This window comes from Erythrolamprus reginae, chromosome 2, assembly GCF_031021105.1.
Source record: "Erythrolamprus reginae isolate rEryReg1 chromosome 2, rEryReg1.hap1, whole genome shotgun sequence".
In the NCBI taxonomy this organism is placed as follows: domain Eukaryota; kingdom Metazoa; phylum Chordata; class Lepidosauria; order Squamata; family Dipsadidae; genus Erythrolamprus; species Erythrolamprus reginae.
The window spans coordinates 264,979,045-265,123,223 of record NC_091951.1 but is presented as its reverse complement, the minus strand read 5'-3'; the positions used below and the strand labels follow the sequence as shown (position 1 = coordinate 265,123,223).

The 144,179-nt window shown below is 39.3% G+C and overlaps 1 protein-coding gene across 4 annotated transcripts; it reads right to left on the bottom strand.

Moving 5' to 3' along the window:
* Nucleotides 1-23,876: 23,876 nt before the first annotated feature.
* Nucleotides 23,877-140,221, bottom strand: MPDZ (multiple PDZ domain crumbs cell polarity complex component). 4 transcript variants are annotated; one of them, XM_070742566.1, is made up of 49 exons: nucleotides 140,136-140,221; nucleotides 129,589-129,655; nucleotides 128,022-128,188; nucleotides 121,064-121,285; nucleotides 120,385-120,524; nucleotides 117,665-117,878; nucleotides 116,346-116,474; nucleotides 115,087-115,293; nucleotides 110,004-110,124; nucleotides 109,134-109,222; nucleotides 105,950-106,148; nucleotides 104,976-105,065; nucleotides 102,549-102,628; nucleotides 100,777-100,923; nucleotides 97,137-97,286; nucleotides 94,715-94,903; nucleotides 93,293-93,502; nucleotides 88,307-88,423; nucleotides 84,870-85,031; nucleotides 82,080-82,322; nucleotides 80,336-80,444; nucleotides 79,178-79,376; nucleotides 77,434-77,475; nucleotides 71,850-71,954; nucleotides 68,523-68,615; nucleotides 67,012-67,189; nucleotides 63,724-63,834; nucleotides 61,359-61,442; nucleotides 57,938-58,039; nucleotides 54,594-54,756; nucleotides 53,603-53,799; nucleotides 52,211-52,302; nucleotides 51,813-51,903; nucleotides 51,539-51,619; nucleotides 51,057-51,149; nucleotides 50,904-50,978; nucleotides 49,919-50,105; nucleotides 48,002-48,147; nucleotides 46,635-46,718; nucleotides 46,299-46,492; nucleotides 44,834-44,981; nucleotides 42,999-43,085; nucleotides 41,507-41,603; nucleotides 37,413-37,456; nucleotides 32,338-32,460; nucleotides 30,832-30,936; nucleotides 26,301-26,413; nucleotides 25,718-25,841; nucleotides 23,877-24,538 (listed from the first exon to the last, which is right to left on the bottom strand). In XM_070742566.1, exons 2-49 carry the CDS (start codon nucleotides 129,602-129,604, stop codon nucleotides 24,392-24,394), a joined length of 6,306 nt encoding a protein of 2,101 aa, XP_070598667.1. In that variant the 5' UTR covers nucleotides 129,605-129,655; nucleotides 140,136-140,221; the 3' UTR covers nucleotides 23,877-24,391. The 4 variants fall into 4 exon arrangements, with proteins under 4 accessions (XP_070598667.1, XP_070598665.1, XP_070598668.1 ...); XM_070742564.1 differs by lacking the exons at nucleotides 57,938-58,039; nucleotides 61,359-61,442; XM_070742567.1 differs by lacking the exons at nucleotides 57,938-58,039; nucleotides 61,359-61,442; nucleotides 77,434-77,475.
* Nucleotides 140,222-144,179: the final 3,958 nt, after the last annotated feature.

Genomic DNA, 144,179 nt, shown 5'->3' with positions numbered 1-144,179 from the left:
GTAAACCTATGTGAGAACTTTTTTCTGTATAAATTTTTTTTTATTGTAAGGTTTAAACAAAATTTCTTCTTTTTACTCAAATTAATATGTTGACTTAAGACATTAATAATGTATTTTTTCTGTAAAAAGCTTGACTTCTACGATAAGGGGGAATTGTAACCCCTACTTTATGTTAAATGTTTGTTTGTATGTTTGTCAAATTTTTATGAAAATTAATAAAGCTTTATATAAAAAAGATATTGGAACACTGCTACCATGTCACCCATAATCTTTGTATCTAGTTTCTGCAACCATTCTTCATGTTTTAGCTTGCAGTCCCCTAATCATCTTTGTTGCTTACCGTATTTTTCGCTCCATAAGACGCAGTTTTTTTCCTCCCAAAGTAGGAAGAAAAATCAGCCCCGTCTTATGGAGCGAAGATGCAGGCAGGGGGGGGGGGGGAGGCTGCGAACTCGGAAGCGCCATCCCGCCGGCTGGCTGGCTAGCTGCTGCCTGGCCCCCTCCCTCCCGGAGGAGGGTCTCCCTCCGCACCACCAGCGGCGCTCCCCCCGCCAGCCAGCCAGCCAAGCCCCGCGCCCGCCAGAACCGGCTCCTCGCTCTCCCCCCGCCGCCCGCCACATTTGCAGGAGGTGGGGAGGGTTGGGCGGCCCGCCAAGGCCAGGAGGGATGCCGCTGCCCCCCCTTCCCTCTCTCCGCCCACCGCTGCGCCTCCTTGACACCGAGAGGAAATGCCGGCAAAGGTTTTTCTCAGCGGAGGTCTTCAATGTCGGGGGCACACGGGCGGTTGCGCGCGCTCCCTATCTCCCTGCTAGCCCACTCGGAATATTCAAAATAAGAAAAGCCTTTGCCGGCGAAGGTTTTTCTTATTTTGAATATTCTGAGTGGGCTAGCAGGGAGATAGGGAGCGCGCGCAACCGCCCGAGCGCCCCCGACATTGAATATCACCTTCGCCGGCCCCGCCTCTCCTGCAACCCCCTTGCTGAGAGCCCGGGGCGAAAGTGCTCTCGGCAAAGGTGACGCGGGCAGGGCGTGTGCGCGTCACCGCTGAGAAGAACGGAGAGAGAACGAGAGTGAGTGAGAGCAACAGACAGCAAGATAGAAAGTGAGAAAGAGAGAGTGAGAGAAAGGGGGGAGAGAAAGAGATAGCAAGAGAGAGAGAACAAGAGAAAGAAAGAGCGTGAGAAAGAAAAAAAGAGAGAAAGAGTGAGAGAGAGAGAAAGCAAAAGAGACAGAAAGAAAACGAGAGAAAGTGAGAAGAAGAGAGAGAAAGAGGGGGAGAGAGAAAGAGAGAGGGGGAGAGAGAGAAAGAGAGGGAGAGGGAGAAAGAGAGTGGGAGAGGGGGGAGAGATAGCAAGAGAAGGAGAGAGAGAAAGAGAGAGGGAAAGGGGGGAGAGGGGGGAGAGAAAGAGAGAGGGAGAGGGGGGAGAGATAGCAAGAGAGGGAGAGAGAGAAAGAGAGAGGGAAAGGGGGAGAGAGGGGGGAGAGAAAGAGAGAGGGAGGGAGAGAGAGGAAATAAAGGAAGAGGAGAGAAAGGAAGAGAAAGAAAGAAAGAGGGATAGAAAGAGAGTGAGAGATGCTCAGTGAGCCTTTCTTTGAAGTTGCCTTTCTTTCTTTCTTTCTTTCTTTCTTTCTCTCTTTCTTTCTTTTTCTCTCTTGCTCTCTTGCTCTTTCATTCTTTTTTCTTTCTCTTGCTTTCTTTCTTTCTCTTGCTTTCTCTCCTTCCTTCCCTCCTTCCATTTCTTTCATTCCCCCTCTCTATTTTTATTTCTCTTTCATTTTCTTTCTTTCTCTCTTTCTTGCTTTCTTTCTTGCTCTTTTTCTTTCTTTTACCTCCCCTTCCTCTATTTCTTCTTTTCTTTCTCCTTCCTACCTTCTTCCCTCCCTCCCTCCCTTCAGTCCTTCCTCTCTTACTCTCCCCTTTCATAAGTTTCCTTGCTTCCTTCCCCTGTTCCTGTCCCTTCCCCCTTTCTTTCTTTCTTTCCTTCCTTCCTTCCCTCCCTCCATTTCTTGCTTTCCTTTTCCTTCCTCCCTTCTTTCCTCCCTCACTCCCTTCTTTCACTCCTTCCTCTCTTCCTCTCCCCTTTTTGGCTCAAAATATTTTTTTTCTATTTTCCTCCTCTAAAATCTAGGTGCGTCTTATCAGCAGGTGCGTCTTATAGAGCGAAAAATACGGTACTTTTCTGCTTACGTTTACTACAGTTGTGAATGAATGTCTTATGGACACTTTTTGAAGTTAGACTTCATGTAAACCAAAGATAACATGGGGCTTTGGGGTTATGGGCTGCTTTGCTGGTATGATAGTTTTTACTTCTCAATGACCAAGAAAGGATATCAATTTGTGGATACCAATGGATCCTGCATTTAATCCTTCCTCTTTCTCTTCCTTCGTGTGGGTGTGTGGGTGGGTGTGGTGTGGTGTGTGGGTGTCTTCCTTTGTGTGTCTTTCTCTTTCTGAAACAAGCAAACATTGTTTGGTTTCCCATTTGGATGTGAGCTTCAATACAATATCTTGAGACCATAAAATGTGATTTAACCCACAAAAAAACCAACAGTATTTTATTTTACAAAGGACAGGTTAACTCTTGAGAGTCCATCAAAATGCTGCTTTGCAGAGCTATGGATGAAATCTCAGAATGTTCTCTATCTCAGAATTGTATCAATTCGTTGTTCATTGCAGTTATTCTTCTCCCTTGCTGGAACTGCAAAATTCTTCTTGTAGTAAACAGTATTTTCTATAACACATTATTTTTAACCGAGCCATTTCCCAGTTTAATGAATAACCATAGGTCTTTGAGCCGATTTTAATCATGATTTCCCCCCCCTGGTGCCTTTGCTTTCATGCCATTAAAGTTTGCCTCTGAAAGAGAATAAACTGCCCTGAGTTCTGCTCCAGTGAAAAATACATTGTTGGGGTTTAGCGCTGGCAAATCTGCTTTTTTTTTCTGTGATTTTTATTGTCTCTTCCGTTGGCATTTTGCACAAATTGCTTTGCCAGCCATACTTCATTTACTCCCAAATGACATTAGTTACAATGTAGTTACCTGCATCCAAGTATTTTGACCCTGGAGTTCTCTCTTACCTTAAAAGTGCACGGATGAAACCAAACCGATTCGTTTTGGCAGTTTCAATTTCAGGGTATGATTGGGGAGATGCAAAACAAGATCAAGCATGGGAGAAAGGTTTAACTCTGTTCACCACAATATTGTCAACATTTGGGCTGAATATTGTACATCCGATTTGGATATTTTAAATGTTTTATTTATTAATATTTTCATTTTTAAAACATCACAATAATTTAACACAGACATATATCCATTGTCTGTTTGGTAATATACATTATATTTTATATTTTCATAATTCTTATTTTCATGCATCCTTTCTGGGTAGGATTCTTTTCTCTCTCTCTCCACATACATTCATCATTGCAATACATCTTCTATTTTAGTACAATAAAATACAAATATTTTGTATATATTCATTCATCCTTTCACATTGTATCACAGTCCTTTGGTTTTGTTTCCAATCCAATTGTACCATTTAATCCAAATTTCAGGATATTCTGAATTATTTAATCCCTTAATCGCCATTGTCATCCTGCCCATTTTTGCGCATCTATAAATTTTATCTATAATTATGTTTTCTGGTGGAATTGCTTTATTTTTTCAATATTGTGCATAAGATATCCTTACAGCGATCTGGAATTTTCAAAGGGAAAAGGGAAACAGAGATGTATCTTTACAGTGGTCTTTTTCAAACTTGGCGGCTTTATTTATTTATTTATTTATTTATTTATTTATTTAATTTGTATGCCGCCCCTCTCCGTAGACTCGGGGCAGCTCACAGCAGTGACAGAAACAATGTACAATACAAATCTAATAATACGAAATTAAAAACCCATAATTTAAAAAAACATGCACACAGCACACCATACATAAATTATATAGGCCTGGGGAAGATATTTCAGTTCCCCCATGCCTGACGGCAGAGGTGGGTTTTGAGAAGTTTACGAAAGGCAAGGAGGGTGGGGGCAATTCTGATCTCTGGGGGGAGTTGGTTCCAGAGGGCCAGGGCTGCCACAGAGAAGGCTCTTCCCCTGGGTCCCGCCAAATGACAGTTTAGTCGATGGGACCCGGAGAAGACCAACTCTGTGGGACCTAACCGGTCACTGGGATTCGTGCGGCAGAAGGCGGTCCCAGAGATATTCCGGTCCGATGCCATGAAAGTGCCATAACCAACACTTTGAATTGTGACCGGAAACTGATCAGCAACCAATGCGGACTGCGGAGTGTTGGTGAAACATGGGCATACTTGGGAAAGTCCATGATTGCTCTCGCAGCTGCATTCTGCACGATCTGAAGTTTCCGAACACTTTTCAGAGGTAGCCCCATGTAGAGAGCGTTACAGTATGGTGTGCAGACGTCAACTCCCAGCATTCAGTGCAAACGGAATGGGGGTTTTGGACACTTGCTTTTGGATACCTGAAGGTGTGTAAGAATGCACAAGTTGATGGAGAGTGACTGGAAAGACAAAGTGTGCAACAAGGCTTGGAAAGGGATTGCACTGGGAGAGGATATAGGTGGCTGGGGCAGCACAAAATCAGATCTAAGGCAGGGAATATGGATAAGGAAAACTTAACTGAGTGATATTTCTGGTAAAAAATTAAGAGGGTGCCCTTGCCCCCAAATGTTGTGAATTGCTAATTTTCTGAAGCTGGAAATGTATTCATTGCTATCATCTATTGAGGATGTTAAATAAGGTCCAGGAGGGAAATGTTTTTAATAGGAAAGTGAATACAAGAACAAGGGGACACAATCTGAAGTTAGTTGGGGGAAAGATCAAAAGCAACATGAGAAAATATTATTTTACTGAAAGAGTAGTAGATCCTTGGAACAAACTTCCAGCAGACGTGGTAGATAAATCCACAGTAACTGAATTTAAACATGCCTGGGATAAACATATATCCATCCTAAGATAAAATACAGAAAATAGTATAAGGGCAGACTAGATGGCCCATGAGGTCTTTTTCTCCCGTCAATCTTCTATGTTTCTATGTTTCTATGTGACTCTTCCTTAGAAGACTGATTAGATTGATTCAGTAAGCCTGATGGCTGAAAATACGATATTATGGAATTTGTTTCGTGAAGGATATGAATACAACTCTATTTGTCTCAGAATTTACTCAATGTAGACAGAATTGCCTGGTTTCTTCCCCCCACCTCCCAACCTTTTGCCTTGATCTTGTTTGAACTTCAACTCTGGTTCCAGCGAACATAACAAGTTTGCTGTGAATAGCTTACTATTGATTATTCATGCGTGACCACTATATGTTGACTTAGCACACGTTTTTCAGTCACAGCTACAGGGGAAGCAACAGCGCAGGGAATAAAAGATAGATCATTAACTTCCTTCGGTCTAGGGAAAAGTAGGTTATCAGTTCTTCCCTTTGCACGCTGCCCTTTTATCATTTAAATAATATTCCTCCCACGTTATAGAAAATACACAGGGGAAGTAGAACTGGAGAAAGGGATCCAGTTTGGATTTTGAAGCTAAAATGGCAAGCTATCAGATGTAATTTTTATACACACACACACACACACCAAAACATTAAAATTCTGTTGTGGATTACTTTGTAGGACTTATTTTCTTGTCAACTGAAAAGCTTCTACCCAGTCTGCTTAAGAAAGTTTATTTAAACAGATCTGCATGCTGTTGCATCTGTGTCATGGAATGGCATAATTACAGGTCGGTATCTTGGAATCAGGTCATACTACATTCAATGGAAATAGGCCATCTTTCCAGGCCTATGTACAAATGCCAACCGATGACTCTAATCTCCCTTAATGTAACTGGGACATTTAGTTAGTTATTTCCGGGGTCTGTAAACCTTTCGGCTGTGGCCCACTAGTGGGCTAAGAGAGGATTGCAACAGGGCCATGGAAATGGCCAGCAAGACTAAGCACACATACACCCTCACTTACACAAGCAGCAAAGCACATGCACACATGTTCCATGTGGTATGTGTGGCAGGAGCACATGCAAACCACTTCATGCAAATGCAGCTGTGTTCATGCACACGTGCTTGCCAGCCACTCACATAGAACCATCCCTATCTCCCTGGAGGTCTGCAAAGCCAGAAATATTGGGGAATTCTTAGTTAGTTAAGTAAGTAAGTAAGTAAGTAAGTAAGTAAGTAAGTAAGTAAGTAAGTAAGTAAGTAAGTAAGTAAGTAAGTTAGTTAGTTAGTTAGTTAGTTAGTTAGTTAGTTAGTTAGTTAGTTATAACACTTATACAGATCCTATCTTATATCAAATTCTGAGCATCTCCCAGTTAGGAAATCTCATAATACAATCTCATGTTAATGCTTTGCTTTGAAGCTGTAAATAAGATGAAGGGAGGGAGAGAGAGAGAGAAAGAGAGAAAGAAAGAAGGAAAGAAGGAAGGGAGGGAGGGAAGAAAGAAAGAAAGAAAGAATCAATGCAATTTTCTGGTTAGCAGTATGGGGAAACATTTTCTACTGCATTTTTAGGGATTCAAATTGCCTGGCTGAGGAATTATGTGAGTCGAACTCCACAAGTCTTAAGATTGCCAAGCTTGGAGACCCCTGATCTAGAACAAAGTGATTTTCTGGTTTCCAGTTAATTCAATTCTAACCCTTATGAGCTTCCAAGTGTAAACATGGTCATATAAGGGCTTCTGTCTGCTGAAGATCATGGAAAGATTGGTGGTGGTGATGGCATTCATGATGATTACTTGTAGGAAATACATCTCTGGTGTTGGATGAACCATCTATAAGCTCTTATGCAACAACCTGTCCTGGCTCTTAATTCTACATATTTTGGATCAGAAGGATGTTCAGGGGAGTGTTTTATACAGACATTTTCAAATTTAACAGTTGGAATTTTTAAATTGAAGCCAAAACCCCTGAAGAATTTGGGACTGATAAACCTTCTCTCGTCTTTTAGCTCCAAAAGTTGGCAAATTTTCCCAGCATTTAGGCAAGAGATAGGACTGACCGTCTAGAACCTGGATAGAGCAGAATATCCTTATGCCGCTTTGTGCTTTCTATTGCTTTGTTGCATAAACAATGTCATAAGCCAAAGTAAGCACAATACACAATTTATTTTCCTTTTAAAAATCAATAAAAGCCATAGAAAATCAGTCTGATTCTCTACTGCTCTCTAGTGCCGGCATTTAAAAAATACAGGCTCAATTAATTGATTTCAAGTTTTCCTTCCCAGTTGTCGAATAGATTCTTAAAATAGCTGTTTATGCCCCAGGTATACTACCTATCTGTCTCCTGTCACCTACTGGAAGATCAAAACTTCTGCCTGCCTCGAAATGCATGTAAGGAAAAGGAAGGAGGAAAAGCTAATAGCCATATCATAAAGAGTAGGGGGAAAAAATCAATCACAAGGCGCTATCTGCTGCAAGACTGCAAGATTCTCCTATCATTCTACACATCCTGAGCTCATTGAAGAGATAATAATGATCGTGGAGCTACAAGCTCTGCTTATTGCTGGAAGCAAGAGAGAAGACTTTAAACCTACACACTCTTATCCTCACAGCTTTTGTTTTAAAATAAGCTCTCAAGGTTTTGTCTATGCACTTCTTATAAACCGAGATAAAATCTCCATGTTCTCTCTACCCAAGGGGGTTCAATGCAGGGGTGGGTTCCTCTTAATTTTTACTACTGGTGCGCGGCGTGTCCATTGTGACCAGTGAAGGGCTGCTGCCCGGACAAGGGAGGGGATACGCCATTTGGGTAGTGGAAATAGAGGTGCACGTGCAGCTCCAGCTGACCGGAGGCCGGGCACACGCGCCTGTTGTGAGATTTGCTTCCTGCGCATGCGCAGAAACAAAACAACAGTGAAAAATGACAAAATACTGCGATAGCGTGCATCCTCATGTGAGATTTCGCTTCCTGCAGGTGTGCAGGAAGCAAATCTCATGCTGGGTGCATGCGCCAAACTCCTGCCCACATACCCGTGACCTCCACCCGCCCGCCCACACCCGCCGCCCACCCAGAGGCATCCAGGCATACAAAGGTAAATACAACCCTTCACTGATCGTGACGTTGAGATCACATCCCCAGCATAATTTTGCTTCTGTGCATGCGAAGAGGGACTATTTTACTTCTGTGCATGCTCAGGGTGCCGAAAAAATCACCAAAAATTAGAAAAAAAGATGATGGTATGCACAGACCACCAAAGGCAGCACCGGAGACATTGCGCCAAAATTGCATCATCTACCAGGCAACTTCAAATCTCAACCAACAAATGCTCTGTCTTATACATTGGCAAAAGAAATCAAAACATAAAGTACAAGTTGGATGGACACGACCATGTAGACGGCCCTAACTCTGTTAAGGAACTTGGAGAACTTATCTCTACTGATCTAAGTGCCACATCTCACTTTAGCAACATTGTCAAAAAGACATTAAGAGTGGTTAACCTAATCTTGCGTAGCTTCTTCTCTGGTAACATTGTACTTCTAACAAGAGCATACAAAACATTTGCTAGACCAATTCTCGAATACAGCTCATCTGTCTGGAACCCACACTGTATATCAGACATTAATAATATTGAGAATGTTCAGAGATATTTCACGAGAAGAGTCCACCACTCCTCTGTTCGCAACAGAATACCTTATGCAACCAGACTTGAAATCTTGGGCTTAGCCCAGGAGTGAAATCCAGCAGGTTCTGACAGGTTCTGGAGAACTGGTAGCAGAAACTTTGAGCAGTTCGGTGAAATGGTAGTGGAAATTTTGAGTAGTTCAGAAAACCAACAAATACCACCTTTGACTGGCCCTAGAGTGGGGTGGGAATGGAGATTTTGCAATATCATTTCCCCAAGAGTGAGGTGGGAATGGAGATTTTGCAATATCCTTTCCCCAGGAGTGGGGTGGGATTGGGAATTTTCAATATCCTTTCCCCAGGAGTGGGGTGGGATTGGGAATTTTCAATATCCTTTCCCCAGGAGTGGAGTGGGAATGGAGATTTTGCAATATCCTTTCCCGTGGAGTGGGAATGGAGATTTTGCAATATCCTTTCCCCAGGAGTGGAGTGGGAATGGAGATTTTGCAATATCCTTTCTCCAGGAGTGGGGGTGGGAATGGAGATTTTGCAATATCCTTTCCCCAGGAGTGGAGTGGGAATGGAGATTTTGCAATATCCTTTCCCCAGGAGTGGAGTGGGAATGGAGATTTTGCAATATCCTTTCCCCAGGAGTGGGGGTGGGAATGGAGATTTTGCAATATCCTTTCCACAGGAGTGGAGTGGGAATGGAGATTTTGCAATATCCTTTCCCCAGGAGTGGAGTGGGAATGGAGATTTTGCAATATCCTTTCCCCAGGAGTGGAGTGGGAATGGAGATTTTGCAATATCCTTTCCCCAGGAGTGGGGGTGGGAATGGAGATTTTGCAATATCCTTTCCCTGCCACTCCCACCAAGTCACACCAACAGAAGTGGTAGTTTGAAAAAAAATTCACCACTAGCTTAGACAATTTAGAACTACGTACCTTCAGTCTAAATTATCACATAAAATTATCTGCTACCTGCCCTACCTGTTAATGACTAATTCAGCTTCAACTGCAACAATACACAAGCACACATTAGATACAAACTTAACATAAACCACGTGATTGCAGAAAATACAACTTCAGCAACAGAGCAGTCAATGTCTGGAATGCACCACCTGACTCTGGTTTCTTCCCCAAACCCCCAAAACTTTAACCTTAGACTCCCTACAGTCAATCTCACCACATTCCTAAGAGGCCTGTAAGAGGCGGTTCATAAGTGCACCAACGTGCCTACCGTCCCTGTCCTCATATCATCATATATCCATAACTGTCTCATGTATACATAACCATGTTTATGTGTTACGTATTCACAATCATGTTTATACTTTTTCTGTAATTTTACATATGCTTGACAAAATAAAATACCGTAAGTAAAAAAAAAATATATTCCAGACATTCAGGAAGGAAATCAACTAGCTCACATCAAGGGCTGGGTAAGTTCTGCTGCTTGAGGCTTCTAGTCTTTCACGTCATGAGTAAGCAGCCTAGTTGCTGTGGCCTAGAGGTGGAGTTCTTGCCTCACAACCAGGAGGTTGTAAGTTCAATCCTAGGGGTAGATGTAGAGACAAATGTAAGTTTCCTGCTTGGGAAGGAGATTGGACTAGATGACCTGTAAGGTCCCTTCCAACTCTTCATCTGTTAAGTCTGTAATCAAATTTTGCAAGTTAAAGGCCAGAGTCTCACCAGTGGAAGGGAAGAGTCAATTGATAGACAATCCTTGGATCCTTCTTCTCATCGAAGAAGGGGAAAGATCAGAAGCAACATGAGAAAATATTATTTTACTGAAAGAGTAGTAGATGCTTGGAACAAACTTCCAGCAGACGTGGTTGGTAAATCCACAGTAACCGAATTTAAACATGCCTGGGATAAATATACTATATATCCATCCTAAAATAAAATACAGGAAATAGTGTAAGGTCATTTTCTGCCATCAATCTTCTATGTTTCTATGTTTCTATGAAGCTTTATCAATTTGAACGGATGAACCTCCTTGTATGAGAAGTGAAATGCCTTCTTCCTCAAGGAAAAAAATATAGTCCAGTTGCTTTTTGGAAAAAGCTCCTTTGAGACAACAATGGTCTGGATGACTGAAAATCTTCATAGATACTCAAGGATGCATAGTACAGTGATCATCACTTTAGAAGTGCAACTGAAGATACACTTTGAAAGAATCTGAGAATCCCCAGAAGTTTGTAATATGGTTTGGAGGACAGAACGTGAGAACTTTCCCTTAAAATGCAAAGAATACAAATTACAAATGATTGAATTACAGAAATTTTGGGTGAGATTATTTTTAGGTAAAATTTAAAAGTAGAAATCACTTGGGATTGTTGTATCAAGTAGTATCATTTAGGTAGCAGAATTTGTAAATGTGCTTTATTTTTAGTTTCCATACAAGTTTGGTAATTTAATTGTCCAAACCAGCTAATTCTGAGATTCGTGTTTGCCAAAACAGTGCCAGTTTATATGCCAGATGCTCCAGTGTTCTAACTGCTGGCTAATTGTTTTCTAATTGCTCATATTTCCTAAAAGCTCAGCTTCTGCATTTACATCATCTGTTTTCTGTTCCAGGAACTGCAGCAAGGACTGGGAGGCAAAGCTGCAGGTTTTATCCTTTGATGACCAAGTCAGAGAAATGGAAGAAATTTTCCATTGGCAGATGAACACAGTAAATAAGTTTGAGTTGTGTACTAGCAATTAGTGGACTATGTTTGTAATCAAATCCGCTTGTAGCTTTGCTTGGTGATTCAGAGAGATATTGAACCATTTCAAATGTTTAAAGATCACTAAAAGTATTGTTTGTGGCTTGGAAATTCTACAAGAGTTGTGGAAGAGTCATATCTGTTTTACAGTCATAACAGGGAACTATAATATCTGAAAGTCACTCATGATGCAGAATAATTCCAATTCTTTGGAAATCCCCTCCTGACAGGGATTTGGCTAGCTTTGTCAATCATGGACTTCAGGAACATATTGAAAACCTACCTGTTTGTTCCAGCTGGCACGGGGAAAAGTATATGTTGAAATTAAAGGCAGGATCTGCAGGAGGGTTTTAGGTGTTATTTTCCAATTTTTATTATTTGGGGTGCTCCTATCCCCTAAGATAATGCAGTTGTTCTGTCATTTTTATTTCATTTTAAAATTCTCATTTTAATCCAATTTATCTCAAGTATCATAGTGAGCTGCCTGATTTTTATACATTTGTCTTTCCCATGCAACATAAATTAGGTACCAAATATTCTAAATGTGTCTATCAATAGCTCCAGCAGGGATGAAAAAAACAGAAGCGTGTTCTCTCAAATTCAGGGCATCCAGAATACAGGAAATCTATGAAACAACTACAACTGAGAAGCTAATTCCATCACCAGAAGAGGAGATGGGAGACTAGGATAGATCTATTTCGGCCTTATTTTGGCCTCATCAGCTAGCCATACCCACTGGGACTTGAACCTGCAACCTTTGCCTTGTAAGGCAGAGAATTATTCTCTAGGCCAGTGATTTTCAACTTTTTTTGAGCCACGGCATATTTTTTACATTTACTAAACCCTGGGGCACATTGAGGGGGGGGGGAGGCAGCTAAAAAAAGTTTGGACAAAATTTTTTTCTCTCTTCCTCCGTTTCGCTCTATTTCTCTCTCCCTCCTTCTTTCTTTCCCTTCTTTTTTTCTCTCTCTCCATCCCTTTCTTTCTCTCTCTTTCTTTCTTCCTCTTTTTTGCTCTTTCTCCCTCCCTCCCTATCTCCCTGTCTTTCTCTCCCAACTTCCCTCCCTCTCTTTCTCTCTTTCTCTTTATCTCTTGCTCTCTCCCTTGCTTTCTCTCTTGTTCTCTTTCTCTCTCTCTTTCTCTCTCTCTCTTTTTCTTTGTCTCTCTCTCTCTCTTTCTTTCTTTCTCTCTCTTTTTCTTTTTCTCTTTCTTTTTCTCTCTTTCTTTCTCTCTCTTTCTTCCTCTCTCGTTTTCTTTTTCTCTCTCTTGCTTTCTTTCTTTCTTTCTCTCTCTTGCTTTCTCTCTTTCTCTCTCTTGCTTTCTCTCTCTCTTGCTTTCTTTCTCTCTCTCTCTCTTGTTTTCTTTCTCTCTCTGAGCTTCGCGGCACACCTGACCATGTCTCACGGCACACTAGTTGAAAAACACTGCTCTAGGCTGCAGTATCCAATCCCTTCAGCTTTGCACCAGGGAAGGGTTACATATTTTTGTGTCGAATCAATTATATATATATATATATAATACATAACCACAATGGACCTCCTGATGTCATTGAAATTAAAAGTAATCCCACACTAATTAATTCCAAAATATGTGCTTGGCTGCCATATGAGAGCTGGTCTTGCTCTCTTCAGAAGAGAGTACCATATTCGTAGCTCATAATAGAACTGCAAAATTCTCAGTGCTCTCTGAACTTGAGTACCTTTCTTGGGCATTTAGATTAACACTAACTACCCCAACAATCAAGAAGTAAACAATATCCCAATCAAGGAACCACCAATACTCTCACCAACAGAGAGGGCAAGCCAATAATATATAAAAATAAGAGCAAACCCCACTCTATCATAACACTGATGGCATTATCTAGTTTAGTAATGAAACCTCTGCAAAAAAAAAAAGTTTAGAGAGCACCAAGATGCCCACAATCTTCAAGTATTCAGGGCATGAAAGACCCGTTGTACCTACCTGAACGGTCTTCTCGATGCACTGGAAGGAGAGTCCAACATGGGTAATAAACCAATCCTATTGGTAGAGACTGAGTTATAATTAGCATAAAATTAGCTACCGCCCCCTTACTGCTCCCATGAGCCCCAGTTTTAAAAACGAGGAAAAGGTGTAAGAGGATAACCAAATTTTATTAATACAATTAACTGTAACTTCCCATCTCCGACGTCTCTGAACTTCAACTAGTCGGGTGGGTTTGGACTCTCCTTCCAGTGCATCGAGAAGACCGTTCAGGTAGGTACAACGGGTCTTCTCCACTGCATCTTGAAGGAGAGTCCAACATGGGATATACCAAAGATTTACTGCCCATGGGAGGGAGAAGGTCTGGACTGGGACGTTGGAGATGCACACACTTTCTGTAGCACCCGTCTACCAAACGCTGCCTCAGCAGACGCAAATGAGTCCAACTTGTAGTGCTTAATAAATGTCGTAGGTGCCGCCCAGGTAGCAGCTCTGCAAATGTCCTCTATAGAGGCCTGTGTCGTCCAGGCCGCCGATGTGGCTGCACTTCTGGTTGAATGAGCTGTTAAGCCCTGCGGAGGGTCGTGGCCTCCCGCTCTGTAGGCTTCCATGATGCATTCCTTTAGCCAACGGCTTATCGATTTGGAAGATAGTCCAAGTCCCATCCTGTGTTGTGCAAAGGAAACAAACAAGGTTTCTGACTTCCTGAATTCTGCAGTTCTCCTGATATAAATCTTTATAGCTCGCCGTACATCGACCTTATGCCATCTTAATTCGGATGGATGGTCTCCATATGCGCAGAAGTCCGGTAATATAAGTTCCTGTTTCCTGTGAAATAGAGTATTCACCTTGGGAACAAACGACGGATCCAAACGGAGCACCACTCTGTCCGGGTAAAATATACATAAGTCCGGTCTCACTGAGAGTGCTGAAATCTCTGACACCCTGCGTGCCGATGTGACCGCTACTAAGAAGGCTGTCTTCAAGGAAAGGAGCCTAAGTGGGATTGATCTCAAAGGCTCAAAAGGTGGTTTTGTCAAGGCCTTGAGTACGAGTGATAGGTCCCAAGAGGGAAATCTGCGTACCGGTGGTGTATGTGAGTTTGAGGCTCCCCGTATAAAGTCTCTTACCCACGCATGGTGAGCTAGCGAACGAGCCTCTGGTATTTGAATCATGGTAGAAAGTGCTGCCACTTGTCTCCTCAACGTGTTAGGGGCTAGACCCCGGTCTATTCCTGCTTGCAGGAATTCCAGCACCGTAATTACCGATGCTCCCGTGGGATTCTTGCCCTCCTTGTCACAAAAGGTGCAGAAGGCCGCCCATGTGGCCTGGTATATCCTGGAGGTCGAGGGACGTCGAGCAGCCTGAATGGTATCGATGACCTTCTCCGGCAGGTCTTGATGTCTCAACCTGTGCCTTTCAAGTGCCAGACGGTTAGTTGTAGCCACTGAGGATCCGGGTGTAACAGGTTCCCCTGGCTGAGAGTGACGATGTTGTCTGGCATCCTCCACGGTGGTTCTAATGACAGAGCCATCAGGTCGGCAAACCACGGCCGACGTGGCCAGTGTGGCGCCACCATCAGGACCTCTGCCCTTTCCTGGAGAATCTTTTCTATGACCCTTGGTATCAGGTTCACTGGGGGAAATGCGTATAGTAGTCCTGTCGGCCAAGCTGACCGTAGGGCATTGACCCCTTCTGATCTCGGTTCCGGGAAACGTGAATAGAACCTTGGGGTCTGCGCATTTCGGTGAGTGGCGAACAGGTCCACAGATGGAGTCCCAAACCTGTGCGATATCTGTTAAAAAAGGGCCGGATCCAGCCTCCACTCCGATGGGTCTAGTGTAGCCCTGCTGAGCCAGTCCGCCTGGGTGTTGGTGGTCCCGGCTATGTGCTCTGCGGACAAGGACGCTAGGTGAAGTTCGGCCCAATTGAAAAGTTTCGCCGTCTCGTCCATGAGGCAGCGCGACCTGGTACCCCCTTGATGGTTCAAGTGGGCTCTGGTCGCCACATTGTCCGTAAGCACTAGTATGTGTTTGTCCTGGACAATAGCTTGGAAGGCTTGGAGCGCCAGGAAGACCGCTCTGAGTTCGAGGAAGTTGATGTTTATAGGTGTCAATTCCTCTACCGACCACTTGCCCTGCGCCATGTGGGGGCCGATGTGAGCTCCCCAACCGTAAAGGCTGGCATCTGTAGTGAGGATCATCTTGTCTTGTGTTTGAAAGGAGGAACCTCTGAGTATTGCGGTTGATGTCCACCATCTCAGGGAAACCCTGACTTGCTGTGGGATACGTGTCTGCCGATGTGAGTGACTCACCTTGGCCCTTTGCGCCGGTAGTAGAAACCACTGTAGGTCTCGGATATGGTGTCTGGCCCAAGGCACAATCCCTATAGTCGAGACTAGGGTTCCCAACACCTTTGACAACAGTGACATGGGAACCCGTCTGCTTTGGTTGAGTTCGGCCATCAACCGTCGTATATTTGCGATTCTTTCTGGGGAGAGTGAGACTGAGCTCGCCAAGGTGTCTATGACCGCTCCCAGATGTAAAAGATTGGTATTGGGGACCAATTGGCTCTTTTCCAGATTGATGGTAAAGCGATGATCCTCCAAAGTTCGTATGGTCCGGTTTAGGTCCTTGGTTGCCTGCGCTGGCGACCTGGACAGTATGATGATATCGTCCAGGTACGCCATCAGTCTGATGGATTGAGATCGCAGGTGTGCCGTCAGGGCGTCCAGGAGCTTGGTAAAAGTCCGTGGGGCTGACGAAAGGCCAAAAGGCATGGCTTTGTATTGGAAGTGCATCCCTTCTGAACAAAACCGTAGGTACTTCCGGTGTGCTGTGTGTATGGGGACGTGAAGGTACGCTTCCTTTAAGTCGATAGACGTTAGCAGGTCGTGTGATCTGATGGAGGTCAAAATAGTTTGCAGCGAATGCATGCGAAAACGCCGGTACTTTATGAAGAGGTTGAGTTGTTTTAGGTTGAGAATCAACCTGCAGCCTCCCGAGGCTTTGGGGACAATGAAGATTCTTGAGTAAAATCCTTTCCCCTGCTCTTGTTGTGGAACCGGTTCTATTGCTTGAATCTCCAGCAAATGAGCGATCTCGTTTTGTAGTCGCTGCTTGTCTTGCGGTTTCCTGATTTGTGGGCAGTGTATAAACCGGCTGGGGGGTAAGCCCACAAATTCCAGGCATAGTCCCCCTGCCACCGTGGCCCTGACCCATTGGTCTGTGGTGGTGGCGTACCAAGAGGCGTGGAAGTGCTGGAGCTTCCCGCCGAGAGGAAACTGGGTGGCAGAGTCACTTTGAGCGGCGGAAGCCCCTCTGGTTATTCCCTCGAAAGGGCCGTCTCGAACCTTGGTAGCCTCTGGATCGATCTTGGAATGACCCCCGGTCGCTTCTGAAGGTTTGGTTGGAGTACTGACCCTGTGTGTACGGTCTCTGACTCTGGCCTGCTCCTGCAGTGTTGTCCCAGCGGGGTGTTTGGCGCCTTGAATATGGCGCCGACCTCCGGTCTTGCCGCCTGCCTGCTCTGGGTAGGACCTTCCTCTTGTCCTTGTCCTCAATGAGGACCTTGTCCAGAATATCTCCAAAGAGCATAGATCCCTGAAATGGGGCTGATGCCAGTCTCCATTTGGACTTCAAATCGGCAGGCCAATGACGGAGCCACAGGAGACGGCGGGCCGCAAGTGTGGTGGCCATGCCCCTGCTGGAAAACTTTGCAGCGTGCAACGTGGCATCTGCGGAGAATTCCGCCGCGGCTCGCAGTTTAGCTAGATCCTGGCGTAGTCTGCCGTCCTCTGGTCCCATGCGAGATTGCATCTCTTGTATCCACCGGAGGGAAGCTCTGTTGATAAACGAAGCGGCCGCTGCTGCCCTGAATCCCCATCCCGCCATCTGGTGTCCCTTTTTCAGGAGTATCTCTGCCTTCCGGTCCTCCGGTTTTAGGCTCTCTCCTGTTTCGGAGGGTACCAGGGCGCTGGAGACCAAAGTCACTACCGGTTGGTCGATGGGCGGGAACTCCAGGAGTTTCTCCACTTCCTCGTCGAACGTGTAAAATCGACGTTCCAGATTGGATGGGCCTTGAGCCGCCGCTGGATATTGCCAAGGGCGCTTGGCTCCTTGCAGAAAAATATTTGATGCCGGGAAATGCTCAGACTCAGGCTGGGATTCCTGTAGCAAGGCATCCGGGGTTTTTTCTGAATCCTCCGGTGTCTTGGTTGTACCTGGTAGGTTCATTACCTGTTTAGCCTTAAACAACAGAGTCCTGAACAAGGCTGGCTTAAACAGGCCTACCGGTTGGGGTTGCTCGGGAGTTGTTTCATCCTCAGAGAGCTCATACTCCCTATCACTGTCCTCTCCCATAAGTGGTTCCTCAGATAAGGACCCCAAGCCTGAGGGGGGCGGTGCTGACCAGACCTGTCCTGGTTGAGATGGTTGCTGAGCATATCTGTTGGCCCCGGCTGTTATGCCCTGTGAATAGACGTTTGCAATAAGGTCCTGCAAGTCTGGTGGCATGTCCTGCCAGGTGCTTGCCTGTGCCCTCAGTCCCGCCGCTGTGGGGGTGAATGTGGCTGTTGGGCCCATGGAACTCCTTCCAGTCTGGCTAGCTGACCCTGGTCTGTTCCATGAGGGGCCTGGGGAAGACATGGTGTGAGGCAATATAGCTGAGTGCCTATCTGGTGACCAGTCCCCTTCAGGTAGGCCAAAGCTGAGCGTGGTGGCTTGTTCTGGTGTTGCCTGCCTCTGGCCCAGTGGTACTGTAGATGGGGAGGCCTGTAAGGCTGCCTCCAGCTTCTTCTCAAGGGCCTTAATGCGTTTTTCGGCCTCCCTTATGGATGAGGCCGAAGCTGAGGCCTGTGAAGTTTTAGACTTCTCTTTAGCCTTCCCCTTGGGCTTTTCTTTGGCCATAGTAGGGGAGGTAGCCCTCTCGGTTCCCACTTGTTCTTCCATGTACTCACAGTAGTAGTAACTGAAGAATCCTTTGGGCCTGCAAGCTCGTGGCACAATAATTTTGCTGGCTCAGAGTCAAGAAGAAAAATGGCCACCGTCTTTCTGGCCAATTGCTCATGCGCACTGGGCATATAGCCTCTTCGCGCCCACCAGCTGTCGGAGGACTTCCGGTTACCGCTCTTTGGGTTGCGCAAGTAGCAACCAAGATGGCGGCCCCCATGCCTTTCGCGGCTTTTTCTCCCTTCCGGGGGGGGCGTGGGGGGGAGCGCTGCGGCTTCCAGCCCCCATTGTGGCCATAGCAGCCGTCCGCTGCTTCTCCGGTGATCTCGGCACCGATCCCGGCCATCCGAGCGCGCTCTGCTCGCCCTGCGGCTTCCTAGCCGCCGGCGGCGGCTTGTTCGGCGGCCGCCGAACAGCTGAGAGGCGCAGCTCCGCTCTCTGCTGGGAGCCTCGCTACAGCGCCTTCAGGCTACCCAGTGGAGGGGGCGGACCCCTCCACCTTCAGCCGACAGCCCTGGTCTGACCACGGAGGTCAGGGACCCCAGGCTGGGTGCTCCTCTACGGGGTGTTCCCACGGAGGGAATACAAGACCCCTAAGGAGGATCGTTGGGGGTGCTGCCCGCGGAGGGCAGAGACCCCTTCTCCTGTTCATCTGTCTTCTGTGTTCCTTCTTCCTGAAAGACAAAGCACAAGATTAAACAGGTCAACTTCTATCAATTTATTACAATTTCAATGTTACATATATGTAAAAAAATTAATAAAAACAATAAAACTCCTCAGGAGTAAAACTCAGTATGTCTCTACTCTTAGACTAAGTTTTTAAAACTGGGGCTCATGGGAGCAGTAAGGGGGCGGTAGCTAATTTTATGCTAATTATAACTCAGTCTCTACCAATAGGATTGGTTTATTACCCATGTTGGACTCTCCTTCCAGATGCAGTGGAGAATTACATTTATTCTAGCTTTCCTTTGTATTGTGCACAGATATTGAAGATTAAAAAGCCTGAGGTGCCAGGAAGTAATTCATTGCACTGGCTTTGTCAAGTTAAGTTAGCTATGATATCCACATTATCTCAGTGGACCTCTGGGTAAATGAGATCAAACAATTTGAACTTAGTTCTTAGGTTCTTAGTTCTTGACAAATGTACCTTTTCTTTTATGTACACTGAGAGCATAAGCACCAAGACAAATTCCTTGTGTGTCCAATCACTCTTGGCCAATAAAGAATTCTATTCTATTCTATTCTATTCTATTCTATTCTATGAAACAGAATTTGTTCAGAAAGCCAGTGTGATATTATAGTTAACTTGGAGCAGGAGATCTGTATACTCTACTCCACTTCAGCTATGAATGCTTGTTTGCGGCGGTTGTGGTGAAAAGTCGAGAATATAGATCTCACAATGAAATGAAAATCATATCTGATTGACAGATGGAGACTTAGGAAAAAACCAAACATGGATACCTTTAACCTTTTATTTGTTTACCACAAATAACTTCACATTTATCAAGCTAATACTGCAGAGAGAATATTTTTTTACAAAATAATAAAATATCTGTACACTACATCTGTTACAAATATAGCGGTGGTTTTAAGTGGTTGCACATAGGTATCACATGGTCTACAGCCAGGGGTGTCCAATCCTGGCAACTTTAGGACTTCTTCACAAAATTCCCTAGCCAATATGGTTGGCTGAGAAATTCTAAGAGTTGAAATCCGTAAGTCTTAGTTTTGCCAAGGTTAGACACCCTGCTCTACAACACTGTTAATTCATACAGGACTAGAATCCAACACAGATTGCCAGTAATTGGAACTAATGGAAGCTTTTTCTCTATATGTCTGAATGTCAAGTAATGATAGCAAGAATTCCTGTTGAGTCAAACTGCCCTACTACCACTCTAAGACACTGTATGAGAATAAACTGTGTTAGCCTTTCATAGCCCAAAAACAAAAGGGGTCTTGATAGCACCTTTTCAGACCAACGCACTTCAAGAAAAGTGAATTGTGAATTATTGGTCCCCTTCATCAGCGGCTGCATCATCAGATGCTTATGCCTTTTTATAAATGTGTTGAGTGTGAAAATGTGCCCCTAAACCCCCATCTGAATTTCTGCTTCCTAAAATCACCTGCAAGACACTTATCCTGAAGAAGTTACAGTCCTCCATTTACATTCAGTGATTGTCCAAAGTTACGAGGGCACTGAAAAAAGTGAGAAATTAGGTCCTCTGCAAAATGCTATCCTGTTTTACTTGTAGCCTCTGTCAACCCTGAAAGCTGAACTGACTGAAGCTATCTTGGAGCTTCAATGTTGCCACACTGGAGCTGAGGTATAGGGATGGAGGGGGGAATTAGATAGAACTGGGGTTTTGTAGCCGCAATAAAATATTTTTTGTTGGGAACCAAGAACCTACTTACACCTGGCCTGAGGAAGGAGTGAGTTTACCAGGCAACTAGATAGCATCTTAATTGGACCATGTGACTGTTTGGGGTTGAAGGAATACAGTGGTACCTCGGTTTTCGAACGCTTCTCAGTTCAAACAAATCGGTATTCGACCAGGAAATTCAAGAAACTTTTGCCCTGAAATCCGAACAAATATTTGGAACTCGAACACTCGAGAGAGCTGGAGACAGAAGCCGGCAAGCTACACAGAGAGAGAGAGAGCCGGGGACAGAAGAGGGCGAGCAAGAGAACTGAAGCCGGAAGCCGGCAAGCTACAGAGAGAGAGAGAGAAAGTGAGAGAGAGAGAGAGACGGGGACAGAAGCAGGCAAGCTACAGGGAGAGACAACTGAGGAGGGGAATTTATTTTAAATTGTTTCGGTTCTCAACCAAATCGGTTCTCGGCCACATTTCCAGAACGAATTGTGGTCGAGAACCGAGGTGCCACTGTACTTTGATTTTTAATTAGGTGAAAACCACTGGAACCTTCAGAGTCGGTTTTCACCAGATCTGTACCAATATGATAAATCCAATAAAGCTATTATTTTAGGAATTCATCTGCCTCAGAGTTCTGCTTGCTATGGGTCTATTACTTTGAATCGTGCCTTATTTGATTGCTTTTATTTTTTATTTTTGGCTGGTGGGGGTGGGATCCCTGTTCCATCATCTGTTGGATGATTTCCCTCCACATCTAAATACCTTTTCAAGAACCAGAGAACAACAGTACAAAAATACTCCACATATATATAAGCCATAATGCAATTTTGTTCAGGTAATTGAACACAGGACTGTAACTAAAGTTTGTTTTATTTAAGAGTTTTAAAAAGTGAGCTATGCTCAGAACTGGGCTGCTCTCTCAGTTCTGGATGTTTGAATCAGCTATTACACTAAATAAAATAATAGGAGCGCCTATACGGAATAGGGGTTGGACTAAATGATCTCTAAGGCTCATCCAATCCTTACGTTCTATAATCCTACTTATCCTGTTGCAAATTAGTAATTTTCTTCATTTTCCTTTAACATCCCAGTGGTATTCTTTGGGTATTTTAATATGCAAATCCCAGGGATATAGACTTAAAATGTTAACACAAACAAAATAAAAAAAATTAATATAAATACGTTTACACCCCAACATGCTAATTTGGGATAATAACTGGAAAAAGGGACATTCTAATACATTGTCCCAATTAATGTTAGTAGGTCTTTTAATGAGGTATTCATTCTCATATAAATAATAAAAAAATAGAGTAGTTATAAGGAACAGTATTTTCCAGAATTTCAGTAATTAGCACATAAAAGCAGCAGGCACAGACACAACATAGCCAAACAAATTCCTTAAAAACCCCATCCTAAACTAAATTAAAATTAATTTCCTCGCATTGGCTTTTTCGTTTTTTTCCTATTCCTAACTAGTGACAGTAATTATATTTTGAGCTACATTTTTAAAATCCTGCTGAACTATTGCACAATTTACAAACTGTCATAACACAAGAACACAGGTTGCCCTGTTTAGTGATCGCAACTGGAACCTATAACATGATTGTTAAGTGAAGCGGTTGCTAAGTGAAACAGAAACTGTGTTTATGATCGTACTTCAATCTTCATCTGCTTTACGGATCTGCAAAGATTATAAATGCAAGGACTGGTCATATAATTACTTTCCCATCACTGTCATAAACTACAACTCATTGCTGTACTGGGCAGTCAGTCACTAAGCAAGGACAATCTGTAAGATTATACGGCAAGGGATAGACCAGAAGATGACTTAATATGCTTCTCTACCACTGTTAATTTAAAATCAATGGTTGTCACTAAGAAAGAGAGAGGTTAACATGGTAAATGTTGAAGGGTGTATGTCTGTGTGGTGTGTGGGCATTCTCTTTGCTGTCTGTGTGCTTGTTTGTGTGCACGTGTGCATTGGTTTCCTAAGCTTCCAAAGACTTGCAAACATTGACCAAAGGTATCATTGAAAAAAATAATAGAAGGCTTGGTCTCACTTTGGCATCTTAAGACCTCTGTGTGTCTCTGCGTGTGCGTTAAATGGAGGTTAAGCCAACCATAGGGCATTAACACCTGTTTCGTTGCTTTAAAAGACACAAAAATTATGCTTATTGTAATTCATTACCGACATTTAGCATTGTGATTCTATGGGCTCAAGTTGATCACAAGAAATTCACTGGGTAGTCTGGGACCCAAAGAACTCCAGCTTATGTTTTATAAGTGTAAAACTCAAAGACTTTGGGGCAAGACAGAAAACAAGCTCCTTGTAAGTCAAACTCTAGAGAGCTTAACGGCAGGAAAATACTTACTACTTCCTCAACTTACAATTCGCTTAGTGACCATTCAAAGTTACAACGGCACTGAAAAAAGTGACTTAGGACCATTTTTTTCCAGTTACATTTCCATCATCCCTATGATCATGTGATCAAAACTCAAATGCCTGGCAACTATTTCATACTTATGACCATTGCTGTATGCCAAGGTTACGTGATCATCTTTTGCAACCTTTTGACAAGCAAAGTCAATGGAGAAGCCAGGTTCACTTAACAACTGGGTTACTAACTTATGAACTGCAGCGATTCCCTCAGCAACCGAGGCAAGAAAGGTCGCAAAATGGGGCAAAACTTACTTAACAAATGTCTCACTTAGCAACATAAATGTTGGGCTCAATTGTTGAGGACCACCTGTAGTGAAAGCAGTTTTTGTCTTCTGCAGTTACACAGCCTTCAAAGTTTGGGAAGAAGAATCTGTGTCTTTGGATCTGTGTCTGTATTTATTGTATGAGAACTGCTTGAGGCCACTTTTTACTAGCCTGTTACACAAGAATCCAGGTGAAAAGCTACCAAATATCCTAAGTTAAAAATCATGATGTTTTAAACTATGTGGTCTAAAATCAGTGGGTCAAGCTTTCACTTTCTTTTTGTTGCAACCAAACACTGGAAATGGTAAAATATGTTTTTAGAAGCCTAGAATTTGTTATCAATCTTTCCATCAATAATTCATAGGTCATTTGTGAAAGTGAGATATATTGCAGTGATGAAAGGCAATTTGTAATCCTGATTGTGAAGGGCTTGTTTATCATTGCTGATGACCCCACAAAGAAAGAAGAGAAAGAATATTATATTCTGAAGGACTCTGAAACAGTTAGGTTTCTACCAGATATGTCCTGTCTCCAAATGAAATGTTCCTATTTAAGAAAGAACATGAAGATCAATTCAGTTTAATAGTTCTATGAAGGATCAGGAAACTTTTCTTTCTTTCTTTCTTTCTTCCTTTCTTCCCTCCTTTCTCTCTCTCTCCTTTCCTTTCTCTCTCTGTCTCTTTCTTTCTTGTTTTTCTTAAGCTCCATTATTCCAGAAAATAGTTTGTCTCAGTTCTCATGTTGGGTGCAGGGATACTATTAAAATTAAATCAAATGAATATATACATTTGAGACCTTTAAGTTAACCCTGGCTATTAACCAATAGCCAAAATTTTGTATCCTCCAGAGAATTCCCCATTGCAAATCCCTCAACAATCACACAACATGCACCGTCAGATTATCACACCATACATTTGCCCCTTTCTGTTTAACCTTTTCCTACTCTGATTTTATTACTACTGCTTTCAAATTTTGTCACTTTCTTATCCTACAGAAGCCATTCTCTGTAATTCAACGATATATTTAACTGTGGATTAAAAAATGACCATTCGTTATTTTTCACTCCTGATTAAAAACAGCCTGGCAGTAAACAAACCCCCATCTCATCTTTGGAGATGGGACTTAAGAGAGAACAGTCAAAGTCACAGTTCCTTTTGTTCTTTTTAGAAGAGCGACAGCTTCCTCGTGGGTGACCCCTTCCAAGCTCTGCCCATTGACTGCAATGATCTGATCCCCTCTTTTAAGGCGCCCGTCTTCTGCTGCTGCGCCCTGCAATGTTTAAAGAAATTTTTGTTATTTTATAGAATTACATATAGGGTGTCCAACTGTAAGCCACAGGCTGTACCATAATTTCTTTCATTTTGGCTTTACAATTGGACTGACTCCAACCAATATAGTTCATATACCATGGGGATTTTTGTTACAATGGGGTTCTTTTGTAACAATGGGCTGCTTTTCCAGGAGGACAAAATCAGGAATTAAGGTTTTAAATACCTAGTAATCAATTCTTACAACTTGTGATCTTGTTCACCTCAAATATTTCTTCATTACAGTCTTCTTGCCTTAAACAATGAGTTGCAGCAGAAAAAACTGTAGGACATTTCCTAGGATTATGTTAATGCATTTTTTAAATTTGTGGACAAATTCTGAATAATACAAAAATCCTGTGTGTGTGTGTGTGTGTGTGTGTGTGTGTGTGTGTGTGTGTAGAAAGATTCCAGGATGCACAAAAATGAAAGGAGGCCCTGGAGCATACAAATATTAGATGCATGAGAACTGCAGAGATAATAGTACTCTGTGTTAAATTTCAGATAATGAAATAGGAGGCATTATCAAAATTTCTATCTTTTTTGTTTATTTATTTCTGTTGGGCATTTAAGTCAGTGTATCACACATGTAGTGCAAGATATGCAGGAAAAAGGTAACAACACACTAAAGCAAGGTAAGAGCTAGAGTTGAGACATCTCATACTTTATAAATCAGCAGTTTTCAAACAATGTGGCACGCACCGGTACCAGGCAAAGAGAATACAGGAGAGCCTTTCAACCAGAACCCAATCTCCCATGACATCACCACAGGTGAACTATCTCTATTTCTTCTTCCCAGTCCCAGTAATACCATGGGATTTGGGGTTTTGCTACCTGGAAGTTCTGCTTGTGAAATGCATGTTATGACATGAAAAGGGTTGAAAACCTCTATTCTAGATTGTTTGGAGTGCATAATACTTTGCCTTTGGTCACACCAATCCCAGTTGAAGGCAATGATTTGCCTTCTGCTGTCTAGGTCAATCTACCAATCATTTTAGATTATCTATATCTATGCTAAGAATCGACACAGATGATGGAAGCACATAATAAATATTTTAGAGAAGACAGAAAGGACCAATTATATGTCTGGATTTAAAACACAACAACTATCTAGCAAATGAATTTGGTATCAAGTTCTTACCTTTGCAAATACGGTCTTAACATAAATGGGCAGATCTCCATGAGGACTTCCGTATCCACCTACAATGCTAAAGCCCAAGCCGTCAGGTCCTCGATCCAGAGTGATGGTTTTGTATTGAGGGGGCCTATAACACACACACAAAAGTTGTCTCATTGTTCTGCTCACTTTAGCAATAGATCCACATGCTTTATGGTCTTATCATACATATATACAAAACAAACTAAACATTGTATTATATATCTCTAGAACTATATATGTGCATCAGTCAATAATCTTTAATGAGGACACTTTCATCTTGCAATGAAGTGATTTGGGCTGACAATTCTCATCCTCCTCCACTATTATGTATTACTAGTATTCTGTATTAAACCCTTTCAGTGTCACATTTTTGTTATGTTCACCAAAATAATGGACTGTCAAACAACTTTCCTAACCATAAAAATACTGACATTCAAGCTTGTCAATTGACTGTTGCCAATTTAAAATAGAACCAATACTGAATTCAAGTACTTTTTTTTTACTGTGGATTTGATAGTCAAGCTAGAAAAGGGCATATTAACCACTATTAAGTTGATAAACTCACCCCAAATCATCCTGAAAGATGCTGCTTGATGTTAGACCAGAAAATGTTAGACTAGATATTGGTGGATCCTGCTGTTGGCTAGTTATGACACTGACATCTCCACCAGCTACAACCTGTAAGTTAGTGTTAAACATAAGCAAATGAGTATACAGATTATATGGAAGGTTGATACAGCTCTACAAAACAAAAATTGCTCTGAATTGTTTATATTCTGTGTTTTAAAGGCATAGAAGCTATATTCAATATATATCCTCAAACTTCATGAAGAACTCCAAAATGCTCTATATTAAGAGGCATAATTGTACCTACAAAAGCATCTGAATGTTTGTTTGGTTATTTATCTATTTATTTATTAATCAGATTTGTATGCCGCCTCACTCCGTAGACTCGGGGCGGCTAACAGCAATTATAATACAATGTAAACAAATCTAATATTTAAGTTAATTTAAAAAAACCCAATTTAAGAAACAATCATACATACTGACATACCATGCATAAATTTTATAAGCCTAGGGGGAAGGGAAAGTCTCAATTCCCCCATGCCTGACAACAGAGGTGGGTTTTAAGGAAAGGCAAGGAGGGTGGGGGCAACTCTGATATCTGGGGGGAGTTGGTTCCAAAGGGTCGGGGCTACCACAAAGAAGGCTCTTTCCCTGGGTCCCGCCAAACGACATTGTTTAGTTGATGGGACCCGGGGAAGGCCAACTCTGTGAGACCTAACTGGTCGCTGGGATTCATGCGGCAGAAGGCGGTCCCGGAGATATTCTGGTCCGGTGCCATGAAGGGCTTTATAGGTCATAACCAACACTTTGAATTGTGACCAGAAACTGATCGGCAACCAATGCAGATTGCGGAGTGTTGGTGTAACATGGGCATATTTGGGAAAGCCCATGATTGCTCTCGCAGCTGCATTCTGCACGACCTGAAGTTTCCGAACACTTTTCAAAGGTAGCCCCATGTAGAGAGCATTACAGTAGTCGAGCCTCGAGATGATGAGGGCATTACTGACTGTGAGCAGTGACTCCCGGTCCAAATAGGGCCGCAATTGGTGCACCAGGCGAACCTGGGCAAACGCCCCCCTCGCCACAGCCGAAAGATGTTTCTCTAATGTGAGCTGTGGATCGAGGAGGACGCCCAAGTTGTGGACCCTCTCTGAGGGGGTTAGTGATTCCTCCCCCAGGGTAATGGACGGACAGATGGAATTGTCCTTGGGAGGCAAAACCCACAGCCACTCCGTCTTATCAGGGTTGAGTTTGAGTCTGTTGACACCCATCCAGACCCCAACAGCCTCCAGGCACCGGCACATAACTTCCACTGCTACGCTGACTGGACAGCTCCTTCCCTATTTTCCCTGATGAAGTCATTAAATGAATGTATGGCTTGTTAAATGGGTGCCTCAAATATGGGGGATGCCTTAGGACACTTGGCACAGGCCTTCCCAATCTTCTCATACACCCCCTAATCCACTCCCTGCCCTTCAGGATTTCTGCAGGCTCCTGAAGGATAGGAAGAATGCCTGGCCCACAAACCTGGGTGGCTGAGTGACTGGGTTGGGAGAAAGTCAAAGGCCTGCAAGAAGCTGATGGAATGGGTCAGGGAAATGTGTGTATGTGTGTGTGAGAGAGAACCATTGTAGCATCCCTGTGTCAGTCATAAGGGTGAACAACCCTGGAGGGGCACTGTAGCAGCGATAAATTGAAACCTGGTCATAAGTAGCTTTTCATGGATTTTTCGTAAGTGAAGTGTTACATGTATTTCCCTAAGCCTCCATAAATACACATGGCATATAGACAAATATTATTATTATGTCTAGTTTCAAATAGAACCAACTCCCTAAAGCAACATATTCCTACTTATAACCATTTTAAAACATCTAAATATAGCAATGATATCCAGAATGTTAAGATTTATGATATAAATGCCCAAGACTTGCTGCTGGTATGATAACATTAGCCATATGCCTGGTTTCCAAATAAAGATGTTTAGAACATTTTTAATTGCAGCTGATCACACAGAGGAATGAGCAGTCATTTGCACAGCAGTGGCTTGGACAGATGCTTGCCTATTTAAAGCAAATTTACCTGGGTGATGATGTGATCAGCTGCAAAATACCTTGTGCTTCAACTTATGCTCCAAATGTATCTTAAAAGACCTACTGATTGCAGATTATTGTGCAGCTTTCAAAAGGTACTATAAATATACAGAGTAAAAATAACCTTGATGAAAATATATTTGAACTATTGCCTGGATTCATCTCAAGAAGCTTTTCATAGAAGAGAAATGATAAGTCTCACAAACTTGGTTGCCTTAGAAACATAGAAACATAGAAGATTGACGGCAGAAAAAGACCTCATGGTTCATCTAGTCTGCCCTTATACTATTTCCTGTATTTTATCTTAGGATGGATATATGCTTATCCCAGGCATGTTTAAATTCAGTTACTGTGGATTTGCCAACCACGTCTGCTGGAAGTTTGTTCCAAGCATCTACTACTCTTTCAGTAAAATAATATTTTCTCACGTTGCTTTTGATCTTTCCCCCAACTAACTTCAGATTGTGTCCCCTTGTTCTTGTGTTCACTTTCCTATTAAAAACACTTCCCTCCTGAGCCTTATTTAACCCTTTAACATATTTAAATGTTTCGATCATGTCCCCACTTTCCCTTCTGTTCTCTTCCATTTAGTGGCTTTTTCTGAGGAAAGCTTAAATGAAAAACGAAGGAAAAATTGGAAAGAGACAGTTTTACATGTCAATGATTTGCCTGAGTAAAAAGTTTGGCAAAAGTTTGGGTTTGGCGTTCTCCCGAAGAAGCGCTGCCACCCGGCTGTCCCCTTTGCAGAAGAGCCGTGGAGCTGTCGGCTGGTCGGGAGGCTCAAACAGAGGTGGGGAATCCCAATAGGGAATTCCAGGGGCGGAGCTTTGAGGTCACAGAGATGTCCTTCCTGGACGGCCGAACCGTGGACTCCAGGAAGGACGTCTCCTTTGCGGCGGCGCTTCTTGGCGTTCTCCAGAACCCGAACGCCGAACCCGAACTTTTGCCAAACTTCCGGGTGACAGCCGGGCAGTGGCGCTTCTTGGCATTCTCCCGAACCCAAACTTTTGCCAAACTTTTCGGGTTCAGCATTCGGGAGAACGCCAAGAAGTGCCCAGCTGTTTCAAAACGTGACAGCCGGGTGGCGGCGCCCAGTGGAGCGCCGTTTTTGCGATTTTTTTTTGTTTGCACACATTAATCGGTTTTACATTGTTTCCTATGGGAAACATTGTTTCGTCTTACGAACTTTTCACCTTACGAACCTCCTCCCGGAACCAATTAAGTTTGTAAGACAAGGTATCACTGTACTATATTTTTCGGAGTATAAGACGCATGAGAGTATAAGACACACTTTAGTTTTGGGGGAGGAAAATGTGGGGGGGATCTGCCTGCCAGGTATTCATCTGGCCAGTGTCCTTAGTCTGGTCAGCTTCAGCACATTATTTTATCCCCTGGTTATGGCTAAACCCCCCCCCCCCCTTATTTAGAGAGAGTAACAATGAAAGAGCCAGCAAGCTGGGAAGACCATTAGCAACTTGTTAGGGCTGGAAAGAAACTTATTCAGTAGGGCAATGAAAAAAAGCTGACAAAGATTTATGGCTGGAAAGACATTATTCGGAGAGAGTAACAAAGAGCCAGCAAGCTGGGAAGACAATTAGCACCTCATTAGGGCTAGAAAGAAATGTATTTGGAGCAAGTAGAACAATGAAAAAAAAGACTACAAAGACTTAGGGATGGAAATACATTATTTGGAGAGAGTAACAATAAAAAAGCCTACAAGGTAAGAGCCAGGAAGATCATTAGCATGATCATTAGGGCTGGGGGGAAAAAGCTTAGAAAAAGCTACATTCAGAGTAGAATGTAGAAGAATACACACCCACATTACACCCATTCTGTACCCAGAGTAGAATGTAGTAGAATACACACTCACATTTTTAGCCTCTTTTAGGGAGGAAAAAGGTCCATCTTATATACTCCAAAAAATACAGTATTGTTTTTTTTCTAAAAACCAATACAGAATACGGTATATAGAATATAAAAGTTATATATTAAATCCTTTTTGCATTGTGGCGACCAAAACTGAATTTAGTATTCTAAATGTGGCCCTACCAAGGCCTTATAAAGTGGTATTAACACTTCACGTGATCTTGATCTCTTCTCCTATACTTTTTCTTAATTTTGTGTGGGTTTTTTTATATCTCATGTTTTGCACCAATTTAATAAAGTATTCATTTTTAAAAAGAAACTAGTCCAGAAAGGTTGCTCCCTTTTAGTATAAGAAGGGGAGGAGAAGTAGCCTATTTACAAGATTCTGTTATTACAATGAATTTCAATAAAAATAGTTTCAGGCCTCCTGTGCAGTTCATTTCCTTATCTGAATCTATCTTATGGGGCTGCCATATGGTTCCTGTAGCCATCACAATATATAAATCATAATATGAATAACTGGAAGAAGAATTCTACCACCTGTACATATTAAGTTGCAGGTAACATTCCTACCTGTAATTCAATAGTGCCCAAAGCATTCTTCAGCAAACTGACAGCCTGTGAATGAGTCATGCCTTCAGTGGACGTTCCACAAATGCTCACAATCCTATCTCCAACCTAGATGATGAAAGTGAGGTATATTAGAGGTGGGAGTGGAGTGGAAGAGGAATAATCTATCATACCAAATTATTTCAAAGCCATTAATTCACACCTTCCCTCCCAATAAATCCCAAGCATAAGGGTGTTTCTTAAACAAGCAAAAATTATTATAGTATCCCAATATATATATACTGCTAAGCCATTGCTCATATTAATAACTAGAAATACCTTCCATGTTTCCAAAATTAAAAAGTGGATCTTGAATATAATAAATTGTAGTTGCTTTAGTTGTAATATATAACTGATATTTGATTGGATTTGGACCTTGTGATATAAAACTGTAAAACCTAGTGGCTTAGTTTGATTGGTACAGATAATTCTAAAGTTAAGACCATAAATGACCCTGCAATTACAATTGTAAATCACAATGTTAAGTAGGGCATTCATGTGAGAGCATCGGATTTAATGACTTTTTTTGCCATGGTGGACATAAATCCACTGGTCGTTATGGGTCATTTTTTTTGCCGGAAAGTAGAAATAAAGATCAGCTTTTTGGGAAAATTTTGTAAATAGTAGTCGCATTACTGCAGGACATTGCAAACAGTCATAAATGCAGGCCAGTGGCTGAGTACCTGAAATGTGGTCATATGACTTTGGGTGATTGAGTTGTAATTAGTTCTGGGAGGATCAATTGTAATGTCAAACTGTGGATAAACAACCAGTTTTAAGTCAAGGACTCCCTGTAAATAAGATAGTCATTGGGAATCCAGAAACAAAAACGTTCTTTTAATTGGATAAATTGAAGAGTTGCTCCCATTTCTGCAATTTTTCAGTAGAACTTTCCAAACTCCCATACTTATTGGCGAAGCATCTTATCCCTAATTTGGTGTTTTCTTTTTCAAAGATGACCTTTACTTACATTAAATATGGTCAACCCTCATGGAACGGAATGTCTTTTGGCTAAAGCTTTCTGGCCCCTGAAGTCAACAGGTGGTATGGTAGGGATACCACAATTTAGGAATTTTTTCAGCTGATTTGGTCTTTTGAGGAAAGATGGGGCATTAAAGTACAGATACTCATTCTAGGATTCATAAAGCTTTTATTAATTTATTCAAATAATTTATATGGCTGCCCATCCCACAACAGTGACCCTTTTACAATCTCCATTTTGTATCTTTAATCATTAAACCAAAGAAACAATCATACCACTATGTCACTGTCACTTACAATTGATAGTTCTTCTGCTGAACTTTAATCATATGATTTGAGGTGATTTGGAAGCCATTATATAGTGGCTAGAGGCCACAAGCAGCCAACTACAGGTTATTTACCATTGTCTTACCTGATTAACACGCCAATAAAAACAACATTGGATCAAGTTACTTGAAACAAGAATAGTATTATAATTTTTTTTCTTACCCTCAATTTCTGGGTTTGTGCTGCAACTCCATTTGGATGCATCATGGCTATAAAAATGGGAACATCACCAAGAGGGCTTCCCACTCCTCCAGCAATACTAACTCCCAAAGAATCTGAAGGACCCTGTTATAACAAACACAAACAACACAGAGAGATAGGTGGTTTAGGAATCAATAAATAAACGTTTACTTTGTTCTGTTGCTAAAGGCAGGTTCTAATCATGACAGATTAGCTGGCTTTGGCTTAATGTAGAAGACAAAATTAAATTTTAGATGTTAATATGATAACCTCAAGAATCACATCATGAGACTTTCTAGTCATTATATCTCTTACAGAGCAGAAACTCTGACCTTATTTTTAAGCACCTTTTCAAAAACCGTGGCCAATTTTCCTCACAAACCAAAATGAAGTCATAATTATTGCTAGAAGGAAACATGGAGGCAGTTGCCAGAAGGGCTGTTATCTAGTTTTCTTCAATGTGTCAGCTGCATTCCTATCTGCAGCAGATAGGAGGCCTAACTGCTTGTTAGATTCTCGAATACAGCTCATCTGTTTGGAACCCGTATCGCATCTCAGACATTAACACCCTTGAAAATGTCCAAAGATACTTCACCAGAAGAGCCCTTCACTTCTCTACTCGAAATAGAATACCCTACGAGACTAGACTTTCAATCCTGGGCCTAGAAAGCCTAGAACTAAGATGCCTTAAACAAGATCTAAGTATTGCCCACAACATCATATGCTGCAACGTCCTGCCTGCGACTGCTTCAGCTTCAACCACAACAACACAAGAGCACACAACAGATTTAAACATAATATTCAGCGCTCCAAATTTGACTGTTAAAAATATGACTTCAGTAACCGAGTTGTCGAAGCGTGGAACTCCATAGTGTCATCCCCAAACCCCCAACACTTTACCCTTAGATTATCTATGGTTGTCCTATCCAGATTCCTAAGAGGTCAGTAAGGGACGTGTACAAGTGCACTAGAGTGCCTTCCGTCCCCTGTCCTATTACTCTCCTATATCTCCTATACCTTTCTTCTATTCCTTTATCTCTTCTTCTATTCTTTCATTGATATGTTCTATTACTGTATCTTCTTCTCTATTATTTCTTAGATATATTTTACTATGAGTATCTCCTCTATAACCTTCATCATGTATTTTTCTCTGTGTGTGTGTGTGTGTGTGTGTGTGTGTGTATATATATATATAATGTCGGATCACCCTGGTATATTGAAGGAACGTCACAGCTCCTTTTTGCCTCTAGGTCCAACCCAGGACCATTTCAAGGCAGTTAATTTTATTTATAGCCGACAACTATATTCTGTATGTGTCAAATGTTTTTTTAGCTGGAATTTTAAAATTAAGGGAGACTAGGATGGTCCCATTTCGGCCTTGTTCTGGCCTCATCAGCTAGCCACACCCTTCTTTACTGGGATTTGATCCGGTGGACTCTGCCTTGTAATTCTCTGCCTTACAAGGCAGAGTCCACCGGATCAAATCCCAGTAAGGAAGGGTGTGGCTAGCTGATGAGGCCAGAACAAGACTGAAATGAGACCATCCTAGTCTCCCTTAATTTTAAAATTCCAGCTAAAAAAACATTTGACATATATATATATATATATATATATATATATATATATATATATATATATACACATATATATATATACATATATACATATATACATATATACATATACATGTATAAAACATTTGACATATACGTTTCGGTGAAATCACATTCACCATCTTCAGGCTGGAGTTCCAATCTTTGTGTTGTTGTAAATGTTGTAAACAACACAAAGATTGGAACTCCAGCCTGAAGATGGTGAATGTGATTTCACCGAAACGTCGCATAGACATGCAAAACATTACACAGGGCAAAACCCGAACTCAGAACAATCTACATACATATACCCGTGAAAATTTACGAAAATATATACATATATATATATATATATATATATATATATATATATATATATAGAATAGAATAGAATAGAATAGAATAGAATAGAATAGAATAGAATTTTTATTGGCCAAGTGTGATTGGACACACAAGGAATTTGTCTTGGTGCATATGCTCTCAACGTACATAAAATACATACATACATACATACATACATACATACATACACATATATATATCTATATATACACCCACTAAAACCCTCACTGTGTATTGGACAAAATAAATAAATAAATAAATGAATGAATGAATAAATAAATAAATAAATAAAAAGATTAACTCATGACTCATCACTATTCACCTAGATGGCAATCACTCAGGAGTTACTTTTGAGGATCACAATACTTTGAATTTATTACATTTTCTTTGGAAATAGCTTCCCCTTAGAAATCAGATTAAGGCCCCTCTTTGACTGCCCTCATAAGTAATCAACAGCTGCTCCAAGGAGCACCCAGAAATACTATATGTACTTATTGTGTTGCTGCTTCATTGCTATTTTAACTAAATTACTTTGTTTTCTGTGTATTGACCAAGAGAGTCTGTATAAAATCTACTTCTGAGATATTCTGTGCAATCAAAAAGAAAACAGAAGTATTTTTTTCTCAAGTCCATACTGGTTGCAGACTATGGAGGTTTTGACTGATCTAAATTGCACTCTAAAATGGTAACGCTATAATAAGTATTTGAATGAATGGCTCAAATGTTTATGTCTGTAAATAGAAGAGAAGTAATACTGTATAATCCTATAAAATCTTGCTCCCTCTAGTGTATGTTTTTACCCACAACTTTAATGTATGTACACTTGTTTCGTCTTGCAAAATCTAATATGGAATGTCTTATTAAATAAACAGCAGTTTCAAAAGCTATGTCTATTTTTTAAAATGTAACTAAAATCATTTCAGAAAGATTTAAAATGTAATGCCAGTGGAAATTATAATTGGTATTCAAGCAATTTATGTATCAAAACTTTCCCAATATTTTAATAATGAAACAATACTACATGCCAGATACAAAAGGAAGTAAAATGATTATCTGCTATTCCCTAGTTAAGTTAGTGGACTACACTGACCTATGGCACATATCCATTCAAAAATAGTTCCAATTCTAGTGAAAGTTACAACACGGACATAACTACTAACTCATCATATTTGATGGAAAAGCAGTAAGTCAATCATGTGTTTGATTAAAGTGAACACAACTATTTGTGAACCTTACCACTGACTGTTCTTTTAACTCAATCCAGACAAGACGGAGTGGCTGTGGGTCTTGCCTCCCAAGGACAATTCTATCTGTCCATCCATTACCCTGGGGGGGGAATTATTGACCCCCTCAGAGAGGGTCCGCAACTTGGGCGTCCTCCTCGATCCACAGCTCACATTAGAGAAACATCTTTCAGCTGTGGCGAGGGGGGCGTTTGCCCAGGTTCGCCTGGTGCGCCAGTTGCGGCCCTATTTGGACCGGGAGTCATTGCTCACAGTCACTCATGCCCTCATCACCTCGAGGCTCGACTACTGTAACGCTCTCTACATAGGGCTACCTTTGAAGAGTGTTTGGAAACTTCAGATCGTGCAGAATGCAGCTGCGAGAGCAATCATGGGCTTTCCCAAATATGCCCATGTTACTCCAACACTCCACAGTCTGCATTGGTTGCCGATCAGTTTCCGGTCACAATTCAAAGTGTTGGTTATGAACTATAAAGCCCTTCATGGCACTGGACCAGAATACCTTCGGGACCCCTTCTGCCGCACGAATCCCAGTGACCGGTTCGGTCCCACAGAGTTGGCCTTCTTCGGGTCCCATCGACTAAACAATGTTGTCTGGCGGGACCCAGGGGGAAAGCCTGCTCTGTGGCAGCTCCGACCCTCTGGAACCAACTCCCCCCTGAGATGAGGATTGCCCCCACCCTCCTTGTCTGTTGCAAACTCCTTAAAACCCACCTCTGCCGTCAGGCATGGGGGAACTGAAACATCTCCCCCTTGCCCATGTTGTTTTGGTGTTGGATTGATTGTGTGCTTGTTTTTTAATATTCTGGGGTTGTTTTTTATGAATTTTTTAGCTTAAAATTGTAATTGGATTGGTGGGTATTGGATTTGTTACTATGTATTGTTTTGCCATTGTTGTGAGCCGCCCCGAGTCTGCGGAGAGGGGCGGCATATAAATCCAATAAAATAAATAAATAAATAAATAAATAAATAAATAAATAAAAATTAGTCACTCTAGCAGACGGTTTTCATTAGCACTAACTTGCTGCTGCAGACAAGATCAAAACTTGCCCCAGGAAACTTGGAGCTCAAGGATTTCAGCATCAACATCTAAAGGCCCAGGTGGCATAACCATCTACCTCTTATGCCCTTTCCAAAGCAAGTGGATAGTAAAAAAACCTTGGTTCTTTGGGAAAATTTCTATAGAGGAAAGGAGGTAGTGCAGTTTACCTCCTTCTGATCCTTTTGCACATTTTAAAAGCTTTCTGTAGAAAATTATCTTTCTTTAAAGCAGATTTTAAAGATTGCTGCTACTCTTACTTTGCTGGTGCACACACACAGGTATGCACGCATAACTACTATGTTATGTTTCAAAATAATATGAAGTTTATGAACAAACATCACCCATATGGACTACCATGCATATCATTTTGCATCCTCAAGGGAGCTGTGGGCTTCCATTTCCTGAATAACAAGCCTGCTCCGCCCTGTGGTGAACAGGCTCTGAAGCTTCTATCAAATGAATTGGGTGCCTTGTAATATGAAGTGAACCAAGAAAGTATCAGATTATTTTTTTAATAGTTTTTTTTTAAAAAAAGAAACCCTCCTCTGCAGATATCTAAATAGTTATATAATGAACATCAGGTCTATTTTTAAGGAAAAAGAGAAAGCAATAATCACAATTCTGAAAGAAAAATAAGAACAAAGCTGATGTCATTCTTAATTAAGGGAACAATCACCCCAAAAAAGTTAGAAAAAAATGTTTTAAATCTTAACCCACAGGATGAAAAACAGTGATGTTTAGTATAAATTCAAACGTTTTCTTTTAAAACCTAGTTTTTCACTGAAAATTTTATTCAGGGGTATTTTCCTGCAATGCTTTCCTATTATACCTACTTACCTTTTTTATTTCAACTGTTCTCAATCCTTGTATTTCAGATGCCACTATTAAAAATAAAGAAATTATAGTTGTAACTTTTTTATTTCAAACGTCTGAATTTTCATGCATTCCTTTTTAGAGCAGATACAACAATATCAATAGACAATAGCTACTGTTTTCAGAGCAGACATAGAAAAATGCTTTTAGGTTGGTGCTCATCTCCTTTCTACAACATTGAAAAAAAATTTGCTTTGGTTATATTATAGAAATGCCTAGAGGAAATATTGTTTATTGTCTTTGCACTTTCATGCTCTTGTAACCCCAAGCTAAATGCTTGGCAACGGTCTGGAACTTATGATAGTTGCCATGTCCCCAGTCATGTGATCGCGATTTGTGACCTTCCTTGCTGCCTTCCCACAAGCAAAATTAATGGGGAAGCCAGCAGGGAAGGTCACAAGTTGTTCAGTGAAGTCTTCCCCACCTAGGTCAGCTCCCAGTCCCTCTGCACCTGTCTCGGTGCTCATCCACACACCCTTGTGAGCCTTTCTGGAGCCTTGTGCTTGGACTCAGCCTCTCCTATTTGCCACCACTTCCCTGAGCCTTCTTCAGCTTGCACTGTGCGCCCCCCAACCATACACCCTTCCCAAATCTTGCTGTGCTGATGCTATATAGAACAGCGTTTCCCAACTGGTGTGCCGCGGCACACTAGTGTGCCGCGAGACATGGCCAGGTGTGCCGCGAAGCTCCTAGGGAAGCTCCAGCTGGGCGGGGCGCTGATGGTGCCGACCTGGAGCTCCCGCTCGCAGCTGTCCCCTGGCTCCTGCTCGATGCCGCGGTTTTCGGCGCTCTCCTGCTGGGCCCCAAAGAAGGAAGGCAGGAAGGAAGAAGGAGAGCTTCATTCTTCGTGCCTTTTTCCCACCTTCCTTCTTTGGGGCCCAGCAGGAGAGCGCCAGAAACCGCGGCATCAGGCAGGAGCCAGGGGACAGCTGCGAGTGGGAGCCCCAGGACGGAGGCACCGGCAGCGCCCCGCCCAGCTGGAGCTTCCATGGCGTCGGCGGCAAGTGTCCTTTGTGGCCCGGCAGGAGGGCACTGGCGGTGGGAGGGGGGTGGCGGCTGCAGCGGCTGCAGGCAGTCGCGGGGAGATGGCGCCGGCAAGAGGGAGCTCCAGGCGGCGGCGAGAGGGAGCTCTCTCTCTCTCTCTCTTTCAGCTGACTGCAAGCGGGAGCCCTGACGGTGGCAGTTGGACGTGCTGCTGGACGTCGTACATGCTGGCGCTGCGGGCCTGGCATATACAGTGTCCAGCAGCACGTCCAGCTGCCGCCGTCAGGGCTCCCGCTTGCAGTCAGCTGAGAGAGAGAAAGAAAGAGAGACATATAAGAGAGGCAGAGAGAGAGAGAAAGAGAGACATAGCAAGAGAGGCAGAGAAAGAGAGACAGAGCGAGAAAGAGAGACAGCAAGAGAGGCAGAGAAAGAGAGATAGAGAAAGAGAGAGAGAAAGAGAAAGAGAGACATAGCAAGAGAGGCAGAGAGAGAGAAAAAGAGAGACATACCAAGAGAAAAAGAGACTTAGCAAGAGAGGCAGAGAGAGAGAGAAAGCGAAAGAAAGAGAGACATAGCAAGAGAGACAGAGAGAGGGAAAGAGAGAAAGAGAAAGAAAGAAAGAGATAGCAAGAGAGGCAAAGAGAAAGAAAGAGACATATAGCAAGAGACAGTGAAAGAGAGCAAGAAAGAGAGAAAAAAGCAAGAAAGAGATAGCAAGAGAGACAGAGAGAGAGAGAGAGCAAGGGAGAGAGAAAGACATAAAGGAAGGGAAGGAAGGAGAGAGAAAGAGAGCAAAAAAGAGAGGAAGAAAGAAAGTGGGATGGAGAGAGAGAAAGAAGGGAAGGAAGGAAAAGAGAGAAAGGGAGAAATAGAGCGAAAGGGAGGAAGAGAGAGGGTTTTTTTGTCCAAACTTTTCTTTAGCCCGCCGCCCCCCCCCTTTCAATGTTCCCCAGGATTTTGAAAATATGAATAATGTGCCGCGGCTCAAAAAAGGTTGGGAAACACTGGTATAGAAACATAGAAGTCTGACGGCAGAAAAAGACCTCATGGTCCATCTAGTCTGCCCTTATACTATTTTCTGTATTTTATCTTAGGATGGATACATGTTTATCCCAGGCATGTTTAAATTCAATTACTGTGGATTTATCTATCACGTCTGCTGGAAGTTTGTTCCAAGGATCTACTACTCTTTCAGTAAAATAATATTTTCTCATGTTGCTTTTGATCTTTCCCCCAACTAACTTCAGATTGTGTCCCCTTGTTCTTGTGTTCACTTTCCTATTAAAAACACTTCCCTCCTGAACCTTATTTAACCCGTTTAACATATTTAAATGTTTCAATCATGTCCCCCCTTTTCCTTCTGTCCTCCAAACTATACAGATTGAGTTCATTAAGTCTTTCCTGATAAGTTTTATGCTTATGACCTTCCACCATTCTTGTAGCCCGTCTTTGGACCCGTTCAATTTTTGTCAATATCTTTTTGTAGGTGAGGTCTCCAGAACTGAACACAGTACTCCAAATGTGGTCTCACCAGCGGTCTATTTAAGGGGATCACAATCTCCCTCTTCCTGCTTGCTATACCTCTAGCTATGCAGCCAAGCATCCTACTTGCTTTTCCTACTGCCCGACCACACTGCTCACCCATTTTGAGACTGTCAGAAATCCCTACCTCTAAATCCTTTTCTTCTGAAGTTTTTGCTAACACAGAACTGCCAACTGTATCTCCCCCGTAGTTCATGCATTCTTCTCCACAAGCAGCAATTAACCCATGCCTTTCTGTGCTTGTATCATGCCTTGCTGAGCCTCACTGCATTCATTCTGCGCTTCACATACTCTCTCTGAGCCTTGCCACGCTCATACTTCGACTCCCCAACGACTTGCAAACCCTTATTTAACCTCCCTCACCCAGATGCAGCTATCCCAAGCTCCAATGCAAATGTCTCTCCGGCCACCTGCACACTCCCTTGCACTCATTCGCATCCAGCAGCAGCCACATACCTGTTTGCTAGCCTGCTTGAAAGGTACCTACGATTTGTGACTCCCTGCCAGCTTCCACACTGACTTTGGTTGGAAGGCGACAGAGAGTTGCAAGCGGATCCTCACTTAATATTCCACGATCTTTGCTTAACCTATGGTAACAGAGACTGCCATCACTAAGCGGTGCACTCACTCAAAATGACACTTTACAACTGCATTGCTTAGTGATGGAAATCCCAGTGCTAATTGCAGTTGCAACTCAAGGTCTATCTGTACTTATAAGAAATAAATCATTTTAAAGCTGTTCACATTTTGTCACAGGACATCAATTAGAACTTCATTTATTTTATAGCACAGCCAATATATAATACTAGTAGCTGGATACCCATGCTTCGCTATGGAGCTATGTGACTGGACTTGATAAACTGATAGTTAAAGCTTGAAAACTAATGAGTAGTTACAATTGGCCACTCCTTTTCCCTTCTTTCCCTCAGGCTTGCACCCACAGAAGCCTCTCCTCTCCTATCTCCCTCAGCCTGGCCCCATTGATCCTCTCGTATCCCCTTCTCTCCCTCTGGCCTGCCCTCAGGTTTGCCCCACAGAAGCTGCAGGTTGGATGAGTCATGCACTATCCATGCCCACACCTGGTTTAGTAAAGGGGTAGCATCAGAGCGTGTTAATATAAGGCAACTGGCAGTTGGAACAGAGGTTATTTGTAGATGTGGAGGGGGAGTAGAACATCTAACTCCTTAGCATGGAGTAGAATGTCTAAACTCTCAGTCTGCAGGGCAGATGAGTCATGTCCTGGCCACACCCACTGGCAGTTGGAACAGAGTTCTTTTCAGGTGGGGAGAGGGAGTAGAACGTCTACTTCCTTAGCAGCAGTATATATTCTTACATACTGTCTAACAGATACTAATAATCTGATGGTCATTTCAAAAAATCCTTTCTTAGCAAGTACCTAGAAGCCAAGAGGAACATACATGCCAAGTTTCAAGTTTATAGGCTTTACGATTCTGGAGATCTCATGATGATGCGTGAGTTGTATTTCAGTTTTATATATACACATAATATAAATAATCACTAGTGAAACTTACAGCAATTCTTCTTCAGAGTGCTTTCATAACTTTCAGGCAGGTTGGATCCACCACCTGGTAAACTGAATGATGTCAGGCTGCCACTTCCTTCACTGACCTTAGAGAATTACATCAAAATTATTCTGGAATTATTGCTTTCTTTCTAAGCCAATACTATCTAATAGTTTAGCATCACACATAATTTTTTTTGCAAATATACCTACCAGTTTGGATCCAAGACATGCTTTCTAGAAGAGCAAAGATAAAAAATCTGGATCTAAAAATAATACAGGCTACAATATATTCAACTAAAACAGTGGATTTGGAAAATTGTCTGGTATGGTTTAAATATTGAACACAGGTAGAGAGAAATGCATAAGAAGAAATATTCGTGATTTCATATTACACATATTATTTTCCTTACTGAATAGAATTCTTAAGCAATTATCCTAACTGTAGGTATTGTAAAGTCATTAGAAAAAATGATGATCAATTTTACACCCTCTATCTCTATACCAATACAGTTCTGAAGATTTATTCTGTTTTAATTGCAACAACAAAAAATATAAAAATGTCAATTTGAGGTTCAGCGTGCTAGTAGATAAATTTTGACATACACAACTTGTGAACCGGTTTTCTAAATATCCTTTTTAAAGGTATTTAACTGGGGCCGTTTCAACCAATTATGGAATTTAGTTGGGGGTTTTACCTTTGATAATACTCTACAGAAAAATCATGTTAGGACAAAATCAAATTTCCCTTGTTTGCTTTTTAAAATGTAATACAGTGGAACCTCGACATACGAGCAGCTCTACCTACGAGCTACTCGAGATAAGAGCTGGGAGGGGAGCGACATTTTTGTTCGCCTCCCGAGCTCACATTCGGGATACGAGCGCCAAGGAGCTGTCTCCTGAATCCGAAAGCTAACTTCCGCGTTCGGCTTCAGGAGACAGCTCCTTGGCGCTCGTATCCCGCGTGTTTTAAAAGGTTGCAGCCGGCCTGGGGGGCTGGGGGGGGGTGCTGGCAAGCCTCCCAGGCCGGCTGCAACCTTTTAAAACACGCACGCCGCTTCGCAGCTGTCTCCTGAAGCCGGAACGCTAACTTCTGCAAAATGTGGCAGCCGGCCTGGGGGGCTCAGGGGCTTCCCCCCGAGCCCCCCAGGCCGGCTGTGACATTTTAAAACACGCGCGCCGCTTTGCAGCTGTCTTCTGAAGCCGAACGCGGAAGTTAGCGTTCCGGCTTCAGAAGACAGCTGCCACGTTTTAAAACACGCGCGCCGCTTCGCAGCTGTCTCTGAACGCTAACTTCCGCGTTCGGCGGCAGCGGTTTTTGTTGTTGTTGCACGGATTAATTGACTTTACATTGTTTCCTATGGGAAACAATGTTTCGTCATACAAGCGTTCTGACTTACGAGCCTCCTTCCGGAACCAATTAGTCTCGTAAGTCGGGGTTCTACTGTAACCGGTTTGACTCCCCCGCTCCCCCAATGAAATCAGTGCAAATAGTTACAAACCTGGCTGCTCTGAGACATTCTCCTCTCTGAATGAAATGAACTTGCCTTTATTCTTCCAACTTCTAGTTTAACGACACCCAATGAGCACTAGGAAGAAGACACAATTGGTTAGACAATGGTCTTGAACAGTGATCAATAAAGTCATTTCTTAGTTGAAAGAAACCAATCTGCCATTGGATGCAATTGAAAAAATCTGCATAATTTGTATAATAGGATCAATCAATATTGGGACTGGATAACTGAAACTTAAAATCCCAAATGGGCATTAAATATTTCTCATGCTTCACACCTATTGTTTGCATTTAAAGGTTCAGTTTAAAGGTCTGTCAAACTGAAGAAGTCATTTAAATAGAAACTTTTTTTCAAATGGTACCGCAGTTAAGGTTAAATCTAAATAAAATATCATGTATAATTGTAATAGCAGTGAGTACAATATTGTTTGCTTTTTAAAATGTAATAACCAGTTTGACTCCCCCGCTCCTCCAATGAAATCAGTCAATCAATCTAAGCTAATGGCTCAGTTCAATTCCTTCATCTGATTTATACTGGGAAACACATATGATAGGACTAGGATTATATCACTCATTTAAAAAATAACAAAAACAAAACCATTTTTTATTTACTGACTGAGTTCTATTCCAGTAACCAGATTGTTAAGTGAAATGGTCACTAAGTGAATATGTTACTGTATACAGAATGGGAGGGAGGGATGCTGTTAAGATCACTGGATTTTGTCATTTCATTCAAATAAAATTATCTCATGTAGTACACCATTGTTACTCACATCAGAATGCATTACAGTGATCCCTCGATTTTCGCGAAACGCTATACCACGGTTTTTCAAAAAATATTAATTAAAAAATACTCCATGGTTTTTTTGCTATACCACGGTTTTTTCCACCCGATGACGTCATACGTCATCACCAAGAGTCACTTCTCTGTCTCTTTCTCTTTCTTTCCTGTCATTCTCTGCTTCAATCATTTTCTCATTTCTCTTTTTTTCTCCCCTTTTTTCTATCATTTCTCTCTCTCTTCCTTCCACTCTTCTCTCTCTCTCTTTCTTCCTCTCTCTCACTCTCTTCCTTCCTTTCTCATCTTTCTTTCTCTCTCTCTTTCTCTATCTTGCTTCTTCCTCTCTCACACTCTCTTCCTTCCTCTCTCATCTCTTTCTTTCCTTCTCTCTCTTTCTCTATCTCTCCCCCTCTTGCTCTCGAACGGCGGGCGAGTGAACGTGCGAGCGGCGAGCGAGTGGCCGGGCGGGTGAACGTGCAAGCAGCGAGCGAGCGGCCGGGCGGGCGGGTGAACGGCGGGCGGGCGGGTGCTGGGGGGGCGGAGGCAGCCGACATTCAAAGCAATCTTTGTCGGCTTCCGCACTTTTGTCGCTCCCTGGCTCCACCATCTGCGCATGCGCGGCCATGGAAAAAGGGCACGCATGCGCAGATGGTGTTTTTACTTCCGCACCACTATACCGCAGAAAATCGATTATCGCGGGAGGTCTTGGAACGTAACCCCCGCGATAATCGAGGGATCACTGTATTGTCAAGAGTGTTGAATTTGGACATAAATTGCACAAGGATTGGGAAATGATTTTTTTAATTCCTGTTTATGATTTTGATTAATGGCTTCTAATTGAGGTGGTCATTAAAAGAAGAGTATACAGCTTTTGTATAAAGTATATTAAAAAGGGGTAGCAATCCCAATACATTTATCTGATTTTTATCAAAATAATTATACCCAAATCAAATCAAGGATGAGCAACAGTTGGAGTTTCAACCAGAGGGCCTGGGTCAGCTTCTGAATTAACGTAATATCATTTTATCTCAAATCTAGCATACCTTTAATAAGGCCGCCACTGTCTCCTGATTAGCATTTCGAACATCTTCATCATTCACCATTAATATCTGGTCTCCTTGCATTAACCTTCCATCCAGATCCGCTAAACCTCCTTTGACAATGTCCGACACAAACACTCCAGTGTCATTTCTACAAATGCAATATTCATGTGTGTTTAAGGATGATTAAAGGATGATTAAAACAGTGAGTTAGAATGTATGTTTACAAATAATAGAGACAGATACATAGAAACATAGAAGACTGATGGCAGAAAAAGACCTCATGATCCATCTAGTCTGCCCTTATACTATTTTCTGTATTTCATCCTAAGATAAAATACAGAAAATAGTCTAAGGGCAGACTAGATGGATCATGAGGTCTTTTTCTGCCATCAGTCTTCTATGTTTCTATCTCTATTATTTGTAGACATACATTCTAACTCACTGTTTTAATCATCCTTAGAACATTTATAAGAGGTTTATAATCATATGAAATACAATAAAATACTAATAATATGCTTTATTTAATATTAATTTTACATTTTAATAAATTTGTGACAGATATTTCTACATATTTCATACATTTATAATATCTCATTTTATTAAAAAAATTATTAAAAATGTTATCATGAATTTATTCGGTAAAAAACATCTCAGAAATTAATTTGAGAGTCAGGATTATGTCAGAGGCACTAAATAAGAAATACCTTTTAAAGCCCATACAGATTTCTACTACCACAAACACACAAGTTTGGCTTAACGAGACACAACTGTATTTAATGTTAGCAGGAGAAAAACATCTGTAATCTTCCAGTTGGGGGAAAGGGCGGATTGACTTGTAGCATATGTCACACCTTAAATTCAAGGGTAGTGATAGGTAGACAATGCCCTGCTGGTGCATAAGATATATAGAAGAGATAGGGGGAGTGGTATAAGGTACAACAGCCTTGACTTACTCACCCAAAAGACTTGATTTTTTTTTTTTGACAAAACCTAGAACAATCCAAATATTTTAGTTTATCTTAGTTTATGACACAACCAAAATAGTTTGATTGAACCTTTAAACTACAGTGTGGTTGTTTCATGCACATAACAATACGTATTTTCTGGTTTGTACCACTGGGTACAATCAAACTATTTTGGTTGTGTCATAAACTAAGATAAACTAAAATATTTGGATTGTTCTAGGTTTTGTCAAAAAAAAAATCAAGTCTTTTGGGTGAGTAATTCAAGGCTGTTGTACCTTATACCACTCCCTTATACCCCATTCCCATAATAAACTGTTTTATTGTGTTGACCTGAAAATATTTTTTAATACAGAAGATAACTGATAATTAAGCAGGAAGCCAAGAGTACACTGAAATTAAAACCTAACTCGTACTATTTGGTTGGGTTTCCCTTTCTTAGAAACCTTGTTTCTGGCACAAATTACATTGTATGAATTTCAGAAGATCCTCTCTGTACCTACCTTTTCCCAACAATACTTAATCCAAGTCCTTTGCCCGGTTTCTTTTGTAATTCGATACTCAGAACATCATACATGTCTTCTTCTTTATATTGGGCTTCGTCCCTGTAAACAGTCAGGCGGACTTTCTGTGGTGTCTGTCTGAGAACATTTATAGCTTCATCATGTGTTGCATTCCTTAGGTCAATACCATTCACCTAAGATGAATAGACGATGAAAGCTGAATACATTCGCTGACCACAAAAATAACATAGATCTCCGCAACTGCCTTTTTCTCCACATCATTTCTATTTCCTACACAGAAGGATTCCGTAAGTTGTGTAATGTTTAATACTGTACCTCTAAGATTTGATCACCAGCCCAGAGTCTCCCATCTTTAGATGCTGCTCCTTCTTCATATACTTCGTGGATAATAATTGCTCCCTGTAGATTTGAAAGATTATATCACTGAGTTGTTAGACTTTTTTTTACCATGCATTGCAACTATCTTAAGGTAAAGAAGAGAGTTTGAATGAAAGGAAAAACACACACACTCATATTAAGATTCAGAAGTTTCTATGCAAATGTATTTTTAAATACGTTTCTGATGATATAGTTTATTATTAGAAACTAAAGATGGAAACATATTAAGAACAGAAGAACAAAAGAGAAATAAGATCTTAATTTTTAAAAATGGGATAGTTTTCCCCAGTCATGTCCAACTCTGCAGGAGAGTATTAATTTCTGTTTTCTAGTCATGTGGGCAGCATGATTATAACTTAAAGCATGCAGAACATTGTTACCTTCTCTCTAAAGTGGTACCTATTTATCTACTTGCATTTGCATGCTTTCGAATTGCAAGGTTGGCAGGAGCTGGGGCAAGTAATAGGAGCTCGCCCTGTCATATGGTGCTTGAATTCAGAACAGCCAACTTTCTAGTCAACAAGCTCAGTGTCTTAGCCGTTATGCCACTGGGCCCTCTTGAGAGCTTAAGTACCTTTTAATGAATACTACAAATCGGAACATTTTACATCACATTGTAGATATATTTATACCTAAAAAATATGAAATGTGTTGAAATAAAAAGAAAGGGGGGAATCTATGTTGAGATTTGTTCCTGGCTGGGAGAGCCAATCAGAACATGGTTAGTCATTGAATCTTGTCTGCCAATCAAAGTGAAGTATTGACTGAGCATGTCCAGAAACTGAGGAAGAAGAAGGGCATGGTTTAGCCAGTTCTCCACTGTACTTTGTTGTAAAAATATCTCCTGCAATGCAGTCTGTGAAAATACATGGTATTGTAGAAATCTTTTTGTTGTGCTTATAAAAAGTTATTTGAATCAGCAAAATGCAGTCATTTGTGAAGCCTCTGATATATTTTGCTACACAGTGTGACAATCTAACACTTTAAAAACTTTTGTAACTTATGAATTCTAAAGTATACAAATATTTAATAGAACTAGGAATGTATAGGAATAAAATGTAACAGAGGCATGCCATTTTTTAAGGTTTTAATGCTTTATGTAGTTAAGGATTTAAATTGACTTCCAATAATATATATTCTATTTAAATTCATTTATTCAAGTTATTTTATATAGATCTCACATTGTAATCTTACATCCACATATCTCAGAATAAGTGCCATTGCATGCAATGGGACATTGTTTTTTTGCATTAGAAATGTTAGCTAGAGATTGTATAAGGATTACATAAATACTTTTTACCCACCAGTAATGTGTCACCTCCTCCCACAATGCTCAACCCTAGACCAGTACGTCCCTTGGAGATACTGATTGTTGTTTCATAACCTGGGATGATTGGACAAGTGGCTGGGTCAGAAGCTAACATAGCTGGAGTTGAAGACCTGCTTTCATCTAAAAACACAAATTAGAAGAATTGGTTATAATCTTTAATTCTAAGAATACTTGTTTGTTGTTTTATATCAAGAGTACCACTCAAGCCATGTTGAGAGTAGCTACTGCATAACTTAATTTATTAACATAACATAATTTATTAAGTCCATGGATATATGTTCTCAGTGAAATTACGAATTAGGATATACCAAAACATCAACAACTGCAAGGTATACACTTCCTCAATAAAGTTTTGATTTTAAATGAAAATCATCTTTGAGATATATTTCTGCAGCATTACAAGAGACAGTAATATAATAATGTATGTCATACCATTACAGAGCCAGTTGACCATGAGACAAATCCATTGGTTTTACAACTGAATACATTTAATAATCATACAAATATTTCAACTTAACAATTGGTTAATTATAAAGCTAATTCTCAATTTACAACAGTTTGTTTAGTGACCGTTCAAAGTTACAGCATTGAAAAAAATGACTTAGGACCATTTTTCACTCTTATGACCATTGTAGCATCTTCATGATCGCATGATCCAAATTCAGACAGTTGGCATCTGACTCATTGATGAAGATTGTAGTGTTGGAGATCACGTGATCACCTTTTGCAACCTTCTGATAAGCAAAGCCAATTGCTAAGTCTGTTTCACTAAACCACAATGATTCACTTAATAGATGTGCCAAGAAAGGTCAAATGGGTTAAAATTCACTTAACAACTCTCTTACTTAGCAACATAAATTTTGGGGTCAATTGTGGTCACAAGTTGAAGATTACCTGAACCAAAAAGACCAAAAAGAAGAAATGGGACATATTGATTTCTATATACAGTGGTACCTCTATTTAAGAACGCCTCTACTTAAGAACTTTTCTAGATACGAACCGGGTGTTCAAGATTTTTTTGCCTCTACTTAAGAACCATTTTCTACTTAAGAACCTGAGCCCGGAAAAATTTCCCAGGAAATTTGAGAGTGTCATGAAGGCTTGGCCAGTTTCCTGCCATTCCACCTTTAATCCTGGCCATGTGGGCTGCTAGAGGAGCCTTTTGGTGGCGCTTAGGGAGGCTTTGGCAGTCCAGAGCAAACAAAGCCGCTTCCTTTCTCTGGGTGCTTGGACAGGGAATAAACCTCTGCCGGCGCCCAGATAAAAGAAATGCTCCCTTTGCTCTGGGCAGCCGAGGAGTCACCACTGCAAAGGAAAGGCACCAGCTACAAAGTGAACGAACGAGAGGAGAGGTTAGCCCTTCAGCATGGGAAGGAAGAGGCAGCAGGTAGCAGCAGTAGCAGCCAGTGTATGGCAGGCAGCCTTGCGCCAGGTGTATTGGAGGCGCATGTTCTTCCTTGTCGCCTCAGAGTCCCTCTTTTTTTTAAGCCTTAAAGTTTTAGATTTTTTTTATTCACCTCACCTCGCCTTCTTCCTTCGGCAGTGACTCTCCTTCTCCTCTTCTTCCTCCTCCTCCTCCCATCCAAATTTCGAGCTTTTATTTCTTTCCTAATGGGTTTGCACACATTATTTGCTTTTACCTTGATTCCTATGTGAATAATTGCTTCTACTTAAGAACGTTTCTATTTAAGAACCTGGTCATGGAACGAAATAGTAGAGGTACCGCTATAATTTGTTTAAATCTTACAAAGGAGGACATTTGAAATACCAAGACAATGAGGTATAGGTTAATGGCTGATTTAATAATTGGTAGGTGGTTATGGGCATACATGCATATTGATATGAACCAGTGCACTTTTTAAAAAAACATGGAGTAAATGAAAATTCTTACTTTTAATTAACTCTGATTCCGGTGACTCAGATGATGGAACAATTGGTAATGGCTGGATATTGGTCCCCTCACTCAAAGTGGTGCTGTAAGTTGACAAAAGTGGCTGGGGAACTGCCAAGCCTTCCTGTTCAACTGAACTAATTGTGAGCTTCACATTGGGCTTTGGGGTTTTCAGCAAACTGATAAACTTGTTGAAATAATAATAAACAGGTAATAAGAAATATTGAACAAGACAAATTGCCATGTAACAAACATACGGCTGTATAATATTCAGCAGAAGAATTATAGCTAAGTTGTTAAGAAGAAAGCAAATCCTATGTATTTGAACAAATATTTGACTGAATGGCCATTTCTAGAATATGTTTTTTTCTGCCAAGAGATGATTGCCAATGTATCAGCTAAAAAAGTGATATGTCCGTCTATGTGCTTGTGTGTATGTATGTATATACTAGTCTCCCTTCCTTTTCATTATCAGCAAATATGTTATACATACATACATGTATGCATACATACATACATACATACCACACACACATACATTCATTCATAAAAGGAGATATTTTAAATGTTTATCTAAACATCAATGATTCTCATCCTGATCAACAATCATCTGATTGTTTGACATGTTCTCATGGACAGGCGTCTTAAATGAGATGTGAGATAGGAATTCAGTTTTAAACATTGAACAATGCTACAATCTTAGTCCCATTGAAAGTATTCACATCCCACGTGCCCTCTTGCTAACCCTACTCCTCTCTTCCCCTTTTATAGTTGATAATTTATATTTTTATAACTTTATTTTATATGCATGTTTTTATATGCCAGTTTTGTATAATTTTTATCTTTTTAAGCTGCCCAGCGTAACCCTGTGATATGATTGGCAGTCAACAAATTTAATAAATAAAAATAAAATAAATAATCAAGTATTTAAGCTTATGACAAAAAAACCTTTAAAAACTACTTAGAGTAGTCATTGCTTAATTACCTTTTCTATAGGATAGCCCACAACAACTTCATCATCCACTGCTAGAATTTGATCTCCAACCTTAATTCGGCCATCCTGAAATCAAATAAATACGTTAACAATGGCCAAGGAGGAGGAAATGTAAATTTTTATCATCTTTAGTGTCAGGTTTACCTTTCCAGCTGCACCATGATCTGTCAAGTTCTGAATAACTACACCATTAAGAGTATCTTCTTCACCAATAGCAATACCTATGCCACCTTGATCCTAAGAATTAAAAAGGGCAACTACCATTATTGAAGAGTTTAACCAATGGTAAAACAATAATTTAGGAATTCTACTTTTGCAAATTTTACACAGAATTTAAGCTAATCTTTTCAAACTAATATACAGCTATAGATTTCAGGTTTTACATTTCTCAAACTTAACAAGCATTTGGGAAATTTAAGCATATTGAACAATGTTCTTGTGCGTGCTTACTCATATCTAGTTAAATAAATACATAAATGTAAATAATACTTAAACAAAATGTGAGGTGGTTTACCTAATTTGTACCTAATTTGTACATTCTGTATCTTTAGAATAAAAGAAATTTACAGCCAGAAATTCGTTTAGGACTACAAAACTACAAACAGGAGATAAATACACGTTTTTACCTTAGGCAGATCCACATTTTGAACATTCTTATATAAAGTCAGATCTATTGGTAAATTAGAGCTTGAAATGTCCACTTCCCCCTGAACAAAATAAATATGTTAAAAATATATTCACAATAGCTATTAAAAAAACATATTTAAATTCATTAAGAATACTCTATGAAGTTACTTCTAAATTAAAACTGTCTGCTTTTTGATTATTTTCAATGTAAAATATTATAAGTAGCAATTTTTCAATCACTAAATTAAGGTGAATATTGAATATGCATTGTACCTCTTCATGCTGAACCATCCCTGAAGATGAAGATGCTGATACCAGTGATTTACCAGGAGAAATAGCCATCTGATGGATAGCATCTTTGTTTCTATCATGCAAAAAGCACATAATTTTAACAGTGTAAAACTGTTGTTGGAGGAGATTATCTTTAAACTTTTAATAGCTAAATATTAAATGTTCATTTGTTTATAATAAAAAATATTTACATTGTTTATTTATTTACTGATTTAAGTGATTTATCTCTACCTCTCAGTCCAGTCTAAATTTAATACCGGCAATTCTGAAAACAGGTATACAATTCAAGAAAACCCTTAGCAATGCTTTTATATCCTTCCCATTATCTGAAAGATGAACCGAGACAAAACTAATAGATTAAAATATTAAATGTTTCTTACCTGATAAAGATTATTTTTACTTTAGAAGGCACACATTTGATGATTGAAGATGCATTCTGATGTGTTTTTCCATACAAAACCTGTTCATTTATCTGATCAGCATGGCACAAACAGACAAAAATACATATTTCATTATTTCTTCCCAAATCAATTATTTTGCACACAAAGCTGATTATTGTTATAATTGATTCACTGTAATAAACTGTTGACTAATTATAATTGTTAATCTATTAATGTTGTTCTTCAGCCATTCCATTGTGGATTCTAATCCTGCAATATTTATTATTATTTTCCCTGTTATCAAAATCCTGACAGCTGTTGGTTTGTACTGGCCTCTCTCTTGGATTGGAAAATGCCCGTTGCTTGATTGCAGTGGTTTGGCTGACATTGAGAACACCATCATTAATTTTCACTAATGATTCATAACTTATTTTTTGCGAAATGAAAACAAAGACATGGAGAAGCAGAGGGATAAATACAAATAATGGCAAAACGATTTGCTATCAGACTAATTTATAGCAGCACAAGAATGTCTGATATTTTGCTTAAATTTCCAAGATTAATCATCTTTAAGTTAATAGGAAATGTATTCCAAAGTTCTGTTGATAGAATTGTGTCTGGCAGCACAAATAGAAAAGAGCAATTCCTCTTCTCTACAAAGTGTGTTATAGTTTGCCTTTGAAATATCCTCCTGCCTGTTGTTTACAGTTGTTGTTGTTTTGTTTTGTTTTTTTAATTTTATTTGTTTTTTTCAACTATAACATACAAGAAAAAAGAAAAAAACATACATAAAGACATACACATACAACATTTTGGAAATGAAAGTTTCCCCACATTTTAGGTGTTTGATCAGAGAATTTTACTTCTTTCACATAGTATTAATTTTTCAATTCTTTTATTTGACGTGTTGCTTTGCGTAGATTTTTATTTATTTCGTTGCCTTTGAAATATCCTCCTGCCTGTTGTTTACAGTTGTTGTTGTTTTGTAAAGATCCCATTCTACACATCATCAATGCCCAAGGTATAATTTGTATATATACATGAAATATTTGCACCCACAAATTTTTTTTTCATGTCCTCCTAACCACTATATTGATCTGGGAGAGAGGGAGGGAGTCCTGGCCCGAGGCTCAAAGCTAGCTGGATGACCTGGATCAATCACTCTCTCTAAGGCAAACCATTTCCATAAAAAGGACAAAGGGAAAAAGGACTAGTGATGTAGTTGCCAAATGTCAAAACTGATTTGAACAATTTATATAAAGAAGGGACCTACTGATTAAAATAATATTGTTTTAATTAAACCTTACATTTAATAGCAGTTAATTGTTTTGAATTAATTGCTCTCCTATCCTTAAGGTCAGTATATTTCAGTTAAGTCTATTAGATACTTACTTCCAGTAACTCGTCTCCAATCTGCAGCCTGCCATCTCTTCCAGCTGCTCCATTTGGATCAATGCCCACTACAAAGACACTCATTTTGGATCTGTCTTTGTTCCCAGCTAGGCTGAGTCCTAATCCAGTCTTCCCTTTCTCCAGTTCTATCATGTGCAGATCACCTGACAGATTCCCGTACTGGTGACTGATTTTCCCTAAGTATAAAGATTCAAATGGGTGGCAAAGTCACAATGGATTCCAAAATTTTGAAATGCAATAGTCCTAACTTCAACTCAACATTACAAAAACGATTCAAGAATTAATTTGTTTCTATTCACTTGCCAAAGCTGCTAGCGGTGCGCTGCGCAAGCACATGGGGATTTTCACGTATGTGCACGCACTACATGTATATGCACATGCTCCAGCGTGATTTTGCTTCCGTGCATGTACAGGAAGCAAAAACATGCCGAAGGGGATGTACGCAAGAGATTTTGGCAAATTTTTTTTGCTTCCGCACATGTGCAGAAGCAAAAATTCACCAAAATCTTGTGCACGCAAACGTCCCCTCGTGAGATTTTGCTTCTGCGCATGCACTGGAAGCAAAAAAAGACTAAAAATTAAAGAAAAAAGATGGTGGCATCCAAAGAACTGGCACTGGAGCGGGTGTGCACAAATCACCTACTGCACCAGTAGCAACCCACCACTGCCCCCCCTCCCAAGCCACTTCCTTTTTTGAAAACAGGAAAGTGAAAATCTATCCATCATCCCCTTCTTCATTACAAAGATACTGTATTTTATTTATTTGCTACTTTTGGGAATGTTTTTAATAACAATCACAATCATTCTTGCATTGCACATGAAACACAATTATATTAAAGCCTTATGGCCCAGATCGAATGTTTACAGCACAAGGAAACAACAAGATGTTAATTTTGACCACAGATTCTACTCAACCATATCAAAGAAAAACTATTGAAAACTTCACACTGAAGATAAAGAGGTAACTTACTCCAGCTGTATCCAAACTCATCCTCCTTATCCAAATTTTCCTGGTGATTGTTAGAGGACTGCTGCACTATTTCACTGCTCATTGCTGGAAATACTGAAGGAGGAGGCAAGGGCAGATTACAGGATGATTTTTTTTCTGGCTCTGAATCTGACTGACTGGATGCCTGTGGGAAGAAAGGAAAATACAGTGTTTAAGGAGACAGAGAGGAATTATGGCCAGTTGAAATGCATGGGATGATGAAAAAAGAAAAACCCAGGACTTTGAAGTTAAAATACACAGCAACAGTAGAATAAAAAAAGCAAACAGGACAGAAACTGCAAATCAAATTCGGTGAGGATGAATGTCTTATTCAGGCAACATATCATTAAAACTTTGCATGTTAGTTCCAAAACCCTACGAAAATAGATTAACTATCCTGGGTCTAGAAAGCTTAGAACTACGTCACCTAAAACACGATTTAAGTATTGCCCACAAGATCTATGCTGCAACGTTCTACCTGTCAACGACTACTTCAGCTTCAACCGCAACAACACAAGAGCACGCAACAGATTCAAACTTAATATTAACTGCTCCAAACTTGACTGTAAAAAACATGACTTTAACAATCGAGTTGTCGAAGCGTGGAACTCATTACTGGACTCAATAGTGTCAAGCCCTAACCCCCAACATTTGTCCCTTAGTCTATCCACAATTGACCTCTCCAAGTTCCTAAGAGGCCAGTAAGGGGCGTACATAAGTGCACTGGTGTGCCTAACGTCCACTGTCCAATTGTCTTTCCTTTATCTCATATATCATATATACTTTCTTCCTCTCATATGTTTTCTCTTCTATTTTACATATTATCATTATATGTACTACTTCATGTCTATTCTCTTCTATATGTATTGTGTATTGGACAAAGAATGAATGAATAAATAAATAAATAAAAAACTGTACAAACAGGAACATGTTAAGGAATATGAATGAATCCTCCAAAAGATAATTATGTTACTGACTGTGCGTCATTTTATATCAAAAAATGTCTCTGAAATAGTAAATGGGGGTGAAATCTGATACAGACATTGCATTAGCTAGATCAAGAGTTTTTGGGAATCTCTTGATAGGAGAGATGCTATTATGAATAGTGCGTACTATAGTGTTACAGAAGTATTACTGTGGAAAAATCAGACCAGCATGGAGCATTTTTAAATTTGTTTTTAACAATGGGGAAAAAAAATTTCATGTTCAAGCTGATGGTTTTTAATTTGGTTTTATGGTTATTTATATTTTATTGTATTTTGCTGTGGTTTTCAATTTTATGAACTGCTCAGAGTCACTGATGTGAGATGAGTGGCTGTATAAATTGACTGAATGACTGCACGAAAGAAGGGCAAAATGGATGTGACACATTAGCTGAATTCACACACACAGCATTCTTCAATTGTATGCACTATTGGAAGTGCTACTCATGAAATATTTAAATAAATAACACACTAAAAAGATTGCCTTTTGCAGAACTTATTTTGGAAATTGATTTCCATGCACTCAGGAAAATATGTGGCAAGGCTTTAAGAAGTGAATGGAAATAAAATGTCTGAAACTGGAAAACTGTGCTGAGAAAGGGGGCGGTGTCTTAAAAAAGACATTGACGTCCTTCTCCAATTAACATTATCACTTATAAATTTAGTCATGGGAATGCCTGAATGGCTTCGCAGTATGATATGAACATTATTTATGCTCACATTAAAATAGCAGATACATTTAGAAGGAAACAATGATGCCTTTGAAATTGTCATAGGGACAAAATAAAGGATAGGAATGCCAAATAATTTGACTTATTAAAATTAAGTGGAAACTTAAAGGGGTAAGATCAAAGGGATAATGTGGGGAGCTTTTCTTATTTTTATAAGAACCGAAGGCTGTGAATATCCTTTCTCTTCCTCCTATTCTACCCAGAACAATCCTGTAAGGCAGTGGTTCTCAACCTGGGGATCGGGGGCCCTCTGGGGGTCGAACAACCGTTTCACAGAGGTCGCCTAAGACCATGGGAAAAGATAAATTTCCCATAGTGTTACGAACTAAAGCTTCTATTCTGGCACTTTGGAACCTATTTTTATAATACAATCAATCAGGTGTTTACAGTGGGGGTGTCCCTCTGACCTTCCTGCCAATCAACTTAAAGCTCTGTTGGGACAATTGTTGCTAGACTTATGGTTGGGGGTCACCACAACATGAGGAACTGTATTAAGGGGTTGCAACATTAGAAAGGCTGAGAACCACTGCTGTAAGGCAACCCGCAATATGTGGACTGGCACTGGGCCACAACATGACAGAAGCCAGGCTTCACAAACCCTATCTTTGGGATGGAAGCAGCACTTGAAACCATGTCCCCTCTGGTCTGTAAAAAAATCCTCTCTCCATATAACCAGTTCCTGGTGCTCAAAAGGTTCAGCAATGCTACCATAATTCCTGAATTACGGCTGGCTCAAAGTCACCCAGTCATTTTAATGGCTAAAATAGAATTAGAACTCAGAGTCTCCTAGTTCCTAGATTGGTGCCTTAAGCACTACACCATATCGGTCTAGTTAGTAAAAATAGAACTTTCCATTTCTAACTGAACAAGCTTACAATGAATTCAACAAACATCTGTTTACAGTTGCTGTAACACCAGCATCCAGATACACGAGAGTAAGATAGTATCATTAACTAGCTGTACTCAATATTTGCTAGATTAACTTTTTACAATTTTGCTCTATCTATCTATCTATCTATCTATCTATCTGTCTGTCTGTCTGTCTGTCTGTCTGTCTGTCTGTCCGTCCGTCCGTCCGTCCGTCCGTCCGTCCGTCTGCCCGCCCACCCACCCACCCACCCACCCACCCATCTTTGTATGCCTCCCACTCCCGGGAGACTCAGGGCGGCTGAGAATTTGTGGAAGGGGCAAAATATTTCTATCCATGTTTTTGTCCAAAATTAAAAGTAGAAACTTTTGTTCAAAAGTCCAGTGTTCAAAAGTAACAGAACTCCTATTTGCCAATTAAGTTTCTCCTTTAAGTAAACACAAATCATGTTAGAAAGTTACTCTTAAAATCCCAGCTTGTTAAAAGACCTACCCCATCATCCTTTGATAGATCAGGCACTATCAAAAATTTCTCCTACCCTCGCATCATAATTTCAATGGAAGGGGATGAGAGGGATATGAGCATGATGGCCATAATTCAATATGGAGAATATTCACTTCCAGCAAACCACAGTGTTATGAAACATTATTAATAGTATTAAATTAGGGTCTAGGAAAAGGAGGGGAAAAGATAAACACATAAATATTCACCAAGTCCATCACAAACACATGGGCATAATCCAACCTTGTTAGTGTTGAACTGCAGAGGATCAACAAAAGGGTTAGTGCTGCTGAAGGCAGGAGGCTTAATGAAAGGATTGGACTGCAGATAAGGCATAGGGAAATTCTATAAAAAATAAACACAGAAAAGGAACTTGCTAATCAAAAGACACATATAACAGGGTACATTCACACATGCGTGATCAGCATTTGCCCAACAGCAAATGGTAGCTTACATATAGTCCTTGACTTACAACAAAAACTGGACCCAACATTTCTCTTGCTAAGAAAGACCACTGTTAAATGAATTTTGCTCCATTTTATGACCTTTCTTGCCACAGATGTTAAGTGAATGACTCCAGTTGTTTAATTAGTAACAACACAGTGATTAAAAAGAATCTGGCTTACTCATTGCCTTTGCTTGTCAGAAGGTCTCAAAAAGTAATGACATGAACCCAGGACATGCCAGTTGCAAAGTGACCAAATTTTGATCATGTGACCACAGGGGCGCTATAACAGGTGTAAGTGTGAAAAATAGTTGTAAGTCACTTTTGCAATGTCATCATAACTTTGAACAATCACTAAATGAATGTTTGTAAGTCAAGGACTATCTGTATATGAAATAGTGATTATACTGCAAGTAACACACAGAAATAGGGATTTCTTCTAAATTATAATATTTTAATACAATTATTCATTAGGACTTTTTTTAAGCTTTATGAATAAATAAAATATTTTATGCTGAATTTTTTTCCTAATAAAGCAAAAATGCTCCCCTGTTGTTTAAGGTGACTAAACCATCCAGGATGTGGGAAAGTCCTTGGATTTACCTATCTGGGTAAATATGTACATTTGTTAGTTCTGCCCTGACTTATTAAAATGAGGACCAAAATAGATTCATTAAAAGAATTTTAGCACATTTCTTCACTAATGATAAAGACTGCATACTATAGGAACAGAGATGAAGAAGGTAAACTCAACAAGGCTAGAATGAGCGATGATTCTACAACTCTGTGTTTTTCAGCAAATGATAATACAATATTTATAGCTTTGAAATATAGGAACACATACATTTAATTTGACTCCTTAAAAAAAAAAGGAATAAAGATGAACTAAATGTCTGCACACTTTTCTCTTTTAAGAGTATTGTTTATTCTTGCATTGCACCAATAGGGCAAATTCTTACTTTGTTTGGAACAATGTTTTTAAGAGAAAATAGCGAACAGTAATTCAACCGGTAAGGTTCCAGCTGTCTCACAGCTGGCATACATTCCATTTATCTTGAGAAACCATATCTGCTCTATATCTGGTGAGAGTGTTGAGCCCTCAGCCTCTTAAACTTCAGATTCAGCAATGCGTACTCTTTATGATGCAGAAGACAACTAAAAAGTTCCAAAAAGAAATTTTTTATAAGAAGTGTAATGATACCAAATGTACAGCAAAGAGACAAGATAGAAAGACCTGCACATGGATTAGACAACAAACAAAAGTGAATTGAATTGAAATGGAAATGGGATGGTCAAAAAGAACTAAGAGCAAAAAGAACTGACGGCAGGTGGACCAAAGCGGTCCCAGAATGGATCCCATTTGATAAAAAGCGAAGGAGACCGAAAACAAGATGGATTGTCGACATCAGCAAGTATTGCAGGCTCAATTGGCAAAAGAAAGCCCAGGATCATATTTAGTGATTGGAAATATGCAGAAGAGGATTTCATCCTGAAGTAGATAGATAATGGCTATGATGATGATACAGCAAAAGTCGCTGAGAACATTAGCCTACTTTACCTCAAAAACTGAGACAAAATATTTCCCTTTATTTCAAGGCACTACTCCCCAGGGGGAGAAGGGCAGCTTTCAGATAACAGGACAGAACTGTTATTATATTTAAATGGGGGAGGGAGGCAGGGACACTGGCCAGCAACCTCTTACTATTCCCTAATCTTTTTATACTCCATAAGAAAGAAGTTGATCATGCTGCATTTAAATAGGCTACTGGCACTATGAAAAAAGTGAAAGTACACTACCTTGAGCTTCTGAACAAAAGATAGATATTCTCTAAGAAATAAATAAATTACATTAAAATATATTAAAATTGAATTTAACCCAGAAATGGGGAGAAATCCAGATTAAAATGAATAGGGGGGGAAAGCTACACTTTTATAGAAAAAGGCAAACAATATAACTTGATGTGGATATTAAGAAGAACCGCAGCAAGTAGCAGTAATAGCTCAGACCACTTTTGGAGGACTATCAAAACTAAGCTCCGCTCTGTTCTGCAAATATATGTATATGAAAATCACATGTATATGTACTGTGATTATAATTAAGAATATATATTCTCTAAATTATTTTCATTAAAACTGAAGTGATGAACACACCACATAGCTACAGTATTTATTTCCTTCTCAAAAATGGTGCTCTTGATTTTCATTGGTTTTTTCCCAAGTATTTTTTTCTTTGTTTTATTGTGCTGCTGCACAATGAGACCACAAAACTTTGAACTCTGCAAATTCGTATTATTAGAATTAACTTCCCTTTCTGTGATGTTCAACTAGGCTTTAAAGAAAGACTTCTGCTTCACTTCAGAAGATTTTAGTCTTGTGTATAAACAAGTTTCAGGAAATAAACCAGATTATCAGTTTCTTCATAGAATTGAACAATACATATTTTTTAAAAAGAGATATCCCTAACTTGAATCATTTCAAGACATCTTAAACATGCCACATTCCAGTAGAAGCATTAGAAGCACATATTGAAGGCGATAAACACTGAACGACAGGATTACAAGAGACATACATGAAGACAGACATTAATCATTTCTTATTTACAAAGCTCTATCAAATGTTGAACTTCTCTCTGACTTGAAATAATAAGAAAGCACCCATAAACATTTTTGTAATTCTTTTCACTAACAATGCTAATCCAAATTTCACAGGCAGATGGGTCCAACACAAACAATAAGATAATTTCTATTACTATGGCTCTGAACCATCATATTAGCTTGAGTATTTTTAGTAAATTATACATTTAATGCATAACCATATATAACAAAATAGACCCTTTTTATTGTGTATAAGCAAAATAAGAATTGTTAATTGCTAAAATTTCTTGATCAACAGAAAACATTCATCTCCATAAAACAATACTTTAACTCTCTCCAATGGACAAATATGCCATCTATGCCTGTGAAGTTACCTTATTTTATTTCATTTCATGAAGCAGCATTAAAAGGTGACTACGAGAAAAAAATACAGCTAGCTTTCTAGTTGATTGCTTATAACTAAATATTGGAAATCCCCTTAGAAGACATTAGGGCACAAATTAAAGACATTGTTTTTACATCACCAACATTCAGCAAGCAAATGTATTTTCTCATGCCACAGCAAATCCATAAGCTCCCATTGGTTCTGCATACAAATCACCAACATTCAGCCCATGCTATTTACCTGTGATGACTGATGGTAAAATGGATTATTAAATTTCTGCCCACCAGGAGCAGAGGATGCTAAAGAGCCATAAAGAGATATTGGCTGGGAAACAAGAGTTATAAAAAGAGCCAGTAAATCAAACATGCGAGTTACAAAAAGAGAAATTACATACAGGAAGTATAGTTTCAAGTGATGCAAGCAACAATATAAAAACGACTGTGCTAAGTGGCTGGAAATCATGTCCTTTTATGGAGGGCTATTTGGTAATTCTGCACAGTGCAGTCTTTCTCTACCTCCTGATTTATACTTAAGAGAAAACTGAAAAGTCCAGGGAAAATGGTAAGGAAAAGGAAGGGAATATTTAGGCAACCAATTAATCTTTCAAATATATAGCCTCAGGTGGATTTCCTAGCCTCTGCACAGATCACAATTCCTTTCTGGCAGGCACAGCTAACAGGTGGGAAATCAAGATGCAATATTTACAGTTATGATATATAACAGGATCTCAGCTGCATTAGTAATATTATGATCTCCAGAGCATGCAGTATGGAAAAATCCTCAAAACTTTACTCTATCACCATCATTATTATTATTATTTATTAAACTTGTATGCTGCCCAACCCCTCGAGGACTCTGGGCAGCTCACAACAAAGTTAAAAACATCCTAAATATCAAAACCATCAAACATCTATTAAAAACAATTAAGAAACATATACACCATTCATTTCTGGCTGGATCTTATAAGGGTATCATGGTGAGATCAATGGGCCCTTGCCTGCTGGAGGAGCCATATCTTCACTGCTTTGCGGAAGGCCAATAAGGCAAGGATAATCCAAATTTCAGGGGGCAATGAAGTTCAGAAGGTCAGGGCAGCAGCAAAGAAGGCCCTCCCCCATGGGCCTGCCAGTCGGCACTGTTTAGTTGATGGAACTTGAAGGAGCCTGATTCTGTGGGATCTTACCAGTCATTGGGAGCTATGTAGTAGGAGGCAGTCCCAAAGATAACGTGGCCCTAAGTGATATATGGCTTTAAATAATAATAATAATAATAATAATAATAATAATAATAATTATTATTATTATTATTATTATTATTATTTATTAGATTTGTATGCCGCCCCTCTCCGAGGACTTGATGTAATAACCAACACCTTGAAATGCATCCGGAGACTAACCGGAAGCCAGTGCAGTTCACGGAGGATTGATGTAATGTGAGTGTACCAAGGTGCTCCCACGACAGTTCGCACAGCTGCATTCTGGACCAACTGAAGTCTCCGAGCACTCCGAGTGCTCTACAAGGGTAGTCCCATATAGAGCACTTTGCAATAGTCTAACCGCAAGGTGACAAGGGCATGAGTGACTGTGAGGAGAACCTCGCGATCCAAATAGGGTCGCAATTGGTGTACCAGGCAAACTTGTACAAAGGTCTCCCTGGCTACAGCTGTTAGATGTTATTCTAATTTAAGCTGTGAGTCCAGGTGGACACCCAAATTGCAAACTTGTCCCATTGATAGCAGGGGTGTCCAACTTTGGCCACTTTAAGACTTGTGGACTTCAACTTCCAGAATTGGACACCCTTGTTTTACAGCATGTAAATATTTCATCAACATTCTGCATGATTAGAGATTGCCTCTGAAGTGCCATTTCCTGTTTTCAATCCACACAGATTTCCTCATAGATTTGTTACCACAAAACCAAAGGACTAATTGCAACCTCAACTAATTCTGATCTTAGCTTTGCAAATGATGTATAATTTAGAAAGTGAATCCTCAGCTCTCCTCCAAATTAACAAAATTTGGAGTAAATTGTTAACTTTGGATACATATTTATGGTTCTATATACAGTGATACCTTGTCTTACAAACTTAATTGGTTCCAGGATGAGGTTCTTAAGGTGAAAAGTTTGTAAGACGAAACAATGTTTCCCATAGGAATCAATGGAAAAGCAATTAATGCGTGCAAGCCCAAAATTCACCCCTTTTGCCAGCTGAAGCGCCCGTTTTTGCACTGCTGGGATTCCCCTGAGGTTCCACTCCATGGGAAATCCCACCTCCAGACTTCTGTGTTTCTGCGATGCTGCAGGGGAATCCCAGCATCGCAAAAACAAGCACTTCGCTGGCAACGGAAGTCCGGAGGTGGGGTTTCCCATGGAGCGGAGCCTCAGGGGAATCCTAGCAGCACAAAAACGGGCACTTCGCTGGCAACGGAAGTCCGGAGGTGGGGCATCCCAGTGGCGACTGTGGGTTTGTAAGGTGAAAATAGTTTGTAAGAAGAGGCAAAAAAAATCTTAAACCCCGGGTTTGTATCTCAAAAAGTTTGTATGACGAGGCGTTTGTAAGATGAGGTATCACTGTATCTTTTTTTCTCTCTCTTCATATTGCTTACCCTTGGTTTGCTTATAATGCTCTGTACCGTGAAGACTACTGGGTTGCCTGCTCTTCGAATGGCTTCCACTGCTTGCTCATGACTTGCATCTCTGAGATTTATTCCATCCACCTGAAAATGTAAGACCTAAGTTTAATATGATGGTACACGAAGGTAAAAATGATGGAGAAACTCCTAAAAATTATACCTATTTCTATGTTTTTTGTAAGCAAACAAACAAAAACCTGTAGCTGGTCCCTCCTAAATTTCAGTCCTTCCTTTGCAGCTTTTCATTATTTAGCAAGATCGTATTACAGTGTTCCCTCGATTTCCACGGGGGATGCATTCCGAGACCGCCCGCGAAAGTTGAGTTTCCCCGAAGTAGAGATGTGGAAGTAAATACACCATTTTTGGCTATGGACAGTATCACAAACCTTCCCTTAACACTTTAAACCCTTAAATTACCACTTCCCATTCCCTTAACAACCATTTACTCACCATTATTACTGGTACTCACCATTGAATATTTATAAACATAATTATTTATTAACAATAATTTTTTTTTTGTTATTTATTTGCAAAAATTATGAGTTTGGCGATGACATATGACATCATTGGGTGGGAAAAACCGTGGTATAGGAAAAAAACCACAAAGTATTTTTTAATTAATAGTTTTTGAAAAACAGTGGTATAGGCTATTCACGAAGTTCGAACCTGCGAAAATCGAGGTAACACTGTATTATGCAAGAACACCACAGGTTGCAATTTTCAGGATATACTATGAAAGTGGAAGTTATTATTGTAAGTTATAATTTAACACTGTTTTATATCTGGGAATTTAATTTGTATCGTTAGTGATTCAGATATGGAGCTTAAATTAGACTCTGATTTCACTAGCTGTAAAATATAATGTAATTTTCTTTTTCTTTTTTGGAATCTAAGATCATCTGACATTCAAGACTATCAAGTCTTTGGCATAAACCTGGCATAAATTTGAAATGTTACATATATAACAAGGATTGTGTAAAAATGTATAAGATAGAATAATATGAAGCTTTTTAAAAAAAAATAAACTCAACGGATTATATACATGATTTTGTATGATAGATCCATATTACTGATATTTGTGCATTTTTCTCTTAATAAATGTTTCAAAGTCAAAATACATGGCATTGGTGATAATCTCTAAAGTACCTTTGGAAGTGAATGATAACTAATTCACCCAGGAGTGAAATACTCCCAGTTTGGGTATGACTGGCAGTGGCTGAAGAACCGGTAGCGACAGCAGCCTGAGAGTTCTCCCACTCACCTGGACACCTCCATTTGGGTTCTTTTACCCTCTGCGTATGTGTAAAACATTCTGCCAAATGGCGGCATCTACCGGCTCTTCAACCACTCGCCTGCACTCCCAAACCGGGAACATTTCACCCCTGAATTCATCCTTTCCAATCAAGATTGTGTTTATGTGTTTCACTATTGTAAGCTCATATCTAATAAAATAACATTGGGTATTTTAAAAAATGAAATAGTGTATACAGTGTATTTATTTTTTTATTAATTTATTTTAAACATTTATATGCCCACCCATCTTTCAGACAACTAAGGGCAGCTCACAATAAAATTATAAAATGATTTACTATAAAAACTATAAAATGATTTAGGAAAATTTATTTATACCTTACAGCTTCAAAATGCTACCTTCTAGCCTACTGTTTTCTGAAAAGAGCCTTTCAGCTGTGAAGTTCTGCCAGACAAATGTTCAAAATCTGTTCTTGCATCTGAAGATAGTGAGATTATATTGTTTGTATTGTAGAAGGAGAACCATGTTAGCATACAGTAGCCAAAAATCAAGAGACTGGTAGTATTTTTTCAGGATTGGTTGTTTTCCTGCAGATGTCTCACTATCCAAACTTAGTAATATCATCAGTGCTAGTAAGGAATGGTACACCTCAGATAGCACCAAGAAGCCCTCACTTCAAATATGAATTACAAATACAGTGATACCTCGTCTTACAAACGCCTCGTCATACAAACTTTTCGAGATACAAACCCAGGGTTTAAGATTTTTTTTGCCTCTTCTTACAAACTATTTTCACCTTACAAACCCACCACCGTCACTGGGATGCCACGTCTCCAGACTTCCGTTGCCAGCGAAGCACCTGTTTTTGCGCTGCTGGGATTCCCCTGAGGCTCCCCTCCATGGGAAACCCCACCTCTGGACTTCCATTGCCAGCGAAGTGCTTGTTTTTGCGATGCTGCGATTCCCCTGCTGGGATTCCCCTGCAGCATCGCAAAAACACAGAAGTCCAGAGGTGGGGTTTCCTATGGAGGGGAACCTCAGGAGAATCCCAGCAGCACGAAAACGGACACTTCAGCTGGCAAAAGGGGTGAATTTTGGGCTTGCACGCATTAATCGCTTTTCCATTGACTCCTATGGGAAACATTGTTTCGTCTTACAAACTTTTCACCTTAGGAACGTCGTCCCCAAACCAATTAAGTTTGTAAGACAAGGTATCACTGTATGCTCCTTTATTGAGCATCTTTTCAGACTAGCAATTTTTAATATAAGATATAAACTTTCATGAGCTGAACCTCAGTTCATCTGACACATAGGTGATTCAATTTTGTGGGATTAAAAAAAGGGGATGAAGGGGAAAAAGGTGGCTATGCAGATGCAGGTTATATATGAGACATATTTCAAGTACCCTCATCAATTAGTAATTGTAATGCCAAACACTACTGTGTTTGTGAAAACCTGAAGCTTTTTGATATATGTTAAGTTCAGCAATCTCCTGCTCTATACAGCTAGCGTAGTTTTGTTGTTGTAAAAGAGGCATTTTCACATTTGTGATCAAATATCCTAAAAAATTAAAATGCTCTCATATTATTTTTTCCTCAATTTGAATCCTGGGTTCTTTTCTTTCTTTCTTTCTTTCTTTCTTTCTTTCTTTCTTTCTTTCTTTTTTCCTTCCTTCCTTTTTTGTGCAAAGTGGAAATAGCGGAATTGACTAAATAAAAACCTTTTAATCAAGTACATTATAAGCCAGTCAGTCATATTCTTTTCATTTACTTTTAGAAGTCAAGATTCTTAGAAAAACAAAGTTTTGTTCAGAAATGTGCAAAAACATTGTTACATTCTAATTCAGAGATGGGGAACTATGGTCCCTTTATTATTTATAGACTTCAACTCCCAGAATTCCTGAAGCAGCTGACTCAGGAATTCTGGTAGTTGAAGTCCACAAGTCATAAAGGGACCATAGTTCCCCACCAGTTCTAAGTTTATTCTAAAAGTGGAAACCAATATAATACCTCCACAATTCTATCTCCTGTTTTTAAGGTTCCATTTTTGCCAGCAGGGCTGTCTTCAAGAATGTGTTTGATGAAGATTCCTCTCATAACTTCACCATTGTTCAGACGACTTCCCATTCCTCTTCCACCAACAATGCTGATTCCCAGAGACTTGCTAGGCTCTCTCCAGAGCTCAACCCTACAATAACAAATGACCAAAAAATACATTGTGTTGACTGAAATACAATTTAGTCTAATTACTCTAAATAGAAAAACCTAGGTGCTTACAATTTAAACAGAAGCATGCTTAGGGCCATGATGGCAAACCCATGGCATGCTTGCCGCAGGTGGCATGCGAAGCTATATCAGAGGGCATGAGAGGTGTTGCCCTATGTCAGCTCCAGCGTGCATACACACAGTAGCCAGCTGATTCTCTGCCTAGGAGAAAGCTGTTTTGCCCTCCGGAGGCTTCGGAGAAACCTCCCTAAAACCCCAGAGTGCAAAAAACTGCCCAACGGGCAAACTGGAAGTTCGGAAAATGAACAATGAAAGCCAGGAAGGCAGAAAGGATGGTGGCAGCAACCATGCTTCGGCCTGGCAGCGGCGCATCTCTTGTCATGTGTAGTCCCAAAGTGTGGTCGTGCATAAGTGCATTAACATGTCTGTCATCCCTGTCACTGAATTTCTTTTCTTTTCTTTTTGTTCTCATTTTTATTTGACAAATTCAAATAAATAAATAAAAACAATTACGCCCAAAATTCCCTTTGCTAAGAAAGAGTTCTTAAGTGAGAATGATCTTTCTTGCTACAATTGCTAAGTGAATCACTGAAATTGTTAAGTTAATAACATGATTGTTAAACTGGCTTCCACATCAACTTTGCTTGTCAGATGGTCGCAAAAGATGAGTACATGACCCTGGGACACTGCAACCATCATGCTGCACAAATCCCAGCAACCAGTTAGGTCCCACAGAGTGGGTCTTCTCCGGGTCCCATCAACTAAACAATGCCGCTTGGCAGGACCCAGGGGAAGAGCCTTCTCTGTGGTGGCCCCGGCCCTCTGGAACCAACTCCCCCCAGAGATTAGAATTGCCCCCACCCTCCTTGCCTTTCGTAAGCTACTTAAAACCCACCTCTGCCGCCAGGCATGGGGGAATTGAGATACTCTTTCCCCCTAGGCCTTTACAATTTTATACATGGTATGTCTGTATGTATGTTTGGTTTTTATATTAATGGGTTTTTAATCGTTTTTATTATTGGATTATTATTGTACGCTGTCTTATTATTGCTGTTAGCTGCCCCGAGTCTCCAGAGAGGGGCGGCATACAAATCCAATAAATAATAATAAAATAATAATAATAAATAGGAACCAGTAGCTAAGCATACAAGGATCATGTGAAAAGTGATCCGTTATAAATTTGAATAGTCATTAATGAATGGTTGCAAGTCAAGAACTGCCTGCATTCCTCCTTACTACTTTCAAACTAAACAACTCAGCTCTAGTTAGAAGGTTAGCTTTGAAAGCAAACATACCGTCTTGGTTGATTCCAGTTACTGTAGCCTGTGTTCTGAAGCTCACTTTCTTCTCCTTCTCCTTCTTCTCGCTCTGGAAGTTCTGGAATTTCTCTGCATATAAACAAACTTTGCTCTAAATCAAAAGAAATCATTATGACCCCCAAAACAGTTCTTTTAATATTTTGGGACATGTGAGAAAATTGGAGGGACTGGCAAATGCACAATAAATCATTAAAAATTTGTAACGAACAGAATAATACACTGGGGATAATAATATAATAATTATAACAACATGGGTACAAACAAGGCAATAATAACATTAAAGGATCATAGGGTAGCAAAGTAAAATAAGATCAGTTAGACCAACCCTGAAATTATACAAAGATAGAATATACAACCAAAAGACTTCCTGAGATTTATCAATGCAAACAATATTGAAATATAAATACAAATTCAGAATGAAACATTGTTTGTATACTGTCTTGTTCACCTTTTAAAAATATAAGCCATATGATATTGGCTGGGATCAAATCTCTATACATATATATATAAATCATATACATGATCCAAACACATTTCCAAGATTATGCGGATATGTGGAGAAGGGAGATGGAGATTTGTTTGTTCTTTTGTTCCAAATGGAAGCTTACTACACCTCATAGGTGCCAAATTTTAAAGAATGGGTTTTTGGAAGTTTGGAAGAAGTTTGACATTGGAAAATATAGGTTAAAGAGTTCGGATGAAAATGGGAAATAATAATCTTTGCCCTTCTAGGGCATAAACTGATTTCTTTCTTTCGCCCTACCATACAGCCGTCTGGAAGATCTCAAAATCTGCTCAGAGGGTTGCAAATTTTTTGAGAGAGAAATTATTATAAACATGCCATATCCCTGAATTCCACTCACAGAATTTTCCAAGGAAACATTTATAATTAATTAACATATATTTAACATACAGGTAGTGTAGTTAAGAGACGTCTTGCAGAATAACAGCTGGATTTCTGTTCCAGTGCAAAAAACAAACACCATATCTTAACTGACGTTTAGACATCATCTATAAAAACTGATGACAATGCTTCCCAAAATATAAACCCAGAGTAGCTTAATAGAACTTTTTGTTCCTGTTCCTGTTCTTCACATTTCAATCCATATATGGAAGAAATAAAGATTTTATGCCCCAGAAAACCTTTTCATACTTTCCTAAAGCAGGAAACTCCACCTGGTAATTTGGGATTACATAGAATATATCTATTACATCTAGTCTGAACGTAGATGCTTTGCTAAACCTCACCGTAATTTGCATGATTTAAATGTATCATTCTGTATTAATCCAATTAGGTATTTATGGCTAAGTGATGTGCCGGTGCCTGGAGGCTGTTGGGGTCTAGATGGGTGTCAACAAGCTCAAACTCAATCCAGACAAGACGGGGTGGCTGTGGGTTTTACATCCCAAGGACAATTCCATCTGTCGGTCCATTACCCTGGGGGAGGAATTATTGACTCCCTCAGAGAGGGTTTGCAACTTGGGCATCCTCCTCGATCCACAGCTAACATTGGAACACCATCTCTTGGCCTGGTGCACCAATTGCGGCCCTATTTGGACAGGGGTCATTGCTCACAGTCGCTCATGCCCTTATCAACTCAACGTTCGATTACTGCGACGCTCTCTATATGGGGCTACCTTTGAAAAGTGGTCGGAAACTTCAGATCGTGCAGAATGCAGCCGCGAGAGCTATCGTGAGGCTTCCTAGATTCGCCCACGTTTCTACAACACTCAGTTGCCTGCACTGGCTGCCGATCAGTTTCCGGTCACAATTCAAAGTGTTGGTAATGACCTTTAAAGCCCTACATGGCACTGGACCAGAATACCTCCGGAACCGGGTCCCGTCGACTAAACAATGTCATTTGGTGGGCCCCAGGGAAAGAGCCTTCTCTGTGGCGGCCCTGGCCCTCTGGAATCAACTTCCCCCGGAGATTAGAATGGCCTCCACCCTCCTTGTCTTTCGCAGGTTACTTAAGACCCACCTATATCGTCAGGCATGGGGGAACTAAGACATCTCCCCCAGGCTTATTATATTTCATGTTTGATGTGTATGTGCTGTATGGTTTTTAATTGTTGAGGTTTTTATATATTTTATTATTAGATTTGTTCCATTGTTATACTGTTTTTATTACTGTTGTGAGCTGCCCCGAGTCTTCGGAGAGGGGCGGCATACAAATCTAATAAATTGAATTGAATTGAATTAAGCATTATCTGTAAAAACCAACAGCAAATTAAGGCCTAGTACCTTCATGGCAATGCATAAAAAAGAACAGGGGAATGTGGGCAGGTCTGTTAGAAATTGCACACATACCATAGACTATTTATGGACTGTTTTTCTATGTGTACTGAAGAAATGTGAAAGTGAAATGAAACATATGGTCCTACTGAGAATGAACTTCATGACTGTCCAGTTTCCATAAAGTGGGACAAATAATGAACACACCTAATAATGCTTTAATTTTGAGATATCTCTCCATTCTCTCCAGCAATTATACAACTATGCTAATTACTTACATGCATGGTAACAACCTTCCCCCCATCCCCTTTGTAGCATCTTGGGCAATTTCAATAGGAATTAGATTTACAAAATCCCATAGAAAGATCTAAAATTAATTATGCTCCATGCATCTGTTAGGCTTAGACACTTGTCATGTAGTAACGAAGTAGAATGGCTGGGAATTCATTGGGTGGTCCTTTCTAACAGATAGTGTCATGCAAAACATCAGTGCGTGTTTCTCTCAAAAAACTAGAAGTCAATACAGCATAAACATTTTTTGAAGCCCCAGGTAAAGTAGCCGCCAGGACACAGCAGAAATGTTGATAAAATGGACTTTGTATGAAACAGACCAAATTTTGGAAGTGATTTAAATCACTCATATCATTTACATCATTTGAATAACACCATTATTATTCAGATAGATTAAACTGATGAGTGACTTAATTTGCATAATGACATCATGATGCAAATAACAGAAGGAGTTCCAGTGATATATTCTCCAATTTAATGAACAATTGGCAATTTCCCACAGTCAAACTGATAAATTGGGGGCTAGTATACCATAAATACTTTGGGCACAAATTATTATTCTGTTGGCTGCATTTTTTTTTTGCTCCCTTGTCTAGAAGAAATACTTATAAACCAATGTTCCCCTCCCAAAAAGAAAGAACAAGCAAATTTGCATTTTTCCAATCAATATCAGTGTGATTTTCTTCATCCATTCATGGATAGTGTTTTTTATTCATGAGTGAACTGAAGTAAGCAAAAGGAGTTGTTTTTATTAATAGTACAGTACTCTAAATTACCTCACAGTGTGTGAAGGGAAAACATCTAATGGCCTTGTTTCTTCTGGCTGCTGCCCTAAATCGGTTTGGTACTCTTCTAATTGCTTTGCTGGCACATAGCTAATGCTGCAACACAAAAGTAAACATGAAATGTAGAAGCTGCAGATGTCTGCATATAGTTCAGTATTGAGCAATACAGATTTTTAAGGCTATAAATCAAAGTGCGACATCACAGAAATATCTTCTTCTTAATCCAGAAAGCCTCCTTTTCATTCACTGGGAATGCACCAAATGCAAACCATACAGGTCAATGTATAGCAAGAGCACTTAAACTTATATACCGTTTCACATTGCTTTTCCAGCTCTATCTAAGCCGTTTACAGAGTCAGAATATTGCCCCCAACCATCTGGCTCCTCATTAGTCAAGCTTGAGCCTGGTGAGATTCAATCTGCCAAATTGCAGTCAATCAGCAGAAGTAGCCTGCAGTACTGCACGCTAACCACTGCGTTACAAAACCACTATAATATATATCCTATACAGTATTCTATATTCTATTCTATTCTATTAATTCTAATATTACATTATATTATATGTTATATTATATTATATTATATTATATTAATTATATTATTGTAGTATAGTGTAGTATTCTATTCTAATATATCATATATACAGTATACAGTGGTACCTCGTCTTACAAACGGCTCTTCTAACGAACTTTTCAAGATACGAACCCGGTGTTTAAGATTTTTTTGCCCCTTCTTCCGAACTATTTTCACCTTACGAACACAAGCCGCCGCTGCTGGGATGAAGGGGTTTCTTTTTTTTTTTTTTTGAAGAAAGAAAAGGGAGGGGCGGCTTGGAGAGAGCGAAAGAGTTTGCATTAAGAAAGCAAGGAGAACTGGAGTGCTTGCAGAAGCAATGAAAGGGTGTGTTTTGAAGAAAGAAAAGGGAGGGGCGGCTTGGAGAGTGAAAGAGTTTGCATTAAGAAAGCAAGGAGAACTGGAGTGCTTGCAGAGGCACTGAAAGGGTGTGTTTTGAAGAAAGAAAAGGGAGGGGCAGCTTGGAGAGTGAAAGAGTTTGCATTAAGAAAGCAAGGAGAACTAGAGTGCTTGCAGAAGCAATGAAAGGGTGTGTTTTGAAGAAAGAAAAGGGAGGGGAGGCTTGGAGAGTGAAAGAGTTTGCATTAAGAAAGCAAGGAGAACTGGAGTGCTTGCAGAGGCACTGAAAGGGTGTGTTTTGAAGAAAGAAAAGGGAGGGGCGGCTTGGAGAGAAGTTTGGGATTTTCTTGAAGGACTTGCACCCTTTACATTGATTCCTATGGGAAACATTGTTTCATCTTACCAACGTTTCACCTTACGAACCTGTCCAATTAAGTTCGTAAGACAAGGTATCACTCTGTGTGTGTGTGTGTGTGTGTGTGTGTGTGTGTGTGTGTGTGTATATATATATATATATATATATATATATATATATATATATATATATATATGTAGATTGTTCTGAGTTCGGGTTTTGCCCTGTGTAATGTTTTGCATGTCTATGCGACGTTTCGGCGAAATCACATTCACCATCATCAGGCTGAAGTTCCAATCTTTGTGTTGTTGTAAATGGAATGTTAGCAACTGTCATTTCTTCCTAGTATATATATATACATATATATATATAGCTAGCTGATGAGGCCAAAATAAGGCCGAAATAGATCTATCCTAGTCTCCCTTAATTTTCAAATTCAGCAAAAACATGTGACACACACACACACACACACACATATATATCATAATCATATCAGTTATAATGTGTTTTCTGTGCTGTAAAATCAACACTCTGCAACTTCACTGTCTAGAAACAGTGTCTTTTCTTTAATTGAATCTAATAATGTTTATCTTTGATGAAAGGCAATCCTCTAAACCTTTCGCCATTCTTCAATCTGGAAACCTTGAGCAAACATGTATTATTCCTCCTACCAGCTAAGATGTTTACTAGGTGACCTTTTTTAATTTTTCAAATTAAATTGGTAAACTTTCTTAATGAATAGATAGATGTAATGGGATATTTAAAAAATTAACTATGGCTAAAGATCACTTCTATGAAGTGGGAAATTTAAAACTTCCTATTTTACAGTGTTTTTAACTGTTAATTGAATATAATTTTTTGTGACATTTTAAAATTTGAATGAATTTTATTGTTCTTTTATTCTTCAGACTTCAGACTGGGTACTTTCGATAGGCAATGAATAAATGTGAAATATTTGTAGATACTAATTTAAGACAAAATACTATCTCTTTTCTATGAAGATTATCTCTAGATTACACAATTCCTTATAAAGGAAGTGAAGTACTAGGTAGCACCCAAGATACATTATGACACAACTGAAAGAACATCATTCTTTTAAAACATGGGTGTGAAACTCCTGGCATCATGTTGCTGTCATGTGATATATCGCAACATTTTTCCCTTCGTAAAGCTGGAGTGGGCGTGGCCTGTGCATGACGCATCTGGTTCACGTGCCACCAGTTTGACAGTCCTGTTTTAAAACATTTTATATTTTAAAAGGAGAAAAATGTAACTAGGATAATAATGAAGGAGAGTGTGAATTTTAAAAAGTTATGAATGAAATGACATTAAAGTAGTATCATTCAACAATGTTCTACTGGTGAAACTAAACTGAACCGAAAGAAAGCAAATTGGACTAAAAGTAATCTCTGGCAGCTCAGAAATAATAATCATTACAGATAGTCCTCATTCAGTGACTGCCTTCTTTAACTTTACAATTAATACTTACACTTTCTAAGTCTATTTGTGAGCTTTGCAGAACCTTAAAGCAAAAGGAAACTGAAATAAGATCATAAGCACAGCCCTAGCTTCATTTAGCAACCACTTCATTTAAATGGTCATTAAGTGAGAAATAGTTGTATCTGCATTTCCCTGCAGTGTCTAGGATATTATTTGTGACTCCCAAAATGTAGGAGATAGCTTCAGAACTGCCAAGTAAGCAGAACTGCATTGTAATTCCTACTGGATAAAAGCAACTACAGAAAGAAAGACCTATTAAATGAGAGATTTCAGAATTCACAGCTAGCAACACAGACTACTAATCTAAAGTAACCAAGGATTAAACTGATTGTACATTGATTCTTCAGAAGGTAGTGAAGACAAGAGTAACTTTCATCCTGAACCAATTTAAAATGAGAAGTGAGTGATGTAAATGTTATAATATCATGCAACAGACAAAGAAATAAAACATGCATGATTTAATAGACAGACAAAAAGTATTATATGCATACTACGATAGGAAATAAACCAAATAAAGAAAATTGTGATCACATTTAAAATAAACCACAGTACAATTTTAATAATGAAGTAAGATTCATTTAGTTATAGCATAGGAAAAAAATATATAAGCAATATTGAAAATACAAGCGTGAGATTAATCCAGACATCAGTACATGGCTGTGTCAGTGATAAGCAACTTGAAAACATAACAAGAATGCACTGGAATTTGATGCTTCACATTATATAAATGTTGGACCTTTCTTAAACTAATGGTAATGGGACAAATAGGGTAATAACTGGACATATGAAATCTGAAAAGCTATATTATAGCATCAGAATAAACATATGGAGGATGCTGGGATTTCTAAACTAAAATGGAGTTTTACAATGTGGCATAAAAGGAGCCACATTGTAAATTAAGCAACTGTGTTCCATGTATTCCCTATTGTAAGCTTAGCAGTGTGGAAAGTCCATAAGCATTGATTCTTTCTTCTCCTATTCTATGTTGTAAGTATGTAACCTCTGAGTTACCTGTGCTACAATTATCTACAGAAACACTGAGCAAAAATGATGGGACGTTTAAACAAAAAGTTAATAAGAGATTTGAGGAAGGCAATTGTTTTCTAATAACTGTTGAATAAATATGTACTTTTTTAAAGAAGAGAATGAAACAAGACTTCACTTTTAGTCCAAAAGGCACTGTGCCAAATTTCAGTCATCCACCTGTAAGTAGGGAAATAGCTTCAAGATATCCAGTTCTCTGATGGATACATGGAAGAAATATGGATGCCAAAGAATATATCTACATTAATTTAATGTTTCTACATTAAAAAGACAGATTTCTCTCCTTTTTAAATTAAAGGAGGGAATCTATCCCCTGGCAACTCCAGGGCTTGTCTACACGACCTTAGTTAATTGACAATTAGGGAACCTTTGGATTAATATACGGGTGCCAAACTCACCACATCTCATTGCTGTCACATGGGATATAGCGACATTTTTCCCCCTTGCGGATCTGGGGTGGGAATGACTATCATGTGTCGCATCCGGCACACAGGCCACAAGTTTGACACCCCTGATCTAGTAGATTAATAGATTGGCTTCCCAAAACATCTCCCGTCCATGGGATATAGCGACATTTTTCCCCCTTGCGGATCTGGGGTGGGAATGACTATCATGTGTTGCATCCGGCACACAGGCCACAAGTTTGACACCCCTGATCTAGTAGATTAATAGATTGGCTTCCCAAAACATCTCCCGCCCAAACCTTGGCAAATAGAATATATGACATTTCTGATAATGGATTTTCCGGTTCAAGCTGCAAATTTTCTCTCTGTCCACTCAGTGGAAAATCTGTTTCTTTAAAATTCAAAGGCGACACATACAATTGCAACTGTTTAAAGCAGCTACCCCTTTTCCTGGGATCTCACAGCTACTCACAACAGTTACTGCATGAACTAAGAAAAAAAATGTTTTGATTTAAGGAGTTGCAGGCCAGTATCTCATCTTGCATGCTCTGAAATATCTTTTGTTTTCAACTCCAAAGATTTGCACAACCCATCATTCTCCACAAGACTGCATCCTAAATAATTTACAGCTTGCATTTTTTTGAGCATGAAAGTCAAAAGAACACAGAAAGGATTCTAAGTCATTCTCCTAACCAAATATTAAGCTGATCCATGACTGCTTAGCTACAAAAAGAAATTGGAAATTTGATTAATATTTGGCAGTCTTATCTGAAAAATAAGATGGGGTGGAAAACCTGGATATCTTCATGAATTGCTAATTATAATTCTCAATATCTCACACCATTAGCGATGCTGATTGAGACTGAGAAATTTGTTCTGCAAGGCCTAGAATAGGAGTGTCAAACTCGAGGGTTGTCACAATAGTATGACATGACTTATCAGAACTTTGTTCCCCTTTGCTTAAACTGGTTGTGGCTGGCTTATGGGCTGTGAGTTTGATAGTCCTAGCCTGGAAGAAACCACATTCCCTGTTCCAATCTAAAATCACAAACTTGGCTTCCATACGCTTATCTTTAAAAGATGGATGCGTGCTTTTAACCGATTAAAAACTATGATATTCATCTTAGATCACCAAATATATCTACAAATTGAAGGATTTGATATAGTTGAATAATTAATCAGGTAATCACATCTAGTAATAGGTTTTAATTGGTTGAAAGCATCTGTGTGTCTGCGTACATTGTGTGGTACCTATATCTGGATACATCCCAGCTACTTCTGATGTTATAAAAGCATGAATGAATGAACAGACAAGTTGGAACACAGAGCTATAATGAGCTTTTGAATCGCCAATACTCACACATAAAAGGGGCCCTGATCATCAGCAGGTGTTGGAGAAGATCTAGAATGTGAAGCATACGACGCAGCATCTTTTTACAATATTGTTAACAAATGTCAGTGACTTCTACTCAATGAAAGATGTATACACACATTTTTAAAAGTGTGCACTCCTGTTTACTTTCCTCTTCCCCCTCTCCACCTCTATTCTATCCACACCTCCCATCAGAAAGCATCTGTTCTTTATTGGAGTGTATAGCAATGATTATTAACAAGCATGAAAAATGCAACCGCAATCAATCTTTTATTCCTTGATCAGAGATTCATCTCCACACGTTTGGTTAAGGCAGGTGAATTCTGAATCAGCTCTGTAATTATCTGGCAGATGTTAGAGGCAGCTGTTATAACTACTGCTAAAAGCAAAAGTCTCTAGATATTGTTAAAGAAGTATAAGGTGCAGGGAGAAGTGAAGCCACAGATATCCTGATGATGCTATATATCTGCTTTTCTGTTTAAGAAAAAAATTGTTTATATATTAAGGGAAAGAAGAAAAGAGAGAGAGAGAAAAATCCATTACTACAAACTATAATCCCAAGCAAAATTATCAAAAAGCTATGCTGAGCTTGACATTCAAATTGAGGGACAGAAAGTTCTGTCTGTGTATAAAGCCCAAATTTGAACTGCTAATTTAGGGTGAAAGATACAGTACCTGCAATTTAAGTCTCAGACATTTGGGGCACTGTTTTATTAGGTATAGATCATTCACGTTCATTTCAATTGGGTGGCATTTTACATTAAATTATATCCTATAAATGACTTAAAATATAGTTTTCTTCCTATTATTTGTAAAAAAATATATACAGAGAAAGCATTTTTTTCTAATGTCATGTATCATAATTTTTATATTCACCACTTTCCACTATTGAAAGATTTCTCAGTCACTTGAGATAAAAGATCAAAGCTTATGTATAAAATTCCAATGTTTTTCATCTGATTGGCCTGAACAAAAAAATTTATCTAATTTCAATCCCATGCAAATACTATCACTGTATCTTCCAGGAATCCGGGAAAGAAAAATAAAAAGATGTTAAAAATACCCCTTTGTCTCATCGATCAACATAATTATTTCTCACTTTAATGCTAATATTAACTGGAAATAAAGAAGAGAGGTTTGATCCTTTCTGTCCTATTTACCACCGTCTCATTCATCTACCAAACTATTTTACCTCCCAAAGGTGATTTCATGCTTTATATTCCATTAACTTTCACAGTTGCTTAGACATTGAATTTGAATATTCTTCAGTATAGCAATTCTACTGACAGCTTTAAAGAATAGCTGCTAAGTTTTAATTTTTAGAAGCCAATTCAGGATTTAGCTTAATAATATTTTTAATCAAATTCTATTTTTTCATTATAGTTATGCATTTGTAAGATTAAGTGATATGGGCAAACATTTTCTCCCTTATTGCAAATGGTTGGAAAATTCCATGTATTTATTTGAGTCCATGAAATTGTGTCAAACCAGTGAATGGGATAATCAAACTACCATACTGGATTTCAATTTTGGAACTCTCATTAGTTAGTTGTGATTCACAAAAGACATTTTAACTTCTTCCATCAATATAGAATCCAATTTAATACAGAAACGTCATTAGGATACTGAATTAAAAGTAATCATAGAATTAAAAAAAACACAAGTGTAGCGACAATACAATTGATGCATACTGTGTTTGAAAATCTACCAATCAGTATAATATCTAACTTACTTTATATCTGGTCCAATGACAGAATGCTTCCTCAGCATGGCCCGTGCTTGGGCATTAGTTAAATTAGCAGTGGGTTCCTCATTAATAGACAATATACAGTCTCCAATACCAATTCGTCCATCACGATTTATGGAACCACCAGGGATAATACTGCGAACAATCATTCCCATGCCATCTTTATTAGAACTTACTGTCATCCCTTATGGAAAATGTTTTTAAAAATAGCATTAATAAGAAACATGGCATCTGACTTGAGCCTACACTAAATAACATTCATTTTCTGAAATTGTTTTTATTTATATTTTATCTGTATTTCTGCCAATATACACGTTTTTTTAAAAACATAACTTGAAGAATAATTAATATCATATTGGTAGATCTGAGGAGTCAACATGCAAGGTCAAAAAACACCAGCTAGAAAATTCTCACTAAAAAAAACCCCCAAAACCTGGTAACAGCTGAGGCTGGCATATGAGACTGTCTCTTCAGGTCTACAGCTACTGACATCGCATAAGCTCACGGTTAAGATCAAAAAGATAATGAATCCTTAATGCCTTCTGTTCTGTTTAAAAAGCTACTTCATTAAACGCGATCCACTTTTTTTTACATAGGGCCTCAAAGAAAGAAGTGGAGAACAGAAAAGGAAAAGGCAATGAATTTATTTTTAATTTAATTTTTTTTTAAAGGAAGGCAGATCAAGATGAGATAATGGTGAAGAAATTACAGAAGATTTGTTCTGAACAGGAATGAATTACAAAGCACACAAGTGAAGGATTTCACCCGTCCCATATTTGAATATGGCCAATATTTTTTCCAACTAGGGAGTTCTAAGATTTGGCATCATTATATTAAGAAAAGCTCATAGTTCCAGCATTGGAATGATGTGTGTGTGTGTGTAATTAAATTACCAGGACAACTATCATTATAACAATACAAATTTATCTTATCCTGACTGTTCCTGCCTTCATATGCAAAGGAAAATGCATAGACATGATTGCTATAATTATGATATAATTATTATTGAGATCATAGATAAGAATATTTGCTTTTTTATTAAAGCAACCTAAAAGAACATTATCTAGTTTTCTTTCAGCAATAACTAGGCAGAAATAAGGATTGCAAGAACAAAGACGTGCCCAGTTACGTGAGTTACATTACCTAAGCTTGAATTGCCTTTTGCAATGGTAATCATTTTCTCCAACTTGTTTTTATTTGCATCTAGGCCAACAAGCATTAAGCTATTATTTTCCATCAACAATTCTTGATCCTGGTAAGAAGAAAATAAAAGTCACTTCTGGAAAACATAGTAGGATTTTGTGTAGTTTACAAATCAGAGCCTGCTAGACAGTCTGCATATTTGTAACATTTTTCAAAGGGCTTGTTTCTGTTCAAAATAAGCGAATAACCAAAAAAGTGTCATAGCGCTTTACTAAAATAACTGTGCTGAGTACTGAGTACAAGGAGCAGAAAATACACACAATTTTTTTTTTAAAAAAAATAGACTAGTCCAATCTTGTGCCCTCCAAATGCACATTGCAACTGTTTAGATTCCAGTAGTGAAAGTTGTACAATTCAGCTGACATAGTTCTGTCTAACTATATAATCAATTTTGGTCCTTGTTGCATATTCTATATTAGTCTCCAAAAATGGAATGAATCCACAATCTCACCTCTCTACAGAGATCCTTGCAGGATCTCTGCAGAAAGTAGTCATGATTCTGTACTGTATAGAACAATATTCTTGAACAGCAAGTGCTATATTGGGTCACAGCTCAGTTCTGAGAAAACAAGCTGTGTCACAAATTAGTGTACAGTGTTCCCTCGATTTTTGCAGGGGATGCGTTCCGAGACCACCCGCGAAAGTCGAATTTCCGCGAAGTAGAGATGCGGAAGTAAATACACTATTTTTGGCTATGAACAGTATCACAAGCCTTCCCTTAATACTTTAAACCCCTAAATTACCATTTCCCATTCCCTTAACAACCATTTACATTATTACTCACCATGTTTATTTATTAAAGTTTATTTTAAAAAATGTTTATTAAAGGCGGATGAAAGTTTGGTGATGACATATGACGTCATCGGGTGGGAAAAACCGTGGCATGGGGGAAAAAACCACGAAGTATTTTTTAATTAATATTTTTGAAAAACCGTGGTATAGACTTTTCGCGAAGTTCGAACCCGCGAAAATCGAGGGAACACTGTATACAATCCATAAACCCCAACTGAGTCTTTTCCTCCTGCTTTTGTCCCCCCCACTCTGCTCATTTCCCCCACACCTTTCTCCTCTCTTGAGTTCCATGAGCCTTTTCTTCTCATTTTTGTCCCCACTCTCCCCAGTGGAGCGCCCGTTTTTGCAATCCTTGGATTCTTCTGAGGCTCCCCTCCATGGGAAACTCCAAACTCCTGACTTCAGCATTTTTGCAATGCTGTAGGGAAATCCCAGGAGGGGAATCCCAGGATCGCAAAAAGTCGGGAGGTGTTTCTGTGTTTTTGCGATGATGCGATTTCGCTGAAGCTTCCCTTACTGGGAAACCCCAATTCTGGACTTCCGTTGCCAGTGGAGCGCCCATTTTTGCAATCCTGGAATTCCCCTCCTGGGATTTCCCTACAGCATCGCAAAAACGTGGAAATCAGGAGGTGGGATTTCCCATGGAGGAGAGCCTCAGGGGAATCCCAGGATTGCAAAAACGGGTGCTTCGCTTGCAATGGAAGTCCAGAGGCAGGGCATCCCAGCGGCGGCGGCAGGTTCATAAGGCAAAAAAAGTTTGTAAGAAGAGGCGAAAAAATTCCAAACCCCGGGTTCGTATCTCGAAAAGTTCGTATGACAAGGGGTTCGTATCACGAGGTACCATTGTATATGTAATGAATCTAGTAGAATCAAATGACAGTCTAGAACTTACTTTTGTACAGTGTGAAAATTCGGGTGTTAGCTGAGATTCTCTCCACATGCTTATGCTTTCACGTTCAACTTGTTTCTTAGGAGATTGTGTTGCTGGATTTACAAGAAAAGGTTCTGTGATCTGTTTCATACATCCACCTGCAGATTTACTGTTTGTCTCTCTTTGTATTAGATCCATTGTGTACAGGTTTTTATCTGATGACTGGTAACTGAGTGGGTCATTGGAATCTTCTCTGAAAGTAGTCTAGCAAACAAAATACAAGAATTCCAAACTCATTCTATTTTTAAAATATGATAGAAAATTATTAATCAAATATTATTGATTTCAATAATTAATTAACCAAGTTATTATTAAATCAATAATATTGTACAGTGGTACCTCTACTTATGAACTTAATTAGTTCTGTGACCAGGTTCTTAGGTAGAAAAGTTTGTAAGTAGAAGCAATTTTTCCCCATAGGAATCAATGTAAAAGCAAATAATGTGTGCAAACCCATTAGGAAAGAAATAAAAGCTTGGAATGGGTGGGAGGAGGAGGAGGAAGAAGAGGAGGAGGACAGTCACTGCCGAAGGAAGAAGGTGAGGTGAGGGGAATTTTAAAAAATCCAAAACTTTAAGGCTTAAAAAAGAGGGACTCTGAGGCAGCGAGGAGGACCATGCATCTCCAATACACCCAGCACGAGGCTGCCTCCCATACACTGTGCCAGAGAGAGAAACACAGGTGGGCGTGAGAGGGGAACCTTCTGCTCTTTTGACCAAAAGGCTGCTGCTACCTGCTTCCTCTTCCTTCCCATGCTGAAGGGCTCCTCTCTCCTCTCGCTCGCTTACTTTGTAGCCGATGCCTTTCCTTCACTGTGGTGACTCCTCGCTTTGGCTGAAGCTGAGTTGGCGGGGTGAAGTGCCCCCTTTTGCCTTTCCATGCCCAGATGCTCAGGGAGGAAACCTCGCACCGGGTGTAAGGAAGGCAGCATGAGGGAGTCACCACAGCAAAGTGGTTTATTTCCTCGCCAAGTGTCCAGAGAAAGGAAAAGCTCTTTTCACTCTGGGCTGCCAATGCTTCCTTAAGCGCCACCGAAAAGCTCCTCTGGCAGCCCAGAAAAGTCCGAGATGGTCGGGATTAAAGGGGAAATGGCAGGAAACTGGCCAGGCTTTCGTGCCGCTCTCAAATTTCCTGGGAAATTTTTCCGGGCTCGGGTTCTTAAGTAGAAAATGGTTCTTAAGAAGAGACAAAAAAATCTTGAACACCTGGGTCATATCTAGAAAAGTTCTTAAGTAGCGGCATTCTTAGGTAGAGATACCACTGTATTATACTTTAAAACTTAGTATTAATATTAGTCAGTTAACTATTAATGCATTTTCAATTATTAAAATAAAGGCACAATTGTGTTGGCACCACATTTTGTGAAGCTGTCTTGAGACCACCATTTCTTCCTCTGGAAGTCTAAAAACCTTTCCCATAAATAACTAGTTTACATTCAGGGTGCCATATGGTCCATTTTTATTTTGTATAGTTATTTTTATCGGGATAAAGTGATATATATAACCACTACCAAGTTTCACGAATGAAGGCAATTATACGTGTTCCAAGATAACACTGGAAGATCCAAACTGGGTTGGTCAACAGTATCAGAAGTTAAGTCTTTCAAAGTTTTGGACTCGTGCTAAAGCCCATTCTCTGGGAGCTTCTCTCTCACCAGAATATGACACTGAAACAAATTCCCTGTGGATGGGTTCTGGCAGAAGTCTGAAAACTCAGAAGACTAAATATCTGATCCCAATGACTGACCCAGATTAGATCCTACTACTAAGTTTGATTATAAACATTTTCTTTCTATTCTGATGAGACACAAGATAATGATTTCAAGAACATGAGTTCTGTTCCTTGTATAAAATTGGATTAGTTGCAGAGTATGTTTCCCTGCATGCACTTTAATTTCTAATTTCATAAACTATTACAAAGTTGAACAGTGCAATCTGTCTCATTGGCACAGGTATATTCTGTTTAGTCTAAGAAATTTTATTAGGAATAAATTCTGGCTGTCAGACCCATGCTGTGTCCAGCAGAAATAAGATTCCAAAAGAAATGTAGCCAATTTATAAATTTCAGGTGTGAAAGAGCAATTCTTTTTTCAGATAAAACAGATGTGAGTTACTTGTAAAGCAATAAAAGCAGGATAGAATCACTTCAAAGAATGAACTGATAATCCAGCAGTAATACAAGCATGAATGTTAAAACAAATACGCAGAATGACCCGAAAGAGAGAGAGAGAGAGAGAGAGAGAGAGAATATTAGAAAAAGGAGAGAGGAGAAAAGCTAACATGATAAAAAAAATAAAGAACATCAAAAGTTAAAAAATTGAGCTACATTTCTACAAAAGAATTTGAGTAACCTTTTGAGCATTGATTTTCTAAAGCGATTTACTAAACATTTCCCTTAAGAAAATTAGTGTTTTTAATGCCTGAACCTTTAAGCATATAACATTCATTATAATTATGCATATCTTTCCATAAATGGCTTGTTATTATTTAGATTTCTCTGAACCACATCTAAAAAATTTGAGCACCTAAGAATTATAATAAATGGTCTGCTGAATACTGAAAATTTGAAACATAATTCAATCAGCATTACTATCTAAATGAAATTTCTTTAATCTAGTAAAAAAATTATGAAACCAACTGGTAACATTGCTTTCACTGTCCAAGAAGACATTTTCATAAGGCTACTTTATAGTTATGAACAAAGTATCTTTCTGCTCATATTCCTGGTCATATCTTTCCCCCATAATTTTACCTTGGGAGTTGAACAGGGCAATGAAAAAGCAAGCTTCAGATCATCGCCACAAATGCCGCTATGCAATGTTAAAGCTGAAGACTGGAATGTACCATCATTATCTGGAGAACAGTCCGATCCCATGGTACAGTCTTCTATCACATCTGCCTCACCTGAGTCCACCTAATAGCAAAGGCAATTCAATCAAACGGGCTACCATTACATCAGTTTCAAATACAAGGAGTTTCAAGTACAGTTTCAAATACAAACATCAGGTGGGTGGCTATTCAATAGTTCCAGCTCTTTTCCTTTGTAATATTTTTCTTTTCAATTTTCCAAAGCAGAATGCCTTGGCTTGCAACATATTTACTTTTGCTCAATGCTTTGGGTATCAGATTGTGGTTGGCAATGGGTTATATGTGAAAGTATTTTGGTTGGCTTTTTATTATCTCTCTAGAATATTATGCTATGCGCAGGATCATAATTGAGCACAACATTTCTGTTGCTAAACAAGGCACTGATTAAGTGAATTTTGCCTCATTTTAGGACCTTTTTTGTCATAGTTCTTAAATGAATCACTGCGGTTGTTATTCACGCAATTGTTTAAATAAATCTGGCTTCCTCCACTGACTTTGCTTGTCAGAAACTGGCTGTTAGTGATCGTAAGACACCCCCCAGGACACTCCTATGAAGATAAACACATGCCAGCTGCAAGCGCCCAAATTTTGATTTCATGAACATGGGAATGCTGCAATGGTTGCAAGTGTGAAAACCAGTCAAGTGACTTTTTTCAGTGTTGTTGTAACTTCGAAAAGTCACTAAACAAATGGGCGTAAATCGCGGATTACTTGATTGTTCTGAATAGGCTTATTTTTATAATAGCAACAACACTTAGACTTATACAGTAGTACCTCTAGATACGAGTTTAATTCGTTCCAGAAGGGAGCTTGTATGTCGAACAACTCGTATCTGGAACAAATGGCTTTAGACTTTGTTTTTCCCCTCCGAGATAACCAAAAGCAAAGATTCTTGCGCCACCTAGTGGACGCTCGCTCGTATCCCGAATTTGAACTCGGGTCTGGAACAGAAATTTCTCTCCCCTCGTGGCTCATATCTTGGAATACTCGCATGTGGAGCACCTCATATCTAGAGGTACTACTGTATACCATTTTATGCAGTGCTTTACAGCCCTCTCTAAGCGGTTTACAGAATCAACATATTGTCCCCAACATTCTGGGTCCTCATTTTATCCACCTCAGAAGGATGGAAGGCTGAGTCAACCTTGAGCCTGGTGGGATTTGAATTGGCAAATTCACAGGCAGACGCCAGGCAGCAGAAGTAGTTGGCAGTACTGCATTCTAACCACTGCGCCACCATGGCTCATAATTTAATATAAATAATCAAGTGAATCATGCCATAAGCTTTAATAATTTTAAATTTTTTTAAAAAAAAAGTTGTCATTTATTCTCAAAAGATGTTACTATTGCTCATTACACATTACACAAGCTAGCACAGGCTGTAAAATTATACTCAGTATTATTGCCTTCTCAGCACATTTTCATATAAGTCTTGCATTCTAACAATGAAATCATGGGATTCTCTATCAATTCTATGGATACAATCCAATTCAGTTCAAGTCAGAAGCTAAAATTCAATGCATGCCAAGTACATTATCCTGAATTTATGACAGGCAGAAAAATAAACAAATTATATTGTCAATAAAAGTTGAACTTTCACAAAATATAAGAATCATATCCCAAGCTAAGTAGTTTTGTGAAAAAAATCCTTCAGAAGTTTCTACAATAAAAACATTTTTAACAAACAGAACCACTGTGAAAGCACCAAGTATTTTTCCCATAGTTCCCATTCATTTTGACCAATTTTGGTCAATTGTACCTGTCAATCTTTCCATCAAATTAGAATGCATATTTGCAGAAATCTATGTAAACCTTTCTATATTTTTCTCTGAAAATATCTTATTGTTTGGTACAAAGATATGCACATTTCCAACTCTTGCAGTAAATTTAAATGAAGTATTTTGTATCTTATGTAAAGCTAAACATGCCTGTATGTGCATATTGTGATAATGAACCATAATACCTCCCAAATCAAAGGGTAAAATATTTGGTCAGCTCAATGGGGTCAATATTACACAAAATGAAGTGACACTGGTGAGGAAGAGTAATCTCAAGTTCTTTATTTAGAAAAAAATTAAAGGTGGTTTTAAGGTGCAATCCTAAATTTCACAAAAAATGCTGACTGGAAACCATTACATGTAAGTTAAAAAAAATTCTGTCAGCAGAACTGGAAAATGTCACCTAAAGCAGGGGTCCCCCAACCACTGGGCCGTGGACCAGCACTGGGCCATGGCAGGACAGAAACTGGGCTGCGCGAACGAATAAACCCCATCTGCAGAATGCAGGCAGCATGAGAAACCACACCCTCTCTGGTCTACGGAAAAACCTCTCTCCATAGAACTGGTGCCTGATGCCCAAAAGGTTGAAGGCCGCTAAAGAAAAAAAAAAGGAGTGGAGGGAGGAGGAAGCAATAAATGGAATGACTAAGGTGACATCTGCATACCACCTCAAAGATGGTCTGGATGAGTATAATCCAAAGTAATTTTCATTTTACTAAATCCCATGAGGAGACATACATACATGCACACAAACAAACACATAACACACGCATGCACACACACTCACTTTTTCCCTGTTCTGAGATAGCAGGGACTTGGATTCAGATAGATTACTATTAAATCAGCCATAATTTGGCCACTTTAGCTATTAGAGTTGGATTGGCATACATATATATATAGAATCAGTCAAAGGTTCATTCATTCTAGCTTTTGTGGATTTTTGAAGACTGGCTGATATCTCAGCTACTATATATATAACTAGAGCATAGGTGGGTAACTATGGCAATTTACCACCTGTGGATCTCAATTCCTAGAATTTTGAACAGAACAAGTAAGATATTTTTTAGTGAATTGAAAAGTATGTGAGAAAACTGAGTATATGGCATAAGAAAAAACGCATTGCCTTCTGGGGTTTTTAGATATTGCCGAATACCTGGGGCCATAATTTCCTTGTATTATAGGATTTTATATATATGCATGGTTTCTTGTTTAAAAAATAATGGTTTGCTTTTGTAATTTTATAACTTTTTTTATTTGTACTTCTGAAGGCTTCAAGGATATTGTTTAAATAAATGTTTAGATATTTAGAAAGTTTAATTTTGGCACACAGTATTGCCTTCTTAAGAATACAATGTTTTGATATAGTTATTGGTATTTCTTATATTAGTAAATAAACAATCATCATGTAGATTCAAGGAGGTCAAGCAAGAAGTCTTTTAAAATACCTCTTAACATGTTAACAGCAAGACTGTTCCTGTATTGTTCCTTAACAAAATAACGTTCAAAATTAATACATAGAATAAAAGACTAACTATAGACTAACCAGAGCCAGCTCAGCACGGAAGAGGGCTGAATCAGTTAGCCCTTCCTCCTCAAAGGACTGGGCAGTGTAGAAAAAGGAATCTTCCTTAGCAGAAACATAGCCCTCTTCTGGTGAAAGCTGCAGAAAGAATGAAGCTATTGAGTTGGATGATGGCCAGTGAATAGAACATGCCATGTAAGTTAATACGAAGAGATTTTAAATGAATATAAAGATCAGGAAAAAAAGGTTATCTAGAAATGATATTATAGCTTTCAAACCATGAAATGATTTATAAGATTGAAAAAAAAAGAAAAATGAGATGGCAATAATCATGAATTTGAAACAGCCTTTAAGCTTCATGTGGTTATGTATCTATGTGCTGATATTTGAGATGTTCTCCCAGACCAGATGATAAATTCTGTCTCTCTCCTTTTATTTCCACTACCTGACTTCCAATGCAGTTAAGCCTCCAAAACTAGATTTAAGCCTATTCAGTCTTACCAAGTTCAAATTATACTTAGTTTGTAAGCACAACATATAAGTTCCAGTGAAATTGGTACCACTTTTTACGATAAACATGTTTGGAACAGATTGAAAATCATATTTATTTTTTTACAAAATTACCTGTCTAGTTTGTGAATTTCATAGCAAGTCACTGGGAGACAACAGCTTTCACAATCTTGCCATGAATTTGGACCCAATTTCAATATGAAGGATTTTATTAAGAAATGGTTCATTACAATATGACTAAAATATATTTCTTATCGACATCATAATAAAACTACATTACCTAGATCCTTTTTCTGTTGTGTCTGAGGTTTGATTATAGAATTGAGACAGCATTGGTTATGGTTGTTGATGACCTCTGGTAAACTTGGCCTTGCCTTTGATTAGAGACCTTCAATACCTCCTGGATCAGGTTTAGGGGGGTTGTTAATGAGGGAGGGGGGTACAGTAGGTTTCCTCCTTCCTCTACAGCTGGTTCCAGTTAGAATTGATTCAAAATAACCCATGCCTTTTCTGCATTTTTCCTGCTTTTATTTAGCATCTATATCAGTGATTCTTAAGCTGCAGTCTGTGGACCCACAAGGAGGCACCATGAGATCATAGAGGTTTGAAGAAATATTAAGACTTAAATCTTGAGCTGTCTTGGTGTCCATAGCCATGGTCTGTGGCCACAAAGGTTTGATTTAATTTAAAGAAGGTCTATGACATAGAAAAGGTTGAGAACCACTGATCTATATTTAAGCTCTGGGTAACTCAGGGCATTTGTCTGTATAAGGTTAACTATCATTAATATGCTGTACATCTCTGCCCTACCCATCACTTGGATAACTTAATATTCCCTCAGTGACTTGTGTGCAATTTGGAAGTCCTCTGGAGGTTCTACAAAAAAAGCAGGTGCCAGTCACAACTGGGAGGGCCTTAGCACAAGTCTTTCCATCGTGCCAGTTGAGCCCCCTACATCAGGAAGCTATCACAGTCACTCATTCCTTAATTATTTATCTGCATTACAGCAAGAGGTTCTAAATGGGACTACTGTACTCTTGAAGTCCATCCAGAAATGGCCACTGAATTCAAGGGCACAATTGTCCAGATACAATTTAAGGAACAAGTATCGCCCATAAAGCTCTGGGTGACACATGGCCAGGATAACTACGAGTCTACCTGTTTCTGATACTTTCTACCCATTCCACCAGACCTCAGCTCCCTTTTGTCAAACTGAATGACCTGGTTCGGGCAAAGTTGGCTCTTCTATGACTTGTGGACTTCAACTCCCAGAATTCCTGAGCCAATCATGCTAGCTCAGGAATTCTGGGAGCTGAATTCCACATGTCATAGAAGAGCCAACTTTGCCTACCGAACACTCGATTGAATTCAGGATGCGTGCTTTCTATGTCACAATGCCTGTCCTATGGAACAGCCTCCCCTCTGAACCTAGAATGATCCCATTGCCCCTAGCCTTCTGGAAGGCCTTGAACAGCTTTGCTTTTCCCTCATACATTAGTGCCAGAACATGAAATGAGTCCAACGAGTGGGGGGTCAGAGGTCGACCTCTAGGTTTCTCCCTTGTGGGGTGCCTCAGGGGTCGGTCCTTTCCCCCCTGCTATTTAACATCTACATGAAACCGCTGGGTGAGATCATACAAGGGCATGGGGTGAGGTATCATCAATATGCCGATGATACTCAGCTATACATCTCCACCCCATGTCGAGTCAGCGAAGCAGTGGAAGTGATGTGCCAGTGCCTGCAGGCTGTTGGGGCCTGGATGTGTGTCAACAAACTCAAACTCAACCCAGACAAGACAGAGTGGCTGTGGGTCCTGCCTCCCAAGGACAATTCCATCTGTCCATCCATCACCCTGGGGGGAGAATCATTGACCCCCTCAGAGAGGGTTCGCAACTTGGGCGTCCTCCTCGATCCACAGCTCACATTAGAGAAACATCTTTCAGCTGTGGCGAGGGGGGCGTTTGCCCAGGTTCGCCTGGTGCATCAGTTGCGACCCTATCTGGACCGGGAGTCACTGCTCACAGTCACTCATGCCCTCATCACCTCGAGGCTCGACTACTGTAACGCTCTCTACATGGGGCTAACTTTGAAAAGTGTTCGGAAACTTCAGATCGTGCAGAATGCAGCTGCGAGAGCAATCATGGGCTTCCCTAAATATGCCCATGTCACACCAACACTCCGCAGTCTGCATTGGTTGCCGATCAGTTTCCGGTCACAATTCAAAGTGTTGGTTATGACCTACAAAGCCCTTCATGGCACCGGACCAGATTACCTCAGGGACCACCTTCTGCCGCACGAATCCCAGCGGCCAGTTAGGTCCCACAGAGTGGGTCTTCTCCAGGTCCCGTCAACTAAACAATGCCGCTTGGCGGGACCCAGGAGAAGAGCTTCTCTGTGGCAGCCCCGGCCCTCTGGAACCAACTCCCCCCAGAGATTAGAATTGCCCCCACCCTCCTTGCCTTTCGTAAGCTACATAAAACCCACCTCTGCTGCCAGGCATGAGGGAATTAAGACTTTTTTCTCCCCCTAGGCCGTTACAACTGTATACATGGTATGTTTGTATGTATGTTTGGTTTTTATATATTAAGGGGTTTTAATTTGCTTTTAGTATTGGATTTTATTGTATATTTTCATGATTGTTGTTAGCCGCCCCGAGTTTTTGGAGAGGAGCGGCATATAAATCCAATAAAACTTGAAACTTGAAACAAATGGACTCATTTTTATGGTTTTATGGTTAAAAAAATGTTTTTGCTTGCAACCACAGTCACATTGCACTAGATTGTTTTTAGTTTAGTTTAGCTTAGTTTTTATTTTCCATACAATATTGCTAACTGATTGGAGTCATTAGGGTGAGATGGCAGCATAATATATTCTTTAAATAAATAATCGCCATGCCTACAATAACGGATATCTCAATAATTGTGAAAAAATGTTCTGGCTGCATTTCATCATCCTCTTTTAATGATCCCGAAGTCCCTTGCGGGGTAGAATCTAGGCAACTGAATGGAGCTGAGTGTTTACTGGCCGGATGCCCTTCCTGTCGCCAATTCAGAGTGTTTTTTAGCAGATATATTCTCAGTGTGCCCAGAGGGAGAAATATCTGCCTCTACCTAGGATCAAATTCACAGCCTCCTGATTGTGAGGCGAGAGCTCCACCTCTAGGTCACCACACCACTCGTTCTGGCTGCACTGAATTATCAGAAAAATAGGCCATCATAGATGTTGTGGTTAGCTCTGGCCCAGCTCCTGCCCCAAGGAATGTGCAGGTGGATGTGGAGGAGACATCCACATGCTGCAGGCCTGTTTTGCTCCCAGTGGAATCTGCCGACGAAGTCTCCTCTGACCAAGGCCTGAGTGACAGGGAGGAGTTTGGCAGACAACCCAGGAGGAGATCAATCATCTGTATCATCTCTGGATTCTGAACAAGAATTAATGACACATCCACGCATGTGTAGAGTGATACATAGGAAGCAACAACTAAAGGATTATTACAAGAGAAAATAAGGCCACCTGTGGTTGGGTGGGGCTGCTATAATTAGTGCTGCTGCTATAAATAGCAGTGTGTGGGTTTGGCCATTGTGAAGAATTATCTGATCGTTGTGTTTCATGAATGTCTTGCTGACTCTGGCCTTTGTTTGTTGACTTTGAAACCAAAGCAGAGCAAACTGTGTTTCACTTCCTGGAAGAAAAAGGGCTGTGACTTTCTTCACAGCTGCAAGCAAAGTACTTACGAACTGATAAGGGACTACCAGGTTGATTCAAGGAATAAATGAAAAAAAATTACTCGCTCTGTTCTGTTCATTGTAGATTCCTGCCATTTAGAGACAGGAAATTTCCCGATTATGTGTGGAAGGTGGTTTCATGACATACACTTTTTGCATGTATGCATTTGTATGAAATAAATGTGTAAATTTTTACTGTATAGATATCAAAGTTGCTGAAGTATACAGAGTAGATAATTAATACATGCAATCTTTTAGTCTAAACATTGTTTGCTTATACAGTACTTTATGAAAATAAAATCTATTTATTTATGAAAATAAATCAAAACATTTTTCTTTGGGGTGTTTTAAATATTCTTACCCTAGGTTTTTGGAAGCAACATGTTTCTACCCTCTATTTCAAATTACTATGACAACGGTAACTAATTCCCAAGCTAAACATATTTATTTTGGCTCCGAATTAAGTTATTATTGAGTAACTGGGCTGCTTTCATGAATCTCAAGCAAATATAATATTTTTGTAGAACAAAGTGGTAGGGGGCTGGTTCACAGAGCTTTGTTACTCTCTTTATGACAATTGTATAAAATGAGAGATTTTGTAAAGGGCAATTTGCAGGTAGAAATTTAAAACAACATCTTACTATCTCAAAACAAATGTTAGTTCACTTTTAAGTATCAACAGTTATAATGTATACCTAAAGTCCTACACCAGTAAATACCCCAGGAGTTTATTTGCACAATACAAAACTCCACTATATTAAACAAGAATTCTTACAGGCAATGGCTTGGCGACTCCAATTTTCACCATTCCCAGAGGTGCTCCTTTCAGGGCTTGTACAGCTTCCTCCAGGCTACCATTTTCCAAGCTGGTCTCATTGACAAACATAAGCCTGTCTCCTGGGAGGAGCCTGCCATCTTGCTCAGCAATGCCCCCAGGAACAAGGGAGCGGATCACAATCACTGTATTTGCGGGGTCCACTGGATCCTTATTGAAGGGGAAAAGAAGGGTAGGTGAGGGGAAAAAATGTTGAGCCCATGTTTTTATTTATTTGGTATTTATTTATTCCTTCAATTTCTTCAGCGGCCAACTCACCAAGACACTACGGGAGGCCTGCAATTTTAAAATTTGAAAAAGTAATGAAAATTTAAAAGACATTAAAATGATAAAAATGTTCACCAGAATAAGTAAGTACAAACAGCAGCTGTGCTGATTAATCTGCAACAATAAAGCCAAGTAGCAAGGCCCTTCACACATTCTGAGCCCCAGACCCAGACAGATAGCCAGCTTTGTAAAGCTTTGCAAAAGGCCAATAGGATAGAAGCCATTCTAATATTCAAAAGGAGAATATTCCATTAGTCAGGGGTTACAGTAGGAAAAAAACCTTCCTTCTAGTACCTGCTACCCAGCTCTCTTTGCCGTATAGGATCTGCAGCATGCCCAATCTATTGGATCTGATCAGAGATTTCAAACAATGGGATGGGGCTTTGATTAGACATATTCTAATCAAAGAATATGTCTAATATATATCTATCTCTCTAATCTATATTCTTTTTGACTTTACTTGCTTATGGAAAAATGCTGTTATCAAGCCACTACTTATGAAAAATTAAAACCTACTTTTATATTATGTAATCTTGCATAACAATTGCAGAAAGCAACATTAAAGCCGGCTTCTAGAATATAAATAAATTCCTTGCATAGAGATGGAATTAGCAAATACATTTCAGAATCTGCTCCACGTTTAAAATCTCTCAAATTAGTGCAAAAGTCAAAAACCTGGTAGTATTGCATTTTGAGATATGTATTTTTTTTAAACAAACTACGTATCTACTAACACTGCTACTAATTCTATTGCTTTCACTATAATTATTGCAATAATAATGCATCTTGCTTTGTGATAATTCTCTGCAATCCCAATATTAATATTTTATGTGTTTGTGTGTGTTATTATCAGACCCATGGAATAAGTTTCTACTATAAGATCATGTTTCCTTAAATTTCAGCTTCTCCTTAAAGAGAAAGACTGAGAAATAAAACATTCATGAGAAGTGGTTTCTTAGTTATGTCATGCCTTTTCTCATCTAAGAGGTCAAAAGCTATCCACAATTGAAGATGAGTACCTTGCAAAAGTATCAAGATATATAAAATTAGCTTGACAAGTTCATTTAATGATTTAATTCAGTAGTCCCCAAATACCTGGTAATCCAATATGCTAAAGCCAAGACCTCTGCTGCCTTTCTCCAGCTCAATTTGTTGTATTTCTGTCTCCCACATTGCCAGAGGAGATCCTTGTACCTCTTCAGTATTCTGATTTATGTTAGCTGTTTCCAGCTTAGCATCTTCTGTCTCTGAAGCACCAAGCAGTCCACTAAGGTCTATATGAGACTGGAAAGTTAAATATGGTGGGGTGTTTTAAAAGAAAGCTAAATGATATCTAAATACAGCTTATCTGGAACTGGAATAAATGGGAACTGCTATTCAAAGAGTCTAAAATTTATCTATTTTTTAAATGAACTTTTAAATTAACATTTTACAAAACACATAAACACTTTAAAGCATTTAAATGCATTTTGGGCACAGATGGATGGATGGATGGATATAAGAAAGGAAGGAAGGAAAAATGTAGAAAGAAGTAAAAACAAAAAAGAGAAAAGCTTCCAGTTTCCTTTTCAGCAAATATAAGCACATTTACAAAATTCTTATGATTACAAAATTCTTTATGAGTACAAATAAAAATCTTAGCATTTTCTATATCAATTTTTTCTATTAATCAAAACCACCATACATTTTTTATATTTCATGCAAACAGTCTGTAACAGATTTCCACTCAACTATAAATGTGAGGTTTTTTTCTTAATTAAAGGGGTTAATTTAATAATCACTACAAGTCCTATCATCTAAAAGTCTAAACTTTATGTAGAGATGCCTAATCATATATGAAGTGTTTAAATACCGTATATACTCGAGTATAAGCCGAGTTTTTCAGCCCCAAAAATGGGCTGAAAAAACCGACCTCGGCTTATACTCGAGTCACCACAAGAGGGCGCCGAATCACCACAAGAGGGCGCCCAGCCAGCAAGCTAAACGGGGAGGACGGCGACGGCATGAACTCTCTCCAGGCTTTAGAAGCCTCCAGCCGGAGAGAGAAGCAGATTTAAGGAGGAGAAGGAGGAGGAGGGCAGCTCTTTCCTTTCCTCCTCCTCCCTCGCGGTTGTAGGCTATTTTGGCTCTCCTCGCCTCATTTCCCTGTTGCGTCCCAAGTGGATCTCTTTAGCAAATCTGCTTCCCTGCACAGCACATGGGGCAATAAAGGGAGGCGGAGGAGAGAGCCAGCAAGCTAAAGGGTGGGAGGGACCGGGACGGCATGAACTCTCTCCAGGCTTTAGAAGCCTCCAGCCGGAGAGAGAAGCAGATTTGTTAAAGAGATCCACTTGGTAGGGAAGGAGGAGGGCAGCTCTTTCCTTTCCTCCTCCTCCCACGCAGCTGTGGGCTATTCTGGCTCTCCACCTCCTCCTTTCCCTGTTGCGGTCCCAAGTGGATCTCTTTACTAAATCTGCTTCCCTGCACAACACATGGGGCAATAAAGGGAGACGACGAGGAGGAGGGAGGATCAGGAGTGGGAGATCAAGCCAACGAGCCAGCCAGCAAGCTAAAAGGGGGGGAGGGAAACAGCATGAACTCTCTCCAGGCTTCTAAAAACTCAAGTTTAAAGAGCCCTGGGTTAGGGTTAGAAATGCAAGTCTTCAAACCTGGAAAGATTAAGGCTTGTGGACTTCAACTCCCACTCCTGAGGTAGCATGGCTGGTGCAGGAATTCTGGGAGTTGAAGTCCACTACTCTTAAAACTGTCAAGTTTAAAGACCCCTGGGTTAGGTTTAGAAATAGGTTTTAGCTTGGTTGCTGATTGAGCTACTTTTTTTACTTTTTACTTTATTGTTATTACCAGATTGCTTTCATTTACCCTCTTTTAAATTTACAGAGCTAATTTTGGTTTTCTTTAAAATAAATATTCTAAAACATTTAATCTACTGATGTCTCAATTAATGTAATTTTATTGGTTTCCATTTTTATAAGTTACCAGTAGCCACTGCATTTTCTAACCTCGGCTTATACTCGGGTCAATAAGTTTTCCCAGGTTTTTGTGGCAAAAACTGGTGCCTCGGCTTATACTCGGGTCGGCTTATACTCGAGTATATACGGTAATAACTTGACCAAAGCTACATGAAAAATCTTTTTAAAAAGGCTTTTAAACTAGGTTTCCTCGATCCAATTCTAGCCACCTGATCAAATTGTCTCAACTAAAAAAATTATTTATCTTACTACTATATTCAATATTTATTTATTTAATTGTTTAATCTATATACTCAGCAGTCTCTCACATAAGAGACTCTGGGTAGCCTGCAACAAAACTAAACCAATAATTATCTAAAATCATTCAGAACTAATTAAAGCATTAAAAAACAATAAAACATATAAAACAAAATTAATAAATGAAGGAATACTTATAAGTAATGGAGCTATTTCAGGAGTTCAAATCTTTTCTTTGAATTCTCTACTGCAAGGAAGAATGATGATCTGTCAGTTTCTCCCAAAGGGTATAAATCTTTATGCTGAATTACCTGCTCTAACATATAAGTCTCATCCAATGGTGCTGCCTCAGTAACAGGTGGAACGGCACGGCAACACACCATTCTTACATTGATAGGAAGCTCTTTTAAAATATTTACAACATCATTGTGATTCTCTCCAAGCAACGATTGTCCATTTACCTGCCAATGGAAATAAGGATATTTACAGAAATAAGGAAAAGACAGAAAGAGAGAAAGAAATACATGTATTTTCACATTGGACATAGGAGACTAAAGTATCATTTATTTATTTATTTTAAAAAAGGATACTGCATGGTTTCTCCACATTATAGATAACCCTCCACTTACAACAGTTCATTTACTGGCCATTCAAAAATATGTCACAGTTTTTTATACTGATACTTCATTCATTTTTATTTTATTTATTTTCGTCAAGCATGGGGCTACCTTTGAAGAGTGTTCAGAAACTTCAGATCGTGCAGAATGCAGCTGCGAGAGCAATCATGGGCTTTCCTAAACATGCTCATTTTACTCCAACACTCCACAGTCTGCATTGGTTGCCGATCAGTTTCCGGTCACAAAGTGTTGGTCATCACCTATAAAGCCCTTCATGGCACCGGACTAGGGTATCTATGAGACCGCCTTCTGCCGCACGAATCCCAGCGACCGGTTAGGTCCCACAGAGTTGGTCTCCTCCGGGTCCCGTCAACTAAACAATGTCATTTGGCGGGACCCAGAGAAAGAGCCTTCTCTGTGGCGGCTCCGACCCTCTGGAATCAGCTCCCTCCAGAGATTAGAATTGCCCCCACCCTCCTTGCCTTTCATAAACTCCTTAAAACTCACCTCTGTCGTCAAGCGTGGGGGAACTGAAACATCTCCCCCTGCCTATGTAGTTTTCTGTGTATGATATGACTGTATTTATGTTTTTTATATATTGGGGTTTTTGTTTTTTAGACTTTTTAAATGTATTATTGTTATTTTAGAGTCTATTAGATTTGTCATTATATATTGTTTTTATCATTGCTGTAAGCCGCCCCGAGTCTACGGAGAGGGGCGGCATACAAATCTAATTAATAATAATAATAATAATAATAATAATAATAATAATAATAATAATAATAATGTATTAGATAACAGACATAGGTGTAAACATGATTATGAATACTTCAGTGAATTAAATTATCTTGGCTATAAATATGGGTGAATGTAAATGACGTCTGCCAGAAAACTGAATAAAGCCATATTAAAGAGCAGATAGCACATGGGTTCCTAGGAAAAATTAAAGAGTTGTGATACTGAGAAATACAGTTCCTAGAATGAATGAATGATTTTCATTCTTAGAAACCTACTTTTCCTTTTGTGTGTATGTGCTAGCTACTTGAATAGAAATCACTTAATTTCATAAGTTTGAATATCTAGGCAGCCCTTCCCCCAACCTTGCTCATTTAAGACAAATGCCAGAATTTCCTAGGCAGCATAAGCCCAATAGAGGTTGTCCTCAACTTAAACTAGTTTGTTTTGTGACTGTTCAAAACTACTGAAAAAGTGTCTTGTGACCATTATTCACACATAGAATCCTGCAGCATCCTCATGGTCACATGAAATTCAAAAATCAGATGCTTGGCAACTGACTTGTATTTATGATTATTGCAATGACCAGGGCTCATGTGAACACTGTGAACTTCTGACAAGCAGAAGGGAGTATTTAAAAGGGAGTACAGTAATACCTCGTCTTACAAACTTAATTGGTTCCGGAAGGTGGTTCATAAGGTGAAAAGTTCGTAAGACGAAACAATGTTTCCCATAGGAAACAATGTAAAAGCAATTCATGCGTGTAAGGGGGGAAAATCGCAAAATGGCACTCCGCTGGATGGCACCGCCCGGCTGTCACCTTTTAAAACAGCCGGGGGGCTTCTCGGCGTTCTCCCGAACCCGAACTTTTTATATAATCACTACCTTAGAACATACTGGCATATTGTGAATTTATTCAGACCATACATAGGTAGTCCTAAACCTATGGCCACCATTAAGCATAAAATTTATATTGCTAATGACAAAGTTGATAAGTGAATATTGCCTCATTTTAGGACTTTTTTCATCACCTTTGTTCAGTGAATCACTGCAGTTCTTCAATTAGTAACCTGGTTGTTAAGTGAATCTGGTTTCCCTATTGATTTTGCTAGTCAGAACATTGCAAAAAATCACCTGGCCCCAAGAGACTCCAACCATCATAAATGTGAATCAGTTTTCAAGTATCTGAATGTAAATTATTTGACCTGGGGGATACAACAAAGGTGATTACAGTAGTCCCTCACCTATCGCTGGTGTTACGTTACAGACCTGGCCGCGATAGGTGAAATCCGCGATGGGGAATTTATCCACTGATAGTACTTATTTAAGTATTTATATTGTAATTGTTTGGTAAGTTTTCATTGTTTTAAGTGTTTATAAACCCTTCCCACACAGTATTTATTTTAGATACAGTATTTAAATACAGTGATCCCTCGAGTTTCGCGATCTCGAGTATTGCGAAACGCTATATCGCAAGTTTTCAACCCGGAAGTAAACAACACCATCTGCGCATGCGTGCCTTTTTTTTCTATGGCCACGCATGCGTAGATGGTGGAGTTTCCCGCCGGGCAGATAAGCTGCTGGGCGGCTTCCCTGGGTCTTCCCCCTCTTGCCCCGGTAAGACCCCAGCGGAGGCGCGAGCAACGGCGTGGGCGGGCGGGCGGCACGCGCGGGGACACCCCAGCTCCGCTTCCCAGCTGGGAAGTGTCCCCAGCAACGGTGTGGGCGGGCGGGCGGTGCGCGCGCTTGGGAAAACCCCAGCTCCGCTTCCCAGCTGGGAAGCCGCCCCAGCAACGCGCGCTGCGCTTGGGGACATCCCAGCTCCGCTTCCCAGCTGGGAAGCAGCCCCAGCAACGGGGTGGGTGGGCGGGCGGTGCGCGCTTGGGGAAACCCCAGCTCCGCTTCCCAGCTGGGAAGCGGCCCCAGCAACGGGGTGGGCGGGCAGGCGGTGCGCGCGCGCTTGGGGAAACCCCAGCTCCGCTTCCCAGCTGGGAAGCCGCCCCAGCAACGCGCGCGCGCTTGGGGACATCCCAGCTCCGCTTCCCAGCTGGGAAGCGGCCCCAGCAACGGCGTGGGCGGGCGGGCGGCACGCACGCGGGGAAACCCCAGGCGCGAGCAACAGGGTGGGTGGGCGAAGGGCGGGCGGCGGTGAAAGTAAAAACACCATCTGCGCATGCGCAGATGGTGTTTTTACTTCCGCACCGCTACTTCGCGAAAAATCGATCATCGCGAGGGGTCCTGGAACGGAACCCTCGCGATGATCGAGGGACCACTGTACAGTATTTACAATTTTAGATATATATTTTTTTTAAAAAACCTGCCGATCGAGTTCAGCGGGCTGTTTAAATCTGCCGAACGGCTTCCTCAGAAACCCGCGATGAAGTGAAGCCACAGTAGGTGAAGCGCGGTATAGCGAGGGACTACTGTAAATGTGAAAAATGGTCATATCACTTTTTTTGAGTGCCATTGTAACTTCAGTCACTAAATGAAGTCAAGGAGTACCTATATTTCTTTCTATGCCAAGAAAATATTAAAAGTGAAAAAAATCCCTTAGCACATATTTTAAGAGAGCAGAAGGATAAGAAAGATTAATTCATACTTCTAGTAATTCATCTCCACTATACAACTTGCCACATCGTCCAACAGGCCCTTCAGGCAAAACAGACCGAATAAAATGATGTCCCACTGTAGCTTCTAAGCTAATCCCCAGTCCGCTGCTTTCACTAAACTTGTTCACATCCGCCACCTAGAAAGAAGAAAAATACAATCTTCATAACACCAAGAAATCAGTTGCTTAGAAAATTGCACTGAGATCCTATACAAAAGACCAGTAAATTTAAAAGCAGTTTTGCTACAAATGCTCTACTTCTTAAGCTACAGGCTCATTTCTTTCAAACCACATCCATGTTCATTGATTTCTCACATCAAAACAAGATGGAATCACAATGTGAGCTGAAAAGGAGCATCCAGCTGTAACATCCTTTTTCTCATTTGCAAAGGGTAACAGATGCTGGTAGCTTCAGCTGTCCCAGAGATGAAAGGTAGTCAGAGAGTCACAAATAAAAGGAACAAATAAAACTATCAAAGGTTCCACACTTCTCATTACACCATCTTTTGTGACCGCCATGGAACAATAGTTAGCAAATACAGTATTCGGAAACAGAAATGTTTCCAGTTTGAAGAAAAAGAACTGGATTCCATATCTGGCAATCCTTGTTGTCTCTGAAACAAGTCAAGCATTAAAAGGACATGCACCTGGCAACATAATTCTCTATGGTTTACTAATCCCCAGGTGGGGAACAGTCAAAGGACAGGAACCGCATCTATGACCCTGCTGTTGAATTCTATTCAAAAGTTCCACATCCTTGTTACATCCTTGAACTACTGCACACAAAAGTAGTTGCTTATATGTTCTAAAATGTGCAACAAGAAGACTGGCTAGATTCTCAATGAGAAGTAAAGTGTCAGTTAGAAAAACAGCTTTTATTAATAAAAACTAAACACATTTTAAGGCTTGTAGGCCAAAGGGCTACCCAGATCCCTCACCTAAACCTCACTTTAAAAGAATAAAAGAGTCAATTAGAAACCAATTTAAAAACAAATAATGAAAATAGAGACTCAGCAATCATTTTCATAAATCATAGGAGGGAAGAAAAACAAAAAAAAATGCAAATGATCTGTTAAAATGCCAGTAAAAGTGGGGCGAACCAGCTTTCTTTAAAAAAAATATCTCTAAGCAATATGAACAGACCATCCAGCAATGAACTAGGGGTCAACAGCAGCAATATGAGAAAATATAGGCCCTAATTTTGTATTACTTACCTGAAAGCAGGCCAACATTAAAATTAGCGGCATTTATTTCTGGTAGACGCGTGTCAGATTAAAGGAGGGGAGTCTTTTAATCCAAATATCAACTATGTACAAGAAATTTTACAAAGGAAGGATTATGCCAAATGTTGCATGTTGGAAGTGGGTAGATTTCCTAACAAGCTACATTGTTTTGCTTTCCAAATGTAGATTTCAGAACTCAACTGTAGTTCTGCCCACATTGAGAGAGATCATCATGCAAAAATGCTACCCAAGAAATGAAATGAAACTATGCACTGTTGACAACAAGGAAAATCAAAATCTATAATGAACTCCAAAGGTTACTAAACAAATGCTGCCAATACATAATGACTGAATTAATGAAAACTCCCCAAGAAGAATATTTATAAACTGTTTGATCAAATTTAGGATTCTTTTTCTGACGGCCTAAGATTATATAAAACTTTTGTTTTACTACATTTTTAGATTTTAAAAAACTGTGTCCCTCCCAAGGAAGAGCAGATAGTGTTTAGTTTTTTAATAGCAAGCAATGAGTCAACCTACCACAACTTCGTAATTTTTTCCCAAAATCTTCTGCCATTTGTTCAGCAATATTTCTTCTTCTAGGGATGTAAACTGAATATCTGCAAAATGTGACAGTTATCCTAAGCAAAATTATGACATTCTGATCTCTAGGTAGAAAATGAACTGCATTAGAATTTGTAAACATGCATCAGATTTATATAAAAGGAGAAAGAAATACTAAGTATCTAAAAAAAGGGAAAGGGGGTAAAAGGAATTATAACCTATAATCCTTTTAAAACTAGCTTAATTCATTCGGATTAAGTCACAAAAATAATTGTTCATTTTTAAATTGTTTTTTCTAACCACTTTTGAACCTTATATACCCTAATAAACTTTTAGCATTATCCAGTTCTATTTGAAATTAAACCAGCACGAGACTCAATCTTTCAGTATTACCCTGGCTATTCAATTTAGGCTTGCATTACTCAAGAACTTCCTTTTATCTCTCTTCTATAGAATCCCAATTGAGCTAGTCTAGCTTTCTGAATAACTGGATTTTTATCTGGCTACACTCTGCTGCACCTTCTCCTTTCTGTGAATGGACAAATTACAGGCATGTTCTTCTTTTCTGGCCCAAATGATCTTGGAAAGGCTCCTTCTGGTTATTCATTATTATCTTACATTTCTGCACGCTACAAATGTAACCAAAACAAATTTGCATGATTGAAACATTAACAAATAAAAATAAGAAATAAAATTCAAAAGATAAAGCAGAAAGTGCTGCTGAGCTTATGGGTGGTTGTTTTCCAATTCTGAACAATAATTAAAGGTCTTCGTTTTTACTATGGCAAAAACCATAAAACTATGGCTATCATTTCATAGTTCTCTTCAGCAGCAGTGCATTAGTAAATAATATTATGTGTTCAGGTTTATCAAAAATCAGCTCCCAAAATTATTCAGTATACAATATTCCTTTCATATTTATTCAGAAGTAAAGTTAAACTTTATTTTCAGGTGGGAACATTTAGCACTGTATGATTTTGATATTGTTTTGTTTACATCTTTGAGTTACATTTACAAGTCAATGTGTTTAATGTTTAAGCACTCAAGAAATGTTCTCCATATTTAAGATTTTGGGGGGTTTGAATCTGTGACCTCATTTTTAAAGGCTCCTACTGAAACACGGTCTCTAGAGGGCAGTGGAAGAACACATTTCCTGGTATATTTATTTAAAAATGTGAAAAAGAAACATGTTGTGAGTGTAATAAGTTATCATTTTACATCTGATCAATTTATCTCTTACTACAACAACTGGAGCTTGTCAGATAATGACCCACCAAGCGCTTACAATATCCTCAAATACTCACATGCTTAAAAATCCGAAGTAGAGGGAAACATGAGACTCACAGGGCTTGATGAGCTACAATCAGCTATGTATGTCACAAACTATACTTGCTTATTTAAAAATAAGATATAAACAAATGTGATCAACCACAGATATAAGAATTGTGTGTATACATTGCTAACTTCAGATATGAATTCTGCTTTATGCTACACCTACATTTCCTAGTACATTAAAACTGCCCGGTATTTTTATTAAAGTTTTTCATTGTAAAGAAACAATCATGAAATATCTTCAGCAATATGTTTTGTCATCTAATGACAATTACTTTTAATATCCTCATTAATAAGTACTCTTTTCAGCTGCTGCCATTTAGTATGTTGAAAATTAAGCTACATAATCTTAACACTTGATATGGTATAAAGCTGAATGCATATAAAAAAAATCAACTTTGTGTACACTTATGTACATTGTCCATAGAGATTTAGCTAGGCAAACTCAAATAACCATTTTATAGGCTTTTCTTTGAATCATTTAACTTCTAAAAACCTTATTCACAAGTTTTGATAAGATGTCTGTGAATAAGATACTTAGAAGTTAAAAGATTCAAAGGAACGGCTAGAAAAATAATTATTTGTGTTTACTTAACTGAAATTATGTGAACAACGTACATAAATGCAACTAAACATAACTGCATAATTACATTCCTCTTCAAAAATGAATTTGTCTATGACAGGGGTGAAATCCAGCAAGTTCTGACAGGTTCTGGAGAACCAGTAGTGGGAATTTTGAGTAGTTTGGAGAACCGGTAAATACCACCTCTGGATGGCCCCCAGGTAGGATGAGAATAAAGATTTTGCAATATCCTTTCCCCAGGAATGGGGAGAGAATGGGGATTTTGCAGTATCCCTCCCCTGCCACACCTACAAAACCACACCACATCATGCCCACCAAGCCACGCCTACAGAACTGGTAGTAAAAAAAAATTGGATTTCACCACTGATCTCAAATATGCATTTTCAGAACTCAAAAGGAACTTTTGCCATGCTATCATGCCAAGCAAGCAAGGACAAAAACTAGGGAGGGCAGGCATATTTATAAGGCAGGGGGACATTATTTATAACCTGTTTGTTGTATATTAGTGTCTTCTTCAAAATGAACCTCACTGGGGCTGCATGACATTAATGGAGAATCCTGCTCTCTTTTGTAGCTTTCTGTGGAGAGAAGAAATATGCCAATTTCTCTGATAATATAGTTAAACCCTTTTCCTGTTTCACTATTGTTAAGGACTCTTAGTTTTTTTACCAAATTGAAATTAAACCTGGCCTAGCAGTTAACTAAAGGCTCCATACCAGAAAGCAGAAACTGTTAAGAGTTCAAGTCCTACCTTAGCCATGAAAGCCAGTGCAGTGACTTTGGGCCAACCTACTCACAAGGTGATTGTAATTGTTGGGAAAATAAGAGGAGGAAGATGTATTGGATAAGTTTGCCACATTAGGTTATTTGTATCAATAATAATGATGGAATATTAATATAAATAAGTATATACATGCATACCTGGCTAGTGTGGATGTGCATAAGCAATAGTAAAAACACTAAAACTAAAGTAAAAATTGGGAACAGCAAAAAAGCCACAACCTTCTATGTTATCTGAAGGGAGGAAAATATGGTTGATCCAAATGGAGAAATTTGACTGATGTCTCGTACAGAGACCTGAATTGAGAAAGTTGAACCACAGATGTTAGGGGTCAAAATAGAACGAAATAATGAGCACCATGGAATTAATTCCCTAAGGCTTAAATTCCTTCATTTATTTTCATTTGGGATTGGGTTTTGTATTTTAAGGTTTGTTTGGTTTTTTTTAGTTCTACCATAATACATAAATCGCAGAAACAATATTATTTGAAGATTATTTATTTGTTATTCATGAAAGAAAAAAATCCACAACTCTTTTGTTTCTCCTTTGGAGTATGCATTTTCTTTCTCCAACTGAAATTAAAAAGTGAGTTGCAAGAATGAATTTAAGCCACTTTGGTTTAACTTCCGAAGAACAGAAAATAAAATTCAAGAAACGTGAAGCAAGGATAATCTTAATTGCCTGTATTTGTGCCAATATCCATTGTTTGGAAAATTGACTCCTTTTCAACAGCATCACTGAAGTCATCATGAGATTGAGTCTGGTTTTCTTGTTTCAGGGGTCCTCTTCGAACCAAAGTCAGATAGACTGTTTGTCCAGTATGTCGCAAAACCTCCACTGCTTGCTGGTTGGTAAAACCTTGAAGATTGGTTCCATCCACCTATGGATTAAATATAGGTCCGTGAAGAAGTCAGTTCATTCTCGATTCTTGTGGGTTATTTTTCTGAATGTTTCGTTACCAGACTAGGTAACATCTTCAGCGAAGCTTAGGGGATGTCAGTGTTTGTAAGGGCTTCAGGTGAGAGTGTGGGTCTTATGATGGGACAGATGTGGGTGTGTCAAGTGAAGGCCTTAGGATGGCCAGGTGTGGATATGTCAAGTGAGAGTCTTGGGATCGGTGTTGTGTCATCGTCATCCTGCACCCAAACTTCAGATACAGTGGTACCTCTACCTACAAATGCTTCTCCTTACAAACTTTTCTAGATAAGAACCAGGTATTCAAGATTTTTTTGCCTCTTCTCCAGAACATTTTCCACTTACAAACCCAAGCCTCCAAAACTGTAACTAGAAAAGGCAGGGAGAAGCCTCCACGGGCTTCTCTAAGAATCTCCTGGGAGGAAACAGGGCCGGAAAAGGTGGGGAGAAGCCTCTGTGGGGCCTCTCTAGGAATCTCCTGGGAGGAAACAGCGCCTCCACCCTCCTTGTGGTTTCCCCAATTACATGCATCATTTGCTTTTACATTGATTCCTATGGGAAAAATTGCCTCTACTTACAAACTTTTCTACTTAAGAACCTGGTCACAGAACAAATTAAGTTCGTAAGTATAGGTACCACTGTATTCGCCACTATTGCAAACATATGTCAATTTCTGACCACTCATTGTACATCTATCAGGTCAATTAGTCACAGATTCTGAGGAGAATGAACCGGGCCCATCTTGGTATCCTAGGCCAGTGTTCTTGACAACTGAGTCAGATAGTGAGAGTGAGAAAGAGTTGGAACCTGAGAAACCAGAGGAACCTCCAGAGACGGTAGAAACCTCAACGATGGTAATGTCAGAGTCAGAAGAAGAGGGGGACATGGGAGAGGAGCCCCTATTAGATGACTGGGTCAGAAGGTCACGAAGCAGACGGGAATATCTTTATGGGGAAAAGTTCAGAAAGTGAGTCTATGAAAGAAAGTCTAGACAGTTATATCTCTAGGAAACAGTTGACTACATCCAGACAGGATATAAAGGAGGATTTCGAGGTAAAGGGATGTGATGTCCCAATGTTGGTAATGGTGGCAGTCCTAGATTTGGGGTTCCAGAAATGCCATGCTGGCAACCTGTTATTATTCTTTTAAATTCATCGGGCAGAGATGCAGCTGTGTGAGCAAAACCTGGAGAACCCTGAGTATGTGTATGTGTAACCAAAGAACCCTTATCTTACTGAGGAATGTGATAATTAGCTTTGACTCTCAGCAGCTTTCAATTTAACATGGAAAGCTGCCAAGATGGACTGAAATGCATGAGTTTGCTTCTATAAATCCTGCTTTTTATATAAAAGTATGTTATTTGAAATGCGTGGATTCTCCATTTGTTCCGATCTGAATAGGCCAGAGCAGAACAGTTTTCATAAAATATCATGTATTCATAACCATGCTTGTACATCTTATATATTCACAATCATGTTTGTGTCTGTAACTGAATACACGCTTGACAAAATAAAATAAAAAAATAAAAAAAAATAGAGTTTGATGAGAATGTCTGAAAACTGTGTAAAGGAGCTTTATAAATTCAAACTTAAAATAATGCATTCAAAAATTTAAAACATATTTTCCTCTATACAGGTAGTCCCCAGCTAACAATTGGGACCAGAATTTTCTCTTGTTAAGCAAGGCAATTAAGTGAGCTGCATAGTGATCATGTAAATGATCATTTAAGGACCATTTATAACTCACTTTTTATAAACACTAAACATATTTTTCTAAGTTGAATTGGGTCAAAGTTTACTGATATTTTTGTTGTTCATCTGTAAGATTATTTAAGACTCAGTTTACAAGCAATGCTATCAATATAGAACCTTCAGATAAATAATTATGTTCCTCAACTGTGGAAAGTAGTTCATTGATCTTATCTCTGCTTTCATCAGCAACCAAGTCAAAGAAGAACATCTCTTCTAACTCCAAGACATTTTCTCAAAGCCTCTGTGAAAAAATCCACATTTTCTCACATCCAGGATCTCATTTAGATTTTGTGGCCGAAACATAGTAGCAAATGGCCTTTTCCTTATGACAGTCTAGTTACTACTACTACAAAAAGATATTGACAAAATTGAACGGGTCCAAAGACGGGCTACAAGAATGGTGGAAGGTCTTAAGCAAAAAACGTATCAGGAAAGACTTAATGAACTCAATCTGTATAGTCTGGAGGACAGAAGGGAAAGGGGGGACATGATCGAAACATTTAAATATGTTAAAGGGTTAAATAAGGTTCAGGAGGGAAGTGTTTTTACTAGGAAAGTGAACACAAGAACAAGGGGACACAATCTGAAGTTAGTTGGGGGAAAGATCAAAAGCAACGTGAGAAAATATTATTTTACTGAAAGAGTAGTAGATCCTTGGAACAAACTTCCAGCAGACGTGGTTGGTAAATCCACAGTAACTGAATTTAAACATGCCTGGGATAAACATATATCCATTGTAAGATAAAATACAGGAAATAGTATAAGGGCAGACTAGATGGACCATGAGGTCTTTTTCTGCCGTCAGTCTTCTATGTTTCTATGTTTCTAACCTTCAGAGACAAAATAAAAACAAAGCACTTGGTTGTGTCTGGGGGGGGGGGGAGGATGCCCACCTGTGTTTTATAACCTTAATAATTTTATCTACAATATTTTCTATCCATTTTACCTGCTATTAATATGGTACCCCCCTTAGCATATTAAGCTAGGCAAACTGTAATTTACTGAAATAATTTTTAAAGAGTTAAGTATGATTTGTGATTTTTCTGTATAGAAATCAAAATCAGTAATTTTTGGCAGGACACCTGTGACAGCTTTTAAGAACTCTGGGACATGAGTTGTTTGTTTCTAATCCATCAAGCAGAAAAAGTAAATAATAAAAGAAAAAAAAGAGATAACAAAACTCCTCCAAGTTTACTTACAGCAATAATTTGATCTCCAATATGGATTCTACCATCATGCTCAACTGCACTGTCTTTTGTGATACTTTTTACAAAAATACCAGAAGGTTCTGTGATTTAAAAGTAAAATTGAAGTAATTAAAGGTATGTCTGAGTCATGTATTTGTAAATCTTGAATCCATAAACCTATCAAGATCTGACAACAATAGTCTTTATGACTTCTAAGTACTTAAGCAGAAATATTACAACATAGTATCATTAAAGTTATTTTGCTCTAACCCAGAGGTGGTGAGCTGTGGTCTTTTTATCGCTTGTTGACTTCAACTCTCAGAATTCCTGAGTCAGCCAGCTCAGGAATTCTGGAAGTTGAAGTCCACAAGTTATAAAGGGGCTACAGTGCCCCCACCCCTTTTGCTGTAACCCCATGTATTCACTCTAAGAGATAAACTTACATTTTAACATACAGATATATATATATAAGCCACTTGTTGCTAGATCTTAAAATGATGCATGTATTTTTATTTCAGTTATAGTGCACATACTTATGCTATAAATATATTAAGCTTAAGACCACTAATTAAAGTAGAAATTTGACTTCCCAAATGAAGCACATTTAAATAATTCTAACATCAAGTTCTGAATCTCGTGAAAGAAAATATGCTGCATTCAATGAACGTCATTAATTATTTCAAACTATTCCAGACTACAAATCTATTACAAAATAAAATCCGTTTTTTGAAATGAAATCCATATATAACATTTTTCTTGCAAATCAGTTATTCTATGTATTGATGTGGTACTTTAAAACATCTGTACTGACTCAACTAAAAAGCTAATAAATGGACTTTAGAGTTAGGAAAAAAAATTGAGCAGAATTCATTTTAACCATACCTGATATTTTATCTCCAATGTAGCCAGCAATTGTTATTCCTAACCCTTGAGAATTTTTTGTAAGTTCCACATCAAATGTGTTCCCATCTTCAACATTCTCGATTGGTGTATCTTCCAATTTCTTAAAGGAAAAGACATGTAGTTATTGCAGGAGACGCGGAGTAACGACACGGACACAAGAGCTGGATTTAAAACCGGTCATTTTTATTAAAATAAATTTGCATAATTTATTAATTAAATCAGCATAATTAACGTAATTAACTATGACCCTAACAAGGACCCGCAGGGTCAAACAATTGCTTCCGGGGCGGAAAATGACGTAGAATAAACTTCCGGGGCAACTTCTGGGCGTAGCTCCATGCTAGTCCAGGTGAGGGACCCCTTCCTCACCTGAGACCATGCCATGCACTTGCATGTGGGAGGTCCCGCCGGCTAACCCCTACAAGGGGAATTAAATGGGCAGGACCCAAAGACAGGTTTCCCCCAGTTGCTCAGGTCGCTTCCACCACAAGCCTTTGGAGAGAACCTGTCAATCATCCCCAAAGATGCCCAACGGAGAACACACAGTTGCTAAACCACCACCCAGTTTTCCGCCCCTAACCTGCCTACCCAAATGACCAAAGGTAAGCCAATTAACTTAAACAGGTGCAAGCACCCCCTAACCGCTTCATCCGTCTCCACAGTGTGGAATAGGCGAAAAAACGGTCAAGGCTAATGGGCCAGACCGCCAAAAATTCCTATTCGGCCCCCTAGGGCGACCCAGAATAGCACACTGTAAGATAGGGAGGGTGGGTGGGTGTCTGCTCAGGATGTGAGTCCGGGCGAAAAGGACAAGCCTCGGGCCTGCACACACTTTTATAGGGCTGGCAGGCCCCGCCCGGACACGTCATCGATCAGGCCACCCTGGCCTGATCATCGGCCGAGATCTCGCGAAATCTCGTGAGATCTCGGCCGAAGAAGACAAGATGGCGGCTACGCCATGTGGCCGGTCTCCCCAACCCTCCCGCAAAAGGCGCCGGTGGGTAAGTATTCTTCATGACAGAAGTTCTTTCAGGAAACAAAAATAATTATTATATTTCTCACCTAAGCCCTAATATTTTAGCACTTAATTCTAAACATAACACACTACTTCTTGCCAGAATGTGACTCGGATATTAGTTTCATAACTCTCCAATATAATTAGTGAAACTTTAATAGAGTTAACATTATTTGCTATAGTAATAATTTCTCAAGGGATTTTTCTAAAATTCATTTTCTATATCATTTTAGATCACGTTTGGAACTTCAAGGCGGTGGCTTTGCGATTTTTGAGGTTTGCTTTACTTTATGCTGGAACTTTAGAGATATCATTTTTAGAAAATGAAATAAAGATCATTTTTTAAAAAGAATAGAAAATTATCTAATTATGCACATTTATACACATACACACAAACACAGTATGGAAGAAAGATTAAAAATATTGAAATATTAATTCAAGCACTATTTTTTAAAATTGTTTCATTCATCATACTTTGGAAATTTATAATTACTAATGCAATCCCAAAAGTGTGGCTCAAACATGAGGAGTGGTGAAATTGATGATGCTGTACTTTTACCTCCGGAACCGCCTTCTACTGCACGAATCCCAGTGGCCAATAAGGTCCCACAGAGTTGGCCTTCTCCAGGTCCCGTCGACTAAACAATGTCGTTTGGCGGGTCCCAGGGGAAGAGCCTTCTCTGTGGCGGCCCCAGCCCTCTGGAATCAACTCTCCCCAAGATTAGAACTGCCCCCACCCTCCTTGTCTTTTGCAAATTACTTAAGCCCCACCTGTATTGCCAGGTATGGGGGAACTGAGACACCTCCCCCAGGCTTTTATATTTTATGTTTGGTATGCGTGTGCTGCATGGTTTTAAATGATGGGGTTTTAGATGTTTTTAATATTAGATTTGTTTCACTGTAATATTGTTTTATTATTGTTGTGAGCCGCCCCGAGTCTTCGGAGAGGGGCAGCATACAAATCTAATAAATTATTATTATTATTATTATTATTATTATTATTATTATTATTATTTAAAATAATTCCAGGCATTATGGGTATAGATGTATGATATTGTGAGTTGTAGTTCCACAACTCTGAAAGGATATAAGCTTCTATTTTTATTTTTAAGCAAAACTTTAAAATGAGTAAAAGACAGTAAAAATATTAGACTTCATTTTTATCTACTAATACAGGTAGTCCTCGACTTACAACAATTCATTTGGTGACCTTTCAAAGTTGCAACACTACTGGAAAAAATGACCTGTGACTATTTTTCACACTTATAATCATTGCAGCATCCACATGGTCATGTGATTTACATTTGGATGCTTGATAACTAATTCATATTTATAATGGTTGCAGATACAGTAGTCCCTCACCTATCGCTGGTGTTACGTTCCAGACCCGGCCGCGATAGGTGAAATCCGCGATGGGGAATTTATCGACTGATAGTACTTATTTAAGTATTTATATTGTAATTGTTTGGTAAGTTTTCATTGCTTTAAGTGTTTATAAACCCTTCCCACACAGTATTTATTTTAGATACAGTATTTAAATACAGTATTTACAATTTTAGATATATATTTTTTGAAAAACCTGCCGATCGAGTTCCGCAGGCTGTTTAAATCTGCCAATTGACTTCCTCAGAAACCCGCGAACCAGCAAAGATCCGCGAATGATTTTTCTCATTAATATTTCTTGAAAACCCGCGATGAAGTGAAGCCGCAGCAGGTGAAGCGCGGTATAGCGAGGGACTACTGTAGTCCCAAGGTCACATGAGCATCTTTTTGCACCCTTCTGACAAGCCAAGCTAATGGGGAAGCCAGGTTCACTTAACAACCGTCTGACTAATTTAACAACTGATGTGATTCACTTAACAAATGTGGCCAATAAAAAAGGCATAAAAGGGGTCAAAACACACATAATACATTTCTCACTTAGCAACGTAAATTCTGGGCTCCATTGTGGAGCACTACCTGTGTAGCAATTCAGGGAAGAAAAATATCTATTCAAACTAAAAGATAGTTTCCAGAAAAGGCATAGCTAATTGGGAGGAATGATTCACTTATTCAAATCCATGCCTCCTGAAAATTGCAGTCAAAAAGCTGTAAAATGAAAAAAATGGGGTATAAATTATGCTTCTGACAGAAAGACATAAACACAGATTTCTGCAAAAACATAATTTTTACCTTATCTCCTTTATATTCCTTCTATCACTCTTTCAAGCATTTCATTCTGTTGAATATAATCCAGTTAGCTGAAGCTTCCTGCTGAACTGTGTTTACATTCTTAAGACACTAAAACTTACTTCAGTTAATACAGAAATATGTAGACACTTGCACCTCCTGATCTGTGTTTGCACACACCAACTCCCTATTTTATCTTTTGTTTTGTACCCTACCAGCCACAGGCATCCTTGGAATCGTTTCAAAGGTTGAAAAGGCAAAGAGTCACTGGTGAGATTTGCGGGGACCTATACAAATGTGATTAAACAGATAATACCAGTAGTTTTTGGTAAATGAGGTTTAGTTGGAATGAGGTTTCTTTTCGGGCAACTGAAGAACACAGTGGAGAAAATAAAGCACCAGCCCAAACGAAGAACACTATATGAAACAAAGAGGGCAGCTGAATGGCTGCCACCTAACTAGCAGCAGCTGAAGTTGCGCCAGATGATTTAGGTGAAGAGCTACAGCCAGGCACCGGCTGGCAGAGAGAGGAGCTCAGCGGTGGATGACAGGAAGGAGGAGGAGGTAAGTGGAAGAAGAATAATCCAGAGGAACACAAAGGGCTGCAGTAGAACAAAGGGGAAATGCTATGATGCGGTGATTGCTTAAATTGCTATTAGAACAATATTCAAGTGGCAGATTGAAATTAGCAGATTGGGAAATATCTGCAGGCAGGACATTTGACTATGAATAGGTATTATGAACCTCTATCTACTGTCAGCAAAGGTGGGTTCCTCCCAGTTCAGACCAGTTCGAAAGAACAGATAGTAACTTGGCAGTTGCTGGAATCGGCAGTAGCCCAGGCCTCTCATGCCCCTGAGGTGATTCTGTCAGTACAGTGATCTCTTGGTTAGCGCGGGGGTTACGTTCCAAGACCTCCCGCGCTAACCGATTTCCGCGTTATACTGGATGCGGAAGTAAAAACCACCATCTGCGCATGTGCGCCATTTTTTTCATGGCCGCACATGCGCAGATGGTGGAGTTTGCGTGTGGGCGGCGCTGCGGAGCGGATCAGGTGTTGGGCGGCTGAAGGAACCTTCCCTTGGTCTTCCCGCCGCCCAGGCAAAGGGGAAACCCCAAGATCGCTTGCCGCTTGCCGCTTGCCGTATTGCAGCTTGGAGCCTTGCTTCGCCTCCTTCGCTGCAATACGGCAAGCGGCAAGCGATCTTGGGGTTTCCCCTTTGCCTGGGCAGCGCTGGGGCCATGCGGAGCCGCTCATCTAGGGGGGCGTGGACCGGCAAGGTGCCCTCCGCTCTCTCTCTTTCTCTCCCTGTTACCGGTGTGGTATAAGAGAGAGAAAGAAAGAGAAAGGAGGGCGACTTGCCAGTCCACGCCCCCCTGGATGAGCGGCCCCGCATGGCCCCAGCGCCGGACTCCGCCATTGCCTCCGCCTCTGCAGCTGAGAGGCCACGTCCACCCCCTCCTCGGTGTCCCTGGCACCCAGCGTCCCCACACCGCCTCCACCTCCCGGTAATGCGCCCGACCTCTGCCTCTCTCTTTCTCTCTCATATACCACACCGGCAACAGGGAGAGAAAGAGAGAGAGAACTAGCGTGGACTTATTTTTTATTTTTTAATATTTTATTTTTTTAATTAATATTTTTTGAAAAACCGCGTTGCAGCGTTTCGCGCTAATCGAGACCGTGCTAATCGAGGGATCACTGTAATGCCATAGGTACCACCATTTTGTTTTTTGCTTCTGTGCATGAACAGCTTTCTTAAGGTACTACACATGCGCACACGCATGGCGCAGCCCTAAGTGAACCAGCAGAGGGAGAAATTAGAATCCACCCCGAGTGTCAGTCCTGTTTCTTTAACGTAAGTTACATGTTATTATTACCTTGTTCTCCATCAGACACGTTTGCACTGGGGTACCCAAAGGAACTGCTGTTGTTGGAACGGCCTCCTCAATTAAACCTCTGGCTATCACCAACTTGACTCGGTTTCCACATTGCCTCAGGACTTGTGCCACCTGCTCACCGCTGATTCCAGTCAGGTCTGTATCACCAATTTTCAAAATATGGTCTCCACTGCAGAGTCTGCCATGCTACGGTAGATGAGCAAATATTCAATTGTTTAAAAAAAAATATACATAGAGGTGTCTTAGAAAAATGTAAGAGTTTTATCTAGAAACTATTTTAGTTTTGAAAGAAATTTTTTTCTGCTTTTAATATTGCTATAGTACAGTGTTTCCCAACCTTGGCAACTTGAAAATATCTGGACTTCAACTCCCAGAATTCCCCAGCCAGCATTTGCTGGCTGGGGAATTCTGGGAGTTGAAGTCCAGATATCTTCAAGTTGCCAAGGTTGGGAAACACTGCTGTAGTACACAATGTTGCTGTAGTAGACAATGTTACTTTAAATCATTTTGGCCACAAATCATAGCCAAAAAAAGAGGGGGTAAGAGTAGGCCATCCCTTCACAGAAACCTAATTATTAAATCAAAAATTACTGTCTAAAATTGCTTGTAAACATGTCCATTTAGAAAATGATTTATCTCCTATCTGCTTATCTGCACCTAAATTACCCTCATATATACCTCTCTTATTAAATAGAATCACAGAGGAGAAAGAAGAAAAACAAAGTGGGAATGAGAAGATTGGAAGAAAAGGAGATTGTTTTCCATGTGTGAAGGACAAAAGTGTGTGACTTAAACTCTGCTCAATCACATCTGCTTCACCCAGAGTAAAGACCGTGTTCAAAAATATCTCAAATACAGGGATAAAAAAAGTTCTCTATAAAGTTTAGTTTGTTCAGTTTAATTGGATTTGTATGCTGCCCCTCTGCGAGGACTCTAAAGGAACTCTACTGTCTGACTTTCTGTGGTCTTCGTTCTCAGACAAAATCAGTTTCCTATTTCCATAGAAAAATTCATGACTGATAGCAGTTCAGAAGCAAAACGTAACATTATAAATTTGTCTGGGGTTTCAAGCCATGGGGATCATTTGTTGACAAAAGATAACCCTTTAATTCAAGATGTTTTCTCTTGCTGAATATTAGCATTCCATTTTTTCTATTTCAAATAAACAAAGGCATTTATTAAATGGTAATAAGTAATTATCATGCTGTAACTCTAGTACAGAAGAATATGTTGTGTACCCGATCAGCTACTCCGCCTGGAAGGATGGTTTTAACTATCACTCCAGTTGATTTTCCTCCTACTATCCCAAATCCCAGACCAGATCCATCATTCACCAATTCAATAGTCTCCACATGCTGCCAATGTACCTTTAAGACAAAATCTTATGTTAAGCTTCTTTTTTTTTAAAAAAACCAACCTTTAAAGATATTTCATCAGGTTTGCATTTTCCCCATATGGTGAATCTCTTTTCTACAGCTATTCCAAATAATGTTCATGAATCATCAAAATAACCTTTTAGTGTTCTATATTTTGAGTGGTTTTATTGGCAAGTTACAGTGTTTTAACATCTTAGCGAATAAATTATTTTGAGCATGAAAGATAAAACTTTATGCTTGCTTTCCCAAGGCATTCATTCAGGCGTTCTGACCGAGAACAACTCATTTCAACTCAACTCATAGCTCAGATAAAGTGTGCTGACTCCATACTATGATAAAATGGCACATCTGATACACAGGAAGGATTTGGCTTAACTCTCTCAAAGGTATCAGACTAAGGCATTCTTTTTTTCTTTTTTCTTTGGTCTTCCCCTCACTCACTCCTTAATCTATGATGTCCAGGCTCCTCATCAAAGGACCCAATTGGAAAACAGACAGCGCTTATCATTTAGGATGCAAGAACATAAAAACAGCTTCACTGAGTTAAGTCAAGGACTCTCTTAATCCAACATTTTGCTCACACAATGACTAACCAGATTCCTTTCAGATGCTTCAGGGCAGTAGATAAAAACATATCATTTCCCCATCATTGTTCCCCTGCAAATGGGTTTTGGAGGCAAGCTATGGCTCCACTGGAGGAGTCAATGAGTACTCAAGACTAACCTCCTTGATAGATCTCTCACCCAATTTGCTTTTAAAGTATGTCTTAAATCCACAGGTTTATAATCTGCTAAGAACTGATGAAGACACATTTGATGGAATAGGGAAAGTCTTATACTGTATATAATATACGTACTACCACTACCACTAGATTTGTTTTTGGTAGCTGGGACATGAGTTGTAGTGTACATTAATTTATTTAATTAAATTTATTAAATTTATAAGGCGCTCCTTTCAGACTCTGTTTGAACTACTGCCTGCCCTATTTTCTATACAATAAGAAAACAGAATTATGAGTTTGAGAAGCTTTCTATGGAATTGCAACTTTACACAATGGCTAACATTCAGCAATATGTTGCAGAGACCTTTTTTTAAATCTTCAAGAGTGCAAAGAGTTGCATTGACTGTACCAACCTCAGCCAGAAGAAAGAAGACAGACTTGTTTTTCAGGGTTCACTCACCGGGTTTGAATGGGCTGAAATTGTACTAGCAGCTGACGGAGATCGAGAAATTACGGGACTAATGAGCTGAGGCAAAGGGCCCCTTGCCACAACTAGCTGGACACTATCTCTGGCTTTCTGTAGGATGCCGATAGCTTGTTGATGTGTTATGGTCTGATCAAGGGCTTGCCCATTAATAGCAAGGATTTGATCTGCTTCTTGCAATCTGCCATCCCTGTTGTAGACAACAAAAAGCAAATAAAACTAATATGCATCACCAACAGTATTGCTATCGTATTTGACAGTTTCTCCAAAGTACAGTACTGTGGTTTTGTTTTATTTTTTAAATCCAGTTTCCTATTTCTTTCAATGCAGATTTATTTTTATTTTATTTATTATTTTTGAAAAAAGGTTTCCTTGCAGTTTTGCTGCAGGCATCTTTTTGGGCTCCTTCTTGATGAGCTTCCTTTGAAACTAATCCACAGACCCTGCCTTCTAGCTTCACCCCAAAGCTACTTCCTCCTTCTTGTACCCCAATCTGAAACTAAGCGTATTATATATTGGTTGCTTCCAGCTTTGTTTGCTATTGCCTGGAAACTTTATTCTTGACTTTAAGTCTGCTGGGTAAAAATACCAAGTGTTTTGCTGCATTCACCATGAAAAGTGTTGAATATTCATCAATCCCCATTTTACTTATCAAACATTTTCACAAAATGGGGGAAGAGAAACTATTTTTTTTAAAACCATCCAAAAAAGGATCTTTATTACAAAGGCCATCTTACAAAATGGACTCACATTTTAATTAAGGAGGGGTTGGCTACTGATCTAACCTGTACTAATATGTCACAATTAGTAAAAGTCAATCTATAAACTAGTGTTATAGATTTTTTTAACACACCGACTTAATTTAGACTCTTCGAGAATATTATGGTATTGACACAGCTATTCTCAATATTTTTCTTAGTTCTTAGCCAAAACTATATAGTCTCTCTCTCTCTCTCTCTCTCTCTCTCTCTCTCTCTCTCTCTCTCTCTCTCTCTCTCTCTCTCTCTGTGTGTGTGTGTTGTGTATCAGAAAAATGAGTGTATAAATATGTTGATATTACAGAAAGTTGTCAGTGAAATTAAATGCATTTTTACATGATTAAATGTTTAGCCTGATGTAATTTTTTAAAAACAACTTCTAAGTAAAACTGAACTGGATCAGAGAAAGGCTGATTGGCAATACTTAAGTCAAATTTTATCTGTATAAAACATATTGAGCATAAACAAATTGAAATAAGCCTTCTTTTCAACCCAAATTTTTATTTGTGTTATCTGTTGTTTATTGTGTTTGTATATTCCAATGAAAGTCAAATGTTTGCAATCTGTGCATTTTTTTCCAGCAGAATATTGCACAAAACAGGCATAGCATTCAGACTTGATTAACTTACATGCATCTCCCAAAAGAGGTAGCTACCATAGAGAATCTCAACAGCCAACCGCTTACCAACATAATGAGGGAAGGGAAGCAAACAAGCGAATCACCACTCTTAATCCCATGATGCACATCCAAACCTGGCCTGCTGAGCAGGGTAAAATAGAGGTTATGTGCCCTTAATGTGCCCTGGGTCCTGCTGATCTTGAGATTCAAGGTATATTTAAATGTAGTGAATATTCATCTTTAAAAACACTCTGAAAATTCCAAATTTACCAGGATGAAAGAGCCCATAAAGACTTACTGCTAAGAGTTCAATTCAGACTGGCTCAAAATTGACTCAGCCTTCCATCCTTACAAGGTGGGTAAAATGAGAACCCAGATTGTTGGGGGCAACATAACGACTCTATAAACCACGTGGAGAGGGGTGCAAAGCACTGTGAAGCAGGATATAAATCTAAGTGCTATTGCTATGTACATGCATAGCTAACCATTGCAAGCTTTTCCCCTGAAGGTTTTCAATTCTCAAAGAGTCTAAACTAAGTCGGTGTGTTAAAAAAATCTATAACACTAGTTTATAGATTGATTTATACTAATTGTTTTCATTTGGAACATAAGAAGAGCCATGCTGAATCGGGCCAAGCCCATCGAGTCCAGCATTCTGTGTCATACAGTGGCCCATCAATTGTACATGGGGATCTTGAGCAGAAAGAGAAGGCAAAACCCTCCCTTTCCCTTGACCCCCAACAAATGGCATGCTGAGTATTTGATGCTTAGTATTGTATATTGTGCATTTAAAGAGAGAGACAGAAAACAAACCACATTAGTAACCTCTCGCCAAATTTCTTTCATCAATAAAAATATACTTGGATTGAAGGGAGACAGTAAGGATAAGAATAAAACAAATCCTTCAAATAAATAGAAAGTAGATAAATAAAGTCTCCACCCCACCCCCAGCTGCCAATTCTTCCCAAAACTGGTTCACTGCAAGAATTCAGCAGTGTCCTACCTTTTCTTGTGAATCTTAGATTAAAAAGAAGAAGAATTATTTCCTATTGCTGAAACCCTCAAAGTGTAGAGTTTTGTTTGAATGACAAATTGGTTCAAGATTTGCTTCATTAAATTCTATGAAATTCAAAATGTTTTGTTGAACATTCTAGGGTGACATTGTCCTTTGAGTTCAAACCAAACACATTTACTAATTCATACATTTCATAAAAATAATTCTTTAAAGGATATATTTCAAATTTTAAATATGTTTACAATTCAGTTGAAAGCTGGCATTTATACATCTCTTTCAGTGTATAGCTTACAGGCAAACGCACCTTTGGGCCACACTTTCATCTTGAATCTCTTGCACAAATATACCAAGTTCACCTCTATATTCACTCTTCAGGCCAACCACGCTAAAACCAAGCCCACCACTTGGAGGTTTTAAAAGTTCTATTGTCTCAACAAGTCGACCCTAGTAGCAAAAACAATGGGAAACAAACCACTTTGAAACAAACTCAAAAACATTCTGATTCCAAAAGGTTCACTTAATTTTCATATTTGTATATTACTGAAGAAAACAATCAAGCAATGTACATCTAGTAGAGACATGGATATGTGTCTTTCCCAAGACACTATGGTTAAAAAACCAGGATCATTCATTGTTTGGAAATCCTACAGGGGTATAGGAAGTTCTCCACTATAAGTTGGTATCTTCTACAAATGGAGAATGATAGAAGATAATGTCAACTTACTCCACCCTGATGTCTCTGCAGATTTTATTTAATTTTACTTATTTATTAAATGTTAAACCACCTATCTCCCCTATAAGGTGAAATATGGAAACGCTATCCCTGATTGTAATCCCCTATGAAGAGAAATTGATTTTCCTATTTAACAACAAAGAAAATTATTGTTAATCCAAGAGAGGAAGTGAATGGGTAAAGGAAAGTACATTGGAAAAATCAATTGGATGTTTCCAACCTTCTGAGATTTAACTGAAATAAAATTTACCTGTGCCATATTTCTGATCAGTAGTTCAAATTCATCGCTTGCAGGCTTCCCATTAATCTGAGGAGTGATAGACTGGAGAACAATTCCTAGCCCATTACAAGGGTTACTGTTCTCTTGAGCCATCAAGTAGGAGTCATTGTGTAGTGAAGAGCCCCCAACACTACCATGATGGGAAAGTTGCAGGTGCTCACCGGAGGAGGAGATGGAAGGTGCAAGGCTCACCTGAAAGTTGTATATAACTTTTTTTATTTAATTTAAGAGCACAAAAAATACAGTTAACTGTACAAGAACAAAAGCCAAAACAAAAACAAAAAAACCCCAATAACCACTGGAAAATATGTCCAAAAATGACACATAGCACCAAAATAATAAAAAACAACATTAAGAGTAAACAATCCTTTGGATTTAATTATTTTACAGAAAGATCACCTGTGTACAAGGAGGAATTACAATTCTTTCAATGTCATGGATTTACATACAGCTACAAGGACCAATTACATCCTCACAAGAACACAAAATAATAATAGCATATACACGTAGTCCTCAACTTATGTCCACAACTGAGCCCAAAATTGAAGTTGAGTTGTTAAATGAGTTCTGGCCCATTTTAGGATCCTTTTTGCCACAGCTATTAAATGAATTGCAGCAATTGTTAAATTAGTAAGATGGCTATTAATTGAATTAGACTTCCCCACTGACTTTGCTTGTGAGAAAGTCACAAAAGTTGGTCATGTGGTCCTGGAACACTGTAACCATCATAAATCTATGCCAGTTGCCAAGAGTCTGGATTTTGATCATGTGACCATGGAGATGCTGCAAAAATCGTGTGAAAAATGTTGTGTCACTTTTTTTTACTGCCAATGTATCTTCGAAGGGTCACTAAACGAATGGCTTTAATTCAAGGACTATATAATCTAACCCATTCTTTTTTCTTTCTAAAAACACCTTGTTGGTAGCTTCATATTTTAACTGCATTTGTCCCACTACTTTCAACAAGACAAATTATGTGCTGAGATGAATAAGATTTAAAATGTTTAACTGAGTGACACCTGTTATTTGGAGACCTTTGTTTCAGGAAAAATATCAAAAGCTATGTAAAATACCTGTTGATAGATCATAAAGTCTGGAAGTTTTTCTGACTGCATTTCTCATCAGATAGATCAGGGGTGTCAAACTTGATATCATTGAGGGCCACATCATGGTTGTTTGACCTTGGAGGGGTGGGGGTGAATGGGCGTGGCCAAGAATGGGAGTGGCCTTGGTGGGCATGGTCATGGTGGCCGTTTGACACAGGTTTAATAAGCGCTTTTCCCCTTATTTCTTTCCAGCAGAACCTCCAGCAGCACCTCCAGCAGCACTGTGCCGGCCAAAAAAGGGCCACATGGACGCCTACGAGAACCCAGCGCAGCCGATTTTTGGCTGCTGGAGTCCATGGAAGTCGAAAATAGGACCACACATCACCCCACCCCCGTAACTCATTTTGGCCAGCAAAGGCACTGCAGGCTGATCCTTTGATATTTCCAGGCCTGCCCCAAGGGACAGATTTAAGCACCCGACAGACCGGATCTGGTCCAGGGCCTTGAGTTTAACACCCAAGATAGACTATGAAGCTAGATGGCAGACTATTTCATTAAGAAGCAAGTCAGGCTTCATGCTTTTATAATTCACTGTCCTTGAAGTTCATCTAACAGATTATTCTCTCTTTTCTTAGGAAACATAATGACTCTTAATGTAAAGAAAGAAACTGATTTAAGAAAGAAACACTGCTGTCTCTCAAAAATTGAAAAGGCAAAGGGAAGGCTTGCTTCCCTTATAACTTGAGACTAGTTATAAAAGAAAAGAATAGAATCTTAATTCATATTTGTTCCATTCAAAAAGGTTAAGATTTAATTAGGTTTTTAAAAAGCTTTAATACAGACTATGGCAGACTTTTGATGTATTATTGACTACTAATTCATCTATACTAATTGATAGTGGCACTCCACTCTAATTATCATTTTTAAACCTAATTAAAGAAAGTGACTTGCATGAACAAAAAGGATTGGTTTAGCATGAAAGATAATATCAGACAAAGTGGCTGATAGCTCCTACACAATTTTGCAGCTAGGGAAGATGGCCTACAATAATTGAATCAGAAAGTGGCTTTCATTGATTTATGGATTATCTTAATAACCAGTGAAAAGTCAAATCATCAGAAATTCGGAGGGAAAAAAATTTCTTAGTTGTGATGGAGAAATACTTGAGATCTTATAAGGAGGATCTTCAGGATCACAAGAATAAATCATTTAATACTAAACAAAGTAATACCCCACTTATTCACTGCAAACATTAATAATTAAATGTAACTTCGGATATTTTGGGCACCCAACACCAAGAAGAATGTGATGCTTTGAAAAATCCAAGCAAGTTTTTTAAAAAGATCAACAGAAATCAAGATAGCTATTATCGATGTTGGCACAAGCTTAGTCTCACAACATCTCAAGAGTGGAAGGTGTTTTGTGACTTTAAGTCAATCTTGACTCCTGACAATTGTCTAAAGTCCCAGCACTTTTCTTGGCAACATTTTTTCTGATGTGGTTTCCCATTGTTCATTTTCTGGGGCTGAGAGAAAAGTAATTGGCCCAAAGTTATATGGCTGTTTTTGTGCCTAGGGGAGAACTAGAACTCATAATCTTCCAGTTCACAGCCTGGTGTCTTTAACTAAACTTAAATATATAATCAATATCATCGTCATTATTATTTTTAATCAAACTGTCTCTCCTAGAAACATTACTGACAAATACTGTAATGGGGAAACACTACATGTTGGTCTATGAAGAATCAAAAGCAATACAATGAATGAACAAAAGCAAAAATCTGCATCACAAATACAGTATCAATTTACCAATAATTTAATATAGGAGCTACTGTAACAGCTTCATGTAACAGAGTGAAATATTTTTGTCTAAAATATGTTTACTGATTTGCTACATTTTCTCTAACATATTCTGGTGGAGCCCAATGCAATTAAAATCAATGACTATTACATCCTGCTGATTTCAGTCGGTCTTACTTCCTCCATTGTCTTCCAAGAGAACTTAAGCTACGAATTAGCCCTTCAAAGGTGGTTCTTATCCTAAAATATTCATGAATTTTTACAGCTGTATGAAGACAAAGAACCACAGGCAGCTGTTGGTTAACCTTGGTAACTGGGGTCAGAATTTCAGTCACTACGCTATGCAGTTGTAAAGCAAGATGTCATGTGACACGGAACAACTGCAATCTTGACACTTCATATCACTGTCATTAAGCAAAGATTTGAGTCACCGAGAACCTCCTTGCAACTTTCAGCTGGCTTCCAACAGAGTTAGAGGGAAGCTGGCAGGAAGTTGCACATCCCAGGTAGATCACAAGCTGGCCAGTGGACAGGTGTGTTCCGTATAAAAGGAGCATTGCTTTATTCTAAACATTTCCTTATGCTAGTTTGCTGCAATCGCCTTGCCTGTACATAACATTTGCAATATTGGTACAATTTGGCAGGGAACAAATAAAAGAATACCTTTGATGCATGCATAAATTGCATGCAGTGGCATGCATAAGCACCAAACTGAGCCTACTGTCCCTGTTCTACTGTCCTATTGTCCTCATTTATCCATACTTTTTTTTGCTTATGTTATGTTTATACAAACAACTATGTACATGTTTGACAAACAAACAAACATCAGTTCACATGATAAAAAACATACATTTTGGAATTATATTTAAACTTCCACTGCAATCAGATGATGCTTCAATACTTAGTTTGTAATTTATCTAATTTTAAAAAAATCTACCTCAGCTGCATTTATTTTATGTAAGCATTTTAGGCTAAAAAACAATCAAAGTTTGCAGCATTTGTTTTTTAAACTTTGAGCTTTACTTGCATGAAGGGGGAAAGAGAAAACACAGGGCAGGAAGAAAGATCACATTTACACTTTCTTCCCATATGAGGGACATTGAAGGCTTTGTAAAGCATTCAATTATACAAAGGCATGCAGCAATTCACATTTCTAACAACTGCATTCCATTCACTTTTCAGCACATTCTAGGTGGGTGTTGCAGCAACACAATTATGTGAAGAACAGGAATTCAGATCTGTTCTCTTTCACAATTTATGTGCTAATTTTAACATCCTCGTAGCTGACATAAGGTCAAATAAAAAAAATAAAGTTAGCTAAAACCATTATCATTTAAAATGTTGGAGGACTAAATCCAATGGGCAGTGACTCTTTGGTACTTTATGATCTATGATAGGAATCAGTAGAGTATGAAGAGTTAATTATTTAATGTGCACCCTCTTTGTCTATCACTCTCCTCTCTGTTTTTTGAACTAACTAATCTGAGCTCACACCTTTCTGCCTTTCCTTCTCTGGGGGAGACACAGAGACCAAAAACTCATTTGATTCCACTCTGGAAGATTCAGTTAGTTAGGTGCTAGACTGCCTATCCATATATTGTATTTCCTATAAATAAATCTCCTTTCTTTTATAAAACCTGCTTTGGTAATCATTGCTCGGGTCAGATTCCTGCTCTCAGGAATGCTCATACGCCCACAACAAAGAATGCTTCAAGCTCCAATTTTTTAAAACAAGTTCAGCACTTTTCCTCTTTTAATTTGTTGCATAATATTTTTGGAACAATTTCATTAAAAGATATTGAATATATTTACAGATATTTATAAATCACTGTTAACAGCAATGCACGCAACTTGCACCAAATTTCCCTTTTTAAGCCTCTTCCCTGTCATGTGACCAAGAGAATAAATTTGGAAGATTTTACTTCTCCTTTTAATTAAAGTTTGCCACATGACCCAAATTTGTGGCTAATAATAAACACCACTAACTTCAACATGTCACGTTTGGTCCCAGTTTATACAAATCAGCGTAAGAGGTTTGGTTTTGGCTTTGCATGAAGTGTTAACTCACTCAAAAGCCACTATATAATTAACATATGGAATTCATTACCACAACTTGTCATGGGCACAAACTTGGGTAGCATTAAAGGGAGATTAGATGCATTTATAAAAAACATATCTCTAGTCATGAAGACTCGGGGTTTCTTTCAAATCAAAGGCAGCATGACCGCTAATGTCACCTGCGGGGAAACAAAGAAGGTCTCTATCTCAATCATCTGCTCTGGAGTTAGCCACTATTAGAAACCATATGCTGGATTAAAGAATGGTCTTGGCCTGATTGAGCAAGAAATTTTGGGGGTTTGATTAATATGCAAACAAATGTCGCTTCTTCAACAAACCATGATTTTAAAATTTTGCTCATTGATGCACAAACCAAACTCATAAAACATGAATTACAGTGTTCCCTCGATTTTCGCGGGTTTGAACTTCGCAGAAAGTCTATACCACGGTTTTTCAAAAATATTAATTAAAAAATACTTTGCAGGTTTTTTCCCTATACAATGGTTTTTCCCACCCGATGATGTCATATGTCATCGCCAAACTTTTGTCTGCCTTTAATAAATATTTTTTAATAAACTTTAATAAATAAACATTGTGAGTAATAATCTGAATGGTTGCTAAGGGAATGGAAAATTGCAATTTAGGGGTTTAAAGTGTTACGGGAAGGCTTGTGATACCGTTCATAGCCAAAAATAGTGTATTTACGTCCGCATCTCTACTTCGCGGAAATTCAACTTTCACGGGCGGTCTCGGAACGCATCCCCCACGAAAAGCGAGGGAACACTGTATATGAAGCATATTAATCATAATTTGCACTCAAAATAAAAAAAACAAAAGTTTACTATTGTGATACTAAGAAAAGAAGGTAACAGAACAAGTATACAAAAAGAGAACAAACCCCACTCCCTTTTAGTATTGGTGTTGTTACCTAGTTAGATAATGAAATGTCTGCAAGAAAACAACTAAGCTCAGAGAGCACCAAGGACCCCAGGGAACAATTAATGATACAAGCCCATAGATCCCTGCAATTTGTTTCTATACATATTAACCAACCACAGTTTAGCTTGGTATGCTATGTGAATCCAGCCCATTTGGTTACTTTACATTTCTGTATGTCATGCAATCCCATAAAATTTGGGCAACTGAGAAAGCCATGTTTAAATTAACCATATGTATGCTATCATGCAAGCATAGCCAGTATTTACAATGATGTGGCGATCTTATCTCTTTATATTATATGCAAACATTTGACAGATCACCACAGAGGAAACTAAAGGCAGAACAAAACAATCATTGTTGTTATTGGCCGGCAACATTTTGGTCTAGCAAGACTATATACTAGCTGATTCAGACATATGCCATCCATGAGTGGAATGTCTTAGAACATAATCCATTCATGGGGTCAGAAAACTATGATGTAGATTTAATTGGTTATTTAATGTATGCTCAGCACTCCCAAATTCAAGCAGGAACTTCAAAAATGGAACAACAGTAAAGTCTACAAATACCCAACTTCAAATTATCTTTTCTGATATTAGATTGTTAACCAATCACAAGATATGTTTTTGCTAATTCATAGCAAAGTCAAATGTTGTCTGAATTAAGGTTAAGAAATCAGTCCTACACAAGTTTAATCAGCAGTATTAATTCCAACAAGGCTAACTTCTTATGATGTGTTTTAAGAACATTATTTTTATCTTTTCAAAAACATGTTGTGTTTAGCAAGACAGCCGATTAATTAATAAGATTATCCTCAGCTTAGTACAAGCATTATTTTTAATCACTGTACATTATGAATGCATATTAACATTAGTAACGTTTATATTGTGAAATACCCACCTGTTCTCTTTTAAAAAATGCTAACTGTGCTGAATTTACTGAAGCTCAATGAATTTCACCACCAAATGTAACGTTTTGTTTAAATATTCAACATACATTTGTTAATTATTCACAGAGATATATGAAAATATCTGAGAAACATTTATAAGCATTTTCCTTTTGTTCTTCCTGATAGTCTTATCCTACCTGATCTCTTGACTGTGGAAGAGAAGCTTGTAGGTTTAGGATTTGATTGAATAAAGGACTCTGCAGTACTGATTTTAGTAAACTTAATTTCTCCTCATTTGCTGAATCGCCACGTTCTCGTAATTTTGCTTGCAAGCGTTCTACTGCCTGGAGGGCTCGGTGGATATCTTGGGGTGGGGTAGAAACATTTGCAGTAAAACATGCTATCTTCACCATGTTTATTACATTATGTGATATAAATCATACATGTGTAAAAATCATGACCCAAACTCCCAAAATGCTCCAATATGTTGAAAAATATTTTGGAGATAAATTCCATAAATTGTGATCATTGCACAAAGCCCAGACAACACATTAAATGTCTGTTTACAGGACTGTTTTAAATTATAATGAAAACCAAACAAAATTTGAAAGGAAGACAGTCTTAATTCTTAAACACAGGGTTTTATGCTTGTTCTATTTGTAACCCAACTCAATTTGATTCTTTTGCATTCCAACATCATCTAGAACAGTGATGGCGAACCTTTTTTTTCTCGGATGCCAAAAAAGAGTGGGCATGGCTATCGCACATGTGCGAATGCCCACATTCATAATTCAATGCCTGGGGAGGACGAAAACAGCTTTCCCCGCCCACTGGAGGCCTTGTGGAGGCTGGAAATGGCCCATTTCCCAACTTCTGGGGTAGGCCCAGTAGGCTCATGTTTCACCCTCTCCAGGATCAAAAGTCTTCCCTGAAGCAGGGGGAGGGTAAAAATGCCCTCCCCCATCCCCCCGGAGGCCCTCTGTGCAAGCCAAAAATCAGCTGGCCAACAAACACTTGCATGTTGGAGCTGAGCTAGGACAATGGCTCGAGTGCCAGCAGATATGGCTCTGCATGCCACCTGTGACACCTGTGCCATAGGTTCGCCGTCACTGATATAGGAGGATTTGGGTTGATATTTTGCATCAGGAGAACATTAGAGAAAATACTGGGCAAGAGGGAGAAGATCTGCTCCTTCTTGAATATGCATAAAGCAGCAACATCTGGAGAATAATGAAAACAGTACTGGAGCATCACAAAACAAGTTCTGCATTTTTTTTTGTACACGCACAACAATTTTGTATTCCAATGCAGAAGGGATGTAATTTATGTTGCAATGCTGCTTTTATCCTTTTAATTTATGCAGTTAATTAAATTATTGCAAGTGCAACCCACACCCAAGCTTTTCTGGGTGTCCATGCATGCATGAATCAGTGCCCAAACCCATGTAGAATTGATAACATGGTTAAATAAATAATTTCTGATATGCTATTGTGACATACAAGTGAGGACTTAAGAGAGAGACAAATCATTTTATGTCACTGTGATTTGCTGTGCATACTCTCTGCTCTTCCTCCTTTGTATCTCCTCAATGATTTATTTATTGAGGAATACCCATCTATCTTTTCTTATGTTAGAAAGATCAATAGTTAAATTAACATGATTCTTCAACATGAGAATGAAACTGAGTCTATTTAATATAAATTTAATTCTAAGTAGGCTAAATATATTTAGTATTTCTAAATGAACTTTAATACTATATCTTACCAATTGTTTCCAACATGGCTTTTGCTTAATTTCCACTTCACCAGATGTTAATTAATATAGGATCTTCCTAAAAAAAAGAATTGGGAAAAAGGAGATGAATAATTTTAAATAAATATTATAACAATGATTTCAATTCTATTGGGTCACCCTAAAAAAAACCCCAAGACTGAAAGAAATCCATTGCAATTACAAGTCGATTTTAATTCTGGTAAAAATACAGTAAAATAAGTAAAAACTTCATCACAGTAAGTGAGCTACATTTTTGTGTCATAGCAATATCATTGCTACTTTAGCACAGAACGCTTTAACAATGGCTCCTGTTTAATCTTGTTATATGAAGTCCCAGCTGGTATTAATGTAAATGCAGTTTCTGAATTCCTCTAGGAAGAAAAGAGGTGTAGAGATAGAAAGATGTTAAGAAAACAGAAGTGAAAAATTATGTACTGATAGTTACTTTTCCTAAATCTCTGTGTAAGATTTTTTAAAATATTAGTGTTTGCTATTTTTTATAAAAATATTAGCAATCCAAAGAAAACAAATCTCAATATCTGAAACTATGATACACTATGAAAAGCAAACTAAATGTTAAAACGTTATCAAGATAAAAAATGTTTTTGTACCAAGAGGCTCTTAGCCCGGAACAGCTGTCAGTCTTCAATTGACTAATCCCCTGGATTTTAAAGGTCTGTTATCTACCACATACTATTTTAACTATTTTACTACATGTTCATCATTTCATCAAAAAGGTAACATGCACCACTAAACTCGTCTACCAGCTATAAGACTTCTCTGTAGATATAATCTCCAATGAAAAGTTTCATGCGTTCATCAACAGTCCCATTGCCTAAATCCTTTTTAGATAAATACTTCAGAAACTATAAGCTCATAGCGTCAGATTAACCAACATGCAATGCCAAAGATAGCCAGTTCCATAATAAGCTTTACCTCAGAGCTGTTAGTGACTTTCAAGGCTTGCTAAAGCTAACACACAGATATCAGGCTAAGATGTCCATTGGATATCACAAAAGAGCAGCTTCTCCTTATGAGGTATGTGGGGAAGCTTTTTGTAGGCAGTACGGATTGTACGACAGCTAGGAAATGCTGGGGAAACAAATTTCTAATCTGTTCCTACTAAAAAAAGAAGATTCTAGCAATCGCTGAGATAATGTATCTATGTACATGTCTATGTATGCATGTAAATACGTATTTTATATAGCTGCGTGTCTCACATAGGCGATTCTAGACAGCTTATAATGAAATGCAGATCAACTTAGAGCAGCCAATCAATTAACTACACAGCCAGGAGTCAGGGATAAAACCAACTTTTCAAGGCCTGGTGGAAGATCAGCAAGGATGGGACCAATTTAATCTCAGGAGGAATGTTTCAAAGGGCAGGTGCCAAGGCAGAAAAGGCTTGGTTTCTCAGTCCTGACAGTTGTTGTTGTTGTTGTTGTTGTTGTTATTATTTATTAGATTTGTACACCGCCCCTCTCCGGAGACTCGGGGCGGCTCACAACAATAGTAAAAACAATATTATGGTGGAACAAATCTAATATTAAAAAGAAGCATATAAAAACCCTATCATATTTAAAAAATCAAACAACACATACATACCAAACATAAATATAAAAAGCCTGGGGGAAGGTGTCTCAACTCCCCCATGCCTGGCAGTATAGGTGAATATCGAGTAATTTACGAAAGACAAGAAAGGTGGGAGCAGTTCTAATCTCCGGGGGGAATTGATTCCAGAGGGCCGGGGCTGCCACAGAGAAGTCTCTTCCCCTGGGACCCACCAAACAACATTGTTTAGTCGACGGGACCCAGAAAAGGCCAACTCTGTGGGACCTTATCGGTCGCTGGGATTCGTGCGGTAGCAGGCGGTTCCAGAGGTACTCTGGTCCAATGCCATGAAGGGCTTTAAAGGTCATAACCAACACTTTGAATTGTGACCGGAAACTGATCGTCAGCCAGTGCAGGCCGCGGAGTGTTGTAGAAACATGGGCGAATCTAGGAAGCCCCACGATACCTCTCGTGGCCGCTTTTTGCACGATCTGGAGTTTCCGAACACTTTTCAAAGGTAGCCCCATGTAGAGAGCATTGCAGTAATCGCACCTCGAGGTGATGAGGGCATGAGCGACTGTGAGCAATGACTCCCTGTCCAAATACGGCCGCAACTGGTGCACCAGGCGAACCTGGGCAAATGCCCTCCTCACCACAGCTGAATGGCCAATGGTACCCAAAGCATGGGCCTCCTGCCAAGTTGGATAAGATGGGGTAAGACAATTTGGGAGACAATCAGAAGTAACTCAGTCCCACGCCATTAAGTACCTTGCCAGTAACAACCAGCCCCTTGAATTATACCCAAAACCACACTGGAAGCCAATGCAGCTCACGGAGTAATGGTGTTACATGCCTGAAATAAACGTAGCTAGTTTGTGATAGATACCAGAAAACACAGAATATTTGATATTTGTTTTGTATCCTCTTCATTGTCTACTGATTACTATCTAAGCAAACTGCAAGTCCTTAGTTGAGGTCTTACTATGACCTCAGCCATGACTACCATGGGAACTGTCACATTAAGACAGGAGTTTCTCTACTTAGCTACTGAGGTCATCATCCATAATTTACAGAGCCAAGATATGTAAGGCCAGCACAAAAGTCTTAATTATTCGTGCTTTTTTATATCCAATATGCTGCCCCAGGAAATACATCTGGCTCCATCAACGTCTCTCTTTCACCATCAGATAATTACATTTGCACTGTATTGTTTTCATAAAAAGTTTGAGACTTCAGCTTCTGGCTGATTTAATTCTGGGTCTATTAAATTTGCATTTTCAAGGCTTATGTGAACATAAGAAGGTATGACCACAATCATCTGTTATTATTTGATTTAAAACATGTTCATTCTCCTTCAGCTAAAAATACGGTGTTTGTAATTCAATTCAAATATATGAATAAAAGTATGTTTTTAAAAAATTATTTTTTGCATTTGCAATCTAGAAAAAACATATATACATACACTTGATTTAAAAATTATCTTTTAATTATTTAATTAAAATTCAATAATTTTAATTATTTTTAATTATTTGTTTAAAGAATTGATACAACTGTTGCAGTCAAAACTTGCAATTCTGGGCAACAAACTATGCATAAATTTAAAAAAATTCAATCAAACATTAAATGCAATACAAAATCAATAAAACAAAACATGTACTGTATAATACACAGCCAAGGCAAATACCACTCTTTAAAACAAAAAGGGCTCTTTCATTATCTTGCTCCAATGCCCCCCCAAAAAACCATCTCTTCTCAACTTAACGTTAATGGATTCATTCCAAAGGGCAGGCACAGCAACAGAGAAAACCTATCTCCTAGACCAGGGACCCCCAACCCTGGTTTGTGGACCGGCACCAGTTTGCAGCATGCCAGAAAACAGGCTGCACAAGCAAAACCTCATCTGCAGGATGCAGGTAGCACACAAAACCACATGGAGAAAACCTCTTTCCGTGGAACCAGTACCTGTTGCCCAAAGGTTTGGTGCCACTGTCATAGACCCAAGGCTACATTGCTTTAAAAATTGACTTTGAGCATGTCCACAAGCATAAGTTGTGACTTGGATCTAGCAAGAGGACCACATCCCTAACATTGAGTAAGGCTTTTAAGATGCACTGAGAGAGCTCTTCAATGAAATTGCAAGCTTCTCCAGGATCTTTGAATCTTTGCTCTGGAAGGTAAAAAGCTTTGGATAGAGAGGGGGATGGAATTTCATCCATATCATTTGAGTCTATACAATCATCAGATATGGGAGACTGATAAGAGTCATAAGGATGGAACAACAGATTTGAAAAGCATTAACAAACAGCTGCTGAATAGCCTCCTTTCATCTCTGCAAGCGATGTGGTATGCTAAGAGCACGGCAAGACACGAAAGACCTCTTATCAACCACTGCGCCCAGGCTTGACTCCTGTCCTGCTATTGGAGCAAGATGGAATCTGGGAAGATTGAGGGTGACTGTTCTGTAGGGCTCTCTGGTAGACTCCTCCCAAAAATTCACAGGTACAAATTTCAGACACACACACGTTTGAAAATTCAAAACAATGTTCTTTATAATGAAAATTCACTTAAAATAAGCCTTCTTTTGGTATAGCAAAGAGCACTCGTCTCCAAACAAACTGGTAATTTGTACAAGTCCCTTATCAGTTCTGTGATACTTAGCTTGCAGCTGTGAGGTAATTCACAGTCCTTCTTTCACAAAGTGAAACACACTTTGCTCTGATTTAGTTTCAAAGTGGGAAAAATCAGCACACAAAAAGTTAAAGTCAGTAAAGCAGTCACGAAACACAATGATCAGATAATCCTCCACAATGGCCAAACCCACAGGCTGCTATTTATATCAGCCTCACTAATTACCACAGCCCCACCCAACCACAGGTGGCCTCATTTTCTTTGATAATAATCTCTCAGTTGTTGTTGCCTATGCATCGCTCTCCGCATGCGTGGCTGTATCATTAACTCTTGTTCTGAATCCAAGGAGGAGCTAGATAATTGATCTCCTTCTGAGCTGTCTGCCCCACTCTCCTCCTCCCTGTCACTCATGTCTTCTTGGTCAGAGGAGCCTTCATCAGCAGATTCCACCGGGGGGGGGGGCAAAACAGGCCTGCAGCATGTGGATGTCTCCCCCACATCCACAGTCCTCGGGGCAGGAGCTGGGCCAGGGCTAACCACAACAGTGACTATGCATGCCTCTCCCTCACTTTAATCCTATTCACATGCAAGATTTGACATCCCCCCAAAACATCAAGGTCCTCTTCAAAAATGGATAAACATCATCCTAACAACCTTTAGATGCACTGGTTGAATGATGCTCCTATTTCTATAGATCAAGTGCCAATATCCTTGGGAAACTCAGATGATTTCATATCTCTCTCCCTATTTGATCAACAGAATAGAATGAGCAAGTCACCCAGTTAAGTATATCCTTCTGGAACTAAGTGGGCTACTGCAATCACCATAATTTTTGTGAATTCATTGGGAACTACGGTAAATACAAGTGGAAGAACCATGAATATGTGGACTGCTAGTATTCTACAGTATGCTTCTGGTGTTTGAATTCTTGTGTAAACTGAGAGGCTGGATCATTGGGGGGGGGGGCTTTTATCACTTTATGATGGATTTCAGAGCTCCCACCCAAACTTACTTTTTGATGTCACTCATTTCAAATCCAGGATGTTATATCATTCTCTGCTCTTCTTAGGAAAAATGAAGAATATGGAATGATTAAAATATGATTTAAACCTTCAGGATGTTTTGTTGCCTGGTGAGTGAATGAAGAACAAGACAGATAGAGACTAATGGATTTTATGATAGGTCCCTATGTTTAGGAAATATGCATCATTATGAGAATTCAGATGGATGTTCCATTAGCCTCTTACATACACAAAGGTTAATGATTGCTATTGTCTGCATATTTGCTCTGGGTGTTAGTGGAAGGCATTCTTCCTTAAACTGAAGCTGAGGCTGATGTGATTTGTTTTGGAAATTTTGCCTCTTCCAGAGTGAGATGAGTGTCAAGTCAGGGTTCAGTTATGTTGTGATTCAGTCTGAGGCTCCTCAGGGAACGGCTGGAACTCTGCCGGCTCCATGCTCAGAGGGGGAGGACGAGGAACAGGAGGAGGAGGAGGAGGAGGAGGACCAGGCAGATGGGGAAGAGGAATGTCAGGATGAGGAGGAGGGAGAACAGCCTGAGACCCCCCGGGGGGAGCTCTCCCCAGCGAGTAGCCTGGAGTCATTAGATGAGAACGCACAAGCCATCATAGATATGAGGCAGAGAAGGGCAGCACAACAAAGGGGACAATTAGCCAGGTATTTCCATCCCTAATAGGCAACAGCTGGGTTTGGGTGTGGTTCTCCTCAGAAAGATTGAAAAGGCAGGCCCGCCCTTCCTGTATTGTGGAGAGTTATCTTTTGGGAGTCCTGTGACCTTGCTTCGATCCTTGGCGTCTCTGATTCTGGCTTGTGGCCTCGAAGGCTGAAAACTTGGGAGAGGCGTGGGTTTTAATATCTACAGTGGTGTGTGTACCAGCAAGAAGCCTGTTGTATTGTCTGGCTGTCGTGACTTTTCTGTGAAGCTTCATAGCATTCCAGTTTGTAAGAACAGTTTTTGTTATCTGTGTTTGTTTTCAAAGATATAAAATGACTTTGCTTTTTACCAGCGTGTCTGGATACTCTTTTTAGTTGGTGTTGACGTCTGGGGGAACCCAGACAGAACAAGTTACAGCTGAGCAAATGGAAGATGTAGCTTGATAATCTACTGTGGAACATTTTAGATTAGGGGTAGGCCTTCTGTTTTCTCCTGTTCTATTAGATCTTACAGACTTTCTTACAAAATTGTGAGAAACCTTTTTTTTAACTAATAAATTAGAGCATTAGCTATTTTATCTCTTTTCTTGTCTATGGACCATTCACCTTCCTCCTTATCTTTCTGGTCTTGAAGGGGTGTGTCTGAATCAGTGTGATAAGGGGTGGTGAGTAGTTTTTTTTTCATTTGATTGTTTGCCTCTTTTCCTTTCTGATGGCAGCCTGAGCTTCAATCCCCATGATGAGAGTCTGGATGCAGGGCTAGGCAAAGCTGGGTCTTCTATGACATGTGGACTTCAACTCCCATAATTCCTGAGCTAGCATGATTGGCTCAGGAATTCTGGGAGTTGAAGTCCACATGTCATAGAAGAGCCAACTTTGCCTTCCCTGGTCTGGAAGAAAAAGGGAGAAGGTGTAGGACAGCTTCCTTTTTCCTGCACTTTGATCAAGTTGTAGAGTTCCAGAATGCTGTTTTTCAGGTGTTACCATTTTGTTCTTGTCACTTCAGTGGCCAGAAGTTTCTGAAGTGTGGAAGGCTAGAGGACTTTTGAAGAAGAATAATTTGGTGGAGCCAACTGAAAAGACGGAAGTGCGCTTATCCTTCAGCCAAGTACCGGGGAATTGGATCAGATCAGGGACACCAAGTGGCAACTCCCATCTTCTCTGTTGCTCAGGCTATCTAGCCATGGAAAAATGACATTGATCCCTAGCACTTCTAAACATCGTGCCACTTGTGGCTAGCAACTTAACAATCCTTGACATCAAGGGACTCCTTGATGGAAACATAGGCATGTATAAACCCTAGTGAAAACTGGATCGGAACTGGGAAAAGAAACAATGTCAACAACATTTCTAGCCCCGCTTTTGATGCGAGTCTGAAGCAGATACATACTGTTGAACATTCTGGGTCTGATTTGGGTCACAAGCTTTAAACTCAGTGCCATTTTAGGACAATGATTTGACTGTTAAAAAGAAAATAGCAACAAAACGAATTTAGTAAAATGCAATGTATCACACTAATAAGAAAATTACAAAGCTGGATTAATTTTAAGACAGTCTTTGTGTTAGAAAAAGGTACCATCACTGTAAATATAATTGCCATTATATTCACTTCCCAAATACAACCACTCTCCATCTGAAAACACAGTTATAGGAAGCCATTTTAAGAGGCCTTTGTAAAAGTCCATATTTTTATCACTCCCATTTTTACATGTTTATACTTTCTTCTAATGTACTAAAAACCATCAAGCTAACATACAAATGTCTTCTTCCTCCTATCCTCCTTTAAAAGGGTGCAACTAGTCTGCAAAATTACAAGAATTAGTTTACACCAGTGGTTCTCAACCTTTCTAATGCCGCAACCCCTTAATACAGTTCATGTTATGGTGACCCCCAACCATAAGCCTAGCACCAGTTCTTCCAACACAGCTTTAAGCTGATTGGCTGAAAAGTCAGAGGGACACCCCCACTGTAAACGCCTGATTGGTCGGATTGTAAAAATATGTTCCAAGGCGCCAGGATAGAAGCTTTAGTTCCTAACACCATGGGAAATTTGTCCCATGGTCTTTGGCGACCCCTGTGAAATGGTCCTTCGACCCCCAAGTTGAGAACCACTGGTTTACACCCAATGAATAACAACACAATCTGGATATAATAGCTTTTGCAAATGAAGGAAAGTCTATATTATCAACATTTATTTATGTCAATATTGATAAATTATCTGCCTGAAAATACCTGCTTATAATTTAATTTACTCCTGCATTAAATGTCTTAGTTTTTCCCCTGGACCTTTTATAACCCAATCTGTGATCTTACTGGAAGAGCAAACAGGAAGGCGAAAGCCTACGCATTAACACAAAATATGTCACTACAGCGAACCAGTATAAACAGCAAGATCCCAATGAACTAAATTCCATAGTTTAATTTATTGGGTTACCCATCATCATGCCTGTAATTTCACTGTGCAGTTTTGCCACTTGCAAAAAAGAACAAGTATATACCAATGTCCATTAATATGCTAACATTTATTTTAGTGAGTGCATTGAATTGATTATTGATTTTTTTAATGGATTTACCTTCTAAAGAAAATACAAGAGAGCTTTATAGCCAAGTCAAACTGAAAGTCTGTTTGTTATATGTAAACGTTAACAAAGTATTTCTCCTAAAAGACATGCTGCTTTAATGCAATGTTTAATATGTTAGTTATTTCTATTATGCCAATATAAAACTGCATTTATACATGAAAAATTCATATATTTAATTTGAAGCATAAATCCATTTTATATAAATATTTATTTTATATAAATATTTAAAGGTTCTATATTATTTATTTTAAAAATTCCTATAAGAGACAAGTGGCACACTATTCTAAGAAATGTTCTCGTGAACTTCATAGCACAGCATTAAAATATGCTTATTCTATAGTTTCACTGATAATTTATACATTGCGCACCATCAAAATTCAACTACTGCGTACAAACAAGTTTTACCTCTTCTTTCAGTACTTACTATAGACAGAAATATATGCTGACATACTGAAATATAGCTTTGCCTAGCCCTAGACTATTTTGTTTCTCTGTTGAATTTAACAAATATTTCTAAATCAATGCACACAAGTCAATAAGATTGTGGAACTACCCAGGTTATATGGTGAAGAAAATGTTTAGCCCATAGTTTGAAATTAAAAGCTTAAGGGGCTTGCAAAGAAAATAGAGTGCATGATCAGGGTGTAGCCCTAGTATGAAGACTTCAGTTATCCCAACTTTTCAATTAATAATTCAAACAATTACTAAGGAAGTAGAGTAGTGTAATTCCAGTAATAAGATCCCAGAATGTTTACTATTTGGGATTCATATGGAGTGCAGATGCAGACCTATTAATGTTTGTCACTCTACAATTGTATTCATAAATGGCCCCTCTTCTATTCTACTGTAGTTACATGTGAAATAATTATCGTATCAGTTTCTTGATTTTCTACTCTCAGTTATTGCAGAAAAACCCAAACCCCCCCATAGCTACCCGCTGTGTGTGTGTGTGTGTGTGTGTGAAATGCATCTTATCACTATTTCTAGTGATGATAAACATAGAAGGAGGAATCAATAGACTCAAGCTTCTGTATTAAACAAAGTCTCAAGCTTCTTTACTAAATACTGTACGGCTTTTCCTCCATTTTAATGCACCGAAGCTCAAAGATGCAGTTCTCGGTTTATTCCCTTTCCCACATTTTTCAAGAAAATATACTGTTTTTAATCTGCATAATCGACTCCAGCCCACTAAAAGTGTGCATGCAACCCAGGGCAGACCTCCCTCCCCCCCCTTTCCTCAGCCATCCAACTTCTTTTTTTTTCACTTTGCGACCTGCTTAAAACAAGAGGCCCGCCGATCCATCATATGTACACACAACTCATACATACCCGTAACTAAAGCCCTACTATGCCACATCAGGGGTTCAGAAGTATAAAGTTGCAGGAAACGGGGGGAGGCACAGAGAGGATCATAAAAAAGGCCAAGCTAGAAGGAAGAAGTGGGGCGGGGGGGTGCTATACAATAGTAATATAGACATTCCTTCATTCACCCACCCGCCCCTAACACAATGAATCCAACTCCACCAGAGGAAGTAGCCCTTTTGTTGACACCCACTTTCTTCCCGAAGCAAAAAAAAATAAGCATCTCCCTCGGATCCTCCCGCACTTCGGTGAGGACCCGGTTTACCCCTCCCCTTTGCAAACACACACACACAAACTCCGACACATGTCACACAACATACGTAGAGACCCAGTTTGCTGGAACTCGGCCAGCCCAGCCTAGCCGCTTCCCCAGAAGCAACAGGCGGCCTAAAACCTTCCCTTAGCCGCGCCAGCGAAGCTACTACGGCTGGGCTCCTCCGGACCCGCCTCCAGCGAGGGCTATGATGAGGGGGCTGCCCTCCCCATGGCATTACGGCACCCCCCTCCTCAAAGAAAAGCCTCGGCCCGCCCCCCCCCCCCCCCCTTAAACCTAAAGCGGAGCGGTCTATCCTGCTAATATGGCTGGGAAGGGCTGGGAACCTTCCCACCACCACCATTAGTCTCCCAGCCTTAAGGGAAGGAGAGGGGGCTCCCCCCTCCCTCCTGGAAATGACCCCCCCCCCACTTCCTCCCCCCGTAAGAGTAACAATCACAGCAACAGGGGCTGGCAAATCGCCTCACCAGCAGCAGCGGCAGCAGCCGGCGGGAACAAAAGCAAACGCGGGGCGATGAGAAGGCTCGCCCCGGGCGGAGCTTCTGCATTCCGAGCAGCAGAGGAGGAGGAGGAGAAGGCGGCGATGGCGCCCCCCCCCCGCTCCCTGGAGCCCTTGCTGTCCTCCCTTTCCCCCAACGGAGCTGTGGAGTTCCCGCACCTCAGGGCGCGAGAGCAGCGGGCAAAATTGCTTAGCTTTGGGGCGAAGCCTCGGATTGCCGCCGCCGCCTCCTCCTCCTCCTTCTTCTTCTCCTCTACCGCCGCCCCCCCTCCCCGCTTCCTTTGCTCTGAAGTAACGGCCCGGAGAGAAAAGCTGCAGGATAAACGCGCTCAGGCGACCGTGAAAACTTAATCCTGCCCAGACACCGGGATGGTTGACGCCAACGCTCTCCCCTCCCTTCTCCGGCCACTAGACGCTCGACGCCCGCCGGCCCAAGACGAGCTCCGGCGCGGCGATTTGCAAAGGAAGGGCAACCATGACAACCGCAGCAACAGGAGGGGGCCGTGCAAACTCCTCGATGCAAGACGGGCCCCGTTAAAGCTGCCCTAGTTTCTATTTTATTTATATTAATTTCGTGGAAGAAAAAAAGAGGGGGGAGGGCGGGACAAGGAGAGCGAGAGCGAGAGAGCAAGCAAGGAAGAAAAGACTAAAGCTTAGAAATTCTGCTTTTCATCATTCCTATCACCCATTTTCTCCCACTCATGACTCTATGACTGTAACTTGTTGCTTGTATCCATAAGATTTTTATTAATAGATTGTTTCCTCGTTGCTTATTTGACCCCTATGACAATCAGTGTTGTACATCATGATTTTTGACAAATGTATCTTTATGTACACTGGGAGCATGTGCACCAAAGACAAATTGTGTGTGCAATCACACTTGGCCAATAAAGAATTCTTTTCTATTTTCGAGGAATTAGCTAAAGTTTGGCATTGCTGCGGCTCCGGCAAAAATACCTTTTAAATCCTGTCTCATAAAACCTGTGATTTTGCACCTTGTCTTTCGTGGCTCTTTTCATCAGGGAGCAACAGATGTGCGGCAAGGTGGCCGAACCGCTGGCCACTTTGTGTGTGTGTGTGTGTGCGTGTGTGTGTTGCCAGGTGTAATCGTTTTGTAGTGCTATCTTATAATAGAATATAAATACACTGGTTGTGCTGCCCCTTTTATCTATTTCAAGGGTTTCTCTTTTTTTTCCCCCTGGCTCACGGATTGCATCATTTTAATCTGGTATAAAATAATATTTAATGTGATCAAAAGGTGAGGAATAAATGACTGGTCTCTGGCTGTATTACTAACCGTGTATTACTAAAAATGGAACCCTGTTGATAATTTGATTTCAATTGCAAAAAGATGCTCCCCTTTCAAGAGTTACAAATGGGAATGGAGGAAGAGACAAACACTTCTTTCCATGGTTGTCACCAAAAGGTGAAAACATCCAGTTGTAAACATCAAAGACAATGCATTTTTCCTGAATAGAATGTTAACAATAAAATCCGGGGGGGGGGGGGGCATCTAAAGGGCATGCCACTGTAGCAACACTTCTGTGGATATAATCACCTTGAGTATAAATAGAGTATAAAGGAACCTTACACAACCTGTTAAAATCCTCAGATTGAATCCCAATGCTTCATAATTTTTTTTTTGAGCTCCAGTATGGTGATCAGTTGATCTTGCCTCTTGTCCAAACCTTGGTATCCACCATCCTTTTTTAAATAAATCATCTACTTTGCTATGTTATGGAATGTAGATTCTGAGAAATAAATTGAACTCCATCCCTGGATTACTGAAATGGCAAAGATCTCACCCCTCAGCCTGTAATATAAAAAAACAAGCAGCCCTACCACCACACATCATTTATTCCAAGCTGTAGTTCAAGTGAAAAAATGTGCCCTTGCCTTTTGTAACTAGAGCAGTGGTTCTCAACATGGGGTTCAGGACCCAAAGGGGGGGGGGGGGGTATCAAACAACCATTTCACAGGGGTCACCTAAGACAATGGGAAAAGACAAATTTCCCATGGTGTTAGTAACTAAAGCTTCTATTCTGGCGCCTTGGAACATATTTTTACAATCTGACAAATCAGGTGTTTACAGTTCAGATGTCCCTCTGACCTTCCTGCCAATCAGCTTAAAGCTTTGTTGGGAGAATTGGGGCTAGACTTATGGTTGGGGGGTCACCACAACATGAGGAACTGTATTAAGAAGTCGCAGCATTAGAAAGGTTGAGAAACACTAAATGGAACTTCTCCAAAGGCATCCCACTGAGTATAATGTAACTTTATTATATTTCAATTTAAAACTTCCAAATTATGCTGATTTTTTTTTTTTTAAATATTTGATATTGCAAAGTGTTTGTGTGGCTGTTTCTTTAAAAAACGCTATCGGCTCTACATCAAACAACAGGTTGTAGGCCTAGGAACTATCAATGCATCAGCAGATCTTATTGTGGAAGCTAGTCTATGTATAGTGGGAGGTTTCATTTGTACTCCAGATGTCCTTGAAGGGCTTGTGCATTACCAATGCATTATCAGTAAGACTGAGACATTGCCAGACTTTATCATAATTATTTAACTATGTATTGTCAGAGAGGTTTTGACATGTTATTTGAAAATTGGAAAAGGTTACCCCTATCACTGAATTAACATCAACCCATACTTGCACATGCTGGTGGTCATAATACATTCTGATTGACTATAACATATGGGAAACATTACTCCATGTGTGTTTCCTCAACTATCCTTAGATCATCTTGATTCCTGTTGACAATTGATCATCTTGTTCAATTGTTCATCTCACTAACGGATCATCTCGATTACTATTTTAAATAAAAACCTTATCTAAAATTACTATTTTAAATAAAAACAATAGTCCCTGGTTAATACCAGGCCATTTAGTTTGACCTGTTATCTCTCTGAGGTTAGAACAGCTCTCTCTTTTGGGGCATGGATTTTTGGAGAATAAGGATTAAGCAAATGAGCCACTGCTATTGCATCCTTTGTGTAGTGTAAAGATAAGAGAAAACAACAAAATTTGGGGATTGTAAAACCATGATTAGTAGTTATTTACAAAAGCATTATAATTGCCCATCACAACAATAGCTAAATGATTTAAAATAAAAATAAGTGGCTTGACAAAAATGACATTGCTTGATAAAAGGTGAAAATTCATGTATATGGGAAAAAATACAAAATTTAATACAATATGAACCACAGTGCTTTATTGGTGTGCTTTGTATGTAAATAAAACAATAACAAACAACATATATATATAAACACCCTGAAATTTAAGCATGAGCAAGTTTTATTGTTGATCGTTCATTTTTTTTCTCAATAGATTTCTATCAGAAAACAACTCTCAACTACATTCTTTTTTTTAAAATTATTTTGATTATAATACCAACAAACAAACAACATGAAACGTTTATACATACCTATATATATACATATTAGTTTACTTAATGATTAATACTTTACAATTCTGTTTTTGTTACTCCATTTTTCCCCTTTAATATTAATTCATTTTCTTAATTTTTTTCTATTCAATTATACAGTTTTCCCCACACTCTATAGTAGTTCTTATTTTGTTTATTCTGTAATTCATAAGTTAATTTACTTAATTTAGCGCAGTCTAACATTTTCTTAATCACCATCTCTTCATTTGGTAGCTTTTCTTGTTTCCAAGTTTGTGCAAACACCAATCTTGCTGATGTTAGTATGTGAGTTATTAAATAATAATCTTCTTTGCTATGTTGTCCTCTGATTTATTATTTATTTTATTATTTATTATTTGGATTTGTATGCCGCCCCTCTCCGAAGACTCGGGCGGCTCACAACAAGTGAAACAAATCATAAATAATCCAATTAATTAAAATATTTAAAGATTTAAAAAACCCCATATACTAACAGACACACACACAAGCATACCATGTATAAATTAAACGTGCCCAGGGGGAGATGTTTCAATTCCCACATGCCTGACGGCAAAGGTGGATTTTAAGGAGTTTATGGAAGGCAG

What these genes read in the sequence shown, in the direction of transcription:
- MPDZ (XM_070742566.1), bottom strand. An exon ending in GTAAAAATAATCTTTATCAG is followed by an intron (nt 51,904 to 52,210) that starts GTAAGAAACATT and finishes TTTGCATGATAG; the next exon opens with AAACAAAGATGCTATCCATC. An exon ending in TTAAGTATTGTTGGGAAAAG is followed by an intron (nt 44,982 to 46,298) that starts GTAGGTACAGAG and finishes TTGCATTTGTAG; the next exon opens with AAATGACACTGGAGTGTTTG.